Here is a 108,743-nt window from a genome sequence, read left to right on the forward strand (position 1 = left end):
AGCCAAGGTCTCCAATACCATTTGCTGTATAACCCACCTCTTCTTGTGGGTTTGTGAGCTTTCTTTCTCATACACAAAATTCATAGATTGCTTGGAATGGTTTCAGAGCTATTTTTTTCTGATTGATTTGTCCATTGATTCTGGTTGATACAGACTTGTTTTACTTCTTTAACTTTATAATACATTTCATATCTGGCAGAGAAAATGTCCCTTCTTTATTTATCTCAATTATTTTTATCTTCCAAAAATATTATGTAACCTTACCTGTCAGTTTTCCAAGGAAATATAGCCAGAGAAAATTTGCCAGTTTCTATATTCAAATTCTGTCAAATTCTTTTTAGTTTTAATCGAAACTATGATGAACTGTGAATTACTAGCAGAGAATTGAAGGTTTGTTTTTCTTTTTTAATAAGCTTTGCTTTCAAGAATGTGGATGTTTCTGTATTTTTCTCAAATCTTCTGTACTGCTTGTAGATCTCATATATTTCTTCTTTGGGATAGAGTATTCTCTCTCTCTCTCTCTTTGAAAGATTTTATTTATTTATTTGAGAAAGAGAGAGAGCAGGAGAAGGGGGAGGAGCATAGGAGAGAGAGAAGCAGACTCCCACTGAGCAGGGAGTCCGATGCAGGGCTTGATCCCAGGACTCTGGGATCATGACCTGAGCCGAAGGCATATGCTTAACTGGCTGAGCCACCCAGGTGCCCTTGGACAGAGTATTCTCAAATTGCTTTATGGTTGCCAAATTTCCTGCCATCACACCTTCCACCTGGTTATATAGAAATAAAGTAAATAATAAGTAGAAAATATTATAAACAACAGTAAATAGAAAAACTTGACCTTTTGTGTTATTTATTAGTTTGCACACAGGCTTTTTTGTGTTATTAATCCTAAAAGTTTTCAACTGATCCTGATTTTCTGATCGTGTAATTATATTTTCACCAATGATAATAATATTGCCTATCTAGATTTATATCATGAAAGGATTTCAATCTAAAATGGAATCAAAGGATACAAAGTAGAGAATCTCATACATGTACTCTCAGAAAAACAGAACTTAAGAACCAAGAGACTGATTTCCATTAAATGCCTGACTTACAGAAGATAAGACTTATCTACTGATCACTGAACATCTGCCAAGAATCTCTCCCTATCCTCAAACCAATGAACCCATTGCTTGGACTCTGCTTCCCCTCTGTGTGCTCCTTGATTGTAGATACAACACACCCCAAAGCCTCAGCTGATTCCCCTGTAGCTTGCTAAGTCTTGTGTTTCTTGCATTGCAGTTCCTCTGCTATTCCTAAATAAATTCAAATTTCTCAAAATTTGAGCTTGCCTCAGTTTACCCCCTTATTTAGGTTGATATTCAATGGTGTCAGAAGTGAGATTGGAAAGAGAGCCACACTCCCCCCACCCCGGGGAGGGGGGACAGGAAGAGGAACCTCAGAATCAAGCAAGTCGCCTGCACTGAGCCCCTTGAGCTCAGTCATGAGTGACTTTCATGAGTGACATTCTGCTTCCGGTTTTGTGAGCCTCCTCTTGAATTTCAAGCTCCCTCTTTTGGTTGAGCTCTCTGACTTTTTTTGGGACTTGGATAAGGACAGATTGTCCTTCTGGTGAGTACTCTTTTGGTTTCTGAATTTAGAACGCACTTGGTTTCTGAATTTAGAATGTGCTTGGTTTATGAATTAAAATGTGCTTGGTTTAGATGTAAACTTGTGAATTTTCCTGAGACCAAGATTAAAACCAAAGCCGATGGGCATGGGTTGAGCACCTGGATCCTGCTAGAGCACTTACCACCTTTCTAGGAGAGAGAACCATCTGTGAAGCCCAAGACTACTACGTGAATATAAGGTAATCATGGACCAGGAGGTTTCATGTTAGGTCACTCACTACCAGCAAGAAAATTCTGTGCAACAAGGGACACCGGGTCACAGGTCAGATAAATAGGGCAGAAGCTGTCTGTTAGGGAAAAGGAATAAGCTGCAAAAGGCATGCTCTCAAACAAAACTGACATCTCAACCCCAAGCATGATCCCTAGGCTATCTAAGAATTTTTTTCTTTGCTCTCAGGAAAACTCCAAAAATGGGATCCTAGTCATCTAAATGCTTTAAGGACGGTCCCCTGCTTAGCAACTATGGTTGGTTTTATGTTAAAGATATGGTATTTCCTCATGTGCATGAACCAACCTTACTGAAGACAACCTAGAGCAATGACCATGATGAGGAACATTCCAACTGAACAAGATCATTTATTTAAAAAATGCACTCAGAAGCTAGGGTTCCTAAATCAAACAAAATGGGACATCTATTTTTTGGCATGTAGGAGCCTCCAAGAGGCTTCAAATTTCCCAAATAGTTTAATTGAAATATTCACTGCAAAAGGCTAATGAAGAATTAAAGGCACAAAGGTGCCTAAAACAAAAGACCATGGGGCTGATGTCACTCCTCCTGTCCCCTCTACCCTCCTCTATGTAGGGACTCATGCTACCACTACATGGCTATAAACAAAAAATAAAGGCCACTGTTCGCGGTCTTACAGATGTCCCCATGTCTGTCCTCGAAGGGCAGCTGCCCCCCTCCATGGGTCCCTCCCAGGGTTGACAGGATCTGAGGAATTTTCTGGTAAACTGCTACCAATGATTTCCTTGAACAGTCAAGGAAAATCTAAAGTTAATGGAAAATCTCTTCAATTTCTGGTAGATACCAGGACCACACTCTGTGCTTTAATCCCTACTTGCTTTGGATTGCAGATGGCATCCTAGGAAAGCAGGCAGTGGCCAGCAAAGGGTGAGAATTCTCACCGGGGTCGCTCTCCTGATTCTCCATCTGTAGTGCTCACGTGAGAGAGGAAGGTAAAATTTCACATTGTCTCTTCCTTTCCGAATCCAAATCCACTGGTTATGGGTCTTTTTTTCACCCCCACACCCCTACCCGGAGTAGCTGTTACTCTCTTGTTTGTCTTGTTTTGTGTCCTAAGAATTTGGCTTGGCAACCATCAGGTTGGTGGCCGGACACCAGTGAGGGTTGCAGCCCATTTGCAGGCAGAGTCCATTGCCAGCCCCCTGGGGACTTGCCTAAAAAGTCTTTCTTTCATTTAGCTATCCCTGGGAGTGGCTCTGAATCTTTGGCAGGTATCAACTCTGGCAGTGTTTGGGGGGATGCCTCTTGGGTCCACGGCACTGTTTAATATTGCCAGGAATATTTACTGTTTGTCCTGGCTGAAACCTGATAAGACACTTGGAAGGATTTTTTAAGTAGCTCTATGGTCAGAAGTTGGCTCAGTTGGGAGCCAATAAAATCTATACCTATGTGTATGTGCATCTCTCTCTTTGTATCTATTTCTGTGTATCCATCTCCCTACCGATTTACCTTCTATGCATAACTTTTATTTTTATCTCTGGTCTTAATGCGTGGGTCAGAAGTACCCAGAACCATGTTTACCAATTATGAGATAATTGGCTTTATCTTTTTTTCCAGTTTTCAACTGGAAGTCCTCTGATATTTCACTATTGTGTAATAAGTTTTGCAGATTTAAGAGATTCATGGTCTTCCTGTTTATTTTTGTTTTGTTTGTCTATTTTTTTTTCCTGGACCTCAGGTACAGTTCATGGTTTATCATTTGCCTGTGCAAGGCCCCCTCCAGCCCCTCTAGCCTCTATGTGTGTATTTATCCTGGCTGTGTCTCTCTCCCCAACTGACCCTGCCAGTATACCGAATGTGTATCTTTTCATCCGTGTTCTTACAAACCCAGCATTGTTGTTTTGCCTGTTCATAATCCTTTTTTTTTTTTTTTTTTTTGAGAAAGAGAGAGAGCATGAGTGCAAGTCTGCACATGTGCGTGCACGAGAGTGAGGCTGGGCGAGCAGAGGGAGAGGGAGAGAGAGAGAGAAACAGGCCGGCTCCACGCCCAGTGTGGAGCCAATGAGGGGCTCCATCTCACGACCCTGAGATCAGGACCCCAGCTGCAATCAAGAGTCCGGTGCTTAACACTGAGCCACCCAGGCGTCCCTGCCTGTTTATCTTCTTAATTTACATAATGTTATTTGGTACCTCTCCTTCTGTTTCTCACTTTTTCCTAACAAACACTGCATTTTTAGGATCCTTCCACATTGCTACGCGTTCATCCAACTAGATGCCTCTCATGGCAAATAATTCTTCAGGGTGTCCCTCCTCCACAGTTTATTTGTCCTTCTCCAGGATCCTTTAACTCTCCGGTCCCACAAACGGTGCTGCGGGGACTCCTCTTTCTCTTGCCCTTATGGGGCACTGTGAAAACTTCTAGGAGTGGAATTGCTACCTCCCGGGAACACAGACACCAGCCCGCACGCTACCCGCGCCCACAGAAAACGTCCCCGCGGGGGGCGCCTGGGTGGCTCAGTGGATTAAGCCGCTGCCTTCGGCTCAGGTCATGGCCTCAGGGTCCTGGGATCGAGCCCCACATCGGGCTCTCTGCTCTGCAGGGAGCCTGCTTCCTCCTCTCTCTGCCTGCCTCTCTGCCTACTTGTGATCTCTCTCTGTCAAATAAATAAATAAAATCTTAAAAAAAAAAAAAAAGTCCCCGCGGCTTCGTTACCATTCGGCACTTCCTAGTCCTCTACTACACGAAACCCGATTTTTTTAAAAAGCCCTGGTTTGGTGTTTTGTTTTGTTTTGTTTTTTTCCCAGTGGTTACTTCCATTGATCTAAGTCATATGTTGGATATGACTTAAGATAAATAATTTTTATCATGAAAAACAAATCCCCTCCTACGCCCAGTTTTAAAAAATTCCCATCAGGATTGCATATAGAAATTGTCAAACAGTTTTGTTTAAACCCGTTGACATGGCTCCCTGACAGGAATAGTTTCTTAATCTCAAATTGCCTTTGATTTCTTAAAATACAGTCTAGTGGATGTTATGGCGAAGTCATTTAATACACTTTCAAGTTTCATTTGTTACTTGATATTAAGAAATACCTGTGATATTACTGCTCTAATGACCCGGATGTATTCCTGAATTTGATCTGGAAACCCGAAACATGTGACTCTTTGTATCAGTCGGAGTCAGTAACTGTGGCTTGTCACCTGTTTTTGTATGGCCCAAAAGCCTCAGGGAATGATTTTTACATTTTTAGATGATTGAAAAAAAAAAGACTTTTTAGAAGAGTACTATTTCATGGCATGGAAAACTTATATGAAATTCAAATTCAGCGCCCATAAATAAAGTTTCCTTGGAACAGAGCCACGCTCATTTGTTTACGTGTTATGTACGGCTGCTTTCTCACTCACTCTGTTCAGAGTTGAATAGTTGCAGCAGAGGTCATGCGGCCCACAAAGCTGAAAATATTCCCCATCTGTCTCTTTACATCAAAGCTTTGCCAAACACTGGTAAGCATTATTTAATCAACAAAAGCGTATGGAGACCTGCTAGGGTAGAACATGCTGTTCTGGTCCCCATGGGCGATCACTGTCCTAACAAGGAGAAGTCGCAAGTAACAGAGGCGACAACTGCTAGGATAAGACAACATGGGGGCTTGACGGGGATATACTAGAAATCTCTGAGCCACACTGGAGAGACGAAGGAAGGCTTCTTGGAGGGGGTCACGTGTAGGTAGAGATGTGGAGAGTGAGAAGGAGCTGGCCATCCAAAATGGGCGAGGGGAGGCTGGAGGTGGCAGGAAGAATATTCTGGGCAAAGAGAACAGCATGCCCGATAACCCGAGGGATCAGTGGCTTGTTGAAGGAACTCATTTGCATTATGGAATTGTTCTTGTTAAACCATGTTTAGTTTGCATATGAAAAAATAATCCCCTAGGTAGGGCTTTTAGAGATATAAGCAAAGAAGGGGAAGTGAAAGCATTCATTGATTGGTTCACTCATTCATTCATTCAGTGAGCACTGACTGAGCACTTTCTCAGTGCAAAGCACCTGGCTAAGTTCTGAGGACACAGAGGAAAACCTGAGGAGGTCCCTGTTGTCAATGTGCTCTCACCTAGGGAGGAAAGTGGATAGAAAAATGATTTCCACAGATATGGAGACTGCCCATAATGCCATGTCAGGGGGGGACACATGCCATTTCCTACCCTCCTCTCCCTGGCCAACTAGTCACTTCCCCAGCCTCACTTGCAGCTAGGGATGGACATACAACCAGTTTTGGTCAGCAAGACCAACTATTGAGAAGTGGCTGGGGAAACTCTTAAGATTAAAGGCAAAGCCACACATGACACCATCACTTTGTGCCTCTTGCCTACCTTTGAATTTGAATGTGATGGTGTAACAGTGGGATTTGTAGCAGCCATCTTGTGATCACGAGGCAATGGTCCTTGTTAGCATCCTTAAGCTGCTGCTCCAAACCTGGAAATACCTACCTTCAGGGAGTTCCAAATGGATGAGATCATTACACGGCATCATTGTTTAAGCCATCGGTTCTTACCTGGGCATGATTTTGCCCTCTCAGGGCCATTTGGCAATGTCTAGGGACATTTTTGTTTTTCACTACTGGAAGGGGGTACTCCTGGCATCTAGTGGGTAGGGGCCAGGATTTGTTTCTAATCATCCTACAATATACAGGACAGCCCACAAAACAAATAATTATCTGGTCCAAAGTGTCAGTAGAGCCAAGATGAGAGACCTTGGCATAAATCATTGTTGACCAAGTATGTTTGTTACTGATACGGAGAATGTGAAAGGCGGGCCAGAGCCACAGGAGGGTGAGCAGACCAATACCCACCTGAGGACATGGGAAAGAGGAATGCAGGGAATTATCCTAGCTGGCTTCACTCCCACAGCCCTGTTAGACTTGATGCAAGTTCCATGAGAGAGGAGTGGTCCCCAGCCCCTCAGCCGAGACTTCATCGTGGGCTCTGCTACACCCAGTTCTGTCATGGCCTGAGTCCCTTATTCTGTGGCCCAGGCTAGTGCTCATGGGAATCGCCTCCTTAAACTTTCCCATCAATTCTGTCAGATTGGAATCGCTTATTCCCATTGTACAGCTGTGAAAACTGAGGATCAGAAAAACAGTGTTGTGCCATAGTTAATGGCATGTTTGGAGACTGACTAACAGGTTTTCTTCTCCCATTTAGCCGTGTCACTTAAGCATTTTATCTTTTTGGGTGTCACTTTCCAGATCTGTAAAAGAACAGAATCGACTTTATAAACATTATGATGGGAGTAAAAATAACACACACAAAAGCTCTTAGCACAAGGTCTGACATATAGGAAACATTTCACAAATGGCCATTGCTGGCATTACTGTTCTAGTATGCCCACTGTGAGAGAGGAACTGGATTGCCCTGCAGCTCTGTCCAAAGCCAGTCATGTCCTCACGGTGGTCACCAAGTTGCCCACTTGCAGTGGGGCCCCAGAAACAACTGAGAGAGGGGAGATTCTGGGAACCACTGGAGGGACAGGAAAAATCACCAAGGTAGGGGAGCATGGAGACGGATAGAGATTCCCTGAGCACTTAAGGCAGGAGAACCCAATTCAGTCATTTTTGTCCCCAATCCAAAAGAAATTCTGAGACTGCCTTCTGGCCAGGGGATTTCCGTCCTTGGTCCTGACCTGGCTTGGGAAAGGGTGCTGTCCAGAGTTCAGGTACCTGATATCCAGGAGAGGGGAAGCAAAGCTGGGTTAAGTGGAAGGGGCAAACCGGGTTGAGGCTGGACTTTGTATTGGCGGATTCCAGGCAGAGGGTGTGGCCCCAGGAAGGAGGGCGTGCCTAGGCACTCTCTCTTCGCCCCTGGACTCACCATTTTCACAACGCAAATTCTCTCACTGGCATGCAGTTAGATTTCTGGGAATGGAGTTCCAAACTCAGACAGATTCTTGAGTGTCTCTTGGGAAAATTCTTCTGTTCAACATGTCACTCCTCCTCCCCGGGGTTCCTGACACTGGACACCTCCCTTCCACCCCCCCCCACCCCCCACCCCCACCCCTCTTCATTCGATGTCTTCAGTTTCCCTCAAGACTGAGTTTATCTACTGGTCCCAGTGTTGACCACAGGCCACCCAAGAGAGTAAATGGTCCTTCTAAACAAATGTACTGGCTCCGGGGACGGCGGGGGCAGGGGAGAATTCTCCATTTTGTGAATATGCCCCTGTTTTTGTAAGTGTTTGTCTTTGGGACTAATACAAATAGCGCTCATAGAAGCCGTCTTAGAGCAGGCGCACGCAGTTGGGTTGTGTTTGTATCTAGGAATGGAAGTGCCGGTCTGAGGGCGAGTGTCCTCTCAGCTTTAGTGGACAACGCCGCTCAGTTTTCCACAGGGGCTGCTCCCTCCTGCTGCTTAGGAGAGTTCTGGGTCTCCCACATCCTCTCTGACCCTTGGCATCGTCTGTCGGAGAACTTACAACCCTTACAACCGCACTACAGGCCACAGCATGGCTGAGACATGAAAGAGAAAAAAGCCAGCCTTGGAAGAGAACATGCCCTCCGTTTCCCATTTACATGAAACCCCCAAGGGGACAAAAGTCATCTACGCTGTTGGAAGTCCCGGTTGGGGTCCCCGTGAAAAGCAGGAGGAAGGCTTCTGGGCTGCTGAGATTGGGCTTCTTGATGTAACTGCTGGGTCCACAAGTTTATTCTGTTTGTGAAAATTCTGTATGGTTATGATCGGTGAACTTTTCTAGTTGCGATACTTAAATGAAACTTGCAAAAACTATTCTCTCCACTTTCCCCCTCTCCCTTTCTCTGTCATCTTCCACCAAAGCACTGACTGGGAACTGTCCCCACCAGAGTCCCCTCCATGGCCATGGGACCCTTACAGTGGCTCAGAGCTTGCACTCAGAAAGGCCTGCGATTGGTTTCATGCTCTGCTGTCTCTGTCTTGAAATAATTAGCACTTTTTTTTCCTTAAAGATTTTATTTATTTATTTGAGAGAGAGAGAGTGTGTGTGTGTAAGCACGAGCTGGGGAAGGAGCAGAGGGAGAGCGAGAAGCAGACCAAGAGTCAGCCTTTAACTGACTGAGCCACCCAGGCGCCCCTACTTAATACTTTTTGAACAAGGGGCCCTTTGTTCTCATTTGGCACTAAGCCTCACACATCACATACATAGCCAGCCCTGGTCCCAGGCCGCTGCCAGTGTCTCCCCACAGATCCCTGCCCAAGGCTTGGTGTTAGACGGGCACAGGGCCAGGGCTAGGTTGCCCCTCTGACCCCTGATGCCCCTAATGACCCCAGGATGGTTCTCCTGGGTTCTCTCTCAACCTCTCCAGGATGGTTCTCTCTCTCCTGAGAGAACCCACGATTATATGTACCTGCCGATGGACTTACTGGGTCCACAGAGTAACTTCGTACACCATCAATGCCCCAGTTGGCTCTGCCCCTGCTCTTCCAGCTGCCTTTTTTGTTTATTGTGGTAAAATATACATAACAGGAAATTTACTGCCTTTCTTTAAAGATTGTATTTATTATTTGACAGAGAGAGAAAGCACGCGTAAGCAGGGGGAGCAGCAGGGGAGAGGGTGTCCTCTGAAATTTACCATTTTAACCATTGTTAGGGTCTACAGCCCAGTGACATTAAGTACATTCACTTTGTTGTACAACCAGACTACCAGCCATCTCTAGATCGCTTTCATCTACCCGAACTGACACTCTGGACCCCTGACACAATACTGCCCATTCCCTCCCACCTGTTCACATGGTGCGTCTGTGTGTCTCCCTTCCCAGCGATGCCGATCACCCTGAGGGCTGGGAGGGGCTTATTCACCTCTGAATAAGAAAAAGCAGGCAGGATGCACAGCTAAACTGGAGAACCAGGCTGAGAAAACGCAGTTTCCTTAAATAAAAGGAAAGAAAAAGTTGGAGGGATGGAGATATCATTTAACCCTTGTTGAAGCCTGGGTCATCTTTTGTTCTAATCAAACCTCTAAATCCAATGTTGAGACAGTGCCCAGCCCATAGCTGGATCCCAAACCTATTTGCTGGCAGAATGAATAAAACATTAGTAACCATGCTACCAATAATAAATTATTGGCCCTTTATTGAGTGCTTACTAGGGGCTAGGCATTCTTAATACACAGCAAGGATGGAGGGGCGCCTGGGTGGCTCAGTTGGTTAAGCCTCTGCCTTCAGCTTAGGTCATGATCCTGGAGTCCTGTGATGGAACCAGGTGTTGTCCGGCTCCCTGCTTGGGGAGGGCGGGGGGCTGTCTGCTTCTCCTTCTGCCTCTGTCTCCTCCTCCCCTGCCCATGCTCTCTCTCTCCAATAAATAAATAAAATCAAGAAAGAAAGGGTCCAGCACTGAGTACACTTCCTTGTTTTTTCCTTAGGAGCACTATCACATTTGGCCCTACAGTCACCATTTAAGGTGACTACTTAGTTTTTGAATGAGAAACAAACTCAGAGATACTGTGTCCCCGGCCAGAGGTCACACAGCTGGCATATGGTTCCAGGTCTGGGTGCCTCCAAAACGTGGTGCTTTCAGTATTTACTTTGCAATGCCTCCCTGTGTCAATTAACCAAAATTGGATTTCTGCCAATTTTTGCTTTTGTTTCAGTAGAACTAGTTCTTCTTTTTTGATTATAAACATGTATAGATGCTCTAAAAAAAAAATTCAGGCATTACAGAAAGTGAAAATGTGAATGTTCAAGACTTCTTAGAATGATCTGTCAAGATTCAGGGCACCCCTTTCCAGGGGTAGCAGGATTTGGAAAACATGTCCTTTATTAACTCCTCCTGAGTTTTTCCTCCAACTCAAGGAATATACGTATTGTGTTCAATGACCTTTCTTTTTAGAGCTTTCCCTCTTTCGGGAGAGCTGAAGGTGAAGGAGATAAAACACCTCCTTCTTTGGCCTCCCCACCTGCTTTTCCCATAAAGGCTTGTTTTCTCTTCCACGGACTGGCTCTCATCCTGCCGGGTCCAAGGTTATTTTCTGGTATTGGTTTCTTATTGATGTTTGGATGTAATAGGGAAGTTGTCAAATGAAACTGGTTTTTTTTCCTCCAGGTAGCTGAGGTAAGCCTCCTATCACTGGAGGAGCAGGAAGCAGCCCTGTGATAGGACGGGGTGAGGCCGTAGCTTGCAAACTTGACCCTGGCTCTCAGGATTGGCCGCCCATGAGCCAGCTCCTGGGAGTTAGGATATAAATTTACCGTGACCAAAATATCTTCGGAGACACTGGAAACTGGCAGCAGCAATAGCAGCATCTTCTCCCTGGGTGAGCTAGGGGGATTACCCCCTGTGTCCAACTTCCAGCCAACAGGAAGTGGTACCTTGACACTGCGGGGGTCCCTGCCGCCGAGCTCCTGGTCTGGAGGTCCTGGCCAAAGGTGTCTGTGACAGCAGTGACTTCTGTGGTCTAAGGTTAGTTGAACGATACTCTCTCTTTAGGGGGCTAAAGTAGCAGGTATCTCAGTGTCCTGAAAGTAGGGACAGACCCAGGACTCAGACTCTGAGTCAAACCCCAGTTCTGCTTCTAGCTTGTTGGGCTTTCCCTAGGCCTTAGTTTCTGCAACTCTAGAAAGACAGTGCAGACTTCAGTGACGTAATCTCAGTGGTGTCCTGCAAAGAGCGCTGAACTAACCTGGACTTACAAGCACTGAGTTCAAGTTCCAAGCCTGCCACTTACTAGCCCAGCAACCCTGAGTGAGGACAGTCCCTTTTTTGGGCCTCAGTTTCCTCACCTTTAAAATGGGAGCAGTCTTACCCACCCCTCTTGCTTGTTTTCTTATTGAACGTTGTAGAGGTCAAGCTGGAGACTTTATGTGAAGGTCCATAGTAAAGGGAAACCTTATATAAACAGGAGGTATTGTTATTACCCATGGCTCAATTCGATTTCTAACAGTTTAAAGTTCTTAGAAGTTAGTCCAAGGGCAGGAAGACCTTAGGAAGAGTTCTGGTGGCCTGTGGCTCTGACAACAATTTGAGGAGGGGATGATAGCTTTGCAGTGCCTGTGGTCCTGGATACAGGACATGATGGCTTGGGGACCAGATGGGACATCAGCAGAGCACAGTCTAGTGTTGGATGGTGGGGAGTGGTGCTTATCTTAGGGGTTTTCCAGCTTTGGAAATGATCACCCCACTACCCCTGCCCCAAGTCTGCCCCACTGCTGGGTCCTAGTGCCTGAAGCTCCACCATTAGGTAGTTCTTTCTTGTGGTTTTTGAAACATCTTCAAGAGATGCAAATGCCCAGCCTTTTGGAAAACAGGCACCAGGCGTCAGTGTGTCTTGGCAGTCATGATAAAGAACAGGCAGATGGTCAAAGTCCACCCTTTTACTCTGAACTGGCACCCCCAACGGTGCCATGTGGCTGCTCAGATGTCCCATGGTCGGAGGCTTCATGCAAAGATCCCATCCTCTGCCAGGGCTGGGCCCTGGCTAGAGCCCCTATCCAGGCCTAGGCCTCATGTTTTGACGTGGACGAGGACCAGCAGGTGACTACCAGGGGAAGGGTGCCCAGGAGGGGGACAGGTCTAGAAACCATGTGATTTGAGGTGACTGGGGTGATCGGAGTGATGGATGGGGACAGAGAGGACTCAAAGGGCAATGAGGCCTCCGCTCGGGTGAGAGGGGCTGCTGCTGGTGACTTCAGCTCAGTCTAAGGAGGACTTCCCTTAAAAAAAGTTACGGGCTGGCCTGATTCTGTATGGAATCCCCTGCCTCGAAGGGTGGAAAGTTCCCACTACAGGAAGTGTTCCAATATGGGTGACAAGTCTCCCTGCCAGGAATGTGGCCTAAAGGAATCCTATACAAGAGGTGGGGCTAGATCCTTCTCTGGTCCCTTCTGGCTCCTGGAACCTATGAGGAATGAAAGGAGAAGAAACACCTTGAATCACTTCTGTCGAACACCTGAGAGATGGGCACGGGACTAGGACAGTGTTGAAAGAAAGGATGACAGCCTCGCCCTCCACTTGATTCTGGACGGTGGAGGCGAGGGTCTTTCCCAAGGAGGCCCCTCTCTGCACGGCATGTGGGGGGCGTGGGAGCTTCCCATGGGACATACATCACTGTGGGAGCCCAGGCTGAAGGCTTTGAACTTGGACGCACACAGCTCCCACGCCAGGAGTTTGGAGTGTCTATAGGCCGCCTATGCCAGTGAGAAGCAAGCGTGACCTTATGGTGTAGCCCTTGACCCTCCAGCCTCCTGATTGGCTCTAGTCCAGGGGCCTATGAGCCCCTTCTGATGTTTACAATCTTTGCCTCAGGCACAGGCGTCCATTCCAAGGACGTGTGGACATGGGACTCCGTGTGGGCAGCTCACAGCGTGCATGTCTGTAGATCTGGTTATCTCCATACATGTGGACCAGAAGGTCCCTAGGTGTGTGTTTGTATTTACGGAAGGCCCCTTGGTGTAGGAGAGAAAAGGAAGGATTTAGAAATCAAGAAGGTGGATTTAAGCACCAACTCACTACGCTTCCTGGCTGTGGGCGCCCAGACAATTCTCTCGACTGTTCAGAGCCTCAGTTTCCCACCCCCAGCCTGTTGGGGTCACTGGGCTGTGGCTTTGCATCTGGACCCAATTCAGAGGGCATTCTGGATGTTCTGGGGGCAGCGCACAAGTGACTGGTCGAATCTGCAGGTATCTGTGTCTTCCTTCTTTGTTCTGCAAACGCTGAGAACTCCCTAGGCAGGGCGGTCCCCGCTGGGAACAAGGCAGGCTGGGGTCCTCTCTCTCAGCTTGGGGAGGGGGACGGTGGTGTGGCGACAAATAGACTCAGTTACTCCCTTGCATTTGGTTTAAGAAAAATAACACGGTTAGGAAGCCACATAGGCTTATGTGTGTTAGAGTGTGTTTCTGTGACCCACGAGCGTGTGAGCCCATTCAGGCTGCCGTGGCCCCCAGCCTGGGTGGCTTAAACAACAGACCTTTATTTCTCACTGTTCTGGAGACTGGAAGTTCAAGAACAAGGAGCCAGCAGATTTGGAGTCTCGTGGGGGCCTCTACAGATGGTGCCCTACTCAGGGTGCCCTTACCTGGTGGAAGGGGTAAGGGAGCCCGTCTCTTTTAAGAGGGCGTGGCTCTCAAGACCTAATCACCTCCCAAAGACCTCGCCTCCTAATATCGAGGTGTGTGGGAGGGACACACAAAAACATTCAGCCTATGGCAATGAGTGTCTGCAGGTGTTGACCTGGGGCCCCCCCATGGGAGCCACAGGCACTCCATCAGATTGTCCAGCTGTCTGTTGACATCAATTGCATGAAGCCCAGGGCGGAGAAGGGGAGCCACAGAACCTGTCTGTGAACTGGAGCCAGAGCAGTTACAGGGTAATGGGGCCGGAGGAATGAAGGAGTGACTGGAGTACAGATGAGGTCAGCGTCATCATTCAGACGATAAAAAAGATGGCAGCACTCTTGGAAGAAGTTGGCAAACTTCCCGCTCCCTGGTCCCTCAAGGTCAGCTCTGCGGGCTTTCTCTGGTGGGCGGTGGTTGTTGTGAACGCGTCACAACATGGATGGAGGCTTATCGGAAGATTTGAGCTTTGCGCCTCACCTGGGGGTTTCGGAGCGGGCTGGGACTTTGTTCCGAAGTCCGCTTTCTGCCAAGGCCATAAACGAGTTTACGAGAGCAGCTGGGGCTCCTCACCAGTCAGGGCTGGCTGCTGTCTCGGGGTTCCTGGTCTGTACCTACATCCAGGACAGGGTGGAATTCCCCGAACGGCCGAGAGTGGGTGGACCCACAACAGGGCAGGGGCGTGGAACGTGGAAAAGAAAGAGGAAGGAAAGAGAAAGTTTTGCTTTGCTGAATTCTAGATAGGCAGAATATTGCAATTAGAAATTCTGGAAAGATTTAATTTCAGCACACATAGAATTTGGGGTGTGTGGGGTGTGTGGAGGGTGTGTGTGTGTAAACACAATCAGGGCTTAGAGACTTTAAGAGTCTGAGGACACATTGGCCAAAGGGAGGCTCCTCCGGGGTGTCTCCTGGGGGCGGGTGGGCATGACCTCCTGGGCCAGCCGCACTCTCTCCACTCCCTGCTGGCATATGGAGAGAGGATCTTTGGAGCGTTACAGAGAAAGAGCGCTGGTCAGAGAGGTAGAGGGAGGCTGGGCTGAGCCGGATCATGGCCGCCCCGGGAGGGAAGAGTTTCAAGGAAGGAGAGAGGCCATGTGAATGCAGTATCAAATGTTGTAGACCCTTAAGGGAGGACAAGGTCCCTGGTTTGGAATGAGGAGAACTTGAGAGATCCTGGGTCTCTCCTTTCTGGGGAAACCCTCAGAAAGTCCTTTGCCAGCCAGCCTCTGGGGCTTCGGCAGGTGCTGCTCTCCCTGGCCTCCCTCCAGGCCCAGGGCGTCGGTGTTCTGGGGAGGGGGTGGCCGAATCAAGGCAGTTTCCTTGAGAAAACATCGAGAAGGACACCGATGCTCTGATGAGAAGTAGCAGCGTGTCCTTCAAAGACAGTAGGAGGACACTGCGACCATCAGCAATGGTGGAAACCGTTTCCATAGCAATGACAGCTTTTAAACGATTACTGCGGCTCTCTTCCCATTAGCTGGGAAGGATGCTCCGACTCTCCCTGCCATGCCCCCTCCCACTCCCAGCCCTGCCGCCCAAGCCAAGTTAGCCCAGGAAGAAGAGGGGCTGAGCTGAACGAGGGCGTTCTGCTGTGTTTGGCTGGTTCGGTGGTTTTGTTATCGAACAGTCTCTTGGCCAACCCTATCCAAGGTGCCCTGACCACAGGAATATACCGAGAAGGCAGAGAGAACCCCGACAATACTCAGTAAATATTTCTGGCCCAACTTACCTGGATCTTGAATTAAATAGACCTTCGACCTAAATTTATCTTCTCTTAAGACCGTGTGCTACTAAAGAGAGAGTGGCTCTCAGGGGAATAGACCATTACCGTCACTACCACTTACTGTGGTTCCCATCTGAAGAAGACCAGAACATTCTCTCCGAGGGCACAACCCGCCTCTCGTTCCTTATATCCCCAGCACCGAGTCTGATCCCTGGTACTTGGCGGTGCTTATTGAACATTGTTGAAAGACATAAATGAGAAGAAAGAAAATATTTTATTCTATGATTTCTTCTGTGTAGCCTACCCCACACCACTTTTCAAAAGCATGACCATAGACTTCCCAGGCTTTCGAGAGCATTTGTTAATTCCATATATGGTGCAGGCACAGAGTGCTAAAGGTTTTGTGTAACTCAGATGTTCCTTTGAAGGAACATTAAACAACAAATAAAGCCTTCCAAATTGCCTGCTTCCTCCCCAGCCCGTTTACTCATTTTCTCCAAGATTGTCCATGTGTGGACACCCAGCTGTGCTGCTGGTACCCGGAGCCTCTGGCCACCCTTCCAGTCCCTCCTCCCCATACCCGTGCTCAAAAGAAGGATGACATCCTGAAAGTTATGCTCGCCTTCAAATATTCCTGTATTTCCCCATGCCTGTCCTTTCTCTCTCTCTCTCTATGTATTTTCCTCATATTCACATGGATCCGCACACATCTCTGAAACTGCAATTATAGATTATTATTTGCATTTCTAAGCTGGAATGTGATAGAGCACATTTTAAAGTAAAGAACTAGGGGCGCCTGGGTGGCTCAGTTATTAAACGTCTGCCTTTGGCTCAGGTTGTGATCCCAGAGTCCTGGGATCGAGCCCCTCCGCTCAGTGAGGAGACCGCTTCTCCCTCTCCCTCTCCCTGCTTCTCTCTCTCTCTCTCTCTCTGTCGAATAAATAAATAAGCTCTTTTAAAAAACATAAAGTAATGAATTAGTTGGTTAATGCAGGAGATATGATGTAAATACATAACTCATGAATATATAATACACTAATACTTAGTAAATGCATAATAAGGCTATAATTACAAAGTAGAATAGCCTGTCCGTGGATTTAAATTCCATAGTAATCTCTGAGGGCTCAGATTTGGGATTCAAGACCATATTTTATTTTTCTTTTAACTTGCACCAAAGGATAAAGGGTTTCTGAACAACTTTGAAAGAAAATCAGGAAGCCACAGGAGTTTTGGATTAAAGACATGCAAAGAAGGTGCACTGCGCACAGCCTGCCCTGCTTAAAACCCTGCCCAGGAGGAGATGATTCTTTCTGTCACCTTTTCCATGGGCAGCTGCTTCCTTCTGGATGGACCAAGGAAGGGCTCCCACTGTTGTAAGATGAGACCAGTCCAGTTGACTTTATGTCAACTACACACCCAAAGACACCTTATGTATTGTAGAGTTTACTAAACTTTGTTGTTGTTTTTAAGATTTTATTTATTTATTTATTTATTATTTATTTATTTATTAGAGAGAGAGAGAAAGCATGAGAGGAGAGAGATCAGCGGGAGAAGCAGACTCCCTGCTGAGCAGAAAGCCCGATGCGGGACTCGATCCCAGGACTCCAGGATCATGACCTGAGCCGAAGGCAGTCACTTAACCAACTGAGCCACCCAGGCGCCCCCTAAACTTTGTTCACTAAACTTTGTTTAGTAAAGTTTACTCGACTTTGACTAGAGTTTACTAAACTTTGTTTACTAAAACTTTGTTTTGTACATTTATTCATTATTGAAGGAGGGCTTATGGAGGGCTCGGTGCGCAGGATACAAGACCTTGCAAAACAGAGGAACGAAGAGAGACTCAGAAGACAACAATGACACAGGGAGATGTGATATTGCATAACATGACGTAGTAAAGAGGGAGAAGATGTGCTTATTGGTGGATGCACAGGGAGGGCCTCTCTGGGAAGGTGACATTTGAGCAAAGCCCTGAAGGAAGTGAGGGAATAGACCATAAGAATGTTCTAGAAAGAGGGAACAGCCTGTGTGAAGGCCCTGAGGCAGGGAGCAGGGCTGCGAGCATTAAGTGAGTTCTGAGAGGTGTCGAGAAGGACAATGGGACCAGCTTGTACAGGGCCTTGGTGGTTAGGGTAACAACTTTGACTTTGACTCTGAGTGAAAGAGGAGCTGTTGGAGGCAAGACAGTGACATGTTCTGATGGAGGCATGACCTCCATGGTTTAGTTTCCTCCTCTGGAAAACGGGGACGAGGCTAGCCCAACCTCCCGGGACTGCTGAGGCATTGAATGGAGATGACAGCTCTGAGGGTTGGTTGTCGCTCACATGAATGGGCACGGTGGCTCGGAGCACGGGTCAGCCTGGCCGGCTGCCGCCACGTCTGTGATAGGGCTCTTGTAAGGGAACTGTTTGCTTTGTTCGTAGTGCCATGGAGAATCCACGGGGACCCAAGAAGCCTCTGTCGGGGAGGAGAGCCAGGTCTCTGGACAGGTCACACGGCCCCAAGAAGGACTCAGAGTCATGGGACTGCCAGTGCCTGTCCCTGCCCATGCTCACCACCCCCTCCAGGCGGCTGCTCCACCGGACGGCCAGCGATGGCACCAGATGTCCCCAGAACCCAGCTCGGTCTGTGGAGGCTCAGTACACCATGGCCACAGCCCTCAGCCCAGAGGAGAACAGGGAGTTTCTCCCCAGTGACCAGAGGCCTCCGCAGGACACCAAGAAGGACAAGGCCCAGAAGCGCAGCCAGCAGGGGTGGCTGAAGACCCTTATAAACTTCATTCTGAGGACGGGCCCGGAGGAGCCTAAAGAAAAGGGCAGCCACAAGGCAAAGGGGAAGGACGGCCTCTCCGAGCCTGCAGAAACCCCTGAGACACCGGGGGACACAGCTCCTAGGAAGAAAGCCCACGACAAGAAGGCCAGCCGCAAGAAACACAGTCACAAGAAACATGTTGCTGAGGAAACCAAGGGGACCCAAGATCAAGAGGCTGAAGGCCAAGAGACAGGGCTGCCCAAGATGGCTGCTGCCCAGCACTCTGAGGAGGCTGACCTGGGCCCAGCACCTAAGGGTGAGCAGACCATGCCTGGTCACCCCCCTGCCCCACCCCCAAGGGCTAGGGTACTCTAAGCCGGGGGTCCCCAAACCTCTCAACAGAGGGGTCTTGTGAGGCAGGGCAACCATCAGGGATAGCTCCACTGTGAAATTCCTTTGAGGCAGAACAGCACTGTGGCTGAGAACCTGCCATCAAGCCCGGCTGCCATCAGAGTGACCCGGGGCTGGTGACTTTCCTCTCTGAGCCTCAGTTTTTTTTTTTCCATCCATAAAGTGGGAATAACAACAGTTGCTACCTCCTGGGATAACCGTGGCCCGGAGCTGGCACAGGGTGGGGTTGGGGTGGGGGGGTTGGTGGTGCAGGGCAGGGGATGGGAAGGCAGGGCGGGAGGTGAGAAGGGAAGCCCAGCCCATGACTTTAATCCAGAGGTCAGAGGACTGTGGGTGGGGCCAGAGAGGGGGAAAGAGTGCGCAGGTTCTAGGCTAGGCTGTATCAGGAATAAACTTGCTCTGTGACCTCGAGTAAGTCCTCTCCCCGACCTTTGGAACTTCATTTGGAAAATAAGGAAGCTGGTCCCCAAGGTGCCTTTCTTTCCTGACTCTTACTTAGGTCCTGGAGTGGAAGGGGCTGCAGGCACCTGGAGAGAAACAGAGCTTTGTCCTGTAGGGCTCAAAATTCACCATGGGCTGCTGTTGTTGTTGTTTTGGTTTTGTTTTCTTTTTTTAAGATTTTATTTATTTATTTATTTAGAGAGGGTACGCATGAGCTGGGGGAGGGGCAGAGGAAGAGGGAGAAAGAGAATCTCAAGCAGACTTCCCGCTGAGCGTGGAGCCCGGCAGGAGCTTTTGATCCCCAAACCCTGAGATCATGACCCGAGCTGAAATCAAGAGGCAGACGCTCAACCAACTGAGCCACCCAGGCGCCCCCAAACTCACCATGTTTTTAATAAGAATAAGAATGCCTGGTTGAAGCAGCCTGTTTTCAAATGGAAACCTTGGCAGGTTTCTGGTTTTTTGGATAAGCCTAGAGCTACAGTTCCTGTTCTGCTGTGAGCGCTGTGCCATTTCAATGTGTTTATGAACAAAGTCAGAAGAGTGTCATGGACACCCCTTCACACCCGCACACATACACTGACTTTCCGCTTTCTTCCAGGTGGGAAGTCCTTGTCCACTGAGGACAGGGGTCCTGGAGTGTCGGAGATCTCTTCTCAAGCCACAGGTCACTGGCGGGAAGAGGAGCTCAAAAACCTTGACAGTAAGTCAGAATCTACTTAGTGTCCTCTTTCCCTGCAGCTAGGGTGGCCCGTACCAAATGGAATGGATTGTTCTGGATGACTGCTTAGACCTTGCATGGTCCCTTTCAAAACTGCCTGTGCTGATCTTACTCCTTCTGGTGCTTCCGGTCACAGCTACTTATTTTAGAGTTTCACAGAAGGGAGTCTCGAGAATTAGAACAGCCACTGGCAAATGTTCCTGCCTTATGTGTTAATGAGCATGGGCCTTTTTTTTTTTTTTTTTTGGTCTTTTTAAATTTATAGAAGGAAGATGGAATAGGGAATATAGAATTTGTTTTTTTTAGAATATAGAATTTATATATGTATTTACGTATGTGGAAGAGTGGAAGAGTTCTGTGCACACTCATCCACTCTCAGTTGTTGGCGGAGGCCAATATTTGCTTCGTGTGTGTGTGTGTGTGTGTGTGTAATTTTGTTGCTGAGCCATTTTCAGTAAAATGGTCCTTCATCCTAAGTACTTAAGCACCCATCTCCGAGAAATGAGTACAGTCTCACTCACGCACAACCACAATACTGTTGTTGCCCCTACTAAAATCGATAGCGACGCTCTATTAATCTAAGTCCCTATAAAGAAGGGGCATATTTTAAAAGATAATAAAACATCTATGCATCTGTCAAAGAATAACTAAAAGACATTTAGTTGGCTGGTCTGCAGGCTGTGTGTTTTACATGCTAATTGTTTTTTCACACTAGAGGAAATCAGCTGGTAGACTGAGTCAAGGAACAAAAGCCCAACAAGATTTATAAATGAGACAGAAGTGAGGAAGGGAAATGGGAGGGTGACAAAATCTGTAGACAGCCGGGGACTGGGGAGTCTTGTTTGTACCTTCTTTCGCATAAAACAGTCAGCTGGCAGCTAGCAGAGGCTACTCCAGGGCATATTGTCTCTGGATCGGTGACAGAGTTATCAAAGAAAACCATTTATGTTGTTTGTGGTTTCTCTGTAAAGACTTAGTGGAGACATCCACGGGGCAGGCCATCTGTGTCATGCCCGCTGGGGTCCCTCTGTCCTCCGCCTTAGTTAGACTGGGTCACCACCATTTCCCCCACTGGAATTTGGCCGGTGGGAAGATCAGCATGAGGCTCCCACAGTATTTCCAAGCACAGTTCCTTGATGGCCTGATAGCCATCTGAGGGAAGCAGAACTAAGATGATGATTCACACTTCACAGGGAAAGAGATGAAGGCCCAGAGAGGTTCAGAGATTTACTGAAGGTCACACAGCTTGCCACACCCAAAGCAGATATTCACAAATCTGTAAAGGTTAAAGGTAGCAGTGGGATACAGGTTAAACTCTTGAAGGACTGACCTGAGATGGCCTGCATAAGAACTCGTGCTTTGGCCAGCTCCCTTTTCCCTGTGGATCTCCCAATTCTCTCTCCGAAACACTAGCTCCTGGGACATGGTGCTTTTTCTCACGTCCGTGGCCTGAGGAACTGTTTTAAGAGTGCCCTCAATACAGAAGGACTAAGTTGATCTCAGAAGTCCAAGACTGCCGTTAGAAAGAGTTCTCTGCACACAGAGAAACGTGGTGCATTTCGCTAATTCTAACTGGATGCATTTCATTTTCTTCCAGAGGAGACTATCATCAGGATGATAGTGGAATTTCTCCAAGGAGTGGGAGACCAGTGGGAGAAGGAGGTAAGGAGCAAATGGTCTGTGTAGACCCCCAGAGGCTTGCAGCTTCCTCTTCCTCACTGACCCCCCCTTCCCCTTCCATGCTCAAGCCCCATCTGCCCATCTAGGCCTCAGTGCTCCCCTGCTCTGGGTTCTGTCACCTCCCTCACCTGGGGCCACCTTGAAGCACTTGGTCGTTCTTCAGTTGCTTCTCGGGGAGTTTTTCCCTCTCCTCAAGGTCAGTCCCTGAGTCAGTTTCTCTCATCTCTCCCACAGCGGCTTCAAGCTTCTCGGCCAGAGGTGATTCCACAGCACCCAGCACCAGCTGTCAGGAAGAAATCCCAAGAGAAGAAGTCGAGTCTCAAGAGAGCCTTTTCTCATAAGAAACATGGCTCTGAGGAGCCTAAGAGAGCGGGGCCCGCAGATGTTTCCAGCCAGGAGTCCCGGCCACTCAGGAGGCCCAACTTTCTGCCCCTGTGTGTGGGGGGCCACCAGCCCTCCACCTCCAGCAGCCCTGGTAAGTAGGCTCTGAGTTACTAGCAACAAAGCAGCTGCCTCCAGCTCTAAAACCTTCTCCCAGGTTCAAATTGGACATTTTAAGGGCTGCCATCCCAGTTCTGACTTTTGCTCTGGCCCGAGCAGTGTGGGGAGGGCAGTGGGGAGGAGAAAGGGATGCCAGTGGGTGATCTCCACACATGAAACCTCACTGTCTAGGCAGGCAATCCAGCTAAGCCCCAGGGGAGATTGTGTTGAGGAATCCCTCAGCCATCCCCATCGCTTCACAGCTCCAGCCTCTTGACCCTGGCAGGAGTTCACACCTGCAGGAAGGAACTGCAGCCTGGGACACAGGACACCTGGGCTCTGAGACGGGACTTTCTACATCATTCCCCATCTCTGTGCCTGCCTCAGTCTCCTCATCTGTAAAATAAGACCCTTCCGTACTGTGTATCTATACTCAATCAGTTTTCATAGCCATATTGTTATCCCCATTTTACAGATGAGGGAACTGAGGCTTGGGGAGGTCAAACAACGCGTTCGAGTTCACATGGCCCACCAATGATGGGACCAGGACTAGACCTTGCCACCTGGGTGGCAGGGAGGAATGGCCTAGCCTTGCCACTTGTCCTGGCCAGGAAAATTTACATTTTAAAAAGAAGGGGCAATGTTTTGGACCAAATAGAGAGCCCCAGTGATGAAATTCTAGCCCTGCTGTGTTAATTCATGCCAAGGAATCGGGCCTTTACTCTCCACACCACCGAGATGCTGGAGGAGGAATGAGGTTACTGCAGGAGGGAGGAGAAGAGGGCAAAGCCCGGGAAAGCCAGTTGTAACAAGTACAAGGGGATAAGGGAGCAAGGTCTGGACCAGTACCTCAGAGCCTTGACCCTGACCCCCTGCTCATCTCTGCCCCAGGACGGCCTTTGTACACTCTAGCCATGGAGTGGACTTTGGAACCTCTGCTAACTTCTCTGTGTTAGTTAACACCCTCACACGGATGAAACACACCCACCATTTCTTCTCGCTTCTCAGGCTCGGAGGAACCCCACATCCAAGAGGCCCTGTCCGCAGACAGCGGGGCTCCAAGTCCCTTCGAGCTTGCCACCCAGGCAGGAAGCCAGGGACCCGAAGAGGCCTTGAAGACCAACAGAGCCTTGGAATTCAGTTAGTACCCCCTCCTTTTCTCAGAGGCCCCTTGGAAATCGTGTGGCCTGACCCCTCCCCACACAGAAGAGAAACTGGCCCAGAGAGAGGCAGTGACCTGGCCTTGACTTCCGCTGAGCACAGCAGGCGGGGTCCAGAGCCTCGGTGCAGTGAATAAGCTATTCAGAGCTAATAAATGTTAGCTGTCCTTTATTGTTATTATCGTGGTGGTTCTGGAGCCCTGCTTGAGAGCGGGGCCTCCAGAGAAGTCCGGAGGAGAGGAGGGAGGGGAGGGGCCCTAGGGGTGAGGTTCAACAGACCAGTGCTGTCGCTCTTACTCCCTTACCATTGGCAGAACTGTCAGTCCCGCGTGTCTGGAGAACCTTTGAAGTACCCACTTCCTCCGCATCCCCCGTCCTGCCTTGTCTGCTTCCCACAGAAACTGTGCCTTGAAGGGGAATTGAGAAGGGAAGAGGAGGAAGGTGCTGGGCCAGGGGACCTGTGGGGACCAAGCCTTTCCAGATGGCCTTGAGACACCTTCTCCTGGAGGCAGGGGCCTACGTTATCTTCCTCACACTTAACGGGTGCACGGCAAGTTCTGCCTAGCCAACAAAGAAGCGAATAGGTTCCCAGGGAACCAGCTTAGGCCACTTCTGAGGAATCTGCCTCGTTCCCATGGCCAGGCCTGGGACAACCAACAAGGGCAAGCTGTTTAGCAACCTGGAGACCTGTCAGATTCACCCAGGGAGCCACTTGGCCTTAGGAAGTAAGGGCTGACCATAGAAAAGCTATTCTCCATACTCAAGTGTAAGCAAGTGTTTTGTTCCCTTTTAGAAGAATTCATCCAGAAGATCACGGCCCTACTCCAGGATGCTGAGGAGCAGTGGGGAGAGAAGGTGAGGCAGACATTCCCCACACAGATCCTGACCCTCACTGTGGACACCCCCACTCCTGCTTGGCCTAAGAACTTCCCTGCCCCTCCCCCAGTGTTCCATCTTTCCAGAGCGGGGCGACATTCCCTCCTTCCCGAAGCCTCCACCAGCCAGCCCCATGGCTGCAGGCCACCCTTGTTCTGGACAGGCCTTGCCCTCTGGTTCACAGCGGGGTCTCCATTTGTTTCAGGGGTGCTGGTCTCTTTCCCCAGCTCACTCGCAATCTCCTCACAACCTGGGAGTCCTGACTCAGTTTCTCTCATCTCCCCCACAACAGCTTCAAGTCCAGGAACCAGAGGTGGCCGTGGAAAGCCTGTCCCCGCCCTGCAGAAGGAAATCCCCTGAGAAAAAGTCCAGTTTCAGGAAAGCTTTTTCTCATAAGAAACACAGCTCCAAGGAACCGAAGAAAGCAGGGGCTGCGGGCGTCGCCAACCCAGAGTCCCGACCTCACAGGAGACCCAACTTTCTGCCCCTGTGTGTGGGGGGCCATCAGCCCTCCACCTCCAGCAGTCTCGGTGAGCAGGCCCAGCATTGCCATGGTCACAGAGGCTGCCTCTGGCCCCAGGCACCCCCTTGCGTAGGCCTCAGCCCCAGGCTTGACCTTGGCTCTCAGCTCTGAGAGGGGTGGGAGAGCTGTGGAGGGGGTTGGGTGCTGGGCACCCAGTGGACCCACCACCCACAACGCAAGACCTCCCTTCCCCCATACGTAAACACATAAACACACAAAAATAGAAAATTTCAGAGACTCAGGTTGGGTCAAGTAGGATGTGGCCTGGGCCTCTGATTTTTCACAACTCCACAGCCCGAGGTACACCTCGATTCCTTTGAACTCAAAGGAGGGCCTCCTACGTGCCCCCTCACACGTGTCATCTCATCTAACCACCTAGCAACCCGTGAAGTCAGTCTTGTTATTCCCATTTGGCAGATGGAGAAAGTGAGGCTTGCACAGGCGAAGTGACTCAGCCAAGCCTCACGGAGCGAAGGGGAAGTGGGCTCATCGGGTAGGACTGGTTGGCAGGCCTGCTGTTTGCTCTCAGACTATGAGGAGGCAGAGGGGGCTGCCGGCAGAAAGGAAGAAGGAGATTTCTGGAGGGGGTGAAGAAGGCACTTTGAGCTGGGCCCTGCAGGGTTGGGGGCTCGCTGAGGAGCCTGGGAAACCAGGACCCCTCTGGTGCCAGTGCCTTTGGACAGCTTCTTGTCAGGAAATGGACCCCTGTGATGTACTTGTGGATTTGAGATTTTTGCAAAATACACTCACACCCTCTCCTTTCTGCCCTCAGATCTGGACGATGTCGAGCTCCAGGAGTCCTCGCCTGCAGAAGGGACCCCTGTTGGATCCTCAGAAGCGTTCTCCCAGATCAGAGGCCACAAGCCGGAGGAGGAACCACAGCCGGACGAAGTGTTTGAATCTAGTTAGTACCACCTTGCCCTCTCCTGGGGCAGCTGCCCCGGGGCTTCTACGTGTGTGGGTCTCATAGGGGGAATCTGAGCGGGCTCTGGGAAGGTGCTGACAAACACCCCAGGAGACTCCAGCAGCACTGGGAAGAGGCAGGGCTGGCCTTTCAGCTGGGGCTCCTGGGGCAGAGTTGCAGGTGGAAAGTTCTCATCAGCTACAGAACACCTGTCTGTTCCGTGGGATGTCCCTTCACCCCATGCCACCCCCCTGGTTTGCTTGAATCTTCCATAGAAAATTCCCAGCTGGCTCTGGGTCTCATAACGAGTGGTGTTCTGGCAAAGGGGCTGAAGGTAGGCCTGGTGGGGAACCCAGATATGCAGGATTTGCAGATTTCTATGGTGTAAGTGTTCCCACCATGGCTGATTTCAAGCCGCCACTAGTTTATACCAAAAGGCCCACAAATATCCGGAGTATGTGCAGTTAGGTCTTGCAGCCCAGGCTGGTGGATGCATTCTTTTTTTCTTCTTTTTTAGAGATTTTATTTACTTATTTGACAGAGAGAGACACAGCAAGAGAGGGAACACAAGCAGGGGGAGTGGGAGAGGGAGAAGCAGGCTCCCCACTGAGCAGCGAGCCCGATGCAGGGCTCAATCCCAGGACCCTGGGATCATGACCCGAGCCAAAGGCAGAAGCTTAACGACTGAGCCACCCACACGCCCCTCATAGATAGATGCATTCTTATTGCATCTGTGGCCGTGGCCTTCCCCCTCCCTGCTTTCTGATTAGCTGCTCCTGGTCCCAACTCCCATGCCTCACCACGCTACTCAGTAGCCTGGACAGGGGACATTGGGAGGTCTCAGTTTCCCCTTCTGTCGAATGGAGCTCAGGTGAGCCTTGACTGGCCAACGTCCTTTCAGTTTCTATAAAGCAAACTCAAGTAAAGCTTTCACGGCCCAGCCCCAGCTTCAGGGAAGACTTTTCTTCGCCTTCAGAACTAGTCCATGTGCTGTGCTTTAGAGACAACGATATCATCCGTAATGGGAGGATGAGTTGTTGCAGAACTTGTCAACAATCCGCGGACCTTTCTTTATTTTCCGTAGAGGAGCTGATCATTCAGAGGCTGGTGGACCTTCTCCAAGAAGTGGATGACCAGTTGGGGGAGCAGGTAAGGGCTGTTCAGTCCCCCCAAGGCTGGCCCGGGGGGCCTCATCATCCCACAGCTGAGGCCTGAGTTCAATCCCCATATCTCTGCATCCAAGTGACCTTGGGCATGTCCCTTAACCTCTCTGAGCCTCTGTTTTCTCTTTTGCAAAATGGGGGTTATATATCAACTTGACAAGGCTTAGTATATATATAGAAAATGCCAGTCACATAGCAGATGAGATCAATGTTAGCTGAAACCCCCTCAAGGTTTCACTCATGTCCAACCTCCCCGGAAGCCTCCTTCCCTAAGTCCGGCCTGCCAGTCCCACTGATCCTGTCCTCTGAGAGCTTCCTTTTCACTCTGCCTCCGCCCACATTTCAGCATCAATGTGGTCTGCAATTCTCTCAAGCTTTTAGCTTTTCTTCTCCTGCTGGAGATCCTGTAATAGAAAGTTCCCTCTCTGACAGCCTCACAGTCTGCTTGGAGAGACAGACACAGATAACATATGAGGTATCAGATAGGAGCACAAGTCATGGATGGGTCATGAGCAGAGCGGGCTCTAGGAGTGCCTCACTTTACCACACGGTGCACACTGGCCCAACCCCCACGGCCAGCACCCTTGTCCTTTTGCCTGAGGACTGGCTTCTGGAACAATTTTGCCACCCACATGGCAGGCCAGAATGATTACCACCCCCCTTACGGGGATAACTCTGAGGAGTATGTTCTATCCCCACTCCTGGAGTGGCCAGTGAAGACCAGGCTCAGTAGCTGGAGTGTGTGGATGCCTTCCCAGCCTTGTCCCAGATCTCCATCATCCCGTCATCTCCATCATCCCTTGTTTCCCTGCATCACTTACCACATAAACTACCAACCCCTGAGCCCTTGGAACGCAACCCAGGACATTTAGGTATTAAGAGGGGACAACTGAGAGTGGGAACTGAAATTCACCCAACAACTACTCCGCATGGAACATTCTACATAAAGGACCTCACTGAATCCCCTCCCCCAACAACACTGTGCAGGTGCCGGACATCATTACTGCCATGCCCTGACTAAACTGAGGCTCAGGGAAATCCCACAGCTAGTAAATGCTATTTTGCCTCCGTTATACAGAGACCTGCTTTTTTTGATTTTTTTTCTTTTTTCCCCACGTTGTTCTGCTTCTTGGAGTTGAACCTCGCAGAGCAGAGTCTGAGAGGCTCCCATGGGACGGGGAGGTGCCCAGCCTGAGTGCGTGGAGCTGGGCAGAGGGCAGCTGGCGGGAGGGGGCTCTCTGCCACCATCCCTGATGGCCTCCCTCGTCTCTGCTTCCAGATCCGGCGACACCCCAGCTTTAAGAGGTTTTTACACAAGCTCTCAGACTCCTCCCTCAGGAAGCTGGCAGCCACCCTGCAGAGACAGAAGGCCCACCCTGCTGAGCCGGACAGTCACCTCACTGAGAGAACTTACCACTTTGCCTTCAGCTCGTCTAACAGATTTGCCGGCAACGACAGCCACGTGGTCCTGAGGCTCATGGGCCTGGGGTACGGTCACGGCCAACACAGCTACGCCCACTTCCCATGCCGGGTGGCCCAGCAGGTGAGAACCAGCGGCAACAGGCTCCAGATCCCAACAGGACCAGGATCCCTTACTGGCCTCTCCCTTTCCCTGCTGAGTTCTTGACCTTCGGGGAGGGGGCTCACTCAAATGCCACCTCCTTGCCGAGGCCTGGTGAGATGCTTCAACACCCACAAGGACCATGTTTTTCCAAAACCCTCACTGGCTTTAATGGATCCTCAGTACCTGCTTTATTTGGCTCTGGTCCTTAATCATTTGTGCATTTTCATCCTTTTTGATTTTGGTGTGGAACCCCGGACCGGTGCTACTCTCGCTTGCCGTCTTGTTGTTTCATGGGTTGTGCTCTTTGGCTTCCCAAAGTCACGACCGTCATAAAATTTAAACCTCAAAGCAAAGGAAGGTTCCGTATCAAGTGATGGGTGAGGTAGATGGGGAAGGTGCATGGGCTGTTGGTTCTGGAAGGCTTCCAAGGCGGGGCGGACCTTCACTGACCTTGTCTTGGTTGATTGATTAAGAATAGCTTCTCCCTGCCATGGGTCTCACTCTTCTGATCAATTTCATGCTTTTCCTAATAAGCCCCTGTGCTCCTAAGGCTCTGAGATGGTCCCTTTAGAAATAATACTTCTCACTGATTTTTTTTTTAAGTCTGAGTTTTCATGTTGTCTGGTGGATTCTGATAAGCAGTGTTCCCCATCTTTTCCAAAATCACTTAAGATAACCTGCCTACAGACATTTTGACCCAGATCTTTAGTGCAGAGGCTAACGAATGAAGGCGTGATGTTAAAGGAAGGAAGCGGTCTTGGGGCGCCTAGGTGGCTTAGTCGGTTAAGCGTCTGCCTTCTGCTCACATCATGATCTCAGGGTCCTGGGATGGAGCCCTGCATCAGGCTCCCTGCTCAGTGAGGAATCTGCCCATCCTTCTGCTGCCCCCTGCTCATGTTCTCTCTCTCTCCTTCTATCTCTCTCAAATAAATAAATTTTTAACATCTTAAAAAAAAAAGAAAAAAACAAAGGGAGGAAGCATTCTGTTTATTGGCATTGGACAAACACAACTTCTATATCTACGGATGCCTGGATGACTCAGTCGGTCAAGTGGCTGCCTTCAGCTCAGGTCATGGTCCTAGGATCCTGGGATCGAGTCCTGCATTGGGCTTTCTGCTCAGCGAGGAACCTGCTTCTTCCTCTGCCTGCCTCTCCCCCTGCTTGTACTCTCAGTTGCTCTCTCTCTCTCTCTCTCTCATGTGTGCTCTCTTGCAAATAAGTAAATAAAAATCTTAAAAAAATAAAAAAGAACTTCTATATCCAAATGATCCCTAAACTTTTATTACAATGATGTCACCATCACGCAAACACTCTGCTTCTCCTGGAATTACCTTTCAAAGTCATGTGATGCGTCTCTCAAGGACGCTGGTCTGATTTCATAATACTCGTATCCTGTCATTCAAATGGTCTGCTCTATGTTTGCTTCTTTTCCTGGTGGAAACTCCTTATGACCTTCAACTTCTCTTTCCTCAGCCTCGTTATCTTTGCCCAGATATGGGGATATTATGGACAATTTGCCCTCTAGGATGGGTTAGGTCATCGCTTATAGAGTGATCTGAGTTCTTTGTGAAAGATATTATAGAAACAACAGCTCTGATATCTGCAATAGCCCCAGCTCCATCTTCTGGTTTTACTGACCATTCATTCACTCACTCATTCATTCACTCACTCATTCATTCACTCACTCATTCATTCACTCACTCATTCATTCACTCACTCATTCATTCGACCAATAGGTACTGAGAACCTCCACTAGGCCCTGCTGTGCAAGGTGCTGTGAGGGCCTGAGGAAGGTTCTGCTACAGGAAAAGACAGAATGTTTCCTGATGATGAAATTAAGTACCTGTAAAATGCCAAATTAGTAGTAACTGAGGCCAATGAAGCCATTGGTCCTGAAAGCCTTCCAGGGGGTGGCAGGCATGGATTTCGATGTTGAAGGATGGAGAGGTTGTGAATAGGGAGAAAGGACCAGGAGAGCACTGCAGATAGGAGGTACTGAGTGAGTCCAGACTCCGAGGGGACAGCTAGTGTGCTGTGTTGCTATGCTAATAATTAGAATTCTGTTGCTATCAGAGTGGGACCCACAAGTAATTGGGGCTATAGCTAAAACCTATGTTCTTTTTCTCCTTTCAGAACATCGCAAGTCATGAAACCCAAAGTCCAGATTAAAAGCTGTGCTTTAAACTCAAGTTCCCTTGATATTCAAATAATTGGCAGCTTGAGGCAGGACCTCCTCATGACACCCTTCACAGATATGAATGACGACAAGAACGGATGGCCGTCTGCGTCTGTGTGCCATCCTGGGCTTCCTGAGACTGAGATACACGAAGCCCTCTCCCACTTAGCTGGACACGGAAGCCATCTGGGGAAAGGAGCACTGCTCTGGGAGTTAGGAGACCAGAGCACCACCTTCTGACCTGCCCCAAACTTGCTGCTTGTTTGTCTTCCTCTCCAGACCTTGGATTCTGGCCAAGACTACGTATGCAGCCCATGGGATCTCTTCTGACTCCATTGTGCTCAAATGTCTCTAAACGGGAGTGGGGGGGTGGGGGGTGTCAGTGCTTTCATTCAGTGGCTAACTGCAAGCCAGTGAGCTGGAGGCAGTCCTTAAGTCCTTGCGGAAAGAATGAATGACCAGACGAATGAGTGCCAGAGCTCCTGAGATCCAGGCAACTCTGCCAGGCATTCCTTGGGAGGCCTGGGTCCTCCACTGGAACTGTGCAACCCGTAGTTCTCTGTCTAGATTGGGAGGTAGGGAGGAAATGGGGAACTACCTTGATAGGCCCTAGTCCTGACCATTGGACCAAGGGTCAAGGCCTTCACATAAGAGTATCAACTTATGTACCCTTATTTTTTACTCTATTTTCCTGATCTGTAGGGTCTAAAACTATGCCTACTATCATGTGGAAGGCTGGCCAGCATTTTCTAGATGTCAATTTCAATGAGTCTTATTAGTTGTTTTTTTTTTAAGTTTTTATTTATTTATTTGTCAGAGAAAGAGGGCACAAGGAAGGGGAGCTGTAGGCAGAGGAAGAGGCCGGCTTCCGACTGATCAAGGAGCCTGACGTAGGGTTTGATCCCAGGACCCTAGGATTATGAGCTGAGCGAAAGGCAGATGCTTAACCAACTGAGCCACCCAGGCATCCCAAGTCATAGTTTTTTAAAATAAATTCTTGTCTAATCTCTCACCAGAATACCCACATTCATCTAACCAGATGTGCATTCATGTGCAACAAGTAATTTATTCCGTTGACCAACAGTGCTTATTATCCGTATGGATTTACAGACACCTCTCAGGAGGTCTGCAGGCCTCAGAGAGAAGACCTATGGACTGGGGATCTCTGGTCTCTCAGAATCCTTCCAACCCTGTGTCCTATAATCCCATGTCCAGAGAAGGGACGCTGATGCCTTGCACCTCTCCTATCTCATGAGGTTTTGTTCAGAGTCAGTGAGAAAACAAATGCGAAGATTTCTGAAAATTACACGGTGCCTTGTCCATGTATGTTGTTATTCTGATTATAGATAAAATCTGGGTAGTTTTCAGGAAATGGGGAAAGGCTTTAAGCTGGATTGCCATGGATGGTTGCATGGGTGTGCACTGCCCGAGAACACCATACCCCAAGCTGTGCTATTCACTTCCTAGACATTGTAGATTTGTGGATTTACATCCACAAATAGCAGTTTTCTACCTGGTGGCAGTAAAGAGTCTTGAGAAAGGGGCTTCTTTTTGGTTTTGGGCTATTAGAGGCTCTGCCTTCTACAGAGCTGAACAGTTTGAACAGCCTGGCTCAGATGGGCAATTTGCTAGATGTCCATTATCTACATGCCTGCCCAACAGGGTTATAAACATAGCCATTGGACATTGCCTGGAACACATGGCCATAGGGGAGAGAGTATTAAAATCTAGACTCTCTCTTATTACCCTGATTAGACACTGGATTGCTATGTTGAATGTGGTGATCACTGTGGGGTAGGACTGGAGAAGGGGGTGAAACCAAGGGCAGAGAGAGAGGCTTTGGACACTTAGATGGGACTGGCCTCAAACCTGATGCAAAGTTTTAGGAAGTTAAACAAAGCATATTCTGCAAGTCATTTGGTTTTATTGCTGATTCTAAGACATGGGGGAGAGGTGATCTATTTATGGATTTATTTTAGTGTTCAGGAACACTGCCCCAAAATGCGAAGGATCAGAATCAGTTTTGAAATGAGGGTCAGGAATCTTCTGTACATAGTTTTTTATTTGGGATGATGTTCTTTAAGTTGTATGAGTATTTGGTATGAGTTCCCGATGCCGGCATCTGAGTCTCATTTTTGTACTGTTATTTAAGCAAATAAAGAAATTGACTTGTGCCAAAGTCTCATCTGCATCATTCACAATGCTGTCAAGATGGGAGGCCACCTGCCACATCTGGGCCAGTCTGGGGCCTGCGAGGCAGTGAGGGTCAGCCTCCCTGTCCCCACCTGGAAGCCCTCTCTGGTTGCTCCCCAAGTGTCCGCTCCTTGGGGTACCAGCTTGTTGAGCCAGTAATGGAATGCCCTGAGCATCGGAGATCTGGGTTTTCGTCCAACTTCCCACAGAATGAGGCCCTCACGATACTTGCCTCTGGACCTGATGTTCTACCTCTCTGTGACTGTTAAGATGACAGTTAATTGTATGTCCAGGAACATCTGGGTCAGCCTTGATTCTACATAGTCTGTTTTATGAAGTCCCTAATTTTGGTGCCCAAACTGTCACTCAGAAGTGGGGTAAAAATGGACAGAATAATATGTCTGGATTTTGGTCCAGAAAATGTGGTCTCTGCTAAAAGGCTTAGAAGACCTCCTCCCTTGACTCTCAGGTAACACGTGAGTTCTTCCAGAGGCTTCCTGGGGAAGGTGGTACATAGATCAGCTTCTTTCCCAACCACCTCTCTACTCCCGAACCTTGGAGGCTCACTGTAATGCTCTCAGGAGGGCAGAAGAGGGCAGCACGTCACTTCACAGACCAGAAAGAGCAAGTGCCCCGTTCAAGGTCACGTGGCCACCTGTAGACAGAACCAGGCCAGGTTCCAGCTCCCAGAACCCGTTTTAGTGCCTTCCCGAACTATCCATCAGTTCATTCACTCAACCAATATTTATTGAACATTTACTATCCATCAGTTCATTCACTCAACCAATATTTATTGAACATTTACTATGTGCCTGGTCTGATCTAGCTCTGTGCAATACCCTCGTGTAAAAGGCACCATCCCCACCCTCGGGGAGTTCATGGACCTCACTCATTACAGGATTTTGGTGGTGGGGACATCATTGTGCAAAGGTGGGCAGGGGTCTCTCGACTCACATCACAGAGGTTCTCAGGAGCACTGAGATATGTGGGAGTTCCTGCTGCTTTGAAAGGCTTTGAAAAGGTGGGTAAGTGCCATCAGGACATAATTAACCTGATTTCTGACCCTGAGAAGTCAGGAGGCTAAGTGAGTAAGTCAGAGATAATGGGGTCTGCCAAGACCTGGTTAGTTTGGGATGTGAGCTGAGTTACAGAGAGACCTATGAGGTAGAAGTTGTTTGGATATGCTTGTTTGGAAGACCAGAGAAGGTTCTGCCCTTGGCCTCTGCACCAGTGAGACCTCCAAGTTCAGAGTACAGTGACTGGCACATTAAAACAAAAACAAAAACAATCCACTAGTATTGGCTTAAAAAAAAAGTCATTATAAGGAGAGAGGAGCTAATTAGAGTTGCCAAATTTAGCAAATAAAAATATGGGTGGCCTAGTTAAATGTGAATTTCAAAGACACAACAAATAAGAGCAATACTGGGGCCATCCTTATACTAAATAATGAGTCATTGTTTATCTGAAATTCACATTTAATGCAGTGTCCTGTATTTTATCTAACAACCCTGGAACTAATGCAAAAAGAGTTCTCTTAATTACCTGACATGGGGAAAAGGGAAATAAGCAAACGGAAGGAAAATATACAGGGGGATTTATCAATACTATAACTGTAACGTAACGACATCTGGGCTCTAAACACAGGCTTTAAGTTAGAATGACAATGACTGTTCCGTTCCATTCCCCCTTGAGCACCAGGGAATAAGCATTCCAGACGCCTCCCCCATCCCATTCACAGGGCTCAAGGCCTTGGGGCCTGCAGCCTCCGGCAAACCACAAGACCACTCCTGGGAGGAAAGCCAGGAGACCACAGCCAGGAGGGCCCCTCTGGGTGGGACGGGTCTCTTCCCACCCACATGGCCCCCAGGATGATCCGCCTGACTGGTCTGGGCCACAGAATCAGAGTGTCAGAGAAGGCAGAGGGTGTAGGAACACCCGAGATTTGATTCTTTTCAGCCTCTCAAAGGTACAGTTAGTTAGCGATTGTAGGAAATGTTGGGGTTTGGAGCTGACGGCCAAGAAAGAATTCTTGAGGCGTCTTCGGTGCAAAAACGGTGGTTTTATTAAAGCACGGGGACAGGACCTGTGAGCAGAAAAGGCTGCCCTGGGGTTGTGAAGGGTGACTGAGGATATACTTTCGAGTTGGGAGGGTTTTAGGGACAGCGCAGGCCTCCAGAGTATTTTGGAAACAAGGTTTCCAGGATACTGAGGGGGCTACACGGTTAGGAAAAGGTCATTTATTACTGTTTAGGAGAAACTCTGTCATGAGCCCCTTCACATGTAGATCAGTGGGCCATATTTTGGAGGATGATTGCCAACTTGTATCTTGGGGGTAGAGATAAAGGAAGTTTCCATAGGAATTTTTAGATGGTAAAGCAGACTGACAGGATCTTGGGGGGTTGGGGTAAGATTGTCCTTTGCCCTTAGGGAAGTGTCAATATTGAGGCAGCTAAGCTCCCAGAGGGAGGTCATTCTACTCCTTTCAAGGACTCGTCAGTGGGCTGTCAGCAATAAGGAAATTTAATTTTTTCTCTTGTCTTTGTTTTCCACATCAGTTAGGTTCTTCCTGGCAGAACCTTCTGAAGGGAGCCTGTGTGGACTCCTGCTCCCTGACATGGTCCCCTTAAATGTAGGTTCCACCAGGCCCCCTTGGCACAGCCTCCCACACTGCCTGGCTAACATTTGCATGCATCTCCCAGAGGCCCCAAGCCGGCTCAGGGCTCTCTTACACCCCAGTCCTCTGGGTCTTGCATTCCAGAATTTGCTAAGCAAATACATCTGAGGTCTGTGGGCAGCCCAGGCTTCCTTGCTGGGCCTGACTGGGGCTGGAGGTTATCTACACTCCAGCAAGGAGTGGGGCTCATTTTGTTTGTTTGTTTTCTGGATGGACTGGGAAAATTGAGGCAGAAGGTGTCTTTCTCACGGACTGTTTTCACTGAGGCATGAACAGCAGAACGATTCGGCCCTCATGCCGCCCTCCTACTGCGAGATGGGGAGAGAAGGGACATCTGGCCTCCTGTTTCCTCCACAACCACAGCAGGACTCACAGGAGCACAAGCCAGCCTGCCCAACATGGCAGCAACCGTGAGCCCTGGGGAGCTTTGAAGGACCTCATGCCTGCTGGGCTCTGCAAGGGATTCCGGTGAGCAGCCAAGAGTCCAGTGGTTGTACATCAAGCCTTTGGTCCACTAGGAGAATTCAAAACAAAACAAAACAAAAGAACTTGGTCTCTTGACACCACACGAGAGAGGAAAGTGCACCCCCCCTCCCCCACCAAGTGTTCGACCTGGAGACTAGATCCTGGGATGCCAGGATGGATGCAGTCCCTCTCAAAGAAGCAGACTCAGCCTGGGGCTGGGAGGAAGGCCCAGAGCTCAGCCAGCCAGGAGGAGGAAGTACTGTGGGCTTTTCAGAGCCCATCCATGCTGGTGTCCATCTGTCTGTCCAGAGCAGAGTAGTGGAAGGGCTGGAGGTCCGCTGAGAAGCTGAGAGGATGTCTAGGCAAAGAGGTGCTTGCCCAAGGGAAGCAGAACCTCCACACCAACAGGCTTGGTAGTGGGCAACACCTGGTCCTCAAAAGGCCTAGGGTAAGGGGGATGCGTCTGAGAGCCTTGGGGAGAAAGCTCTACCTTAGGGTCATCACTTTCTCTCCCACTCCAGCTCAAGTTCTCTCTTGGTTCACAGCTTCCTAGAAAAAGGACAGAGAGTCATCATTTCTAAGTCCCTCATCGAGGACTTTCCTCCCCTTATTTCCACTGAGAATATCCCTCACAGCTTCCTATATGTCGGGCAGCCCCAAGCAAGGAGCCAGGCCCCATTCTAGCCAATTGGATGTATGCAAGTTGGAAATCTCAATTTATATCAAAAAATCAGTTAGCAAATCCCACTTTATTATACAAAGGTTTTTTTGTTTGTTTGCTTGTTTGTTTTTGCAAATGGAGAATTCCATCTGCAGAGCAGGAGCTGAAAAAAGAGTGTTTGAAATGTTACTCAATTTACAAAAGTCTGATTAATATTTGGTTTTTCAGGAAGAGGTAGGAAGTAGAGTGACTTCTTGAGTACTGAGTGTGGTTGTGTAAACTGCAGACTGCACAAGGAGACCCTGCCAATACAGAGGGGGGGCATCTCACAGATATGTTTATGCCACAGGTTATTTGTACAGTTTGGTGGCTTTGTAAACCATTCATACAGATGTCTAGCAGGTAGCAGTCAACTGTTTGAACAAAATCAGTATGTTATCACAATCTTCCAGAAGCTGGCAATCAAGTTCTCCAGGAAAGGGTACTGTTTTCTTAGTGCACAAAGCAATATATGGGCTCGTGTTGGCCTTCACTATGACCAGGAAGAGGTGGGTGGGGTCAGAAAGGAAACTGGGTGGGTGGAGCTCAGAGGTCACTGCAACATCTGGGCACAGAGCAGGTAGTGTCTGGCTTCCAGGGTCATCCTGGGCAGTTCCACACCTCAGGGTCGCTGTATTCCTGGATCCGGCTGGGGTGAGGCCTGTAGGTGACCCAAACTGTCTCGGAAGTGGAGAGAAGAGAGAAGTCGAGTGGGCAGGGAGCAGACCTGGATGTGAGACGCCAAGAAAGCACATGTGAGGAGAAATGATACAAAAAGGGGAGCATGGGAAGCCTCATGTTCCAAGGCCTCTTCCACCTGCTGTGTGACCCTGGCCAGTCATTGGCCCTCTCAAGGAAGTTGCAGGAAGACTTCTGCAGCGTGCACCTCAGAGAAATGCTGGCCTCGGACCTGTCCATTCTTGGATGGTTTTCAACTCTGACTGTGTCATTCTGTTTAAACCCTGTAATGACTCCCCAGCACCAAAAAGTCCAGCTTTGTTGGCCTGGTCCCCAAGCCAGTCTGCCCTATCCCTGCCACGTCTGCCCATGCACCTCTAAGTGCACCCCCAAGCCTCTCCCTGCCCAGACAAAGTAGACTAGAGCCTGTGACGTCTGATTCACTCCAGGGCTCCTTTAACCCTGGGAGGCTGTATCCCTTAGCGCTCAACACTGGTAACACTGGTAAGACGCTGGTGACAAACAACTTGGATTCAGATCCTGGCTCTGCCATCTCCCTACTGTGTGACTTTGGGCATGTTGCTCACCCTCTCTGTGCCTCTATGCCCGGATCATAATAACTACTCAGTAAGTTTTAGCTATTATCATTACATTACCATTTGAATAGGGGGGAAATTCCATAGTAACTCAAAGGAGGAGCTCTCTAGCTATAGAAATGGTAGAAATCAGAGGAGTCTGACAGACTTGGCAGCTGTTGAGAGGATTTGAGTAGTAATTAGCAAGAGGGACCTCCCTCTTTTCCATTTGGAGCCTGTAGGCAGTCACTGAATTTCTCAATCTGTTTTGCCACTTACAGGCCAGTTACACAACCCAAATCAGATGACCGCAGAACTCTTATGGGAGGAGAGCCAAGGCTAGCAGAGGAAAGTCAGGCTGACACACATATATAGCCATGGTCCAGGGGCAGAGCGTATTTGGCATATCTATTGGTCCTGGAATGAAAGGACAGGGAGCAGACTCAACCCCAACCTGTAGCCTAAGCAGAGCTATCCCAGACAACCCACTGAACTCTGAAAGAGTAAAACATGTTCTGGAATCCACTGAGATGTGGGGGATGTTTGTTATGTAGTATTATCAAACAGAAATTACTGACTAATACAACCAGGATCAGAGTATGATTTTGAACATCCGATTTAAAAAACACAGAGGGAGGGGCTCCTGGGTGGTTCAGTTGGTTAAATGTCCAACTCTTGATTTTGGCTCAGGTTGTGATCTCAGGGTAGTGAGAGAGAACCCTGCATCCAGCTCAGTGTCAAGCTCCGCGCTCAGCATGGGGTCTACTTGAGATTCTCTCCTTCTCCCTCTGCCCCTCCACTTCAATGGTTTTCTCTCTCTCTCTCTCTCTCTCGCAAATGAATGAATGGATGCATAAATAAATAAAAACATAAAATCTTTAAGAAACACACAAGGAGAGAGAAAGACAAGGAGAGAGAGAGACATATTAATGTATAGAACTTCTACCCTGTAGTTGTTTTATCTTAAAAATTTTATTTATTTATTTGATAAAGAGAGAGATCACAAGTAGGCAGAGAGGCAGGCAGAGAGAGAGGAGGAAGCAGGCTCCCCACCGAGCAGAGAGCCAAAGGTGGAGGCTTAACCCACTGAACCACCCAGGTGCCCCTACCCTGTAGCTTTTATTCTAGCTTCTTTCCTCTTTATTGGGAGGAATATCAGCTGGGGGCCAGAAGTTGCACAGGACTAGTCCATGGTTATGACAGTGTCTCTTGTGATTGTACTCTGTTAGGAAATGAGCATATTTTCTCTCTTTCTGGATCTCTCTTTCTCTATACCTAACCTTTCTGAGCTTCTCTTTTCTACCCCCTACCCTGGTGTTTGAAGCTCAGAGCAGTGAATTTGCGTGGAATTGCTTAAGAACATTGACTGGTAAACTGCTTCCAGGCAGTTTCATAATCTGTTCTATAAAGGAACACCGCAGATGGCATGTGTGACCTACTGACAACAGGGTTTCCCACAGCTGTGAATGTTGTTTTGTTTGTTTTTATCACAGCCTGCTTCTGTATAAAGTACCTTGATTCCTAGAAGTTTATCGACCAAGGTAGCTTTGGCTGAATTGCAGTTCCACCACTCCGATGCACAGGTGGAGGCCTGGCCCCAGAATGAAGGGACTCGAGCCTGGGCCTGGCTTCCAGATGGCACTCCCGGCCCCAAGGAAATTTCCTCACCCCCACAGCAGACCTGCCTGTGCTCTCCTGACCAAACTTGACCTTGAGCTCCTAGAGACAGAGATACGGACACTCAAAAGTCAAAGAGGTCTTGGGGCTGGAGACCAAGGAACAGAGCAAGATTAATCCCAGGATTCACTAATTTCATAACCCCCAAGGGGACTGCCAACTGCCCGCTGGATTACAGGATAGGCACCTTCCCTCCCCATCATTTAATCCAAAAATTGACACATGCGTATGCCCCATTTCCTACAGCAGCTCTGAGAATCTCCTTCCCATCATACTGCTTCCCCCAACCCACCAAGTACCTACTTGCCCAGACCTCAAAGTGGCCCTGTGGCTGCTGGGGTGAGATTCTGACCTTCATCTGTCTGATACATCTCTCTGCCCACCTGGGATAGGAACAATACAGAAAGATGTCACTTAGAATGATTTGGAGATTTTTCTGACCAATGGAGGCTTGAAGCAAAGTAGATAGCAGTGTGGGTCTGTTCCGGTCAGAGAATATTTTGATAATCCAGTAAAATCGTTGTTGATGACTCCTGGCTTGGTTTGTGTTTGAAGCTGGCATTTTTCATCTGTAAGTGTGTATGTATGTATGCATGTCCCTTTAAAAAAGTAGTTCAGTAAAAAATTAAGACTTGGTTCTTGTCTTTGGTCTAAAGTTCAATTTTGGGGTAAACTCTTAAAAGTTCGGGATCGAGGGGTGCCTGGGTGACTCAGTATGTTAAGCATCTGCCTTCGGCTCAGGTTATAATCTCAGGGTCCAAGGATCGAGACCTGCATCAGACTCTCTGCTCAACAAGGAATCTGCTTCTCCCCCTCCCTCTGTGATCTCTCTCACTCTGTCTCAAATAAATAAATAACATCTTAAAAAAAAAAAGTTGAGGATTGAGTTCAATTTGCTTTCTCTAGAGCCCAGAAGAGTGGTTGGTACTCATTAGGTGCTCAATAAAAGTTAAAACTGGTGGAATCGGGCGCCTGGGTGGCTCAGTGGTTAAAGCCTCTGCCTTCGGCTCAGGTCATGATCCCAGGGTCCTGGGATTGAGCCCCACATCGGGCTCTCTGCTCGGCAGGGAGCCTGCTTCCCTTCCTCTCTCTCTGCCTGCCTCTCTGCCTGCTTGTGATCTTTCAAATAAATGAATAAAATCTTTTAAAAAAATGCTAAAAAAAAACCTGGTGGAATCAATAACAATGTAAAATAACCAAAAAGCTACAAGCAGCTTACATTGGTAAGGACTTTACCTTGGCAACAGTTTGGATCTCTTGAAGGTCACATGGTCACACATCTGTCTAGTTTGGTTTTTAAATAGAGGTCTATTCAGAAGCTGAGAAGTCCTAGTTAACCTCTACATATAACACTAATATCTACCAAATTATTGAGTGTTAATTACACATCATGCATTCTGCAAAACAATTCACATGTTGGCCTCATTAAACCTTCACAATATTATCCCTGTTTTACAGATCAGGAAATAGAGGCTTAGAAAGATCACATGTCCTAAGCATGATCACTGAGTAAGATTATGGCAGAGAAGGGAATATATGCTGGGTGGGTCTGATTCCAAAGTCCAGCTCCTAACACCTGCTCCTACTGACTCTTCCTTTACCTCTTGTAATCTCCCTGCAAACTCTTCCCAAAGCTTTTGCTCCCCATGGAACTTGAGAAACATTAATCATGCTCACTGCACTTTGCCGCCTGTTTTTTTGGATCGTGGATGTCTTGGGAAGCTTATTCTGGTGCTACTTGTCTTTTGTTTGTTCTTCTTAAACATCTTGCTCATCCAATTGGAGTCTTCAGCAGGGTTCCCCCTGGGCAACAGAGGAAGTAAATAGTTAGTTAATGACCTGTCCTGTGTCCTCCACTATCAGGGCCCTGCTCCAGCTCACAAGATAGACACACCAATGCTATGTCTTTTAACCCTGGCTGAGCCCCAGACTTCCCACAACAAAAATTTGTTTTTATAATCAATGACCATTTATCTAAGTAACATCATGCTAATGAGTCAACTGAAATTCAACTGAACTTTTGTAAGTTATAAGTCAATGCAATAAAGTTTAAATCCTGTGAACAAAATGCATAGTATATGCCCAAGCACAAAATTTTTAAATTCATGAAAACTCTTTCAAAAAGTTTTATAACTAAAATTGTACTTAATGTGAGAACCAGGTATGTTTTGATATATTTGATACGATACAGAGTTGGAACATCAAAAGGACCTGCTCCACCAATAGGTGCCGCTGTGGCCATGGAGAACCCCAGCCATCACCAGAACTGCCCCAAGGCAGGAGGGATGAAGTTGAGGAGGGGAGAGGTACTCTTTGACCCACCTTCTGATCTCCTGCTGGTGTCTTCCATTGGCTAACCCAACTGGCAAGAAGCCAGCAAGGGAGCCTGGGTAATGTGACCCCCAAGGAACTTAAAAAAATACCAGTCCTGGGGCACCTGGGCAGCACAGTCAGTTGAGCCTCCAACTCTTGGTTTCAGCTCAGGTCATGATCTCAGGGTCATGAGATTGGGTCCCACATGGGGCTCTGCACTCATTGCAGAGTCTGCTTAGGACTCACTCTCCCTCTCCCTCTGCCCCTACAAACCCCCTCCCCGACCTTCCCTACCCCCGTGCTCAAGTGCTATCTAAAAAAATATAAATAAATAAATCTTAAAAAAACAACAACAACCAATCTTCAGGCCCTCTCAGAATGACTGTGAAGGTAAGTAATGGAGAACATATCACACAACCCAGACAATTGATGAGTATTATAAAAAAGACTTTCTGGGGACAATCTATAACATAGGAATATTAGTCTGCTTATTGTGCTGATAGAAAACAATTTGGATTAAAGGAGGCCTTTGACAGAGTCCCACAGTTCATACGGCCCAGGAAATAGCCTACCTCAGGCTAGGATGCAGCATCCTGCTAGCTCCCTTGAACTGAGACACCACCAGAGGGTAAGACATGGGGGGGGGCGGTACGTGTTCTCCTGCTGCACTCAGAGAAGGGACATTCCCCAGTGAGTACAGGAAGGAGCTGACAAGAATGACACTGTGAGCACAAATAGCTCATTTCCCATTCATTGCCCCCACAGAAGATGAGAGAAGTGTAAAGGGGTGGACTGTAATCACACAAACCAGAAAAGGATCCCAGTGTTGCTTACGGCAGCTAAAAAGAAGGAAAATTTCCCTTAGCTGGGCCCTCCTCCCCTGGCCAAAGGAAAGAATGTGTCCCTAGTTAAGGAGAAACTTACATTATGTGAGGCTTGCTGGTGGCTTCCTTCACATTAACCAAAGGCATGGCATCCTTCAGATTTGAAGAGGCAAGGGGAGCTATAGTCAAAAGTAAAAATAGAGGAGACAAAAGTAAGGTGGCAAAATTTTGCCCATTTCAACTTATCTGTCACCTCCAAAAAGCCTTTCTTAACCCCCCAGAGCAAGCGATCTTAATCTCTATGAGTACTTCCAACACTCTGTGTTTGCTAGTAATGTAGTACTTAATCATTTGTGCTGTGTTTTTAAGGTTGGTATCTCTGTCATCTCCTCGGCTGCAGGGGAGATTTCCTGAGAGTGAGGAGCTGAGAGCTGTTTAGCTTTGAAGCCTCTAGAACAGTGCTTCTCAAACTATCTGTAGACAATACCAGCTTAAAGAACCATCTTGTTAAAATCTTTTTTTGGAATCCAAATGGACTAGTACTTTTGTGACATACGATATAAGGAATTAGTAGGAAAATGACCAAGCTCTTGGATGTCATGGTTGTAAACATTTCTAAATGCTTACTTTGAACCTCTGTACTCAGTTCATTGTGAATGAGTAACAAATAGTTTGAGGACCAGCATTGGTTCACGGAGCACTCTTGGAGTAGCTCTGCCCTGGAAGAGCAGTTATCACAATAACAAAAACCTACTGGTACAGTAGTTCTCAATCACAGTTCTCAAATGAACCCCCCGGAGGGCTTATAAAAAGATAGATAGCTAAGTCCCACCCCCCTGAGTTAGTAGGTCTGTGGTAGGGCCTGAGAATTTTCATTCCTAACAAGTCCCCAGGTGTAGAGTTTGCTGTAGGCCAGAGACCAACCTTTGACAATCAGTGGACGAAAAGGTAAGAACAAAGGTCAAGAACACTGCCCCCTTGTGGCGGCCTATCCTCAAAACAGGTAGAACGGCTAAAGCTAACGGCTGACTTTACCAATGCACCCCGCAAAGCAATGGTTATAGGCAACTAATGAGTTGTTGAACACTACATCAAAAACTAATGATGTACAACAATGAATCTTGGAACATTGCATCAAAACTAATGATGTATTTTATGGTGACTAACTTAACACACACAAACACACAAACTAATGATATACTATATGCTGGCTAACCGAACATAATTTAAAAAATAATAGCGCAATGGTTATCAGCTCCCATGTTGTGGCACACTTGCTGAGGGACTCCAGACATAAGGAAGGTGGGAGAAGTCAGAAGGGTCCATACCTTGAGGCTGTTCTGGGCCCAGTTCCTCCACAGGTGGCTGTGCAGGTGACACTGAAGGAGAACACAGGGGCAGTGTTTGACATGTCCCCACAGATGAAGACCCCAGGGATGGCCTGGGTGACAGAGATGACTGGGAGGGTGGGGATCTTGGCAGTGATCCAGTCGTTTGTACCGTCTGCTGTGGTGGTGATATATGAGACAGTGCAGGTGTGGAGCTGAGTGGTAAGGGCACAGTTGGGAGTGATACAGGGGGCAAGTCAGCTGGAGAATGTGATGGTGATGAGGCCAGTGGAGATGCAGGTGACTGCTCAGATAAAGAGACAAGTGGTGAAACAGGTGATTCTACAGGCCACTCATGTGTGGCTTCAGGTGTCTGCACAGGTGAGGACACAAGTGGACTGTGGCGGCTCTTTCCTTCCCCTTCAGGAGCCCACTGTGTGTGAGGTTGTATGGATTCTTCTTGCTCTGTTTGGAGGCTTGACTGACTGCGTTCAGGGCACTCATTGCCAAGGGCAAGTTCTATATTGCAGTATACTTCTACGCGGGGGAACATCACTCTCTTGGAGGGAGAATTGAGGTAAGCAGCATCTAGGAAAACAATGGCATTGGGTCATCGGTGGCATTACTAGCCCCTGGCATCAGCATGGCATTTTCAAAAAGTGATTTCCCAAATTATTTTCATAAGCAGGATTAGTGCTTTTCAATGGCCTTTCTTTACTTACTCAAATTTATATTGAGTATTTGATTGTGTATTAATTCACTTATTCGACAGATGTTTATTGAGCATCTATATGTGCCAGGCATTATACTGGGTACTGAGGAGTGAGGGAGACAAAAAGAGGTGTGATGGTTCTTGGCCTCTTGGAGCTTACAGTCTGGCTTGGGGACAGGCATTGATTATCCAAATAATCTCGTTTTAACCAAGACAAGTTCTAGGTGAAAAAGGAACATGATGTTAGGGGAGAGAGAAGCAGGGAGGACTTCTTCAGGAAGGTTTCCCTGAGGGAGCAACATTTGCGCTGAGATCTGAAGGGTGAGTGAGGGTCCAGGGGGTGTTGGTGTGGGAAGAGGAGGAGCATTTCAGACAGCAGGAACAGCACGCACAAATGCCACAGATTTGAGGGAGCATGAGGAAGGCCTGAAAGGTCAGTGTGGTTGGAGCAGGGGTGGGGGCACTGTGGTGGGAGATGGAGCTGAGGAGGCCACTGGAGCCCAACCATACTTGTAGAAACCATTGAGGGCCCTTGGTTTTCACGGGCTTTCTTTCATGAAAGACCTACAGGCAGTGGGGCTGCTGCACTGTCTCTGGCTTTGACAAGATCACTGTGACTGCTGTGTGGAGACTCACTGAGAGGGGTCCAGAGGACCCAGGGAAATGTGTAAGGCTGTGGTGGAACTGTGTTTAGGGCTTGCACCTGGAAGGAGAGACAAAGAACTAGAAGATTCTATTTAGGAGGTAAAATAAATGAGAACTGGCAATGGATTGACTGGGGGGAAGAAAGGAGGGAGCTGGCTTGCACAACCAGGTGGATGCTAGTCCTGACAGGGTGACCAGGGAGGGATGGGTTAGGGGAGCAGTGAGGAGGGGACAGGTTAAAGTTTGTTTGAGGATATGTGGATTTTAGGGGGACTTAGAGATATCCAAGGAGAGATGAAAAGTGTGGGCAGTCAGATATATGGGTTGGATCTCAGAGAAGAGTTGAGGGTTAGGGGTGTACATCTGGGAATCCATCAATGGATGGTTATTGAAGCTGTGATGGTGGCCATGGAGGAGGTTGCCTAGGGAGAAAAAGCAGAGTGAGAAGAAGAGGGAGCCAGGACTGAGTGAGGAGGGGGAGAGGGGAACCCAGGCCAAGATTCTAAAATGGGCAAAACTGGGGTAGACCTACAAGTTGCTGGCAAGGATCCATTTGAGAAGTGGGGATTGGCTATAGAAAAGAGAGATGAAATAATGGATAATTCAAGAGTGCTGAGGTGGGAAGGGGTCTGAGCACAGGTAGGGGGTAGGCTCTAGGCAAGAAAAGGGTTGCTGCCTTTAATGTTCTAAGAAGGAGGGAGACAGAGCAGGCTGAGTTCGAATATTTGGTAGTGCAAAGTTGAAAGAATTTCCCTCTGTTGGCTTTGTGTTTCTCTGTGAAGTTGTTTGGAGGAAAGGCCTTCTCCTGGTGATCAGAGAGAGGGGAAGTCTTAAGGTGGCGATTGCAGAGGAGGAGAGACTATGTTGCCAAGACGAATACAGCACAATCACATTTCATGTAGAAATTCACAAGCTAATTCTAAAATTCATATGGAATTATAAAGGACCTGGAATAGCCTAAACAACTTTTAAAGAAAAAAAAGAACAAAGATGGAAAACTAAGACTACCTGGTATCAAGGTTTATGATAAAGCTTCAGGGATCAAGACAGTATGATATTGATACAAAAGGTCTAGAAATAGACCCATGACATATAGAGACAACTGACTTTACTCAACAGAGAAAGCATAGTCTTTTAAACAAACAATGCTGGAACAGGTAGTCATCTAAATGAAAAAAAAAACAACTTTGTTTTACATCTTGAACCATATTCAAAAATTAACTCAAAATTGAATATAGACACAATGAAAAACCAAAAAGCTATAAAACTTCTAGAAGGAAACATAGGAAAAACCTTTTTGTGATCTTGAGTAAAGCAAAGATTTCTTAGATAAGACACCAAAAGCATTATCCATAAAGGAAGCAAATTAATAATATGGGCCCCATCAAAATTAAAAACTCCTTTTTAGGAGACTGTTAAAGAACTGAAAAAAGAAATCACAGACCGAGAGAAAATACTTGCAAATCATATTTCAGATAAAGGGCATTTATCACGGATACATAAAAGCTCTTAAATAAGAAAACAACTCAGTTTTTAAGCTGGGCTAAAGAGCCCACTGAGGGGCGCCTGGGTGGCTCAGTGGGTTAAACCTCTGCCTTCGGCTCAGGTCATGATCTCAGGGTCCTGGGATGGAGCCCCGCATCAGGGTCTCTGCTCACGGGGACCCTGCTTCCCCTTCTCTCTCTGCCTGCCTCTGATCTCTCTCTGTCAAATAAATAAATAAAATCTTTTAAAAAGAAAAAAGAGGGGCACCTGGGTGGCTCAGTGGGTTAAAGCCTCTGCCTTCGGCTCAGGTCATGATCCCAGGGTCCTGGGATTGAGCCCCACATCAGGCTCTCTGCTCAGCGGGAAGCCTGTTTCCTCCTCTCTCTCTCTCTGCCTGCCTCTCTGCCTACTTGTGATCTCTATCTGTCAAATAAATAAATAAAATCTTAAAAAAAAAAAAAAAGAAAAAAGAGCCCACTGAAAGAGCTCCCAATGGCCAAAGGAAATCTGAATATACAGACTTCAGTTAATGATAACCAACATTAGTATGCTAATTGTCAACACTACACTAAACTATGTACCAAATTTTGTATGTACCATACTATAACTTCTAACAAATGTAAGACATAATAATATGGAATGTGGAGTACATAGAAGCTCTTCATGTTACTTTTCACATTTTTTTCTGTAAATCTAAAATTATTCTTAAAAATAAAGCTTATTATAGGTCTGGGTGGGAAATGACCAAAAGAGTTGAACCCTTCAACAAAGATGATACATAGATGGCAAATAAGCATATGAAAAGATGCTCAACATTATTAGTCATTAAGGAAATACAAATTAAAATCACAATCAGATGCCATCACACAACTATTCACATGGCTATAATTAGGAAAACTGACCATTTCAAGTGTTGGTGATAATATGAAGAAACTGGAACTCTCATGCATTGCTGATGAGAATGTAAAATGATACAACCACTTCAAAAAACAATTCGGCAGTTTCTTAAAAAGTTAAACATACCTTCTGGGTATATGCCCTTAGTATATATCCCAAAGAATTGAAAATAAGACATTCGGATACCTGTGCTAAGAAGAAGAAACAATTCAAATTGTTCTTCGGTAAAGAAAAAGAGCGGCATGCACACAGGTGTGTGTCACATGCTACAAAATGGATAAACCTGGAGGACATTATGGTAGCGAAATACACCAGTCACAAAAAGTCAAGTACTGTGTGATTCCATTGATATGAGGTATCTGAAGTAGTCCATCTCCTAGAAGTAGAAAATAGAGTGGTGGTAGCCAGGGCTTCGAAGGAGAAATGCAGAATCACTGAGCAATGGGTATAGAGTCACAGTGTAAATATACTTAACACGACTGAACTGTACACTTAAAAATGGTTAAAATGGTGAAACACTTGGCTGGCTCAGTTGAAAAAGCGTGAAACTCTTGATCTCAGGGTTGTGAGTTCGAGCTCCACATGGGGTGTAGAGATCACTTAAAAATAAAAAATCTTTAAAAACTGGTTAAGCTGGTAAATTTTATGTTATGTGTTTTACCCTGATTATACATATATATAATTGTATATTACATAAGTATAGATTAAATGTACATCCACCATACCATCTAGACGTTCCACTCTTCGGTATTTACTCAAAAGAAACGAAAGCATAGGTTCATACAAAGACTCCATGAGTATTCACAGCAGCTTTATACATAATAGCTCAAACTGGATACAAACTAGGTGTCCATTAATGGGTGAGTGGAGAAATGAACTGTGGGGTTTTCATAGATGGAGTGGAATGTGAAAAGGAATGAACTATTTATACACGCAATAACATGATGAATCTCAGCATGATTATATTGAGTGAAAGAATGCAGAAAAAATCGAGCCCATACTATAAGTCCCCACTGGAAATTTCTAGAATGACAGAAAGTAGATTGGGGGCACTGAGGGAAAGTGAGAAGGGTCACAAAGGAGCATGAAAAAGACTTTGGGCATGATGGATAATGGTTCACTCTCTTGATTGTGGTGTTGATTTCATAGGTGTATGTGTGTGAAAGTGAGAGAGCGGGAACTTAACAAATTGTGTGAGCGAGGAAGGGTGCAAGAGAAGGAAGAATGCCAGGAAGGAAGGAAGGAAGGAAGGAAGGAAGGAAGGAAGGGGGAAGAGGGAGGAAGGGAGGAAGGAAAGAGAGGGAAGGGAGGGAGGAAGGGAGGTCTGGCCAGGCACGCCTGGATGCCAGATGGATAATTTTAGACATGACATCCTTTGAGCTCCAACCTCACTCAACGCCCACAACCACATGTCTGTGTGGGGAATGTGGATTTTCAAGCATACCAGCAAGCAGTGCCCTTCCCTTTGGCAGGAGGCTGCTGCCTGGGGAGGCCAAGGGTGGAGAGGAAGCGTGCCTGGCAGCAGGAATAATTAGGCAGATGTGAGTCCTGAGAAGGGCAGAAAAGGGGATGCCAGGATGTGAGCTGAAGAATTCAGGGTGACATCTTGCAGGTGTGGCCTTCTGCCGGAGCTGACCCCCATCCAGAAAGCAGTAGGGCGGGAGGCTGGAGCGGACTCCCATTTTTCTGTTCCCAGATGGCAGGTGGGAATTAAGAGTGTGGCTCTGGGCACCAGCCACAATTTCTCAGGATGCGTCATACTGTCTGCTTGCATCTGGTGCCGAGAGGAAAATCCAGTCCTACCAAACCCAAGAGGATTTAGGTGTGGGGCTGAAGGAACCTGCACTGAGAGAGCCATGCAAACACTGGCAATTTGGAAGAGGAATCAAAAATAGCCAGTAGCAAAAAAAAAAAAAAAAAAAAAAAAAATAGCCAGTAGCCAGCAAGAGACATCTTCTTCCTTATGAGTTGGGTCAGCTCCTGCTTGGAGTGATTCCACGGCCCTGGAAAAACCCACCATCCTCCATACACTGCCCTGATTCTTCAGCAGATGCCGACATGCTCCTATTAGAGTCTCACCCTTGGGTTTAAGACTGTCATTTATACAACGCCGTCCACATCAACTAAGGGAGGGAAGGGTGCGGGAGCATGAGACGGGGCTGGGAGAGACCAGAGATGCTAAAGCAAGGCACTTTGTAACTTACCCACCCACTCCCCTCCCACCCACGGGGCTTGCCCTGAGAGGAAGAGAAAGAAGTTCTAGGAAGAGACAGGGACAGTTGGTAACCAAGCAGCCAGGTGCAGACAGGTCTCCTGAGGCAAGAAATATGTCCCAAGTCCCAGTTTCAAATCAGGGGATCCTCCAACCCCATGTCCCCAGTATATACCATAACTGAGGAAAGAGTGAAGGGGCTTCCCAGCTGGGGGTGGAAAGGACCTCAGGCCCTTGCCAGCCCCTCCTCTTCCTGATACTCCATAGGTGAGACCCCATCCCACCCCCCACTGACACTCCTCACGTGGTCCCCCTTTTGGGCACTTGGAGCTTAATTTTCACACCTGTCACCCATGTAAATGTGCAGGAGGTGGGGAGCTGTTCAAGTGGAGTCAGGGTCAGGAGGAGTCTGTCCAGCAGAAAGGCGAGAGGAGGGCCCTGTCTCCTAGATCAGAGGGTCAGTGGGCTGGATTGACTGTGTCCAGGAATAAAATTCTGAGGTGGGTTCCATGATCAGCCCTATTATACAGATGAGAAAACTGAGGTCCCAGGAGATGAATCCCTGGTTCAAGATCACACAATTAGTAGGTGTCAGGAACCAAATTTACCTTTTTTACAGATTAGGAACCAAGACAGAGAGGGCAGGTGATTTCCCTGAGTTCACACAGCCAGGAGAGATAAGAATCATGGCCCAGGCCTACTTGCCTCCAGAACCCACATTCCTTCCATCCTCTGTCCTGCTCCCCACATCCCCCAACCTTGTCCGGAGAATGACCCCACCTCATACTTACTCAGTCGCCTCAAGTAAGAAACGGTGTCTTCATACCCTCGGTAGTAATAGTTGTGCAGGATCTGCAAGGGGGGAGAGCAGGACAATGACAAAGGCTGCAGAAATGGAGAGAGCTGAGGTCCCCTCCCCCAGAGCAGCTCCTTTCATTGCCTTTGAGCTTGATTTAATGGGTTTTTAAAATGACCCCATCCAGTGTCCCATCCCTCACTATCTGCTAAGAAGTGGGGAGCAGTTATGATCTTGTGTCCATTAATGTGACGGGTCATTAATGTGTTAAATCATTTACAGCTGATCATCAGCTTCCCCTGGGCGAGAGAGGGTGAGATGTTTGTAGTAGAACCAGAAAATGTGCACGAGGGCCATATGAAGAGCCGAGTTTTAAATCCTGCTGTTATTTTTTAGCTGTCCGGATCTATGGCTGTAACCTCTCACGGCCTCAGTTTCTTCACCTGTAAAATGGGAACAATGGTCGTATCTATTGCAAAGGATGCTAGAGGGTTACATGAGACATTGCTCACAAAGCTTTTCCATAAAGGGCCAGACAGTAATATTTGGGGTTTTGAACACCACAGATAGTCTCTGTCTCTTCTTCTCGTTCTTCTCGTTTTTCTTGTTCTCCTCCTCCTCCATCTTCTTCTTCCCTCCTCCTTCTCATCCTCTTTTTCCTTCTTCCTCTTCTTTTCCCTCTCTTTCTCCTACTTCTACAACCATCTAAAAATGGAGAGCCCATTCTGAGCTTATAGGCTATATAGAAACAATCCACCTTGAGAATGAAAGTCGAGCACTGATGGTGAGCAGAAAGTCAAGTTTGAGAGGCTCTGATGAATACAATGTATTTATTCTGTCTTTCTTGAACTGCCTGTTGGTGGATTGCTTTTATGAGAGTAAATAGTCATAATCTTTACCAATAAATTAGTGTAAGGCAGATACTGGAATTCCTAACGCAGTTGGAAGACAAAGAGTCAATCAGATTAATAAAATATCTTGTGTACCCATTGCCTGACTAAGCATAATAGTGTTTTGATTATGAGTTTTGTAAACAATAATTAGACCATAAGTCACAAAACCAGCTTAGAGGAGTTATCATTCAAACAACAATTGCTAAGAACCTTCTATAAGCAAAGTCCTTTGTAGACATAGTGAGTGTAATCAAAGAAATGAGTAAAACTTGGTGCCTCCTCCCATAATCACACTTCTTGCCAAAGAAAGACATTTGTAAAGACATGTAGACTTAATTTTTTTAGAGCAGTTTTGGAAAGGTTATGATCTCGGGGTACTGGGATTGAGCCCCGAGTCAGGCTTTCGGCTCAGTGCTCAGTGGGGAGTCTGCTTCTCCCTCTCTCTGTGCCCCTCCCCCTCACTCGTGCTGTCTTTCTATCCAAAAAAATAATAATAATAAAATATTTTTTTAAAAGTAAAATAAATAAAATTGAAAACAAAACCCCAAACACAAGCCACTGGCTGGATTTGGCCCATGGGCCATGGTTGCTGAAGCCTAAATTGCACGTCAGAGTGGGAAAGTTCCAGTAATGTCCTATCAGCAGTTCTGTCATCATCTCCTTTTACAGGGGAGAAAATTGAGGCTGGGAGCACTTAAGGGCCTCATTCAGGGTCACACAGCTAGTTAGCCACAAATCCAGGATCCAGGTTTAGGAGAAAGTCTAAGGAGACACGGATGGAACTGCATAGATCCCATTGGCTCCCCCAGGCCGTGTCAGCCTCCCCCAGTTCCCCTTCCTTCCAGGCCACTCATCTCACCAGTAGGTCCGGCGGGAACAGGGCATGGGTCATCCTGGCAATGTTCTCCAGGGAGAACTGGAAGGAGCAGTTGAACATGCGAAAGTCATGGAAGATGGCAGGGCAGTCCCGGGGGCAGATGTCTTGCTGCCCGCTGAAGGTGGAGATGGTAATGGCATCGGTCCAGAAGGAGCAGGGCTGCATGCCCGTGAAGCCCCCATCGATGTAACGCTATGAGGCGGGGGGAGGCAGAGTCGTAAATGCTAATAGGCTCAGAGGTCCTCTTCCCTACTCAGGGAGTCCACTAAGGAAATGGGTCCCTTGGGACAAGCCTGGAGACCAAGGTCCAGGTGGGTGCACGGTGTGTCCACAGTGGCCCCTGAACTCCCAACCCAGGGCTCTGTCCCTACACTGTCTCCCTTCAGCCATCTCGAAGGTGCTGAGCCTGGGGAGGGAGGGGCATTCACACTCTGGATAAAGCAGGAGCACATGCTCCCCTGCCACAGCTCCCCCATCCCAGCTGCCCCTCCTCAGCCACTCAACTGCTAAGGGCAGGGCAAGGGGAATGGAACCTGTTCCCATGGTCTTTCCAGAAGGTGAACACATGGTGGATCTGAGCAGGTTGGGCACTATCCCCTCTTCCAGACCGCTGTGAGTCCAAACTGCCTCCCTCTGTTGAGGTCAGGTATCCTCAGCACTTTCCAGAACACCCCCAGCCATGGTCTGGCCACCAGCCACCACATAGCCCTTCCCTCTTGGGGCTTCTGTTGCCTCAGCTGTGAACAAAAAGATTCCGAGGTTCCAACTCTCTGGGTTGCCTGAGAGGCACACGGCTGACATGAGCAGTATGTGCTCCATCTCCTAGCTGAGTCCTGATTTCTGGACTCATTTTCTCATTTTCTTTCTATATAAAATGAGGGAGGGGCATGTGTTAGATACGCCTACTCAGAGCGCGGTCTGAGGACCAGCAGCCCTAGCCAAAGCTGGTTGGAGATAGGCAGAGTCTCTGGCTCCGCTCTAGGCCTAGGGGATCAGAACTTGCATTGTTTTACAACACCTTCCCCCTCTTCAACCGGTGATTCAAGTGCATTAGCCTAGATGACTTTAAAGGTCGCCATCATTCACAGTTCCGGGTACCAATGTCACAGGGTCTGTAATCTCTGCTCTCTGTCAAGTACAGGAAAATCCAGGAAGGCTATGGAGTCTTGATTAGCCAGGCTCAGTATTGGGTTGGTGGGCCCAGAGAGTGTATGGAAGTGTAAGTCCAGTGTATGGAAGGAAAGTTCATCTGAAAGCCCCAGAAATCCATCTCTACTGGGAATTCTAAGTAGAAAAACACAAGAATATTTCCAACTCTTGGTCTTTCCAAGAATTCTGAGACCACCCCTCTACTCTCCCAGATGTGGGCCACAGGGCACTCCCGGGTCCCAGCTCACCCTCTCCCATGCTGAAGAACTCACCACACCACGGTAAGTTGGGGGGATGAGACCACAGTACACGGGGACAAAGCAGCCGCAGTAGAGGGCCTGTAGGAAGAGAACCCGCAGAGAGTGAGGCTCTTGTGGCTGGGTGGGGAGGGCTCACCAGCAGGCCTCTGGGCCACCACCAACCTGGCCCTTCTTAAATCCAAGGCAGAGGCACGGCCCTGGGGAGCCAAGCCCCAAGTTCAATTCCTGGCCTGGCCCCAAAGAGCTGGGTCCTTGTTAACCTACTGGTAGTCTGGACCCATGTCCTAGCTGTAAAGAGACAAGGCAGCCTCAGTGACCTCCAGGGTCCCTTCTGGCACTATATCTCCATGCATCCAGAGGAACTCAACAGCCATTAATGTGTGTGTGGCCAGGGCCAGGCTCTGGGACCAAAGGAGAGTGAGATGTGCCCACTTGGGAATGCTCAACAGGGGAGAGTAAGGAAGTAGGTGACGGTACACTGGGTGAGAGGGGCTAGGATAGAGGTGAACATGGGCATTGCGGCCTCCAAGGAGGAGCACCCAACCCAGGAGAGTGTGGGACAGGCAGGTGTTGAAGGGAAGTTCCCAGGCAGAGTGACTAGTCTTGTCAAGCATGTGAAGTGAGCTGGGAAGGGGGGAAGGGCTTTCCAGGCAGAAGGCACTGCAGGTACAAAGGTCCAGGGGTCTGTTTTGTGTGTGGTTTGCTCTGGTTGGCAGAAGTAAGAGCAGGAGCTGATAGGAGGTAGAAGGGAGAGAAAAGTCTCAAAGAGCTGAGTGCTAAAAAGTGCAGAGGGACATGAGGTCAGTTGAGGAGGTGTCCGTGCCTACTGCCCATTCATTCCCCCAGTCCCAGGATCATGGCCATGCCAGCATGGGGCTGTGAGGCTGCATGGCAAGGGTCTTGTATTTGGGAGAGGAAAGGAGAGTGGGGATATGGGAGGGAAGGTCATGCCACTTAACACTTTTGTCCTGAAAGAAAACTGGGCATATCCACAGCACTTGCCAACAATAGTAACTCACAACTAAGATTTATATTAATGAGCACAGAATGGTGCATGCACAGAGTGCCCTATGTGATAACGCATTTGGTGATAATTCAGTCTTTTTATCAAGAGCCATTGGGAGAGAAGGTACAAAATGAAAGCTGGTTCCACAAACTGGGATCTACTCCCTGGTCCGCCCGCCCTGCACACTCCTCCACTACAATACCCAGGCCCTGCCCCCACCCCAGGGCCCCACCCCTGCGCCCTGGGCCCCACCCCTTGCCTCAATGAGCTCTTCCTTGGATGTGTACTCTGAAACCACGACACTCTCTCCATCTGTGAACCGAGTTAGGGACACGTGGAGCTTCCCTGTGGCAGCCTTGTAGGAGTCCTCGGGCAGGACCCTGTACAGAAACTGTCGCATCATCTGCACCATCTTGCAGGATGGCGACAAGGGCCCCAGGAAGGATTTCTTCACCTCTGCAACACCGACGTTGAGGACTCTGAGGTACTCATCTGTGGAGGAAGCAGAGAGGAGAGGGCAGGTCAGCAGCCCTCCACCTTGTCCTACACCCGACAGATGGGAAACCCCAAGAATTCTGAAGCAGGGCTGGTCTCAGGGATCGACCTGTCATTCTGCACACATGGAAAGCAAAGCACAGGAGAATTAAGTCGCTGCTCGTCAGCTGCAGAACTAGAGCCAGCCGGGGCACCTGGGTGGCTCAGTGGGTTAAAGCCTCTGCCTTCAGCTCAGGTCATGATCCCAGGGTCCTGGTATCAAGCCCCACATCGGGGTTTCTGCTCTGCAGGGAGCCTGCTTCCTCCTCTCTCTCTCTGCCTGCCTCTCTGACTACTTGTGATCTCTGTCTGATAAATAAATAAAATTTTAAACAAACAAACAAACAAACTAGAGCCAACCATCCTGACTGAAGACAAAGGACCACTTGCCTACCCCACACTGTCTTTCCCCAACTTGCCTGGAAATCTGCCACCAGACTACATTTTTGGGGGGCCTCAGAGGGGTTTTTGCCTCATATGAGATTCTTATTAAAACACTGGTACAATTGAAAGCCCTCACCAAGGGACACCCTGTGACCCTTTGCTTGGGGCCCACCAAATCTGTGGGCAGGGAAAGGGGACTGGCCCTGAGGCAGGTCACCTACATGGATAGGTGACTTGTGTCCTGAAACCATGGCCTCCATCTTCCCTTTAGAGCCCCTGGCACAGTCCTGAGGGAGAGAAGGCCATGAGGTATGGAGCACAAGCTAAGCCAGGCCAAGCTGCAGGTGTCTCCAGGACAGGGAGAAGAAGCTTCTCCCTCTTTCTGAGGGGAGCACGGCCAGGTCACATGAGGGCCTACATGTGCCAGGTGGGGCTTAGAGAGTGGATGTGTTGTTCAGGGGATCGCAGAGGAAGGTGTAACCTGTCCCCCACCCAGTCCCCAGAATTCCCCTGGGGAAGTTAGGGCCATAAGTTTGATGAGAATTGCTCTCCTGCCAGATCTCATAGCAATACTACAAGATAGGCATTTCTAGCCTCATTTCACTGATCAGGAGACTGAGGTTGAGAGAGATAATACCACTTGCCCAAGGTCAACCACCTGGTGAGTGAACAAAGTGGGATCTTAACCTAGAATGTGTGACCCCAGAACCCATACTCCTTCCACTACACTAGGCCACAGGCTTCTAGAGCTGGGCCTGTACCTGCTCCTTGCCTGTTGCTGCTAATTCCTACCCTGTGCAAGCCCTCTGGCAAAATTAGAAGCTCTGAAAAGGATTGCTAACTTTTTTAAATGAATATTTAACTGTAGAACATCCTATGAGGAAGAACTCTCTTACAAGTAATGTCATGTAGATGTGGTTATTTGGAAAGTGATGTAGTCATGAGCTCTCTGCCACTGGAGGTAATCAAGCAGAGGCAGAACAAGTACCTCAGTCAGAGAACTTATCGAAGGGATTCCTGCATAAGCGTGAAGATTCTTTACATCAATGAGATTCCGGGATTCTTACGGGTGCCTGACAATATATCTGGGGAGTCATCACTGTGGGCACTATTTTCCCATTTACAAATAGAGCCGCTGAAGCATAGGAGGTTAAATGATTTGCCCAAAGTCACACACAGTAATTTGGAGACAAACCAAAGCCAGGGCGGTGTTCCTCGTCTGTGTTTTACAGTTCACAGATGATTCCTCCTTAACCCTGGAGATGGGTAGGATGAAGAGTTTCACCGTCATTTTACAGATGTAGAGACCGAAGCAGAGAAGAGCTAAGTGCCTCACCCGAGGTCAGACAGCCCAGCGATGTTTGTTCTGACTCTAAATCCCACCTTCTTTCCCTGCGCTTTGGACTGATCCCAGAGTCTGAGAAAGCCTGGGTTGCCATGGTGACCGTCTTTTTTTTCCCCCCTCCCTCACCACAATCAGAATCACAACTGCCTGTGTGTAGTAGGGACGGACCTGAGCAAGACAGCATCTTGGCTTTCACCCTGTTACAGGGGAGGGCGCTCCCGGAGGTGAGAAGGTGTGATTTTAGCAAGGTCAGCTTTAGTGTGTCCCAACTTGTACCCACAGTATTTTCCCTCAAGGGATACCGATGGCCAACTCACCCTCGTTAAGAAGCAACTGCGCATTTGGATACCAAGGGGTTGGGTCACTGTGTTCTCGCCCCACAAGACCAGTGAGGATGGGGAGTCATACCAGGGTGGGGACGCGCCATTTTGGGAATTCTTAATGAGCAGCTTGAGTGGCCTTGCATGGGTTGGTGGCCTTTCCCACAATGCCTCTGAGCCAGGAGCACCTGGTTCAGCTCATCTCTCTGCATCTGTACTCCCCACGGGAGATGCTCGCTGGGACAGATGGAAGGAGATTTGTTCCCATTGCACAAGAAATACATGTTCCTTGGGGGAAAATTCTTTTTAAAATGCAGATATGGGGGCGCCTGGGTGGCTCAGTTGGTTAAGCATCTGTCTCTGGCTCAGGTCATGATCTCAGGGTTCTGGGATCGAGCCCCAGATCAGGCTTCCTGCTCAGTGGGCAGTCTGCATCTCCCTTTTCCTCTCCCTCTGGCCCTCTCCCCCAGCTTGTGTTGTGTTCTCTCCTTGTCTCAAATAAATACATAAAATCTTTTTTAAAAATGCAGATATGCAAAAAGAAAAAAATTAAAGTGTCTTGGAGTTCCTTCAACCAGAGATCAACATCTCATTTACGTTTTTCTAGACTATATGTTACTTACCTATAAGAATACTTACATGAAGTCATACTATATACATATATTCTTTTGTAACTTGTTTTTTTAACCTAATAAATCAGGCTTTCCACATCAATAGGTGCCTATTTATAAGTCAATTTGCAAGCAGCATGGAAAGCTATTGTAAGGTTATCCCGTTATTTGCTGAGCAGGTGCCCAGGAGGGGTTGGCTATGTAGTCTGTTTCTTTGCTTTTCTAAACAATGCTGCAGGGAATAATCTCGTGCTAATTTTTTTTTCTCCCCTATGTCCTTAATAATTGTCCTCAAGATAAATTCCTAGAGGTGTGAATGCTAGGTCAAAGGCATGCATATTTCGTCCTGTACTGCTTGTTTTAATCATGGCTTTTATATAGCATCCATTTATAGTCCGCTCTTAGCTCATCAGGAGTGGAGATGGGTGACAGGGACAAAGCGGTGGCCAAGACAATAGGAACAGTATAGACATCTCCAGGATATTCCCATTGGAAAAAGTGGTGCTGTCTAGAAATTAGCAGCCCTCTAGCCAGGATCATGTAGTCAGAGAGGGAGGGGACAAGAGATTGTCTGACTTCTTCCACTCAGGTGCCCAGCTTCACATTCTCTCCTGCTGCTCCCTGGGGCTGTAGAGCAAAGGCTGACTTTAACCCTAGCACTCCTTGCTCCTTTTCAGCTCTCTCCCTGTGCTTCTGTCTTCAGAGTCTCCAGCCATCCCTTTCTCTGTCTCTCTTTGTCTCTTCCTTCTTTCTTTCTTTTTTTTTTTTTTTAAAGACTATTTATTTATGTGTCTGGGAGAGAAACCACAGAGGGAGAGGGAGAAGCAGACTCTCTGCCAAGCAGAGAGCCTGATGTGGGACTCAAGCCCAGGACACTGAGATCATGACCTGAGCCAGAGGCAGACGCTTAAAGAAACGCAGTCTCTTCCTTCTTTCTCTCCCTTTTCCCAGCCAAGGGAGAAGCAACTAATCTTCTGGTTAAACAAGACTCTGTTGGTAGAAAGTCAAGTGTTAAGCATAGCAATTGCTGGGTTCTGGGAGAAGGGATAAATTTAGCTTGCTTCTTTATGCATCTCTGTACTTTCCAGCACCTTCTCCCATTTAAAGGCCTCCTTCCAAGCTGCAGGCTGCTGGGCTCTGAGACACAGTATCCCACACTGACCACAGCAAGATGGGATTTAAAAGCAGCACCACGGGAGACTCGAGGTTGGCTCTCCCACCCCCAACCCACGCTTGCTACATACACTTCTGCTTCCTCCCACCTCCTTTCACACCTTTTATTATCTAAGTGTGCTCTGTCTCCTAAGCCAAGAAGAAGATTCTCTGGGGGAAGATCCTTATGGTCCTCCCCTCTCTAAGTCCTATCACTGTGCTTTGCCTAGGGAAGGCCCTTCAGAAACCTTTGTTATAAGCTGGGAGCTCCTCGAGGGCAGGGACGGACCATACTCACCTTTGCCTACCAAGCCTCCCATGACCCTGGGAGTCTTGGTAGTGTTTGTTCAATAAAACCTGACAGGGAGGAAAAGCAAGTGATGGAGGTGTTCACAGGGAAGAGCTACTCAATGTCATTACCCAGTAAAAGCTTGAAGGCAAGATCCCAGATAGATGGATAGATAACCAGGCCAACTATGTTGGTACCTGTGGCCAATTCATCAAGTTTATGAGTCTATTGTGCCAAGAATTTCAATAGAAAAATAAATAAGATCCAGGACTAGGAGATTTAAAGGGCATTTGGAAGCCACTCCAAGTCTCAGCCACTCAGAGAGTTTTGACTCTTTTCTAGGACCAGACCCATTTCATGCAACGAGCTCAGGCTATGGGGCCAGGGGACATGATTGAAATCCCAGCTTCACCACATACTATCCGGGCCATCATCAGCAAGTCAAATTGACTTCTTCTGGTCTCAATTTTGCCACCTATAAAATGGGAATAATAATACCTTCAGTGGGTGGTTAAGAGGCAGATTGTTTGTTTGTTTGTTTGTTTGTTTGTTTTTAAAGCGCCTGCACATAGTATGTGCTCGCTATCAGTCAGGTTATGTCAGTAAATTTCTTCATGACCATGGAGAAGTCTTCTTGATGTTTCTGGCTTTTGGCTTTCTCACCTGAACAGGGACCAGTGATTCTTGCCCCGTATTTTTATTGAGGTGTGCTTAGGCTTACTTTGAGATGCAAAAGAGCACAGTAAATGGACTGTGGAGATGATTGTGTCCCTCTGTTTCAGACTGCAGTGGGGTGGTAGGCTGGCTGTCATGCAGTAAAGGCACTGTTAACGTCCGCACTCCCTCCCTTGTCAACCTGGGGGGCCCTACAGATTTAGTACGGAAAAGGCGCAGGGCTTAGAAATATCACAGAAAAGGAAGGAAGGGGATTAGATATAGGTTTGTCTTATTATCTTATTTATTTGCTTAAATGTCTAATCTCCTCCACCCCACCCCCCTCCACATGGCATCATGAGAGCAAGGATGGTCTCTGTCTTATTTATCCTTTGTCCGTGGTTTCTAATATGGTGCCTGGAACATGGGAGGCACTTAATCAACACGAATGCCTGCATGAATAATGAATAAATGAATGGACCTCGGGAATCACTGAGGTCCAGAAAAAGAAGCAGCTTCAAGGTGATCCGTGAATAAAACAGCTTCTCTTCCCCTCCTCCACATGACCTCCTGCTAAATGAAAAAAAAAAAAAATCCTAGAAAGATGGGCATTTGGCAGCTGACAATTTAAACTGCTGGGGAATCTCCTTCACGGGGTGCCTGGATGGGGTCTGTGGTGCGGGAGAGATGTGCCCTGGAGGATGGGACTACGTGGCCCCAGTCTCCCGCTGACTGGTAGCCTAGCAACAACCTCTGGCTCAGCCAATCACCGCCTGGCGCCCCCCTCCTCTCGCTACCAGCCCCGCTCCCCAGCAGCCGGAGCGATAAGCGCCGCGGGAGGTGGGGGCCGCTAAGCAGGCGTCGCAGCAGCCCCAGGGGAGACGGCGGCGAGCAGAGCTGCGTTCCCAGGCAAGCCCTGCAATTCTCAGAGTCCCTGCGTGGAGCACCTGGGAGTCTGCTCCTCCTACCTGGTCCCTAATTGCGGGCTGAATTATAGGCTGCATTTCCCTGTGGGTATATCTTGACTGCCCAGCTCCACTATAATAATAAAAATTATTATTATCTTAACAACAGCCTTTTACCCAAAGCGGGTTTTCACGCTTACATTCTCAGTTTATCCTCACAGTGACAGTGAGCCCCCGAGGGGTAGTGACCTTCGCTTATTCACCATTTTATTTCCATACCCCACACTGCAGGGGCATTGATTGGAAACAGTTTGGCTTGAAGCAGCAGTGTTGCGACGGGAAGACCTTCTGGGCCAGCGATTTTTCGCGCAGGGAGCCTTTGTTCCAAAGAAATCACAAGTGGAAATCCAATACATAAGACAGCTAAAAGCAGAGCTGTTCTAGGTTGAAGCCAAGCGGGGTTTCAGACCCTGTTGGGTCGCCCCCATCCCACCCTAGGAATGTGGTTGCTGAAAGCACCACCTTGAAACTCCTAAGATTCTAGAAGCCTAGGTCAAAATATGAAACCAGACTAATTCTCTCCTTTTGCAGATAAGAAATCAAACCCAGGATGAAGACAAAGCTCCATAAACACAGCTGGCTGGCTGGGTGGTTGGATGGATGGAGAAATGAATCAGGGTGGATAGACCCTAGGTCACACAATCTACGTTAACAGGAACTAGAAGAAAAATGTATGAGAAAACTTGTATTTTTCTACTCTGTTCTGAATGCACATTATAGGCTTTAGCCAAAGGCGAAAACAGCTCTGATCTACAGTAAATACTAAAAAAAACAAAACAAAGCAAACCCAAGCCAATACTCTTCTATGGGTGATAACAATCTTTCGCACAGAACTTTTTCTAACCCTAAGAGTTTACTACAGAACTGGCTTTAAAAATTCAAATCGGTTCATATCAGGTTGCCATGGAAACAACAGTGCCTCCCACTGGTTCCTCACCTGGGTTCCTATCAAGATACCAAGTGGGGCTCTTTCCAACACCTGGGGCCTCACCCAGCCCCTGTTTGCCTCTCCCCCAGAATCCGGACACCATCTCCCCAACTTTCCACTGAAGGATCTGTTGATCACCTTGAGATAAATCAGGCAGAGAGAGAATGTATCTAGAAGGTTCTCTGGAACCTCAGAATGTTCTGAGGGCCATTGCCCCTGCTCTGTTCTCTCTGTTTTCTTTGGTGAACCCAGAAGTCTCTTCAGGATCCTGCTCCAAAGTAGAAACCAATATCATCCCCTTTCTAGGCTCTGGTCTGTCCTACCCGCCAGACTCTCCCTTCACTACTGAGGGGACCCCAGAATAATGCAAGAACTGTGAACTAGTCACTCTCTAGTCTTAAAAGCTGTTTCTGTTTTGTTTTATTTTGTGTGGGGGGAGGGGGGAGGGTGGTCAAGAGACCTCCAAGCGAGTCTCTGCTCTACAGACTGAAGGCCATCTCTGAACATCTCCTCATTCGAGATATGCTCAAGTTAGGGTGCCACCACAGAGGAACACCCATGCTTCCATCTTCCAACACCATGATAATGAAAGTTTGTTTCTGCTGACTGGGGACACTCACTGCCCCAGCTGTCTGAGACTTCGGATGGTCAGGTCTGTTACCAATATCTCTCTCCACCCATGTCACAGGAGTCCTGAAGCTCTAGAAACCACAGTGTCCTAGTCCTCCCTGCTGCTTACTGGACTTACCACGTTTGCTACCACTTCCTGGTTTCTCCCTGGTGCTGGCTCTGTGCCAGGCTCAGAGGCCTCACTGTCTCATTTCATCTTCAAGATGCTCCCTTGAGAGTTAACTCTTCATAGATGAGGAAACAGAGGCTCACCAGTAACTCGCCCAAGGTCACACAGCTGGAAAACAGCAGAGCTTGGCCTCCACATCCTGAGGGCCCCAAAGCTGGTGTTCTTTCCACCACAGCTGGCTGCCTCCACTGGGGACATGCCCTCTGTCTCTCAGAGCCTGTTTCCCACTGTGAGGCAAAGGGGTGGTTCCATGAAGGCTCTTGGGGTCTGCCTTTTCAGGACTTAGTTTAGGCACACCTCCTAAGGGCTCAGATGTCCCTGGGAGACAGAAAGACTCTCTTTAGAGCAACACAACCCAAATCATGTCTTCAAACATTTGCTCTTCTATCCCCACACCCAGAGCCCCTCCTCAGGACAGTCCGTCTCATCTCTCCTGGGTAAACACAAGTACACAATCCTGCTTATTACCTTTCTACACACATCTCTCTTTTTCTTTCTTTCCTTTCTTCCTTCCTTCCTCCCCTCCCCTTCCCTCTCCTTTCCCTCCCTCCCTCTCTCCTTCTCTCCCTTCCTTCTTTCCTTCCTTCCTTCCTTCCTTCTTTCTTTCTTTCAAACCATGCAGACCTCACCCTTAAGCCCAGCTTGAGATCTGGGCCTCCTCCTTGAAGCCCTCCCTGCTCACCCCCACTGTTACTTCTCTTTTTCCCATTACTGTCCACACCATTTATCTCAGGCTGCCTTGAGTGGCCTGTCCTGTTTCTCTGGCTACCTGCATCCCCTGAGGACAGGGCCTGCATAAGAATACCCTTCTCCCCCATGATTGCCTAGCCCGGTGTTGAACAATTAGTAGGTATTCAAGAATGAATAAATAAACTATTTAATATCTCACAAACAGGGACTATTTGTTTGGTTCCCAATTACAGCCCCCGCACTTAATTCAGTACCCGGCATGCTGTAGTAAATGAATGTATGCTGAATAAATTAATAATGAATATTTAACAAAATGAATGACTGGACTGGAGAGGGACATCAAAGAGTGTCTTTTCTACTGGGTTGGAATCTTTCCAACTGGTGGTTAGAAAGGCAAAACGTTCAGTGACTCAGCCAGACCTGGAGTTGTGAGAAAGCGAACCACAGAATAGTTTTCTCTGTCAAGCCTGGTCCTAACTCCTGTCAAGGCCCTGAGCTAGAGCTGAGGAGGAGAATTTTCCTTAAGCAGTGGTTTTATGAGGACAGAGTTGGAGCAATGGGTCAACTCCTGACTCAAAGGAGGTTTGGAAGTTTATCATTTGTTTGCCTGTTTGCCCTATAGAATCAGAAATGGAGTTCACCAATCTTTGCTGAATTTACTCCCAAAGTGAAGCAAGGAAGACAATATTATCTTAGTATTGAGTGAGAGGGTGTAGAAATGAGCCACCAAATGCAGGGAGGGATCCTGGATAAGATCCTGGGACAGAAAAAGGATGTTAGTAGAAAAACTGGTGAAATAAATCATGAATAGTAATGTACAAGTGTTGATTTCTTAGTGTTGACAAGTGTACCACAGTTATGAAGATGCTCACATTAGGAGGGAGCTGGCTGAAGGACATACCAAACTATCTGTATGATCTCAGCAATCTTTCTGTAAATCTAACAATACTCCAGAATTAAACATTAATTATAACTGATGTAAAAACAACAAAACAAAGCAATACACACAGATGACCACAGCTGTCAGACACACAGAGCCTGCCACTCAGGAGGGGCTCAGTTAATGCCTGCTGATGTTGGGGGAAATGGATTACAGGAAGGGCCCTGCATGAGTTGTTTTCTAAATTGTTAGATGTTTGTAGGTGTAACCAACACATTCAGAGTTTGACCAGATTCCTCTTGAACTTTAGAGTTTGAGAGGATTGTTTGGGGAAAATGAACCTTCATCCACTTGGCTGGAGAGGTTAAACATGTAAAGCACATGTTTACTTTGAGCGACTTAAAAGATACCAATCTCAACATGGTCATTACAACCAACCATTGCCGAGCAGTGATGTGATTTCAACGGCATTTTATTAAAAAGTCCCTTTTTGCATTTATTACGTCATTGGATCTCAGTTTCTTAAGCAATGTGCAAATAATTGCTTGGCCACAGAGTTTGGCAGGAAAGCAGTCGAGTTGCTTGCAAAGCTACATCTGAACTCATTGATTTAAGAGGATGGAGGAGGTAGAAATTAAGAGAGCTCAGTCTTGGCTCTGCTGTATAAACCCTGGCAAGTTATCTAATCTCTCTAAATACCTGTTTCCTCCTTTCTAAAATGGGTATAAATATAGGATCTGCCTCGTGGGGTTGTGAGAGAATTAGAGTAAATGATTCGTGCAAGGCGTTGAGCACAGTGCCTGGCACATTCTAGGTGCTTGATAAATGGCTGTTAATAGCATGACATCAAGACATGAATCAGAGCAGAGTGGCTTTTTACAGGAACTGTTGCCATCTCGGGCAGATAAGTAACTGGGAATGATATCCGATGAAGACATTTTGATTCTGAAAGCGCACCCATCAGCCAGGACCGAACTCCAGTTTCCGTCTGGGATGCGCGCACACGTATGCGCATGCGTGCGAGCACGTACGCACACGGGGACACATACGCACGCACGCACGCAGAGGGAAAAAAATGGAGGTTCTCATTCCTGTCTTTAGAGAAGTTTGGAGAGACTTTCTGCTCCAGCAGTCCAGGAAACTTTCCAGCTTCAGGAATAGCAACAACAACAACAGAGAGCCTGATATAAAAGTCGTGAGATATGGTTGAACTCACAAGAAAGAAGGGGAACAAATGAAGGAATTGAAAGCCAGCGCCAGGAGAGAGAAAGCTGATGATGCGGTTATTAGACCAGAAACCGGCAGGGATAGAGGCTGTGGTCCTGGGCACTGAGGGGCACTGAGACCCCTGCTGAAAGCCGAGATGCTGCAACAACTGCTGGGCCAGTGAAAGGTGCCAGGAGCTTATTTCTGCCCAGGACTCTGGGGGGGGGGGGGGAGTCGTCCATAAGAATTCAAAGCCCCTTGCCTGCTTTAGGCAACTGATCCTGAGCTGGTGATAACCCTGGGGTGCCTGGCTTTGGGGGGAGGCGGGTTAAGGCCAAGGCCAACCAGCTCAGGTAGGTCCTGTTACTGCCCAGACCATGCAGAATTCCCACAAAAACTTAAGTCCTCGTGCCCATGAGCTCACAATTAGAATATTAAAAATATTAACTGGACCAGGTTGCAGTCTAGTCATCTTTGTTTTAATAAGTTTAACAACGAAGGACATTCTTCAGTAAAGTTTGTAAAAATGCTGCTTTATCTATGCTTTTCTATTTCAAGATAGTTTTGTTTTGTTTTGTTTTGTTTTACTTGTTTGTCCATTCACTCAGCCTTCATTCACCAAAGACTTATTTTGTGACTAATATTTGCCAAGCACTGTGCCAGGAACATCCATGCCTTCTTTTGTCCCTCACTGCGATGTCCAAAGCATGTGCTCCCCACCCCACCCTAAGTTAGAGATGGGAAAACCAAGGTTAGACAGGTCACTGGCTGGCCAAGGACACACTATGATTAGCGGGAGGCAGACCAACACGCCTGTAGCTGACTCTATCTCCATGGGAGGGGGGGTGCTGGGTCCCGTTGTGCACATGTATGTGGGGCAGGGCCCGTGCTGCTCCTCTGGCCCTGGTGTGTACTTTGCAAGGTCCTTTTAAAGCCTATTCCCTGCGCAGAGGGACAGCTTGCCTTCCTTTCTGAGAATTCAAGCGCATTTGCGCCACTGGTCTCTCAGTTGGAACACTCTGAGCTCACGTGACTCCTCCTCCCTCCCTTCTGCCAGGAGAGGCCTCCCCTGAACTTCGCACCTGAAACTTCATCTCTTAATCGTTCACCACACCCTTCTCCTGCTTTATTTTCCCCTTGGAGCATGCATGCTGATGTTTTTCTATGTGTTTGGTGATTTAGGGCTTGATTTCACCAAGACAAGGTCAGCTTCATGAGGGCAGACAGCTGTTTTGTTCACTGCTAGATCCCTAGGACCTAGTATGAATGAATGAATGAATGAATGAATGGTCTATTTTATCACTGTAATTCATTCAAAATATGGCCCTCAATTTCTTTGTCTGCACATTACGTAGATTAGATTCAAACAGCGGCTTTCAAACTTAAAAAAAAAAATGTTGGAAAATTTACTCTAAATGAAATTTTAAAAAAGAATGGATAATAGCAGGACTATACTTTTTGAAGCTGGGGAAGGTCCCAGGGATTTCAGTGTGTGTCCTTTTCCTGTTCTCTAGCTCCCCTGCCCCTCAGCCTCCCTCCTTCCCATAGAACTCTGGGGTTTCTCAGAACACAGTTTGGAAACCACTGGCTTAAGCAAGGTCTGCCTTCAGCGCTTACTTCCTTTCCCAAAGTCCAAATACAGTTATCTATAGAATGAAAAATTTGGACTCACTGACTTTCCTTCTGTGAAATTCTATCCATATCCATACCCATAAGTGCAAAAAGTTGTCTAAGAGTCAGGTAAACCCCAAAATAGAAATTGCAGAAACACATTCAACATCATACCTGCCAATGGCCAGCAATCATCAGGAATTTATCAAGCATTTCTTGTTGGACAAGCAGTTTGTGGAGCCAGGGGACCCATAAGATCTCAGATGGCTCACCCACTCTAGCTGATGAAATAAGACCCAGCTTCTGAAACAATTAAGACCATATATCATGAAGCACTAGGACAGGCGCACAGATTCTGTGGGTAAACTAGAGATCATGGAAAGAGATCCAGTAGGGTACAATGGGAAGGTGTTTGGGGAGGAGGTAACATTTCTCGAGAGAAAACCAGAAGGTCATTTTTAGTGGGGGATAAAAGGGGAGTTGTCATGCCCCACCCAGGCCCCCGGTAGCAAGACCGAGGCACTCACGCCCCCAGGTGCCGTGGAGGGGTGGGGGAGCCTACTGATGGCTCAGAAATGAGACCATCCCAGCCAACACACTGGACTTGACCTGGCAATTATGGAGTCACCACCATATCTCCAACTATGATAGCTGTGGCAGAGACTGCTAATTGTTCCCACCATCCATTCTCTTCTTCTCCCTCAGTAACTGAAACCTGCAATTTTTAGTGGAAACATGGCTTCCCAGAATAAAGTCTCTATTTTCCAGTCTCCCTGTGGTCAGTTGTGGCCTTGGGGGGCTAAAGTGCAAAGACCACGTGAGTGAGCAATGCTCTTCCATCTTGCGGAAGCCTCTGCTATCCCAACCAAAGCAACTAGACTATCAGTCCCATAGTTTGCAAAGCTCCTTCATGGGGACCACTGCGATTGCCAGGGGAGAGGCTGTGGAGAGGGGGAGGCAGGCACTGTTCTCCCCCGTTGTACAGTAACTGAGCTGAGTTCAAGGCGGCTTGTCCAAGGTCACTCACTGCTGAGTGGATTCCTGGGACCAGAGGGAAAGGAGGGGTGGACAGAGTTTGGATGTTGGGGTCACACCAGCTTTGGCTTGAACCCCACCTCCCTCCTTACAAAATCCTACTCTGAAAGACCATGTGAAAACAATGTGTGTGGCCAGCTAGGCTCATAATCTGGCCATGGGACACTTTGATTCTCAGAATCTCTGATTCCTAGTCAGGTGCTCTTTCCCGTAGGGATTCTGGCCTCTGAGACAAGCGCTATCCGAGAGAGAGCTGACTGTGGGAGCACGAGGGATTCAGTGCCTGAAGGGAATCAGGATTCACTCTCGCGGGAGGTGATGTCTGAAGTAGGCTTTGGAGGCTGGGGAGATGTTCCATGGGGAGAGAAGCAGGGACGTGTTCCTCAGGGAACAGCTGGAGCAAAGAGGCAGAGAACAGAGGCATCCTGAATCTACCTGCTGTGGAAGCGAAAAGAAAAGCTCCCAAAGCCAGCCCTGAACCTGCGCCCCACCCTTTTACTATTTTATTTAGTGGTTTGGGTGTTTGGGGCGGTGGGGGCAAGGGTGGGGAGGCCGGGGTTATCATTGTTGGGAAGGCAGTGTGAGAAGTATTGGAAAATAAGTACTTTTAGAGGCTGAAACAAAGTCATTTGATGAGCTCAGCTAAATGTCAGCTCAGTCCACTGGTTACTCCCCTCATCCACTGAGAGGAACTGGGGAACAGCTTTGGGAGCAGGTGCCTGCCCCTCACTATCTGGGCTGTGAGCAGTTCAACGAGCCCTGTTCCCTTGGGCTTCCTTGGGTTCGAGTCCTTATCTGCACAGAGACGCTTGATCTGGAACACTGGCACAGAAAACAGAGCCCCATGAGGCTCCCTGCAATTTCCACGTGAGTTTAAAATCATTGCAAAACAAAACAAAAGAAAGAAAGAAAAAAACAAAACAAAGCCAAGCAGTGCAGGGAGTCTATGGCTGAAATCCAGCTGGAAAATGCTGATAATTACTGGAGTTACAGGATGGATCCTTGGGAATCCATGATACTGTCCTCTCTGACAGGTTTGCAGTCTTTTCGTTAAAGTTATTAATAAGTATTTAAAATGTACATGAGGGTTTTAAAGCAGCATTAAGCATAAGAGCCCAAAGCAAAGACAACCCAAATGTATATCATGTGACAAACAGATAAATAAAATGGGTGATAGCCACGCAATAGAATATTATTCGATAATAAAAAGGACAAAACAGTAGCACAGGCTATAATACGGGTGCACTTGAAAATACTGTTACTTAAAGATGCCTACAGGTGCCTGGGTGGCTCAGTCTGTTAAGTGTCTGCCTTCAGCTCAGGTCATGATCCCAGGGTCCTGGGATTGAGCTCCTCAAATAAATAAATAAATAAAATCTAAGAAAAATATTTTTAAAAAACATAAAAAGAAGCTGAACACAAAAGACCACATGTTGTGGGATCCCATTGGTAAGAAATGACCAGACTGGACAAATCTACAGCAACGGAAAGTAGATTAGTGACTTCCAGACCCGTGGGGGGGGGGTGGTTTGCAGGAATTGAGAGGTGACAGCTAAAGGTGTATGGGCTTTCTTTGGGGGGTAATAAAAATCTTCTATAATTGATTGTGGCCATGGATGCACCATTTTGTGAATATACCAAAAACCATTGAATTATATGATTTCAGTGGGTGAACTGGATGGTATGTGAATTAAATCTCAACAAAGCTGTTTTTGGAAGTTAAAGACCAAAGTGGGGAGAAAAATAGGAGAGAAAAATAAAAAAAATTTTTTAAATAAGTAAAATAAATAAAAAGTAAAATTAAAAAAAAAAAAGAAGAGAAAAATAAAGACAGTCAGGGGCAGCTCTGGGCCAGGGGTGTCTACCAATTTGTCCGAAAAGTGATTTCAATGTGTGGGTCGGCTAAAGGGAAGGGATGGACCAACCTCTTACCAAAATCAATCTTCCTCATTTATGGCCCAGTTAGAGGAATTCATAGAATCTAATACAACCTAAGGGCACTCTAGTGAAATGGTTTCTCTTTATCCTGGAAAAAGCCATTCCCCATTAATAATCAGAGAATTGTCATTAGTCTAAGACCATGATGGACCTTTGGCAGGTTTGCATAGGAAATGCCCGACCCATTTCCACTTCCTGGTCAGAAATTCATCAGACATTCATCGAGTCTTAGGGAGGTCATACATCTTAGTTGTTCTTTTTAATATATTTTTTAAAGATTTTATTTATTTATTTGAGAGAGAGAGAGCATGAGAGGGAGAAGGTCAGAGGGAGAAGACTCCCCATGGAGCGTGGAGCCCGATGCAGGACTTGATCCCAGGACTCTGGGATCATGATCTAAGCTGAAAGAAGTTGCCTAACAACTGAACCACCCAGGTGCCCTTACATCACAGTGTTTCAAAGTGCACTGGGTCTCCCCCTACCCACGGCTGAAATAGTGGAAACTTCTGGAATTAGAATGAGCACTAGTGCCTGGGTTCCACCCTGGGAGATCATGATTTATTTAATTCGCTTGGTGAGAAGCCTGGGCACTGGACATTTTAAAAGCCCTCCAGGTGATTCGCATGCGCAGCTGAGAGGACCACTGATCTAATGAAGGTTGTTTTAATAACTGCAAGAGAACAGTAAAATTACGGCAGTAGAGCATGGTATCCTATCATAAAAAATTTTTTCTTTTTAGAATTATGTTTATACTGGGTCTTCAGGAGCGGCCTTTTTGCATCTTGGGTAACTCTCACAAAGTCAAAAGCCGCTTCTCTGACGCTGGTACAGGGTCCCCACCACCTGGGGGCATCACATTTCCCCACTGTGTTATCATTGTGTTGTAATGCCCTGTCCTCACTAGAAGCCTAGGCGCCTGCCCAACCTATCCCTCCCCGTGAACTTCTCCTCACCTCTCAAACCACAGCTCAGATGGCACTTCCGGGAGGCTTCCTACCATTGGAGGTGTTGCTCCCTTCCTCTGCATTCCCCTGCCTTTGAATTGGCCAGCATTCACTTGGAACTCTCTTGTGTTATACCTACTTCGTACCTGCCTTTAAGTTTGAATAGGCTTTAAGTTCCTTGAGGGTGAAGGTGGAGTTTCATTTTGTGTTATAATTCTGTGTCCTCTGCAGAGCCTAGCATGTGCTCAGAAAACACTTGTTGAAGGGTGCCTGGGTGGCTCTGTTGGTTGGGTGTCTGCCTTCGGCTCCGGTCATGATCCCAGGGTCTAGGGACCGAGCACTGTATTAGGTTCCCTGCTCAGTAGGGAGCCTGCTTCTCCCTCTGCCACTCCCCCTGTTTGTACTTTCTTACTCTCTCTCTGTCAAATAAATAAATAAAATTTTAAAAAAGAAAAAGAAAATAATTGTTGAAGGAAGGAAAGAAGGAAGGTCTTATCATGTAGTCTTTATGGGGGAAAGGTGCCAAGTAATAGCTAAAGTGGAGATGGGGTTTTAAAGTCCACCAAAGCCCCATTATTTAATAAGAAACTATTTTATTTTTCAAAATTATGGAACTGCAGCTGGAGGCAAGTTCCCAGACCCACTTTTGACCAGATTGGAAATTCTGAGTGCCCCCACCAGTTGTCACAAAGACCATCTATTCTTGGGTAAATGCATGAAGGAACAGAAACCTTTACAGCATCACTAATGAAAACCAGGCACTGTGCTAAGTGTTTTTACAAACATTTTCACGTACCCCAAATTGGTCCTATCAAAGGGCTTGGCACATGTCTCCAGAAGGTGGACCCACTACTGCCTCTGTTTTCACAGGAAAAAAACATGCAATCTCAGGGCAGAAAGCCCAGATTAGAAGAAGAGGAGGGAGTGTGACCTGGAGGAGAGAGGCCCCACATGCCACGTGTTGAAGAATTTTTTTTTTTTTGTAAGAGAGAGAGAGCATGTGCACACGAGTAGGAGGGGAAGGGCAGAGGGAGAAGGAGAGAGAATCTTAAGCAGGCTCCATACTCAGCACAGAGCCCAGCATGGGGCTTGATCTCACGACCCTGAGATCATGATTTGAGCGGAAATCATGAATCGGAGGCTTAACTGACTGAGCTGCCCAGACAATCCAAAGAATTTTTTTAAAAAAAGAGATAAACCTCTGGTTCTATGGAGATATGGTAATTGTTTACATACAAAATATGAAATGATCTACCAACAAACTTTTGGAACTATTTAGAGTGTTCACTAATTTGCTCAAAACAAGATCGATATGCAAAAACCATCAACATTCCTTTATATCAACAGTAATCAATTAGATTAGAAAATGCTGTTGGAAAAAAAGAACGCACTCTTCAGAGCAACAAAAGCTAATAAATCCAATAAAAGACACAGACTCTTTCTTGAATGACACAAAAGGCCAGAAGAAATAGAGACTAGGTTTATAAATGGGAAGATATAATTTCAATTAAAATCCCAATGGAGTTTTTTTCACAAGGAGAAAGAGGGGTCATGAATAACAGAGGCAATACTTGAAGAAGAAATCAGAAAAAGAGCAGAGGAGAGGGATTGCCATGTATAACAAGGCTACAGTGATCGAAACAGTGAGCTGTGGTGCAGAAATATACAAATTTGCCACTAAGAGAGAAGAGAGACTCCGGGGACAGACCCTTGAGAATCCAGGCCCTTGAGTGAGCCAGAAGGGAGCATCTCAAACCACTGTGAAAAGGGTTGCCTATAAATGGTGTGAGGGTATCGGTTATCATGTGGCAAAACAATGAAAACTTCTGATTTCTGCCTCAAACTAGCCACAAAATAAAATCCAGCTGGATTAATGAAGATTAATTAAAAGCAAAAAAAAAAAACAAAAAACCCTAGAAACTTGAAAGAAAATCCAGAAGAGATCATTGTAACAAAGTAAAGATATTAAAGCGCAGAAATTGTAGGAGGAAGAGACTGATACATTTGACTGTGCTTAAGATTTCTGAATGACAAAAGAGATCCTAAATAAAAAGACAAGCCATGGAGTGGAACAGAAGAGCTGCAATGCTTGTGACTGACACCTGATTCATGGGTAGAACAGCTGCAAGTTAAAGAGAACAAGGCAATGGTGGAAAAAGAAAACGGGAAAAGTTCAAGAGCAGACAGGCAAGTCGCAGAAGAGGGCACACGGTAGCCAATAAATACACAGATAATACATACAATAAATACATGCTTAACATGACTACCAATCAGGATATGAAGATTAAATAATCAGAATAAAATGAGATGTAGTTTCACATTCATTAGATTGACTTAGAACTTTGAAGTCTGACAGTTCCAGGAGCTGGTGACATTGTGGGGAAGTTAGTACTCGTACACACTGCTAGTGTTTAAATGGGTACAACCACTTTGGAGAATAGTCAGGTTTGATAATTTTTTTTTAAGAGATTTTATTTATTTGACAGAGAGAGAGCTCAAAAACAGGGGGTGGGCAGTAAAGGGAGAGGGAGAAGCAGGCTCCCCACTGAGCAAGGAGCCGGACATGGGGCTCGATCCCAGGACCCTGTGATCATGACCTGAGCCAAAGGTAGATGTTTAACTGACTGAGCCACCCAGGCACCCTGGGTCTGGTAATGTTAATGTGAATGAATATCCTAGGGAAATATTTTATGTGGGCTTGAGAGACATAAACACGGATGTTCATCACAGTGTTGTTGGTAAGAAAAACGTGGCCATCCCATCCACAAAATGGCTAGATGAGCCGCGTTATAGTCTTAATGGAACATACAGTGAAAGAGGTAAAGATCCTCGAAGAAAGTCAGGAAATGGGGTCCTGCTTCTTGCTCTGTTTCTGACTGATGACAGGGAGTTACATTAGTCACCTGTCCCTTTTTACAGAATGCTGTCCCCAGATATTCCTGTGGCTTACTCCCTCAGCCTCTCCAGGTCCGGGTACAAATTCACATCTGCTTTGAGAGACTTCCCTGACCCCAGGATCCGTACAACCAGTATTTGTACTCCCTGACCCTGCTTTGTCAAGAAACAGAGTGGTTTAAAAGGTGAGGCCAGGGATGCCTGCGCGGCTCAGTCAGATCAGTGTCCAGGTCTTGGTTCTGGCTCACATCACCATCTCGGGATCGTGGCCCTGAGCCCAGCATGAGGCTCCGTGCTCAGCAGAGTCTCCTTCCCGGGCCCCTCTCTTTGCCCCCACCCTGCTCATGCATACTCTCTCTCTAAAATAAATAAATCTTGGGTGCCTGGGGGGCTCAGTGAGTTAAGCCTCTGCCTTGGGCTCAGGTCATGATCTCAGGGTCCTGGGATCAAGTCCCACATTGGGCTCTCTGCTCGACGGGGAGCCTGCTTCCTCCTATCTCTCTATCTGCCTGCTTGTGATCTCTCTTTGTCAAATAAATAAAATCTTTTTAAAAAAATAAATAAATATTTTTAAAAATGTTTTTAATAAAAATAAATAAGTAAGTAAATAAAAGGTGAAGCCAGACCGTGTTCTAATCCCAGATTTACCTTGTGCTTGTGTGTATCACTTTAAAGTTAGTTAAGCCTTCTGTGACTCAGTTTCTTCCTCTTTAAATGGAAACAATAATAGTTTTCACCTCTCCTGAGGTGAAAGGACCTGAGGACCGGGCAAGTTAATATGCCGCAGATTTAGAACAGTGCCTTATACAAGGAAGTGCTAGTTAACAGTAAATTACGCGGCGGTTAACCCGAATGACGTGGGTAAATCTCATAAACTGGTTGCTGAATGACAAGGGCAAGTCCCACGTGCATCTCACTCCACCTTGAACTTCCCTCCTGATTACGGGCATGTGCGTGGTCCAGGCCTTGGTCACACCTACAGTTAGGTGTCCCCGTGGGTTCCAGTGCCTCCCAACTGCTGTCCGTGCCTCCCAGAGCCCGTTCGAGTCCATTTTGGGCAGTATGGGTTGAACTGATTGAAACGAATGCATTTTGACAAGTCAGTGAATGTCAGAGGATGAAACTCCACTGACTCTCTCAGATGGCGTATTTTAAGAAGCCTCAGTAAAGACGTGAAGATGGAGGGAGCAACAGAGCAGGTGAGTGACACAAAAACCCGGAAAGGGAGAGAATCCTGGAGGCAGGCTATTTCCAAGGGTAGGATTTCTGGGATTCCCAGAGAAGAGAGCATGCGGGCTCTCACACAGCTCCTTTCTGAAGGCTTTTCTAGGGTCTATTGTGCGACTGGAGCGTTAACCGCTATATTCAAAGAGGGCTCTGAGCATTTAGAAAACATGTAGGGGCCCAACAGACACATGAAAAGATGCTCCACGTCACTCGTCATTGGGGAGAAATGCAAATCAAAATCACAAGGAGATAGCACCTCCCACCTGTCAGAAGGACTAAAATCAAAAATACAAGAAACAACAAGTGTTGGTGAGTATGTGGGGAAAAGGGAATACTTGTGTGCTGTCGGTGGGGATGCAAACTGGTGCAGCTGCCATGGAAAACAATATGGAGGTTCCTCAAAAAGTTAAAAATAGAATTACCATCTGATCCAGCAATTCCACTATTGGGTATTTACCCAAAGAATACAAAAACACTAATTTAAAAGAATACATGCACCTCTATGTTTATTGCAACATTATTTATAACAGCCCAAGTGTCCACTGATAGATGAATGGGTAATTACTCAGCCAGAAAAAAGAATGAAATATTGCCATTTGCAATGACGTGGATGGACCTTGAGGGTATAATGTTAAGTTAAATAAGTCAGGCAGAGAAAGACAAATACCATGATTTCATTCCTATGTGGATTTTAAGAAACAAAACAAATGAATAAGAAAAGAAGAGACAAACCCCCAAACTGACTCTTAACCACATAGAATAAACTGATGGTTGCCAGATGGGAGGTGGGTGGGGGCATCGTGAAATAGGTTAAGGGGATTAAGAGCACACTTACGATAAGCACCAAGTAATGAATAAAATTGGTGAATCGCTAAATTGTACACCTGAAATGATACAACACTCTGTGTTAACTATACTGGAATTTTAAAAAAATGTTTTTAGATGAAAAAGAAAAAAAAGATCTAGAAGAATCTAAGCAGAGCCCTTAGAACCAACCACAGGAGGGAGAGTGGAACTGGGGACAAGGAGGGTGAGCAGAGGCTTTAAAAAGAAAAAAACCCTATTTACTTTTGCATGATTTGAATTTTTTACAGTGAGAAAGAATTTATAACTTGGGAGGTATTTGAAGGAAAAAATTATCTTGCCTGTAAGGTACTCGGTGAATGGGCATCACTATTATTCTTTAAAATGAAGACAGACTTCTCACCCAGCACAGAGGTCCCCAGGCAGAAAGGCAGCCCACCGGCACCCCTTCCTCCTGCATTGCCTCTGGTCCTTCGGCAAGTATCCTTGGTCTAACCTCCAACGTACATCCTGAACCCACCAGCTTCTCACTGCCCCCTCAAGACCTGGCTGCCTGCCGTGCTCATCCCTCCCTAGACCCACATGCCATAGTCTCCCACTAGTCTCCTGGTGGCCGCCATTCCCCCACCCCCAACTCCCACTGCCCAGCAGTCGAGGTTCCTTAAAACCCCCAACCAGGTAGTTGGCACACACCAAGCAGTTGTGTGGCACACACCAAGCACAGTGCTAGGCACTGTGATAAACCAGTCACTCTAGCTCAGTTAACTCTTTAACAACACTGGGAATTAGGGACAGGTAAAATCTCCACTTCACAGGTGCAGAAATGGAGGCATAGAGCATCCAGCAATTTGCCCCAGGTCCACATGGTGGAACGGCAGAACTGGGATCCAATCCACCTGGAGCACACACTCTTCACCACCTCCCCACGTCACCCCCTTGCAGCCTGTCTGTGCTCCTCTGCTCCTGCTCCAAGCATTGCGTGTGCACCAGCTGCCCCTTGCCTGCCTCTCCAGCCTTGGCCCCCACTCCCTTCTCCTTGCCCCCACTCCCTGGCTCCCCAGCTACTCCCCCGCCTGGAAAGTTCTTTCTCTCATCTTCACATCACTCAGGTCTCTATTCGAATGCTGCCTCCTCCAAAAAGTCTTCCCTGACCACTCTTTCTAAAATAGTCCCCACTTTATTCTCTGTCCCTTTCCTGCTATCATTTTATCCATAGATCTCATGGCATCCTAAGATGACATCATCAAGTTACTTGCCTGAATGTTTACTTTCTGCCTCATCTCTCTAGAATGTCTGCTTCACAGGGGCATGGGCTCTGTACAGTAGCACAGTGAATGAATAAATATACTCGAGGCAGCCTGTGAGGACGCTGGCCCAGACCTGTCATGTGGGACTGCCTGGCACCTGTCCAGTTCCCCTGCCCAGGGGGGCGCTTCTGCCCTCTGGGTCAGAGGTGGGACCCCATCCTTCTCTCTGGGGCCCTGGACCAGCAGGAAAGAAGGTGAAGTGAGATCTTTGGGATTCCTTCCCGGTTTCTCCCCATCTGGTTCATCCCCGTAACCACGAGGCCTCTAGCTTGTCAGCCACCTAGAAGGTGAGCTCACAAACCAACCCTGCCAAAGTGGTAAAGATGTGAAGCATCGCCCCACCCAAGGAGATGTGCACTTTAAAAGAGACCAAACAGGAATGACACTTCACCCTGATGTCTGACTGTGTCATGGCCTGCCTTCCAAGACCAGGATGCTGGAGAGGGCTGCTGTCTTTCCCTCTCCCAGGCCCTGGCATACAGGGCATCGCAGAAGAGCATTGAGGGAGGGGGAGTGGGAGGGGTGCATCCACACTCACCTAGTGGGTCAGAGACTGGGATCTGGCTGACCCCAACCTCAAATGTCCCAGCTACCTGCCTGCCAGCCCACTCAACCCTCCTCTTCCTTTCCCACCACCTGGCTCTGTTCCCCAAGCGCCCCCAAGTGATCCTCAGGCTCCACTTTGGGGACTCTCACCAGAGATTCCCCCAGGGCACCCAGAACAAAGGCCTTACCCATTTCAATTCCGCAGATGACCAGAGCAGCGATCACTGCACCTGCCGACGTCCCAGCAAAGCGATGGGTGGTTTCCAGCATCCGGGGGGCCAAGTCTCGGAAGGCATCCACAGCCCCGGCCTGGTAGAAGGAGAGAAATCCACTGCCAGAGAAGGAGATGGAATGAGGGGTGTCTGGGTCCCCCTTGAACACCTGTTCTTCCATCTCCTCGGCCCCTCGGTGCTCTCCTCTCAGGCTGCTGCTCTCCTGCTGGAACTCGGACCAAGCTTCCTTGCCAGCTCAGAACCTAGAAAGGGGCCGTCTCTCCTGGGTTGGCTGGGACACCCACTGATGGCGCCGGCAGCCACTGCCTGGGCCTGTCGAGCTCCTCCAGGAGCCAGTCCCAAAGGCTGGTGAAAGGCTTCAGGCCCCGGTCGAGGTGCAGAAGGCACCTCGAATATGCGAGCAGTGTCCTGGGCGTGCGGGCACCCCCCTGGCTTCATCGCGTGGCTAGAGTCATCTCAGTCCCTGGCCTGTGCTGCGGACAACAGGCAGCATTGGCAGCTGCCACAGGGACCATCCTGGGGAGGTAGGCACTGCTCAGCCCAGGAGGCTCCACACACTGAGTTGCAAAACCTCTGCTGATGGTTATCAGAGGCTTCCTCTCTCTCTCTGACAGGCTGCGACAGCCAAGGAATTTTATGCTGGCCTCCCTCCAAGGGGAAGGTGTCCCCACCCTCACAGGAGCCAGAGCCAACAGGTCGGTCATGATATTTGAGGGGGACACCCTCACACCACCCATGGCCCTGCCAGCATCACCCCTCCCTGGGCTCCTCTTCCAGGACCTGTGGGGCATGCGTGGGGTGTTACACAATTGTTTTTATTTGTTCTTGCGAAAGAACTTGTGTGTTTGTTCACGTGTTAGGACATGGCCATGGGCAAAATGGCAAAGGAAAAGAAGTCAGGCTTCAGGGCCGCACCCATCACCGCCTCTCCATCTCTCCCCACCCTTTCTCCCCAGCCCTACATTGACCCACCCTCCTGTAGCTCCCTCTCACCAAGTCCCAGACTGTCTTGTCATCTCCTAAGTATACAAGAAAAAATCGGACTGAACTCTAGATCATTCTAACTGTCTGGAGCTTCGCACAGCACACTCTTCTAATGATAAATTTGAGATGACAATATTTAACCCTAAGAATGCACAGCTTGGGAGGCCAGATATGGGGACCTCGGGGGCAGAGGTATTTTGGAGCCCTGAGGGCCAAGGAGCTGGTGCCTGGGGACCAAGTTTGACTACAGGTCATGCCCCCTCTGGAGCTGTACACAGTGGCCCTGGAGAGGAGGGCCCCCCCTCAGTCCACAAATTTCTCTGCCTTGGATATTGCAAAGCTGGCAAGATCCTCCCCCACAAGACCATGCAGTGGCAGAAACAGAATTAGAATGGGACACCAAGTCCCCTACTCGATGCTCGGTCCAGCTCCCCACTGTTACAATGTGATGTCAATGCTCCCCCCAACGCGAGGAACTCCTGTCCATGCTTCGCCTCCCTGGTCCAGCCTGGAATCCACGATGTGGGCAATGATCAGGATTTAGTATGAAGGGACTTTTCTCTCTTGGGTGGATAGTCCCAGATACAGAATCGCTTCCTCCATCTGGGAAGAGACGATTTGACCAAATAAGTGTGTAACAGGGAAAACGCGTGTGTCCGTGGGCACGCACATGTGTGCGTGTGTGCAGAGAGAGGTATGAAGCTTACCGCTTCTTGGGAATAAGACCAGCCAATGTGAAATAACCAGAGAAACACACGAGGCAGTCTGTAATTAAGGACTCACTTGTGCAGGGCCGAGACTCCTGCCAGGGAAGTGAAGATATGAGGGTGAGTAGCATGGTTTGGGGGACATGAAGAAGCTAGAAGCTAGAAAGATAAGGCTATAAATTGCCGGGCATGTGGTACGTCTGTTATTATTAAAGGGTAAGAAGAGTCAAGGCTTCTGGAACAGATGGGCGTGGGAGATGAGGTGGGATGGAAAAGTGGGGTCGGAAGAGGAAGGCGTGATCTACTTGTGACACGAAGGAGGAGCTGTCAGGGAGATCAGACGGGGCAAAGAGACCTGGATTGGAGGGTGAGGAAGGAGAATAGTGCCATAGCCTCTAAGAGATGGGGACAGCCAGGCTAGCGCCGCAGCAGGAGGGAGACAAGCTAATGAAACAACGGCCGCAGAGCCTCTCGTGACCAGGGGACTGGCTGCATGAGGGTGAGTCACTGCTGTTGCCGCGTGTTCAGCCTGGGGGTCGGGAGGGGTAGGCAACCTTTGGCTGACTTAAGGAAATGGGGGCAGAGCTGGGGAAACTGGGTAGAGGATGAGTTAACTTGGAAAAGTATCTGAGGAGACAAGAAGATGCTAGTGCTGGAGGCAGTGGGGAGGAAGTTTCCAGAGAGGGGAGCAGAGACCCCTGTCCTTGAGGCTGCAGAGAAGGGTGAGAAGTCAAAGGGAGTTGGCACAGGGCTATGTTGAAGAAAGACAACCTTGGACAAGTATTCTTTTTTGAGGTTCACCTCGCTATCCCCAGTAAAATAGGAAGTGAGACCACCTTGCTCCACACAGGCTGCCTGAGCTCGAGAAGACTGGGACCCACTCCCCTTTCAAGGACGGTGCCTTGTCCTGATGTGGCCTCTGGTGCCCCACTCTCCGCTTCCCAGGCCTGGCTGCTGGATTAGACTGCAGGCCCAGTGGAGCCCACATTGATGAGGGTCCGTGGGCCGCAGGTCTCTCCTGTCCTGGGCCTCAGAGTCGAACACCTGAAAAGGTTTTTCTCATCTCCCCTTGTTTCACCGAAACAAGCCCTAAGAACGTCAAGTGGAGGACATCAAGAAAGGATCACAGGCCAGCATTTCTGCATTTGATTTTTCAAGTCGGCTCATAATCCCATCAGGGGTTTTGAACTCAGTTGGCACGGCCCATGTGACTCATCAGTCCCTGAGGCAGTCCCAGGCAAGAAACAGAGACTGCTCACCACGCATGATCCCAACAAGGCAACTGGAACGAATTTACGGAAGAACCCGGAGTTCCCATAAGTATGAAATATGCGAAGCCTGCCAGGGCACAGCTCTCAGAGAGAAAGGCAGCATCCGGATTCTGGGTTAGTGTTCAATGATGGCACACCACCCTCTGCTCAAATCCTGTAACATGGTTATTTAGTGAAGAAACGGGTTGCTTCTTTTTCTTTTTTAAGATTTTATTTATTTGACAGAGAGAGATCACAAGTAGGCAGAGAGGCAGGCAGAGAGAGAGGAGGAAGCAGGCTCCCCGCGGAGCAGAGATCCCAATGCGGGGCTCAATCCCAGGACCCGGGGATCATGACCTGAGCCGAAGGCAGAGGCTTAACCCACTGGGCCACCCAGGTGCCCCAGAAATGGGTTGTTTCTTGAGGTGAGTGAGAATGAAGGTCACGGCATCGCCCAGGAATAATCTTGCCAATAATGTTTAACCTGAATCTAATTCAGACTTAACTTTCCAGTTCACGGTGAATACAGAGTATGAAGGAAAAAGCAAGGAGTGCCAGGTGGAAATAACGAGACAAAGTTAAACTGTGGGAAGGGCTGGTAGCTCCACGGTAGCCATTCCCCGTCCACTTGTTCTTTGCCCATGCCCCTATAAAGCAGCTGAAAGACCTGATCCTTGATTTTCCAGGCACCACCTCCACCACCACCGATCTAGAAACAATCATAAGATCCAATTGCGTCAGTGAGAAGCAAGAGGAAATCTGCTGGTGGCTTCTAAGGAAGACTTTCCTCTTTGGCAAAAGGAGAAAGGTACATAGGGAAAGCCCCTTTTGCTCCATCTGCCATTTTTCCTGCCTGAGATGCTGCCCTGTGAGAACTCAATGTTTGGAGCTATAACAGTCATCTTGTACCCATTGGGGGAAACATGGCAGACACAATGGAGTGTATGAGTTATCTATTGTTGTGTCACAGATTACCTCACAACCTAATACCCTACAGTAACATTTATGATCTTACATAGTTTCTGAGCATTAGGAAGCCAGAAATGGCTTGTCTGAGTGGTTCAACACTCTCATGGCTGTTGGTGGGCATCAGTTCTTCTCTGAGTTAGAAAGCTCCGATGCCTCACTACATGGACCTCTCCAAGGGGCTGTTCACAAGAGGATGGTGTGCTTTCCCTGGAGTGAGATGCAAGGAAGTGAAAGAGAGAAAGAGAGAAGAACAAGAAATAGCATGAAGCCCATATGGAAATTATAATCTTTTTATAACCTCATCTCAAAGGTAACGCCGTCCCTTCTGCCATATTCCATTGGCCACATGGGTCAACCCTGGTAAAATGTAGGAGGGATGTGAATACCAGAAGGTAGGAATTGTTAAGGGTCGATTTGGACGCTGGCTACCACCCTGAGAACAGCAAAAGAATATTTGATCGACTATTGGTGTATTCTCCGTGTGGTGCAAGTGTTTACACCTTTTTCTAAAAAGTCAGCAATTTTTTAAAAATGAGGCTTAGGGAGAGAGGAGAAAATCTGACCCAATGGAAGTGGGAACAGAGCTTGCAGGCATCCTGTCATGTTGTCCTTTATATGACCCTGAGATAATTCATGCAACCTAAATCATATCTTCTCATTATGAAATAGCTCCCACATAAAGTAGCCAAAATAGAAGAGCAAACATCTAAGTACCTACCAGACATATTGAACAACCTTAACATTTTACTACATCTCAGTCAAATATTTGTTTGGGCTTAAAAGAGTGAAACACCAAAGGGTGGAGGTGAACCTCCTTTGAACCCTTTCCTAATCTTACCTCCGTCTCTCCTTCCCACGGGAAGCCAGGTTCCCAGATTGGACAGAATCTGTCTCCTCCATGTTTTTACACTTTTATTACATGAATAGGATTTAGTAAAAATGTATAGTATTGTCTTAAACATATTTCTAAATTTCACGTAAGCAAACACATTGATTTATTCTGCGATTTGCCATTATCATCCAGTGTTATGATACACAAGGCTCTCGTCTTTTCCATTTTGCTACTTTGGGGTAACCTATTATGGGATTGTGGGACAACATATTTATCATCCTACTGATGGACCTTCTGGTCGTTTCTAACATTTCACTACAACCAACAATGTTGCAATGAACACTCCCTTTGTAGGGCATGGGAATTTTTCAGGTCATGGTGTGGGTGTATTAATTGTACCCACAAAACCTGAATGTTCCAGAGGGACTGAGCGATGATGGAAGAAGCTAAAGCCATTGAAAGAAGGTTTCTATTAAAGTGGTTCCCCCCTTCTGCTGGGAACATTCTCCAAGACCCCCAGGGGATCCCCAAAACCACAGGTAGTACTGAACCCTATATATACAATGTTTTTTCCTATACATACATACCTATGATAAAGTCTAATTTATAAATTAGGCACAGTAAATAAGAGATTAGCAACCATAATGAATAATAACACAATTATAACAAAATCCTATAATGGATTTTTAATGATTTTGAATGAATGGGGTCTCTCTCTCAAAATATCTTACTGTACTATGCTCACCCTTCTCGTGCTGATGTGAGATGACAGGATGCCCCTGTGATGAGATGACGTAAGGTGAACGTCGCAGGCATGGGACACGGCTTGGGGTTACTACTGACTTTCAGGCATGACGTCAGAAGGAGGATCACCTGCTTCTGGTCCATGTTCGATCACTGGTAACTGAAATCACAGAAAGTGAGCCACTGGTTAAGGAGGGACATCTGCACTTACATTTCCAGAGACCAGGAGACATGCCGCACCAGGGCTATGAACTCTAGGCGTGGTCTCTGTCTGGTAGCTTGCTCTGGGTGATGAGGGCAGAGGAATATCACTTCCCGGAGTATGGGAGCCCGATAAGGAGGTGGGTCAGAGTCTGGGCTCTAGATGGTGTGTGCTCCCAGCTCTTTGTTCTCTCCAAGAATTGGCTAGCCCAGGGTGAGGGGTGGGATAGGAGGGCAGTCCCTCCCCAGTCAGGGAAGCCACACAGGCCAGAGCTTCCAGAATATACAAAATAAGAAAATATAGTTAATACAAAGGGCATTCCTTCAATTTGACTACTGCTGTCTACAGTGGTCATGCCAAGTTGTGCTCCCACTGAGAGTTTGTTTTTTTTTGTTTTTATTCGTTTATTTGTTTATTTACAGCATAACAGTGTTCATTGTTTTGGCATCACACCCAGTGCTCCATGCAGTACATGCCCTCCCTATTACCCACCACCTGGTTCCCCAACCTCCCACGCCCCCCCCCCCGCCCCTTCAAAACCCTCAGGTTGTTTTTCAGAGTCCATAGTCTCTCATGGTTCATCTCCCCTTCCAGTTTCCCTCAACTCCCTCTCCTCTCCATCTCCCCATGTCCTCCATGTTCTTTGTTATGCTCCACAAATAAGTGAGACCATATTTTGTTGGTTTTTTTTTAATTTTTTATTTATTTGACAGAGAGAGATCATAGGTAGGCAGAGAGGCAGACAGAGAGAGGAGGAAGCAGGCACCCCGCTGAGCAGAGAGCCTGATGTGGGGCTCGATCCCAGGACCCTGAGATCATGACCTGAGCCGGAGGCAGAGGCTTAACCCACTGAGCCACCCAGGTGCCCCCCACTGAGAGTTTGTAAGAGGTCTCATGGCTTTGCTTCTCTTGGTATTACCAGAATGAAAAATGTTACCAATCTGAGTGACATGAAATGCTATCTCGTTGTTCAATGGATATTTTCCTGGTTATTCGTGAGGCTGGGCATCATTTCTTCCATCCGCTGGCCAATCCAGTTTCCTCTTCTCTCAACTGCTTGTTCTTAACCTTTTCTCTCTAGGGTGGAAGCAGTGTTTGTCTTTTGTCAGGAATGTGTAGATGTTGGTACTAATACGAGCTAATATTAAATGCATAAGCAAATATCCCCTCCCTGTTTGTGGCTTGTCTTTTAACTTTTTTAATGATGTCTCTATGGTACAGAAGTTTAAAATGTACCATTCTTTATCCCTTACGATTTGTGTTTTTGTGGCTTCAAGTCATGAAAATGCTCTCCCATAGAAAATAGAGTCTGGGTTATTTTAAATGGTTTAACCATCAAGCCTAAGCTATTAGTTCTGTCTCCGTTGGAAAACTAGAGTCTGATGGGCAGTTTGGCACCACCTGTTTTAAAATAAATACTTGTAGAAATTTATCCTGCAGACGTACTTACACAGAAGTCCCCAGAAATCTATGCATAGGTTTGCTCGATACAACAATTGTAATAGCAAAAATCTAGAAGTAACCTAAACGCCTATCAGTGGAAAGCTAGGTAAATGAATTATGGCATGGTCATAAATGTAATTCTCCTTAGCTATAGTAAAGAATAAAGGAGATCCGGATGTACTCATATGGAAAGTTCTCCGAGATATATTGGTAAGTAGGAAAAATGAAAATAAAAACCCCAAGGATCTAAACAGTGTGCTCTCATTTACGTTGAAGGGGCGGAGGGGGGGGGGGGGGAAGGGGGGGATTCTGTATATGTGTGCTTGTAAAATTCCAAGAATTACTGATGGGTGGTTACTTCTGAGATGGGGGACCAGGGTTTGCAGGTGGGAAGGAAACCCAGTGTTCACCATCTTCTGTGCTGTTTTCACGGTTACTCCTTTAATTGTAAACAAAAAAAAAAAAAAAAAAAAGTATGAACAGCCCCGTTTTGCCATAAACTGCTATTTGTTTTGGCATTTGAAAGATTCTGAGGTGAAGAGGGCCTTTCCTTGCAATAGCTGAGAAGACACTGAATTATTAGAAGTGGGACAGGAACCACGGCATCAGCGGGACAGTTTCATTACATGTGTTCTGTCGCTGGGTCAGAAGGGCAGCGCTCTCAGCAGCACGCCGGCCAGGGTGATGAGATTCAGACTCGCCATTGTCTGGGGGACAGGGGAGCTGTCTGCGGAACAAGGGAGAGGGGAACTGAGAGAGGTGGGGGATGGGGACCTGTCTAGGGAACCAGGGTGTGTGGGAGAAGGGGGCGGAGGAAAGACAAAGGAAGGTGGGGGCAGGTCTGAGCCAAGAGCCCTGGCTGGGGCCCTCCGGTCCCAAGACCAGTTGTCTGAGTGCCTAGGTCTGGGCCCGCCCCGGGCTCTGAGTCTCCTTGTGCAGGATGAGATGAGTCTCTGCACCCTCTTCCCCAGGGGAGGAGGAGAGCCCCCATCTCAAAGCTGCTGGCAGGCAATTCTCTGCAGAGGAAGAAAAGCCATGCTCCAAGTAGGAGATCGCTCATCCTGTGAGAACTGAAGGCACTTGAGCTTACCCTCCTTGAGATTCAAGAAGGGAAAGGAATTGGACCAGGGGTCATAGAACAAAGACAGAAAGTGCTGCCAGGGTTTAATCCAGGGGCTGCAATCCCAGCCTCGCCATTGCACCGCTGGCAAATTACTCAACATCTCTGAGTTTTCTAATCTGTAAAATGGGAAAATAATATTTACCCCACGGGGGGTTCTCCTGGCATACGGTTGATGCTTATGAAGCAGTAACCACTGTTAATTCTGTCTGCATTTAGAAATTTTTGTAAATTTCAGCGCAGCAGAGACCCTGGCTGTGCCGGGTCTGCACCTGGAGGCGGGAGCTGGGTCTGCGGCGCATGCGCATTAACGACACTCACAAGCCCTGTGAATAAGCGGTGACCCCACTCGTTCGTTTACACAGGCCAGCGCCCTGGGTGGGTGCATCACAACCCTTCTCTCCGCTCCACACGTGGGAGCCCAGACTGTACTCAGAGGCTCCTTGGGGAATGGAAACACTTCTGGGCTCTTATTTATTTCCAGGACGGCTCCAGAGGCTTGCCTGTCTGCCCCTTGGGGGAAAGCCCTTCCGTACATAGGAGGAGCACAGTTGTTGGTTGTCAAATAAATACTTGTTGAATGAGTCCACGGTCATAGCGTGTGCCCTGTCACAGCAACACTGCAAACAATTTGGATGCTCAACAACAGGGAGTTCTTATTAAATGTGGCCCAGCCACCCCACAAAATCAAACAGTCATCACAGAGGATAATTACCGCAATTATACAGAAAGATAGAGATATGCTTGTGATGTAGCTTTAGAAAAACAAAAGAAATCAAAATAGGCTGGACACGATGTTGATCCATCTTGACGATATACTGTTAAGTGAAAAAGCAATGCTCAGAGAAGAGAGTATATAATAAGCTACCATCTGTGTTATAAAGAGGGCAGGGAATATAAGGTTTCACTCGCTAACATACCTCTGAATGACACGCAGGAGGCTTGTAACACTGGGGGCCTGCGAGGGAGGAGCAGAGGTGAGCTGTGGAGGACAGGCCACTGACAATTCGTCTGCACCTTCTGAACGCTGAGCCATGTGAGAATGTTTCCAATTCAAAAATCAAATAATTTAAAACACTTGTTAGGAGAAGAAAAAGAAAAAGGAAAGGTTAGGGGGCGTTTAGCTGGCTCCCCAGAGCATCTCACTCTTTATCTCCGGGTCATGAGTTTGAGACCCCTGTTGAGCATAAAGCTTGCTTCAAAAAAAAAAAAAAAAAAAAACCAAGAGAGAGAAACAAGAGAGTTTCTCTCTCTTGAAACACTTGCTGATACATAGCAAAATAAAATAGATAAATTTTTTTTCCTGCTATATTCTTCAATTCTAAGGCATGAGTTTTGCCCCCTACAGTTTAAAGTTTCTGATCTTAGAATGTATCTTATAATCAATGGGCATTCTTAATAGGTTCTTATGGTGGTTTCTTTTTCTCCCTAAAAAGTTTTTAGTAAATTGATGCTGCATCTTAAAATTGATGGTGTTTTAGAATCAAGGAAAAGCAGTACATAAAAATGTGGCAAGTGGAAAGGGACTGTAACAGTGAAACCAATGTGTGGTGGGTTGGCGGGGATCTTTCTACTTTCAAATGGCCCTTACCAGTCTTTTTACATCATCTTTTCAATAGTTTTTTAAAAACATATTTTAAACTGTTTTTAGGACAATCAGTGGTTTTTAGAGGGAGGTGGTATTCCCCAGCACCAGGGTCTAGAGAACCTGCAAAGCAATAAACCCAGGAAAGTCACCATTTCCTCAGTTTATTTTATTTTTTTAAAGATTTTATTTATTTATTTAACAGAGAGAGAGATCACAAGTAGGCAGAGAGGCAGGCAGAGGGAGAGGGGGAAGCAGGCTCCCAACTGAGCAGAGAGCCCCATGTGGGGCTCCATCCCAGGACTCTGAGATCATTACCTGAGCTGAAGGCAGAAGCTTAACCCACTGAGCCACCCAGGCACCCCTACTTTAGTTTAGTTTAAATAATTACCAGAGCAAAGCCCTGGGCCCTAAATTTAGCTGTTACAAGGAGAAACTCATTTTCCTCGGATTTTCCTGGAGAGACCCGCCTTCCAGGTACAGTTCATCAAAAACTGAGACAACACGTACTTGGCCATATTGGTGTTTATTTCAACAATTGGTTCAGACTCCAAGTTTTGGTCCAAACCATTGCCATAGTTCAAAAACAGTTGTTGAGTTGAAAACACTGATAAAACCTAGTGCCTGGGGGTGCCAGAGTGGTTCAGTTGGTTAAGCGTCTGACTCTTGGTTTTGGCTCAGGTTATGATCTCCAGGTCATGAGATCAAGCCACATGTCAACCTCCAGCTCCACAGTGCAGAATCTGCTTGAGATTCTCTTTCCCTCCTCCTCTGCTCATCCCCATGCTCATGCTCTCTCTCTTTCTCTCAAATGAATAAACAAACAAACAAACATCTGTGCTGGGTGAAGCAGCGTGAGGGTTGTAGCCGAAAGGTGGTGCAGGAAAGTTGATGTTTCCAGTAGAGACCAGTACTGCAGCACCCTGCAGAGCTCAGTTCTGACACATGCTCAGTGAAGAGAGGATTTCTTAATCAAATAATCAAATTTAAGAAATACTGCAGGTGAGGGACACCTGGGTGGCTCACTCGGTTAAGCATCTGCCTTCGGCTCAGGTTATGATCCCAGGGTCCTGGGATCGAGCCCCGCATCAGGCTCCTTGCTCAGTGGGAAGCCTGCTTCTCCCTCTGCCTGTTCTGCTTGCTGCTCCCCCTGCTTGTGGTCTCTCTCGCGCTCTCTGACAAATAAATAAAATCTCTAAAAAAATAAATAAATAAAGGTTAAGAAATACTGCAGGTGAGATTGGGAAAAGAGCTTGGAGATCAGGATGCCTGGGTGGCTCAGTCACATAAGCGTCTGCCTTCAGCTCGAGTCATGATCCCAGAGTCCTGGAATCAAGTCCCACACGGGGTTCCTTGCTCAGCGGGGGACCTGCTTCTCCCTGTCCCTCTGTCTGCCAGTCCCCTGCTTGTGCACACGCGCGCTCTCTCTGACAAATAAACGAATCTTAAACCAAGAGAAACCTTAAAAAGCAAACAAACAAAAAAAGAACTTGGAGATCCATAATGCAAACCTTCACATTAAAGGCTCTGAAAAATCCTAGGAGGTAAGTTCCTTTGGTTTCTGGCTTAACAGAGGTTCTCAACTTTCTAGCTAATCAAACTCTAATTCTGTTTACCCTCTTCAGGGTAATGATGTCCCTTCAGGGCAAGCAAGTCCCAGAACAAGGGGGATTTTTTTTTTAATTTTTTAAAGATTTATTTATTTATTTGAGAGAGTGACGGTGAGTAAGAAGAGCGGGGGTGGGGGGACAGAAGGAGAGAGAATCTTATGCAGACTCCGTGCTGAGAATGGAATCCCATGTGGGGCTTGATCTCACAACCCTAAGATCAAGACCTGAGCTGACACCAAGAATCCGGACACTTAACAGACTGAGCCACCCAGGCGCCCCCAAGGGGAATTAAGAAAGAGCAGATGAATGTAATTCTGGCCAGTGCGACAGAAGAAACCTGCTGAGGAATTCTGAGAAAGGCCTCTTTGGTTTTTAAAGAGAGACTAACAAAAACTCTTCATACAGGATGACATGATATTACAATGGAAAATCCTTAAGGGGCCCCTGGCTGCCTCAGTCAGTAGAGCATGGTACTCTTGATCTCAAGAGTTGTTGAGTTCAAGCCCCACACTGGGTGTAGACATTATTTAAAAATAAAACTCTTGAAGAAGAAGAGGAGGAGGAGGAGGAGGAGGAGGAAGGGGGAGGGGGAAGAGGAGGGGTGTCTAGGTGGCTCAGTCTGTTAAGCATCTGCCTTCAGCTCAGGTCACGATTCCAGGGTCCTGGGATGGAGCTCACATCCTTGTCCTCTTCTCCTTGGCTCCCTACTCAGCCTGTTCTCCCTCTCCCTCTGCACCCTCCCAGCCACCCTACTCGTGCTCTTTCTCTCAAATCAATAAAATCTTTAAAAAGAGAAAAAAAAATAAAAATCCTAAAGAATCCACTAAGAAACTTAGATCTAATCAATGAATTCAGTAAAATTTCAGGATACAAAATCAATATATAAAAATCCGTGCACTTCATTAATGATAACCTATTTAACAAGAGAAATTAAGAAAACAATCCCATTTACAATTTCATCAAAAGAATGAAATATCTAAGAATAAATCTAACCAAAGAGGTAAAAAACCTCCTTGAAAGGTGAAAGACTGGAAACTGTAAGACATTAATGAAAGAAATTGAAGAAGACACAAATAAATGAAAAGAAATTCTGTACTCATAGATTGGAAGAATTAATATTGTTAAAATGTCCATCTAGCCAAAGCAATCTACAGAGCCAATGCAATCCTCATCAAAATTCCAATGGCATTTTTCATAGAAATGGAACAAACAATCCTAAAATTTATATGGAACCATAAAAAGCCCCAAATAACCAATGTAATCTTGTGAAAGAAGAACAAAACTGGAGGCATCATGCTCCCTGATTCAAACTATACTACAAGCTGCAGTAATCAAACAGTATGGACTTGGCATACAAACAGACACTTAGATCAATGGAACAGAACATAGAACCCAGAAATAAACCCACACATACATAGCTAACTTATGACAAAGAAGCCAAGAACATACAATGAGTGAAAGACAGTGCCTCTGATGAAGGATAACTGGAAGGCAGACAGGCAGGGACAGTGGTGGGGGGGCACCCCAAGAGAAGACCACCCTTAGAAGGATTTTACAGTGCCCTGGAAGGAGCCCTCTACCCCTTCCCTTGTGATAGATTGGTGACTTAAACCTGATTGGATAACAGGCACAGGGAGGGGTCATCAGATGAAAACAGCCTGCTAAACAAGCCCATAAAAACCACTAGACTTAGAATCTCCAGTGGCAACCCTCTTCAGGAGCTTTGTACTATCACTTTGCTATCACTCAATACACCTTGCTTCGCTGCCCGCACCTCTGTCTGGTCTACCTCCTCATTCTTCAAAGCAGCATGACCAAGAACTGCAGGCACTGAGGGAGAAAAGGAAATCCTGTAACACCTCCATCAAATGGTGCTGGGAAAAATGGACTGTCATGTACAAAGGAATGAAAATGGATCATTATCTTACACTACACACAAAAATGAACTCAGAATGGATTAAAGACTTGAACAAAGGCCCCTGAAACCATAAAATTAAAAGAAAACATAGGCATTAAGTTCCTTGACATTGGTCTTGGTGATGAGTTTTTGGATTTGACACCAAAAGCAGATGCAATGAAAGAAAAAAATAATGGGGACCACAGCAAACTAAAAAGCTTCCGTACAGCAAAGGAAACCATCAACAAAATGAAAAGATGACCGATGGAATAGGAAAAATATTTGCAAATCATATGTCTGAGAAGGTGAGTATCCAGAATATATATTAAAAAATTCATACAACTCAATAGCAAAAAAAAATCTGATTAAAAAATGGGAAGAAGGTCTGAATAGATACATTTCCAAAGAAGACATACAGATGCCAACAGGTACATGAGAAGGTGCTCAACATCACTGAAAATTGGAGAAATACAACTCAAAACACCCATGAAATATCATCTCACACCTGTTAGAATGGCTATTATCAGAAATCAAGAAACAACAGATGTTGGCAAGAATGTAAGAAAAAGGAAACACTAGTGCACTGTTGTTGGGAACATAAATTAGGCAGCCGCCATGGAAAACAGTATGAAGATTCCTCAAAAAATTAAAAACAGAAATACCATATGGTCAAACACTTCTGGGCATTTACTCAAAGAAAATTAAAACAATAATTCAAAAAGAGATCTGCACCCTCATGTTCACTGCAGCATTATTCACAAGAACCAAGATACGGAAACAAGCTTAGGGTCCATCAGTGGATAAATGGATCAAGTAATTGTGATGTGCGTATGTGTATACACATAATGGAATTTCATTCAGCCATAAAAATGAATGAAAACTTGCAACGGCTTGGATGGACCTTGAGGGCAGTATACTAAGCAAAATAAGCCAGACAGAGAAAGACAATCCTATATGACCTCACTCCTATGTGAAATCTAAACAGACAAAAACAAAGAAACCCAACCAAGGCCACAGATACAGAGAACAGGCTGCTGGAAGCTGAGGCAATGGGTGGGAGGTGAGCAAAATGGGTGAGGGGGCTCAAAAAGTATGAACTTCCAGTTATAACATAAATAAGTCCTAGGAGTGCACTATACAGCATGCTAGGTATAGTTCATGCCGTGCTGTCTATTTGAAAGCTGCTAAGAGAGTAAATCTTAAATATTCTCATCACAAGAAAAAGAAATTTGTAACTACATGTGGTGAGAGATGTTAAGTAGACTTATTGTGATGATCATTTTGTAATATATACAAATATCAAATCATTATGTTGTGCCTCTGAAACTGACATGTCAGTTACACTTAAATTTAAAAAAAAATTCTGCATCCAGTAAAGGCTGAGCAGCACCTATTGGACCACACACAATCTTCATGACAATATCATAAAAAACAACTATGAAGACATTGAAGAGTGACCAAAACACTCAGATAATGGAAAGAAGGGAATAGCACTGGATTCATTTTTAAATTGTTGTCACTTTTTACCTGAGGGAAGGCCCTAGTCAGGTGCATATAGGGTGGTTAAAATTGAGATATAAGCCCACAGTTGTGCTGGCATGAAAAACCAGAAGACAGGGGTGCCTGGGTGGCTCAGTCGGTTAAGTGTCTGCCTTCTGCTCAGGTCATGATCCAGGGTCCGGGATTGAGTCTAACATCGGGCTCCCTATTTAACTGGGAGTCTACTTTTTCCTCTGCCCCTCTCACTGCTTGTGATCTCTTACTTTCTCACTCTCCTTCTCAAATAAATAAATAAAATCTTGAAAGAAAAAAAGAAAGAAGGGAGGGAGGGAGGGAGGAAGGAAGGAAGGAAGGAAAAGAAAGACCAGAGGATAGAGTTCTGGTAAACACATGGCTGGAAAATGAGGAGCGAAATCCTGGAAAGGGGAAGGAGCCACAAAACAAGAGCCCCAAACTCTGTGTGTAGACTGCACACGTCTCTGAAGCTCGCTTGTGCAGGACAGACAGCAAGCAGCACAGCTAAGAGTAAAAGATCTACACTGAGATGTCCGCTCATGTCTGCCAGTGAGGAGACAGTGTTTGCAGTTTGGGAGTTCAGCCCAGTCCACTGCCTGCTGAAACAAACACAGAAAGCAACACTCTTTAGAAGAACGACAGAAGTCCAGGGTCTCTACAGCATAACACTTGCAATATTCAGGATACTGTCCAAAGGTGCTCAACATTAGAACAAGCAGGAAAATATGGCCCATCCGACAAAGAAAGCTCAATCAATGGAGACCAGACTCAAGATCCCCAGATGGAAGAATGAGCAGGCACAGATCTTAAAGCAGCAATTGTAACTATGTTCAAGACTGTAAAAGAAAACATGAAAAAGGAAAGGACTCGAAATGAATGAAAAGATAGGGAATCTCAGCAGAGAACAGAAACTACAGAAAGACCATCATAGAAATTCCAGAACTGGAAAATACCTGGAAGAAAAAGACTAAAAGAAAATACAGTCCATTTTTTTTCACCTTGGGCCAGCATCAAGATGTGATGCTTCTTTTGACATCATTATCTTCTGATCATGAGGATACCTAGCCTGAGGTTGGGGTCCACGTGCCATGTGTGGCAGAGCAAGAAGAGGGACAGGACCTGGGTCCTTAATGATATCAGTCAGCCACTGGATTAGCCAGCCTAGAAACTTCCCTGGGGCCAGAATTCTTGTATTGGTGGGGGGAGGGAGAGGAGTGTTTACCTAATCAATTTCAATTTGGGTTTTATGTGACTTGCACGAGAAAGAAAGCATCATAAGTTACAACACTACAATAAAGAACTTGGGTTAATTTTGCCTAACCTAAGGTTTACCAAATATATGTGACCACATCTTTTTTTACCTAGTATCTATGCAAATGTCAAGCACACTTAGGGAAGTCCTGTATAAACTCCAGTTTCTCCCTCCTAAATCTGTGCCATTCAATTATATCACCTGTAGGATATTAAAGGCCACAGGTTGCTTTGATCATACGACAATGTGGAAAACATAACGACTGTGCAAACAGATGATTTTGAACTCAGCCTGGAATCTACTATTAGAAAATGTCATGCTGGGGCACCTGGGTGGCTCAGTGGGTTAAGCCGCTGTCTTCAGCTCAGGTCATGATCTCGAGGTCCTGGGATCGAGCCCCACATCAGGCTCTCTGCTCAGCGGGGAGCCTGCTTCCTCCTCTCTCTCTGCCTGCCTCTCTGCTTACTCATGATCTCTCTCTGTCAAATAAATAAATAAACAAATCTTTTAAAAAAATGTCATGCTTTCAAATTGCAGCAAACCCTTCTTACTCAAACTGTGGTGCGAGAGCCAAGAAGCAGCACGTCATACCCAGACCCCCTGAAAATCTGCATTTAAACAAGACTCCCAGGGGTGCCTATGTGGCTCAGTCATTAAGCCTCTGCCTTCAGCTCAGGTCATGATCACAGGGTCCTGGGATTGAGCCCCTGCATCAGGGTCCCTGCTCCGAGGGAGGCCTGCTTCTCCCTCTCCCACTCTCCCTGCTTGTGTTCCCTCCCTCACTGCATCTCTCTCTGGCAATAAATAAGTAAATAAATAAAATCTTAAACAAACAACCTAAGAGGTTTTTTAAAAAATCATAATGTTGGATTATTTGCTTGGCTATTTAATGGTTACTTAGCTGTTCAATAAAGGGTTGCGATCTTGTTTTTTAGAGGAAATATTTTGCCTTCTAGCTCAGTTAACAATATCTATAACTTAAGCCCCATATTCAGACCATATGAGCTTAGAACCAGAACAGTATGTCCTGACTGTAAGTGTTGCATGTGTAATGTCAAACAAAATTCTCATATGCAACGACAGAACCATTTTTGGTTCTACCAATTTGCAAAAGCAATTTAGCTCTTCATAAAAAATCGTAGGGGTGCCTGGCTGCCTCAGTTGGCGGAGTGTGCAACTCTCGATCTCGGGATTGTGGATTCAAGTCCCACATTGGATGTAGAGATTACTTAAAAATAAAATTCTTTTAAAAAGGTTGTATTGATTTATTTGACACACACAGACAGAGAGGGAGACGGCGAGAGAGAGAACACAGCAGGGAGAGTGGGAGAAGAAGGAGCAGACTCCTTGCTGAACAGGGAGCCGGATGCAGGGCTTAATCCCAGGACCCTGGGATCATTTTCAATGGTCATGGCACCAGGGGCAGATAAAGAACAAAGATCCATACCAGCTCTCACCTGCTTCCACCTACCATCAACATATATCAATTCTGTTCATATTTTATTGGCTAAAGCAAGTCACACGGACACACCTAACTTCAGAAGGGCATAAAAGTGAGATCATCCTTTATGCAGGGTAAGCTGCCCTCACAGTTAACACATTCGACAAATATTTATTGAGAACTGACTATATGCTAGGCAAGGCACTGGAGGGGTATTGGTAAGAAAAAGCATCTGTTGTGAAAGCATTTACAGTCTAGAAAGGAAGGAAGTCCTTCCTTTATGTCCTTATGCTAACACAGAAGGACATCAACTGTAAGACCTCTTACATTTTCATTGTATTAAAAAGAAATAAAAAGGGACTCCTGAGTGGCTCAGTTGGTTAAGCAACAGACTCATGGTTTCAGCCCAGGTCATGGTCTCAGGGTCCTGGGATCCAGCCTCATGTTGTGCTCCACACTCAGCGGCGAGTCTGCTTGTCTCCCTTTTCCTCTGCCCTTTCTCCCACCCCAACTCATGCTTTCATGCTCTCTCTCTCTCTCTCTGTGTCTGGAATAAATAAATAAACCCTAAAAAAATATCGACTCTCCTGTTGAATAGGTTGTAAAGCCTTAAGGATGTCTTCTCCCTCCCCATAAACTTCATACCTTGAATGGGGCTTAGCACCAGTATTAACTTAATCAGTGTTTGTTGAATAATATATGAGCAAGGATGGGCTCAGCTATAAAGAACAGGAAGCCCAGCTGATAGCCGCCTAAACAAACAGGGCTTGTATTGTTAAATGGTGACTAGTCTAACAGCCAGCAGCTGCTGAACCCAAGCTCTTTCCAGCTATACCCTATATGATATGCTTGGCTTGTTGGCTTTTTCTCCTTGTGATGTGCCTCATGGTTACAAGAACGCTGCCACTGCCCCACATAATGTATTCATATGTAAGGTGAGAAAAAAAATCAAAAAGATTGTGGCAAGGGGCTCCCCTCTGGTGACTCCTTTATCACAGGGAAAGAAAGTTCTCCTAGAAGCCATTGGTAGCTTACATCCTACAGCAAAACATGGATCATATGGCCACCCCAAGCTTTGAGTGAGGCTGACAAGAGTATCTGCGTTTCCAGTCTCTGTGGTTGGACATGCCAAACAAGGGGCTGGGAATGGGTATAGCCAACTGAAAGGGTTCTCCACAAATGCAAAATATGTGCTCGATAACTATTTATTGGTGGAAGTTCAGATTTTTATGATCTGGTTCTTTTTTTTTTTAGGATTATTTATGTATTTATTTAAGAGAGAGAGAGACAGAGAGCAGGAGAGAACAAGAGTGGAGGGGGAGGCACAGAAGAGAGGGAGAAGCAGGCTTGCCACTGAGCAGGGAGACAGACAAGGGGCTCCATCCCAGGACCCCAGGATCATGACCTGAGCTGAAGGCAGATGCTTAACCACTTGAGCCTCCCAGGCTCATCTTGTGATCTGGTTCTTTATGGATTTCCAATAACACAGAAAGAAACTTCATCATTGTCGTGTCAGACTAACTCGAGTGCATCTTCTGTTCATGCCGGCCCCCTACGCCAAGCAAGTTAGATGAATTTTCTAAAACAGGCTTTGCCACCTTATGACAAAGTCATTATCAATCTCTGTTTTACATGTGAAGAAATTGAATCCCACAGTAGTTAAGTAACCTGTCCAACCTGCTCTTGTACCAGCTGGTAAATGATGAAACAGGGCTTGAACTCCAGTGTCTGAGCCCAGAGCCCATGTTCTTATCCTAGAACTTCAGGTCTAGAGGGGAATGGAGAGCTCATCAGAACCACACCCTTCATTTTCATGGTATCAAGCCCCAGAGAGGGGAGGTAACCTGCTCAAGGTCACACAGGAAGTCCAGGTCCTGACTCCCAGGCCACGGTTCTTTCCATCCCCGTGGGCTGCTCTAGTTAGAAATCTCACAGATTCGGGGTGCCTGGGTGGCTCAGTCTGTTAAGTGGCCCACTATTGATTTTGACTCAGGTCATGATCTCGGGGTCCTGAGATTGTCCTCCATTAGGGCTCCTTGAGCAGTGGGGATCTTGTTGGAGATTTTCTCTCTCCCTCTGGCACCACCTCACCACTCATGCCCTCTCTCTTTCTCTCTAAAATAAATACATCTTTTTTAAAAAGAACTCTCACAGATTTAACGACCTTTAAAAAGACAAAATGCCAAACTCGGGATCCCATAGACAATTCGGTTTTCAAAGCATTTGACTTAAGGTTTGGCAAATTAGAACAAATTGTTTCCTTTTTTGGAGTCAAAACTTGGTGATGAGTGGGCTCAAACTCATTTCCCCATCTCAGGGGAAAACTCCCATCTGTCCAATACTTTCCTGTTCTCAAGGGCTAAGAAAGGAAAGACCGAATGGTCAGAGCTTCAGCTGGGACTGAGGATGCTTAAGACTCCAAGCTCATGGCCCAGAAATGCCTTACTTGTGCGGTTCTGGTATGTCCCGTATAACAGCACAGCCTTGGGAGCCTCTCAGTGGAATAAATGTGTCTGGTTCGAATCTCACTTCCACGACCGGCTCACCGTGCAAGTGTGTGATGAGAATCAAGCAGGGCTGAGGTGCAGAAAGCCCCTGGCCCAAAAGAGCACGTGGGAGGGGACAAGCCCCTCTCCCTGATCCTCTACTTCTTCCCCTTTGGACTTAGGGCTGAAGTGCAGCCAGCAGCCCACGGAGCAAGCCAGGCCCGCCTTGCCCACACCACACCCTGTCTCAGAAGGGTCAAGTTCCTTTTGCAGACAGGACTCAAACCTGTTGGGGGAAAAGCTTGCTTAAACTGACAAGTCACTTGGGTGTGACATTTCCAGCCCTGAAGAGAGAAGGTTATATAGGCCCAAGGCTCTTGAAACAAGGTGGTTTGGATTTCGGCCCTGATCCTTCCTCACTCTGTGTGTTCTGGTGTAAGCTCCTTGTGCCTCAGTTTCCCTTTCTCTACAATGGGGGTGATGACAGTGTCTCCCTGGGGGGTTGTCATAGGGGTGAGATGAGGTGTAGACAAGAAAGGAGCTGTTAAGGGGTGCCTGGGTGGCTCATAGTCATTAGGTGACTGCCTTTGGCTCAGGTCATGATCCTGGAATCCCAGGATCAAGTCCCACATCAGGCTCCTTGCTCGGTGGGGAGTTTGCTTCTCCCTCTGACCCTCTCCCTTCTCATGCGCTCTCTCACTCATTCTCTCCCTCTGTCAAATAAATACATAAAATTTAAAGAAAGGAGCTGTAGTAACTAACTGTGGAGTTGAGGCTGGGACAAGAGGAGAGGCGGGCTTGAAGGGCACTGTGGAAAGGCGATGAGGTCAGTGACTGTGGGGCCCGTGGGACCTGTGAGGCTTGAAGGAGTGAGCTGGGAAGAAGTTTGAATGTGGGATCTTGATCTTGGGCTTGTCCAGGGCTTGACCTTGGGACTGAGTAGCCCAGGCATTGCAGGAGAGGAGATCAGGGAAACGGGAGGCCAGGACATCGGTGAATGGCAAAAGCACCACACATCGAGAATCAGAGCATTGTGGGCAGGACGAGTGAGGACAGTGAGCAGGGAGCTCAGACCTTCAGGGAGTCCGCAAAACTGACAGGGTGAGTGACGGAGCTTGTAAAGACATATTTAACAGTGCAATTTAATGTTACATTTGGGGATGTCCTCCCCTGTTTTTATAAGAACTACAGGAAGGGAGAGAGCTGTTTCTGTCAGGAAAGACAGACCTGAGCATTAAAAGGGGGCAGGGCGGGGGGACGTACCTGGGAGAATTTCATTTTCTCAAGGATCCAAGCTGTCAGCCTAAGAGACGCAGCTCTCCCCGTGCAATCGAAATCAGCCCAGAGCTGGTGGGAAGGTAGTTCATTTTTTATGGGTGAAGGTTCTTCTTGCTTCCCCTGAAACACCGAGGAGGGGACACCTGGGTGGCTCAGCCAGTTAAGTGTCTGACTCTTGGTTCTCGCTCAGGCCATGATCTCAGGGTCAAAAATCCATGCGGGGCTCTGGGCTCAGTGTGGAGTCTGCTTGGGACTCTCCCTCCCTCTCCTTCTGCCCCTCCCCCCACGTGCGTGCTTGCTCGCTCTCTCTGTGTCTCTCTCAGTAATAATAATAATAATACAAGAAATAAAAAATAAGAAAAACATCAAGGAGATAGCTGGAGAAGGTTGAAATAATATTATGATAATTTATGAGTGTCACCTATCGAAAGCTGTTGTTTGAGAGGCCTTGGTATAGAGGAGTTAAGAATATGGGCTCTGCCTGGGTTTAAATCTCAGCGCTGCTCCTTTCTATCCCTCCTTTCACCTCACCTGGACAAGGGGGTGGTAATAACAGCACCTACCCTCCCCGCCTCTGAGAGGTAAATGAGCAAATGGGGGCAGAGGGAGACGCCTGGAGTGTGGGAGGACTAAAAAAAACATTCACTAGATATTCTGATCTTTGTCATCTCGGTTGGCAAATAAACAGGCAAATAAAAACTGACTTGAAAGGCCCCGTGCCATTCCTATTGTTGTGTGGAAAACCAGCCAGAGAGTAAAGCCATGTCGTTCCTCCCTCCACTCCTTGCAGTGTAAAAGCTGCTGGGAGGCAGTGCGGCCCCGGGGGCAGTGAGTCTGCTGGGAATCAGGAGCCCTGGGTTTTAGATCCTCCTCAGCCTCCGAGGCCCAGGCCAAGTGTGCGCAAGCCTCCCCTTGCCCCGCTGCAAAGGCGGGGGCGATCATCCCACTAGTCCCACAAAAGGTTATTTGACCAAATGAGGGAAGATTCCATGAGGGTAAATGGAACTCTCTGGAAGAGGGCCTGTGGCTCACTGTGTTGAGCACCCACCTCCTGTGTGCTGGGCACAGGGGTGCAGAATCCGGCCTGTGGCATTTCCCCTTCCCAGAGGGACCCAAAAGACAGGGGGTATACCCAGATGGCCAGAGTCTATGAGAGAAAGTGTGAGGGAGGTCAGATTACCGGAGAAAGAAGTGGTTTTATTGTTAAGTCTATGAGCAGATTTGGTGATAATAGAATGATGGTGCTGAGTGTGGTCAGCAGTTCCCCTTCTAGACCATTACCCAGCAGAGGTTCCTGCTCATGGAAAATGACCTGAGCTCAGGTTGAATATGGGCTATAAAGCAGGATAAAGAAAATATATTCTCTTGGTGAACTGACATGGAAAGACCGCTGAAAAATACTAAGTAAAGAAAAAAAAAAAAAAACTAGGTGCAAAACAGTATGTAGGATGCTACCACTTTTTGGTCCAAAAAGAGCAGGGGAGAGTCTCTATGGAGTATATGTATTTATATAGGCGCGGTAGATGCTAAAACTAGTTGTAAGAAACTCTTCCCATTCGTTGTCTCTAGGAAGGGGATGAAGAGGAATATCACTGCACATCCGTTTGAACTCTTTGGTTTTGAGGCCATGTAAATGTAGTATCTAGGGGGGCCGGTGAAAGGAAGGGGAGAGGGGGCGAGAAGCAGCATGTGGGCTCTAGAATCAGGTTGCTGGGCATGAGTCCCAGTTCCGCCACTTCCCAGCTGTGCGACCTTGCGCACGTCACTCGATCTCTTTGAGGCTCAGTTTCTGCACGAAAGGCGCATGATAAGAAGCACGGTAATAGATCCTGGTAAAACCCACTTGGACTCATGGGAGGCCGAGGCTGAGGTCAAAAGCACTCAGACAGAAAATGGTTGCTGTAGCTGTTTAACTAGCCAGGGCTTCCCACTCTCCTAATCAGCTTCCAAACTTCCTGAGGGAGGGACTCACAGTTCTTTTCCATTTCCATGCAGTGCCCCAGGCACCTGGCCCAAGGGAGTCCCTGTGCCTCCAGGGTACCAGGTCAATGCTGGGTGGGCGGTGGGGGGTAGCTGGGGGAGGGTCCTGAGTCAAGTGTAATGTACAATTCTTCCTCCCCGAGGAAACCCCTGCAGACCGGCTGCTGGGCTCTCTTGTAACTGGGTTCAGCTCCACTGAGCCCCATATCCCTTCATGCGGGGATGCGGGCCTGACTGTTGAAAACAGCAATTCTCGAACATGAGCGTGAATCGGAATGGCTGGTGCACGCCAGATTCCTGAGCCCACCCTAGGACCTAGCATGTCCACTGAGGCCTCCAAGATGGAGCTCCAGCCACATCCCTGGCACTCAGTCCCACACCCTTTACACTCCATGTCTCTCCCCAAATCATTCATTCAATGTCCTCAAGCACATTCAAACCTTTCCTCCTCCCTCCACACTCCTGACTTCGAGGATCCCTTCCTCCAGAGAGATTTTCCCGCATGCCTAAATGAAGCCCGTCTCAATGGAGTCTGCAAAAATACCTCCTCCTCCAGGAAGGCCCTCCGATTTGGGCTTCCTTCCCCTTCCTCCAGGCATCTCGGATCCAGAATTTGCATCTGTCAGAGCACCACAGGACATCCTTGAATTAGAAGTATCCTCAATAATGAGGAAAGCTACCACTTCCAAGTGTATAAAGTCCACTCTGTCCCCAGCCCAGAGACATGTTAAGTGAGGTTCAGGGTCATGGGGGTTTGCTCAGGGTGTCACAGCTGTTGGGTGCTGGGCTGCAATCCATCCTAGCCTTTCTGGTTGTTTCTGTGTATATGCTGCCCGCCCCCTTGGAGACTCATCCTCTCTAAGGGTGGTGGGCAATTTCTTTCCCTCTTCTACAGGGCCAGGCAAAGCCTGACCCCCCGGGGAAGGCTAGGTCTGAGCTGGGGATGGTCCTAAGAAGGAGATGCTGGGGGGCAGGGCCCATCCCTGAGGAATCTCTGTGCAGGTGGGGGCAGCAACGTAGGGCCAACAGGATGGGTCTGGGTTGGGGCAGAGGGAAGGGAATGGAGATGAATGTCCCCACCTTCTAAGGAAGAAGACAGTGTTATGGCACAAGACAGGACAGATACAGCTCCTACCTGGGGGAGCTCAGGGAATTAAGGGAATGTGCTGGAAATAGCCAGGCGCACTGCCAGAGGGGAGCACAAATGGGCTTCCATTTCCATCTCAACATTTCAGAAAGTTCCTGAATATAGACTCCTCCACATCGGGACACACTTTACCACTGAGACACAAAGCTATTCATTGAAGAATTGTCTGGGAAACGCTGGAACTGACTCCATGTCTTCTACCAACAAGGAGCTGGTAAAATCAGATTCGCATGCGATAAAACACTCGCCAGCCCAGGCAAGGAGGAGGAAGTCCTCATTGCTCTGATATGCCACAATCACCAAGATATATTTTAAGTAACAAATGCCATGTGCATCATCAGGGAAATCAAATTTTAAAGCATGATGAGTTATGATTTCACACGTATCCGCCTGGAAACTTTTAAAAACTGTTAATTCCAAGTATTGGCAAGGAAGTGGGGCAAAGGGAAACCTCGAGCACACTGGCAAGTGTGTGAATTGTCACAAGCACTCTGGAAGACAGTTTGGCGTCAGCTACTGAAGTCGACGCTGTGAATTCCGTGGGAGCCTGCAAATCCCCGAGGGCGACCTGAGCCCAAGTTCCCACCAACCCCCACACCCCCAAACATACACACCAGGAAAGAAACAATAAAGAGCATTCACACCAGGACTGTTCCTAGAAGCCAAAAGTCGGAAGCAACCCAAATGTCCTTAAATAGTGCCATGAAAAATTAATGGTGTCCTCTTAATACAACGGAATTCTGTACCTAGTGAAGACGAACCAAGCACAGGCACGCACATCGACATAACCAAATCTCGGATCGTACTCACGGGTGGGACAAAAGCAAATTGCATAAGACCATATGCATTATACACGTCCTTCTCTTCGAAATCTCAAAAGAAAAGACAGTGCACCATATTTATTGTGTGCTGATTTAAACATATGGCAGGACTATAAAGGAAAAAAGGGGGGCATGATAGTATAACATTCGGGGTAGTATTGGGGGGGAAAGGTGGGTGGGAAGGGAGGGCCAGAGAGATTTAAAAAGCTCTGCTTCTTTGTCTCGGACAGGTGGCAGACACCAGATGTCTTACTATATTGTGGAGGTTTTTTTAATTTATATATTATTGTATAACTGCTATTTTTGTAGATGCTCAATAGTTAATAAAAATGATTTTCAGAGAAGGCCTAGGCTAGTGTGAATGTATGTTACTGCGTGTGCAAAAGGGATACACCCAAGCATGCGCATGCACACTGGTTCACGGATTTCTGGAAGGTTACCTGTGCAGCAGACAAAACTGGATGCCTCCGGTAGGGGAACAGGGAGACTGGGCAGAAGGAGGGATATTGTCTTGAATTTTTAAAATGTTGAATCCTATAAACCAACTTAAAAATAATAAAGATTTAAGACAGAGAAATGGGGGTGGTGGGGATGGGTGGGGAAATGGGGAAAAAAGGAAATGGGGAATAAAAATAAAAGGGAAGGAGGAGGAGGGATTGGGCAGGAGGAGGAGGTCTGGCTGGATTTGGAAGGACAAAACCTTCTGGGTGTGCCCAGGGTCACACAGGGAGCCAGAAACCCCACTGGACAGCCCTGGGGAGTCTGTGTCCTCGTCCCACAGTTCAGGCCTAGAACCAGGTCACTCTCTCACCCCTAAGGACACGGCCAGCTTCAAACAGTTGCCCACATCAGTTCTGGCTCTGCAATCTTTTGATTCCCCTGGTCTCTTTCCCCAATCCTGCCTTCTTATCTCAGACCTTCATCCTACTGGTGATTTGAACAACTTCACTTCAATCTTCTGAGCCTTCATTCTCGATGACTCTAAAATGTGCTTGTGTGTCACCAAGGGCAGTCAACGGCAAACAGACTCTCTTCATCCCCTTTTTACTCCTCCTCTCCAGGACCTCATTGAAACCTCCCGGCACATCCTTAGTTCACACTAACTCAAAGGAACCAGGGTCATGGACATGTTCCCGAGGACCCTAGCCAGAGAAGTAAAGGCACAAAACAGTGGCATCAGCCAGTAGGCAAGGAAGAATTTGGACATAGTGTGCAAGGAACCTTCTGCCCTGCTTGAGGACTGGAGTGCTGGCAGGTTGGGTCTGGATGAGAATCGTGACCCTGAAGCTGGCCTCAGTCATCTCAGCTTAACTGCCAGGGATAAGGAGAAAAGACCCAGGGAGCATTGTGTTACTCGAACCAAGAGGTACCTTATTGCGCGAAGAGCCAGAGCACGCATCTTGGGGCACCGAGAAATGGGTTCCTCAATGCAAAAGCACCTTAGACAGAAGGGAAGAAGCCTTACTGTATAGTGGAGCTTAGTGGAAGCCAGTCTACAAGGCTGCCTGGAGCAAAGCCCTTGGCCGACAGTGCTAAGTTTTGGCAAGGATGTGGAGTGACCCGGCTCCCATACATTGATGTGGGAGCACAAAGCATACAACCAGTGGAAAACTGGAAGAAACTCATAATGCTAAACACATAAATGTTATGCTCAAGCTAAATGCTTAAAGCCAGACTCCGAGTCCTCGCACTCCTGGGGATATTCTGAAGAGAAAGGGGCTCCGTGTCTACAAAACGGCACAAACGAGAATGTTCACAGCAGTGTTATTCATGCATGAGAGCCCCGCAGCAGAAACAACCCGACGCCCACCAGCAGAATGGACAAACACCCCTCAGTGTATTTGTACGATAGAATACTACTCAAAGCAAACTAGAGCTACATGCAAAACAGCGATGGGGTTCAGAGACATAATTTTGAATGAAAGAAGCCAGACTCAAAAGAGCACATATTGTAGGAGTCCATTATATGAAGTTCAAAAATAGGCAACACTAATCTATGGCTGTAGACGTCTGGCAGTAGTTACCCTTGGAGAAGGAGGATATGGACTGGGAAGGAGTACAAGGATCTTTCTAGGGCACACTTTCTAGGGTGGAGACACATGTACAAATTCACGGAGATTAAACTTGAGGTTTGTGTACCTTAATTACTATATGTAAAGTTGTATATAAAACAACAATAAAGGGGCGCCTGGGTGGCTTAGTCAGGTAAGTGTCCAACTCTTGGTGTCGGCTCAGGTCATGATCTCAGGGTCGTGAGTTTGAGCCCTGCGTGGGACTCTGCGCTCAGCAGGAAGTCTGCTTGACATTCTCTCTCTCTCTCTCTCTCTCTCTCTCCCCCGCCCCCGCTCTTCCCCCCATTCATGCATGTGCTCTCTCTCTCTCTCTCCCCCCCTCTCAAATAGAAAAATAAGTCTTAAAAAAATAAAATAAAATTCAAGGTCTAAAGTTCCCTTGCTTCTGTCACTTGCGCTTCCAACCTGGCTGCTGGCCTTGCCCTCAGAACAGTGTTGTGTGTATCTTAGGAGTGACCTTTCACGCCAGGCGCTGGTGGTTGTACTGGAGCAGAGCGGGAACTTCTCAAGCTAGAGAAGAAATAGTGTAGCCACTGGGGGGTGTCCTTCTTCCGCAGATGTTTGAACACAGGGCAGAATTTGGTCTAGGACTTATTTCCATGGAAATATACACCCAATAGCAAAGCTCCCGGGACAGAGAGGTAGAATTCCCATTCAATTTCAACTGCTGGAGACTACCAATATGTTAGCAAAACAAAAAGGAAGAAAACAAAACAAGTAACAGTTGGTTTGGGCCGGTTCAAGACACACAGCAAATGAAGAAAAGCCGAAGTCGGGCAGGAGAGGTGTTGGGCCTTGAGTTCCGGTCATGCCAAGAAATTCTGCCCTGATGTCAGAACCCACAGCCTCTCGGGGCAGCCGATTTATCCAGCTACCCAGTGCAAGAAAACTGGAGTACGTGCTCTGTCTAGGAAAAAGCAGGAGACTATGAGGAATGACACGAAAATGGTGGAAATGGCTATTTCTGGGTATATAATATTCTTATTTTATATATAAAATTATTTTTATAACTTTATATATAATTATACAATTTTAATATATATTTTATTTATGTATATTTTTTATATAATTTTGTAATATAATCTTGTTTTCTCCTTTGTGCTTTAAAAAACAAATCCTGAATGAGACTGCAAGGAGCAAATTTTATAATCGTCCAGTACCGGCTCAGATAAAATCCTGTGGGGGCCCTTCTGGGCTGTGAAGCTAGGAGAGAGGGGACTGTCCCCCGAGGGCCCATCAGGAGCCATCAGGGCCGAATTTCCAATACTACTTCTTCATCCCCCAAAGAAGTCTCTACAAAGCTGAAAGGAAGAGGAAGGAGCTCACACATCGCTTCAGGAGCAAGGGCAGTTAGATGGAAACCAGACCCTTCCAACCAGCCTTATTGGGGCCAAGCAAAGCACCCAAGGTTCTTTGACACAACCCTTCTGAGATTTGGGGACAATTAGCTTTTGCTACTCCATGTAGTCTGAGTCCTGGCCCTCTCAAGAGTACTCAACTTGTAGGAAATATATATATATATATATATATATATATATATATATATATATATATCTTTTCTTTCCACCCCTAGTACCGTCTGCTACCCTTAAAAGGGAAAGGGTGAGCAGAAGGCCAACCCCAAGTGCCAAGGTTGAGTCAGAGACCCCTCCAGCTCCAAGTTTACAGCCTCCCCAGGTCGGGGGAGTCCATCTGGAAGGCAAATTCACACTCAAGGGTTAATGACAATTCATACATTAATGGACGTGGCCAAGTTGACAGAGTCTGGCAAATGTCTTTAATTATATTTTTAAACTTGTGAGGAAAATGAAATGTATTTCTAGTCAGTACCCCCACATGCTCCAATATCAAGATATTCTAGGCTTCGGTCCATGAATTTTAATCACAGGATTGATAAAACTCGTTAAGGACGCTTCTGCTCACCTTGAGGGCTCTGAATGCATGGGCCCATGGAGAGTAGAAAGTGCTGGGTTCGGGGCGCCTGGGTGGCTCAGTGCATTAAAGCCTCTGCCTTCTGCTCAGGTCATGATCCCAGGGTCCTGGGATCGAGCCCCGCATCAGGCTCTCTGCTCAGCAGGGAGCCTGCTTCCCTTCCTCTCTCTCTGCCTCTCTGCCTACTTGTGATCTCTGTCAAATAAATAAATAAAATTAAAACAAAAAAAAAAGTGCTGGGTTCTGGGGTCTTTCTGGTCAGCGCGGCCTTTTCCTGCTCTGTGATGCTGAGCCCATGTGACCCGCCTCTTTCTGTGAAGTGAGTGGCTGGGCCTCGTTGCTCCCTAGGACTGGATTTCCTCAGTGCGAGGCCCTCCCTGGTGACCAGATCCCCCCCCCCCCCCACCGAAGGCTGTCTCCACCCCCAACCCCGGGCTCCAGATATGAGGGGCTTTCCTTAGGTCTGTCCTTTCTCCCTGTCCTTGGCCACTGTCGTAAATTGCCATGGTGGGCTCTGGTGTCCCCACGTTTCTGTCAAGTGCTCCTACCTTCCTCTTGAACTCGGGGCCCAGGCCCATCTGCTTGCTGAGGGTGTTTCTCAGATGTCCTGTGGGCGACACAAACTCATCAAAACTAAGCTCTCCTTTCTCCCCTTCAAACCCACAGCTGATGCCTCCAGCCCGGTGGCAACCCTGTCTGCCCTCTTGCTTTTTGACTCTGACATCTAATTGGCTGCCAAGTTCCCGTCGTGTCCCCTACCCGTTCAAATCCTCCAAGCCTGTGCTAACGCCTCTCCCTGGCTTCAGGGTCCTCTCTGAAGTCAGCCTCAGGGAGGCTCAGAGAAGCCAAGTACCATGCTTGAGGTCACACAGCCCGTGAGCGACAGGGCTCTGAACACAATCACAAAAGATTGTCAGTGGCCGCCAGGCAGACGGGATGGCCATTGGCCACTGGAGAAGAGCATCCACCAAAGCTCCCTGAGCCTGTGTTGCTTCCTCTCTTTACAAGGCCTTTTCTCCTCATCTGCACCTGCTAAAACCCTGCCGCTCTGGTCATTCTTCCTTTCTGTTCAAAATGGTTTTATAGGGTGAGCATCCTATCTTGCCCTAAGTATTGCCTTTGTAATTCAAAATATAAATTTATATAGAGGGATTTTTAAGCCCATTTAAAGGCTTGACTGAATCGCTGCATTCTTCTGAAAGCTTTTGTTATTCAACCAAATGTGATGTCTTTTTCGAACTCCTCCCCTCTGTGGGAACCTCACACGGACCTCCTTGTTCAGAGCTGTCCTGACATGTCTCAGGAATTGGGCTGTG

General features: G+C 47.3%; 2 protein-coding genes across 4 annotated transcripts; one reads left to right on the forward strand and one right to left on the reverse strand.

Moving 5' to 3' along the window:
* The first annotated feature begins 11,071 nt into the window (after window positions 1-11,071).
* BNIP5 (BCL2 interacting protein 5) lies at window positions 11,072-32,683 on the forward strand. Of its 3 annotated transcripts, none has more exons than XM_046005762.1 (12): window positions 11,072-11,283; window positions 18,078-18,721; window positions 19,859-19,960; window positions 21,576-21,640; window positions 21,893-22,133; window positions 23,147-23,278; window positions 24,095-24,153; window positions 24,467-24,704; window positions 25,470-25,601; window positions 26,686-26,750; window positions 28,044-28,307; window positions 30,462-32,683. In XM_046005762.1, exons 2-12 carry the CDS (start codon window positions 18,082-18,084, stop codon window positions 30,495-30,497), a joined length of 1,974 nt encoding a protein of 657 aa, XP_045861718.1. In that variant the 5' UTR covers window positions 11,072-11,283; window positions 18,078-18,081; the 3' UTR covers window positions 30,498-32,683. The 3 variants fall into 3 exon arrangements, with proteins under 3 accessions (XP_045861718.1, XP_045861716.1, XP_045861717.1); XM_046005760.1 differs by having other exon boundaries at window positions 11,074-11,283; window positions 24,092-24,153; XM_046005761.1 differs by lacking the exon at window positions 11,072-11,283 and adding an exon at window positions 11,345-14,314 and having other exon boundaries at window positions 24,092-24,153.
* Window positions 32,684-34,774: 2,091 nt separating this feature from the next.
* On the reverse strand, window positions 34,775-78,320 carry PNPLA1 (patatin like phospholipase domain containing 1). The gene is made up of 9 exons (XM_046005763.1): window positions 78,116-78,320; window positions 55,123-55,355; window positions 53,870-53,935; window positions 52,431-52,640; window positions 50,674-50,734; window positions 43,932-44,519; window positions 42,704-42,782; window positions 41,144-41,269; window positions 34,775-37,263 (listed from the first exon to the last, which is right to left on the reverse strand). Exons 1-9 carry the CDS (start codon window positions 78,318-78,320, stop codon window positions 37,137-37,139), a joined length of 1,695 nt encoding a protein of 564 aa, XP_045861719.1. The 3' UTR covers window positions 34,775-37,136.
* Between the last annotated feature and the right edge of the window lie 30,423 nt (window positions 78,321-108,743).

The sequence above is a fragment of the Meles meles genome, chromosome 5 (assembly GCF_922984935.1).
Source record: "Meles meles chromosome 5, mMelMel3.1 paternal haplotype, whole genome shotgun sequence".
Lineage (NCBI taxonomy): Eukaryota > Metazoa > Chordata > Mammalia > Carnivora > Mustelidae > Meles > Meles meles.

What these genes read in the sequence shown, in the direction of transcription:
- BNIP5 (XM_046005760.1), top strand. Translation starts at nt 18,082, where the DNA reads ATGGAGAATCCACGGGGACCCAAGAAGCCTCTGTCGGGGAGGAGAGCC. An exon ending in CCTGGGCCCAGCACCTAAGG is followed by an intron (nt 18,722 to 19,858) that starts GTGAGCAGACCA and finishes GCTTTCTTCCAG; the next exon opens with GTGGGAAGTCCTTGTCCACT. An exon ending in CTCCACCTCCAGCAGCCCTG is followed by an intron (nt 22,134 to 23,146) that starts GTAAGTAGGCTC and finishes CTCGCTTCTCAG; the next exon opens with GCTCGGAGGAACCCCACATC.
- PNPLA1 (XM_046005763.1), bottom strand. Translation starts at nt 78,320, where the DNA reads ATGGAAGAACAGGTGTTCAAGGGGGACCCAGACACCCCTCATTCCATC. An exon ending in GGGCCCAGAACAGCCTCAAG is followed by an intron (nt 42,783 to 43,931) that starts GTATGGACCCTT and finishes TTTTGACTATAG; the next exon opens with CTCCCCTTGCCTCTTCAAAT. An exon ending in AAAACAGGCGGCAAAGTGCA is followed by an intron (nt 37,264 to 41,143) that starts GTGAGCATGATT and finishes TCTCACATCCAG; the next exon opens with GTCTGCTCCCTGCCCACTCG.